The sequence below is a fragment of the Toxotes jaculatrix genome, chromosome 10, assembly GCF_017976425.1.
Source record: "Toxotes jaculatrix isolate fToxJac2 chromosome 10, fToxJac2.pri, whole genome shotgun sequence".
Taxonomy (NCBI): Eukaryota; Metazoa; Chordata; class Actinopteri; family Toxotidae; genus Toxotes; species Toxotes jaculatrix.
In genome coordinates this window covers 10,832,137-10,948,319 of record NC_054403.1, presented here as the reverse complement: position 1 = coordinate 10,948,319, position 116,183 = coordinate 10,832,137, and the positions used below count along the sequence as shown (strand labels likewise).

Sequence of the window (116,183 nt, the reverse complement as noted above, 5' to 3'; positions counted from 1 at the left end):
GTTGATGTCAAAATATACACTTCTTTGAGTTTCCCTTTTGATAGCTAGGGGAACTTTGTTCTGTGGTGTAGTCCAGAACAGCTTGTACAGCATGAATTAAACAGACTGTAGTTTACATATTTCAAAGCTGTTATGTCCTCAGAGAGAATTATGGGTGTAGCTTCAGCCTTCGACTTTTTTTATCTACAGTCTCCGTGATTATGGTGGCATTATGATGGGATCGTGCAAACAAGCCACGTACTGTTCTGCATGTGCTTTCTTTTCTGTATAAATAAGTTAGAATACTGTATATTAGAGGCCATTGGCACATTTTTCTTGAATGTTGCTCTCTTCACATCTCTTGCACTGATGTGTGCAGTGTGGTGTACGTGCTGCAAGCTACTGTACAAAAACTGATTACATTTCTATCTTTTTTTTGTTTGTTTTGTATGTGTTGTGTTACTCAGTAAGGCACCACACAGTTGGACACACACCAGGTTCTGTTCAGGCTGGGAATTCCCCAAGTCTCACAGTGAAATTGCTTCCCCCCGTTCACCAGTTTCCTTTAAAAAAAAAAAAGTGCCTCTCCGACACAAGCTGTTAAAAAAAAAATTATACAAAGAGCCTGTTAAGAGTTAAAATTAAAGCACATCTGGTGCTAGTGCACATTTTGTCCAAATGTTTTGCATGACATTAGAGACTCTGCAGCGAGGATGTCCCCGGTTTAAGGCCTTGAGAGGACAGCTAGAGTCGCTAGTTGGCTAACAAAAGAACATTTTGTATTAAGCAGCAATGAGCTAATGACTATCAGCTGCTGATTTTTGCTACTAGTAGAAAATGGGAGACTGGCCTGTCCTTGCGTCTCAGCAGAATGAGGTGCGTACTTGTAACACTGTGGGCTTCAGTCTGATGATTACCCTCTCTCACATGTCATCTGTTCTCTCCCGTCTATATTTACAATGTGGCAAATGCTTCAAAATGCTTTTGAAAAAGCAGGTAGGAGGAGACAACAAAGTGTACAATTTGCTGCCCAGCAGGACTCAATAACGGGTGGCATTTCCTGTACCCTCTGGCTTTTGTTTTTTGTGCTGGCAGGCACAGAGTCACCAGCCTGTTTATTATTTTAGCCCATCACAGCAGCCTGATATGGAAACATTGTGCACTAATACACAAGGACAAGGCAAAGGACTGAGGAAAAAAACCAACATCTGTGTGTGAGCCATATGAGATGTGTGTTTGCTTTTTCCTGCAGCCAGCTGATGATTATGGGGAACACATTCACTCATTTTACCAATGTGTTTTGGTCACTGCTGGTCTACGTACTATAAGGTCTAAAACGATACTGTCAGTTGTTGTATGTGGTTTTATTTGATGCATGTGACTCGTCACTTGAATCTAAATCGGTTTAAGTGGCACACAGCCATAACTGAAGCACACAGTCACTACTGAGTACACACATTGCAGGCTGTCTACCCACTTTCTTGTTTTCTCACACAATCTCTTTCTTTTGCAGTATGATCTTCATTCAGTCAAGGAAAAAAATTAGTGGCATAGAGAAATCTTTTTTTTTTTTTTTTAATTTCTTAATGGTGTTTCTAAACTGGTTTCTCTATTACAGCAGATTTAACATTAGTGGTACCTCAGTAGTGGGTGTTTCTTATGTTAACACAGCGTGTTTCATGATAAGACCTCCAAGGCTGATGCTCTGAAACTGATCATCATTGTGGAAGGTGTTTGTTTTGTTTTCATTGGAAAGCAGCGATAGGCTTTTACTTGTGATTCCCGTAAAATGTTTTAGTACTCAAACTATTAATTTTGGCTCATCATGGAAACATGCACAGACTCAGTTGAGATTACCAAGTACCCTTGCGTGGTTCAGTCTAATGATAAGCAGTTGCAAGCTGAATCACATCAGACGTACTTTGTGCGTACATTTAACTGAGGAATGGTCTTTGTAACTCCCTGAGGAACAAATATGGCCATTCATTACCTGTTTGTTAATTCCCACAAGATGTCACTATTGTTCTAAATTGTTCATGTTTGGTCAGTCAGGGCCTGCAAGAAGGTTCTGACAACTGAGTCAAACCTATTGTAATTATCACAATACTGTATGTGGCACAGTGCACCTCAACAAATACCTCTTAACCTGCTTCTGACATAACATTTTTAAAAATGTTGCGTTTGCTTTACCATAGCATGTGTAAGTCAATGTATAACTAATCACAGCAATACAAGAACTTCATGAACAGGAAAACTTGATGATATTAATGTATAAAAAAATGAGCTGAAATGATAAGTGGATTTATTAGTTCCTCAGTCGGCAGAAAAATAATCTGCTCAAAAACTACTCTGATACTTGATTAAAAGCTTAAATGTTTTTTTTTTTTTTTTTTTTAAAGAGAATTCCTTTTTTTTTTTAATTCACCCTTTCCACCCTCCCAAATATGAACTGGATTTCTTAATCTTCAGTGGCATTAAACTGGATACCTTTGGATTTTATGCCAAATGTTGCACAAAGAAAGTAGTCTAACGGAAAGTCTGATTGGAATCTTTCTGACAGTTTACAGCCAAAAACTATATGATTAATTGAGAACATTATATCAGATTAATCATTTTTGAAATCAATAATTTGTCACAGCCCTTATCACAAAATGAACATCATATCTCTTGCCTCTCATATCAAGTATTTGTAGAATCAAGTCTTCTTGTCCTCCTAGTTCAGAGGAAATATGTGATGCAATCACAGAAACCCCCAACAGCCCCCTCTCTAAATTTATCAATGAAGAAAAAGTAATTCGTTGAAAATGGTCGGGTTAGTCCCAGAACTACGGGGGGTGGCTTTCAAGAGTTAAAATGAAGAATAAGAGGATGTTGAATTGAAATCCCTAGTATTCAAGAGATAGATCAGGCTGTTCTTTTGACTTAGCAGTTTCACACACCCTAGTGTCACAGTGTCATATGAGCCCTTATTGCTATATTTAAATATGTATTTACGTATTTAAAAGTCCCCGATGTGAGCAGGCTGGATAACTCTGGTAAAATCAGTACCATGTAGTGTGTACATAGGCAGCATTTCGCTCCAGTGTTTACATTGCAGTGAGTGGCTCCTGCTGTTGCCCTACTGACGGGAGCTGCATCCTGATTGGTCCGCGGTGCCGTCAATCATCGCTGTTGATCAAACGTTGTGAGGTGGAATTTCCCAGGTTACAGCACAGACCAGTAGACCACTTCCGCAATATATGTCTGGGCTAGAGAGACGAGAGACCACTGCGAGCTGAAAGGTACCCAGCTAAAAGACACCTCTTTGTTCTTTGGTTTGTCGTTTAACTCCGCTTTCAGGCTGACTTACTTCATCGATAAAAGTATCTGTAGTGGCTAAATAAGAGGAGCTGGCGGCTTGCTGTCCCGCTCTGTCATCTAGTGTTAGCTAGCCGACAGCTAACGAGGATGTTGCTAGCAATTTGCATGACAACAGCGAAAACTAATATTAGCCTTCTTCAGCCAATCAAGGTAGCTATCATTAGCTAGATTGTGCTGTATTTGATTCTCGTCTGTTGGGTAGATGTCTGTTACCAGAATTCGCGTAACATTTACTTTTCTTTCCCCTGCTTTTGTCCTCCCCTCCACCCTCCCCCCTCGGATATGAACGCTGTAGTTGTGTCATATTTAGCCTTTAGAAACGTTAGCACATTGTTGCCATATGTCTCTCTCTGGCAGGGTAGCACTGTGGTGATGTTGTCGCTTTTGTCCTGTCCGTGGTTCTTCATTTTCCTCACCGGGCTTCAACGATAGTTTACACTCGTCCTGCTAGAAATTGTAAGCTGAGACGGAGCGGGTGTAGCACATACAGTGGGATGTCTGAGTAGGAGATATTCATTCTATCTGCAATACAGAAGTGCCAGAAACATCATTTGCTGTATTTCTGTGTGGTTGTAATATTGCTACAGTGTAAGTTGTGGTTCAAGGGGATTTCTGGTTTAGGATTAAGAGAACCAAGAAGTAAGTTATTTTTCTTCGTACAGTACAGCCATTGCTTCTGTTCAGCTGTTGCCTTCCTCTGCATGGGGACATTTGCGTGACGATATTTGATGCTAGTTGCTCTTTCACTGTGCCATACGCTTTCAGATTGGCTCTGTGAGCAGTATATTTTTAATCTAAGTGCCTGTGCAGTGGAAAAACTGCTCATGTTGTTTCTGTAGTTGCTTCTTATATGACAAAGGGTTGTAGACACAAGTTCTCAGTCTTCTGTGTTTTGAGAATTTACTATCAGCACTTTTTGTTTTCTGTAAAGGTCAGCTTCTCCTTCATTTTTTCACGTGCTTGAATTTTCCCTAGTGGTTTCCAGTCCTTTTAAGTATGTATGTATGTATGTTTTTTTTTTAACAACTTAAAAATAACCGTTCTGTGTCCTCTTTCCACAGTTCAGAGGACCATGTCTAAGAAGTGAGAGACGGCAATGGAAGGGAAAGGTCCGTACCGTATCTATGATCCAGGTGGGAGTGAGGTCAAGGCCAGAGAGGAGGCCGGAGGGGGAAGCAACTTTCGACAGCTACTAGAGGAGAACAGCATGCTGAGGGAACGGATGAAGGGACTTAAGAGCTTAGGTAGGTTCCTAAAGACAGAATGGTTACCTCAAGGCTGTGGACAGAGGATTTAATGCACATCTGTTGTGTGTGTTAACACCTGAGGGTTTTATTTTTCCACAATGGTCTACATTCATTTCTTAATTGTAGTTTGTAAAGTGTTGTAGAGAAAATGTGTTCAACCTGCATTTTGTAGCAGCACTAAATGAATTATTATTTAATATCAACTTAATACACCCACAAAGACTTCATATAACTTTATATGACAGATTACTTAACTGGATTTCCAGTCAAAACATACAAACCCAGGAGGGAATGTGTCATGCACCAAATGAAGTGGAATGTAGTAAAACCTGATGATCTCCATCTGTAGTATGTTGAAAAGCTTGCAATGATGTGAATGGCCTAATTGCTCCTTTTGTGACTCACCTAGGGAGTGCTACTTGCACGCAATTTTCTCACTGAACCTTTATCACGTTTTATTTGATGACTGCTCGTTCCGATAGTTCGAACCGTAGCGGTCTTTGTTGAGTGAGAAAAAAAAACTAAAAAAGATGGTTTAAAGATAGTTAAAAGTTAGTTCAAGCGAAACGCAAGTGAAGAGCTGCTGGTGGACAGAGACAAGATCTCTCTGAAACTTGCAGGTGATTTGCTGGAAGAGTCTCAGTCAGAGGCATCAAGGCTTCGGCAGAGAGTGGAGGAACTTGTGAGAGACAACGAGGCCCTCAAGTCCTCCAGCTTTGCGGCCAGTCTGTGTATGGGAGGGACCGCTCAGACTGAGACACAAAGTAAGTTCCACAGAATTGATGGTACTGATGAATTCAGCTTTGTAGACACATTTGCAGTGTACAGCATTGTAACCACATAGCAAACTGTTGTAACCAGATGGCGTACTGTTCCACTTTACTGAAACTTGGATTAAGCTTGGCATTGGTATGGCATTGCAGGTAAACCCTGTTTACAACCCACTGCAGAGCAGAAGGAGGAGCAGACTAGCTGTTTAGGGAAGACCTTGCAGTCTGAGAAGCCCAATGTAAGTAATTTGTTCTGTGTGTGTGAGATTTTGTTTGGAGCAGAACAACTCTAAATAACACTAGATGCAGAAATTTTTTAAGACGTTATACTGTTTGGTCTTTACAGGAGGCCTTAGCAGAGTTTGAAGTTGTGAATGTGGAGGGGAAGACTCCAGATGCCTTGACTGTATGTACCAGATATTTGTTGTGACACAGGGACAGAATCTTTCATTTTAACTAACAATTTAGCATGTTTAGAGTATCAATCCTCCTGGCACTAACTCCCCAAAATAAAAATTTTATGTAATTTATTTAGCCTTTCCTCTTAATAGCCATTTTGTCAATATTAGGAACATATCCTTGGTGCGGTGACTCACCGGCAAACTCAATACTGGTAGCTCCAGCCTGAGTCAGCCAGGGGAAAGTCCAGGATTATTACTGATTAGAATTACACAGCTGATTCATTCACACACTACATCCTAGGGGATGTGTTAACAGGACACAACACGAAAATATCTCAGGAACATGTGTCGTCAGAACTAATTGACTAGATTGCCTCATAACTAGAAATTGTGTAGCCTGACTCCTCATATACTTTAGTAACACTAATACCACAGCCTTTCCTTCTGAGGTATTCATTAGTTTGTAGTCTAAATTTAAATCCAACAGGACAAACTGGTTTGTCTTTTCAGTTAAATCAGCTGGTTTCCATATAAATAGTAACAGGATGACTCTTACAGAATGCTGCTCTTTCATTCCTGTGCTTGTTGAAGTGCATATTTAATTGTTAGTCAGCCCTCTGAGTCAGCTAGAGAGGAAGGACTGACTCTTTACCTGTGTGGGTATCTCCAGGCCGGCTTAGTGGCAGGAGTAATCCCCCTGCTGCCTCAGGAGAACATCGAACTGGCAAGCCAGCTGAAGAGACTAGAGAGCTCCTTCAGCATATTCGCAGAGGAGTCCAACCCGAACCAGCTGTTAGCTCACCTCGGTCGCATGGCTGTGGAGTTTCACCATCTTTCCTCTAAGGTCCAAAAGAATGAACAGAGGACCTCCCTCCTACAGGTATGCGACACAAGTGTGGGACATAAGTGAAACTAAAAAAATGCAAAACCAACCATCACACCTTAGATTCAAGCTACTTCTCCAAGACGGCCTAAGAGTTTTTTTATATTAGCATCATATAATGTGAGAAATGTGCATACAACCATGATTGGTTGTGACAAATTTAACATTGTTTTTATATCAAACATATCATCAGTAAACTATTCACAAGCTGGCATGTATTAAATGCTACAGCGTGGCTTTCATTACACTTCAGATATGATAGATTAGTAGTTATCTCTGCTGACTTCAGAGAGACTGGCAGATTTTATTTGCAGGCAGTGGAGAGAAGACAAAGCTCTTTGTTTGCAATATAATGATATATGTAATATTGCTACTGTTTTACCACTGCACTCAACTGCAGAGTGGCACTTGAGATACTTGAGGTGCATTAGACACAAACAGTGTACATCTACAGCAAGTACACCTACTGGCACACAACACTTAGCCAGACCTTTACCTGGGTTGTATTTGATATCAGAGATTTATTTATTTTTTAAATACACTGTAATAAACTTAAACTTTATTAACTTCATTTGTTCAGAACATTTCTAAATAAAGTTCTGAAGTGCTTTACAATAAAGGTAGAATAACCATGTCAAGTATTTCAGATTTATTTTAAGGCTCATGAAGTGTAGGTTATAAATTCAGCAGCACTTTGAACTTATCAAACACATAACAGCCTGAATTTGAACAAACAAAAGCAAAGCAGTGCTTGCAGGCTCATATTCATATTTTTCACAGGAGGTTTTTTTTCTCCTTTCTTTTCAAAACCTCTCACATAAACTTAAAAAACGGTGGTTGTTAGTTTGTGGACCATGTGTCAGAAATTGTGAGCCATAGAGGTAGGAAGTATTTCCTTGTGAGTTCTGTTATATATGTATATGTGTACACTCACACACACAGTATTCCAATATAATACCTTTTGTGTTGTGCCATTGTGTTAAAGGCAGTTGCTTCCGGCTATGTGTGGGCATATAGGAAAAAAGAAGTTATTATTATACAGAATGATGTTAAATATGGCGATAAATGTGTTTTTTGGTTTTATAGACTCTCTGTGAGCAGCTCAGACAGGAGAATAATGAGCTTAGAAAGAAAATGGAAGAGGACCATCATATCAGGAATCGAGACTTGGAACAGCTGAGGTAATGTTTCACCTTCTGTTTTAATTTGACTAGGTTTTGTTTTATTTCTGCTTAAGTTGAAACTTTATTATTAGAAGGTTCAAACAGAACAACCCGCGAGATCTGCAGGAAATTCCCTCCAAGTAGCTCAACAATACGGACACTCTTACATCTCACACTCATTCTTCTGGTGGTTTAGCTTTTTCAGCCTTCCATAAGTGTTTTGATGGCAAAACCCTACGTTATCTTTCATTTGTCATGGATGTTGATGACCATTCTTTCACTTTTGATGGGTGTGGGTTACTCCAGTGCTTTCTGTTGGTGTCACTGCACACAGCAGGCATTGTAGGTTCTTCCCGAACTACATCCTGAAGCTATACCAAAACCTCAGCTAACTCTGGGAAGGGACGTTGTTCAGAAAGACTATCATTTTCATTTTCTTGCCAATTCAGACAGGAGAACCAGAAACTTAAGGAGCTCGTCACAGGAGGGGCGGCAGCAGCAACAGCAACAGCGGCAGCAACGACATCATCTGCTGCCCCATCTGACACCGAACCTCCAGAGGCCAAAGAGGAGCCTGTGAAGGAGGAATCTGCTGCCGTACGACCTAAGATGGAGGCCACAACACCGCAGAAGGTAGATTAAGTTACATAGTTAATTATTTGTTTAATCCTCTGAACTTGTCACAACTTATTGTAGAAATGAAACTTTTGCCCATTTACATACCATATACATTTTTGTTTCCTTTTTAGAAATACATTCAGTAATGTTTTTTTCGTGATGAAGAAACGTGAATTGAAGAATTTGTGACTTAAAACTCGCTTGTAAAATAACTGTAATGAAGAAATGTTGTGGATTTAGGAATGTTTTTTTTGCCCCCAGAGTGGAAAAGCTGCAGAGAAAACCCCAACTAAACCTTGTGATGTAGAGGTGTATGAAAAGAAGATCAAGCTTTTGGAGAAGCAGAGAAAGGATGTGAGTCTTTTTTTGCACTTACTGTTCATCCTCTTTTGCCATAGGGGAAAGTCTCTGTGTATTTTGTTTCCTATATGTTGAGTGTCATTTGTTTCACTTTCTTGCTCTGCTCACAGGTACTGGAGGTGAACAAGCAGTGGGACATTCAGTGGAACTCCATGAAGTCACAGTTTGAACAGAAGGTACAGTAATGACTACAGCTTTTATGAAGGGTGTGGGAAGACCAAGAGGTGTCCTCGGCTAACACAGAGCTGGTGAAGGAGAATGAGTACCTAATTCTCTCCGAATTCCTTTGAAAAACATTTTCATTTTTATCAAGTCAGAGCTGACTTTTAGTTTAACTAGTTTGTTCCATTTTGTGAGATCTGTGTGTCTTCCACTGAACTCATTTTAGCCTCCGTCGATGCTGAGTTTAGTAATCGAGTTAACTTATGGGTCAGATATTTCTTTAAATACTTAGGCGCCACTTCATGTATTGCTAGAGCTATTGCATTTTGAAACTGATCAAATTTAGTTTTAGCTTTCTATATTTTAAGGATAAATTAGGTCATGAAGTAAATGAACATGTATTGAAGACTATACAGTCAGAAAATGCCAAAGGAAACAGTATTATCTTGCTACCAAGCTTGTAGCTTTGTGACACCAGTGGTCACGTTTTACACTGTGTCAGTGGAATATCCATTTTTTTAATCCAGGTTTTTTAAGTAAGTGACATGATAGATGGCAAGGATTTTGTAATTCGTAAAAATCTTTAAGGAACAAAGGATGTTTCTGTGCATCATTTGGCAGTGTAGCAGCTGTGTGTGTGTACGTTTTTTTTTCTTTTTTTTTTTTTTCTGTCTTTATTTCTATGTGCTTGTCCAGTGGAAAAGGCGCAATCTTGCAATAGCTTGCGATCTGAGCATACTTAACCCACAAGACCTGTCACACTTGTGCAGTAAGAATTCCCCTCACCTCTCTGGTACCCACTGACTTCCTGCTGTGGTGCAGTCAGAGGGCAGCAGAGACACACAAATGTACACACTCTCACACTCTCAGACTCACACACCTACGCTTGCACACACGCAGAGTCATGAACAAACCTATATTCACATTTTGTTGAGATAGGGACACCATGCAGCTTAGGGTTTAAACCGCAGAGATATATCCATTTGCGTCACTAGGTTCGTTCATATTTTACACAAAAACAGAACTGCGTATGTTTGCAAATATCCTTGTTGCTGTTGCTTGGTTTTTAATTCGATAACGCACATTTCTAAGTATCTAAACACATGCACCACCAGCTGATGTCTATCTTTACCCGAGAGTTATCACTGAATCACTTGTGCTTGTTTGTGTTTGTGAGAAATTAGTGGATTCTGTGAATGCTGTCCGTAACCGAATGGTTTGCACTGACCCTCAGATCACAGACCTCAGACAACGTCTGGCAGAGTCCCAGAAAACTGTGCTTGAGCTGGAGGCTGAGCGAGAGCAGAGGCAGCGTGACTATGACAAGAAGCTGCTGCTGGCCAAGTCCAAGATTGAAAATGTACAGGTGAGAATTACAAGGGCACAAAGCACAGGTGACATAGGTGTAAACATGTCAAAGCCAGGAAACAGAAAAAAAAAATGTTACGGAATGTCTTAAGAAAGGTGTTTTCAATGTCTTGGGTTTGTTTCAGGGGGAAAAGGAGTGTCTCAACTCTGAGACCACTGAGCTGAAGCAGAAGATTCGCTACCTGCAGGATCAGCTGCTGCCTCTCAGCAAACAGAGGGAGTACCAGGAGAAGGAGATCCAACGCCTCAACAGGGTGAGTGTGGAAGAGACGCAAAAAGAGATCGATGAAAGACGGAGACATTTCTTTCTGTGTAATACGCTTGTTCTGTCTTTCGTCAGGCTTTAGAGGAAGCCTTAAACCTGCACTCCCCTTCATCCTCTCAACAACCACCTGGCCAGGGTAACTTTGCAGACGCAGCCAATAACCTGAAGAAACAGGAACTGCTCACTCAAATTGCTGTACTAAAAGAACAGGTGACAACAACTCACACGCACACACATACACATATGTATTCATACATTGCCACAACTGCTTCTAATTACTGTTTTGTCTTTCAGGTGAAAATCTTTGAAGAAGACTTCAGAAAAGAGAGGAGTGACAGAGAGCGAATGAATGAGGAAAAAGAAGACTTGAGGCGGCAAGTTGAGAGACTCCAGGGTCAGATTACTAATTTGACCAATCAGGTAATCCTCGTGTTTACAGCCTATTCTCCTGAATGTGGCATGAGCAGGAAAGATTTAGCTTCTGATTTTTGCATTGAATGAATGAATTGTACTACTGAACTGCTCTCTAATGTTATTTATTTATTTTTATTATTTTGTGTTTGTTGTTCAGCTTCATCAGGCACAGAACGAGTGCCAGAGAGAACGTACAGAGAGATGTAAGCTGGAGAGACTGCAGATGCATCACAAACAGGTACTGGCTGCAGCCTCGGTCTGAGCCTGGTAGTAGTGCAGACATATTGAAATGGTGAATGAAACGGCGCTGTCAGTCTGGATAGGTGATATGTTTGGTCACTTTTTTGGCCGTGCTTTCAAGTGCATTCAATTAGGGCCAAGGCATTGACCTCTGAGATGCATCACGCTGTAGGATAGGAGTTGTTGTTAAACATTGCTGTCTAGCACCCCCTTGTGACAGGATGCAGTCACTTAGATGTTGACTGTGATAAGTTCACTGTGGACAAATCAGTTCTCCAGGACAAGAGCCTCACTCCAGCTAGCATGTTTGTCAGTGCATTCGGGATCAGCAGGTGGAACGTTTACACTCCTCCGTGGGAGGCAGCGGCAGTAGGGTTGAAGGTCAGCGGTGGCCTGTGCCACGACAGGGCCACTGCGCTCGCTGAGAGTAGCAGCCGTACACTGATTGGGGATCACGTGTGTACTTGTGATCCCTCGTAGGGGCAGCAGCAGGAAAGACGTACCTCAGACCCCACGTCAGGCTCAGTGAACGGCCCGCTGAGCCCTCCCTACTGTGGTCCCTTTGTGCAGGTGGGACCGCAGGGCCTTGAGGGCTGGCCCATACACTTCCCTCCCCGGATGCCCAATGCAGCAGGCGCCGCAGCCGCAGCCGCCGCAGCACCACCCCCTGTACGAGACTTCCAGCCTGTTACCCCGGTAAGGGTCCTCTAAGGCCCCTCTGTCTCTGTCTCTGGAGTGACTCTGGTTCACTGAGAAAACAAGGCTCTTTTTTTCCTCTTACCTCAACTCCCCTTATCTGTTGGGAGGAACAGGCAGATGTAATTAGGCCTAACTGCAGCTCAACCGAGCCACGCTCATATTCAGTACATTTGTTAGGTTACAGAAAAGTTAAGGGGTTCTGGTTATGATAAATGAGGATGGTTAATAGTTTGAACTAAGGTGGGGCTTTCTCTTTGGTCAGGGTTTTCCTTGGCAGTCATCATTCCCACAGCCCAGAGGGGCCAGAGCAGTTGGAGAGAGTTCAAGACCACCACCAGAGAATGCAGGTACAGTACAGCAACCCCACTATTTCATTCTTATAGTGTGTTATAAATTGCATGTTTGTACACAGTTTTATTGCTCAAAGGATGGAGCTGGTGTCACTGTATTTTTATCTCGTGCTATTTTTTTTATTTCCCTATGTTACTAAAAATAGGAGTAAACACTTCACACTGGTTGGGGACTCTTTTCACACCCACTAGTGTGTATTTATGGCATTAGGACGGTTTATGTGGGACTGACTCAAAATAAACTGCGCTGACCTTAATGAATGAATTTCACACAGTACAACACTGTGGCCCCTTTTTGTTTTTAGTAGTTTTGATGACAGTGAAGCTCTGAGGCACGAAGGAGTGAACTCTCAGGCTTTGGCTACACAGATGAAACTTGTTAGTTTGGTCAGTTGATTGTTGGTCTTTGTCTTTTCACGGGATTTGTTGGCAGTGAGAAAATATATATTTAGAAAATATTTCTAAAGCATTAAGTTACACTATGTATCGTGCAAAGGCCACTTCTACTGTGTTCGGTTTAGAAAAGTGTGTGGGACAGCAACGTTTGTGACTGTAATGATAATACAGTCTTTATCCTTCGTGTATCTGTAGATCAGTCTGCAGCAGCAGCAGCCGCAGCAGCAGGATTTGGAAAAAGGGAGCGACAGAACATTGACCCTGGAAAGCACTAAAGCATCACCGTACCCACCTGAGGGAGTCTGGGTAGTAGCATGAAATCAGTTTGTTTTTGAGTTGACAAGGTGTGATTTGATCTATAATTTTCCTACTGAACTGTAGATATCCTATTGTAATGTTGTTTATACTTGCGTTTTATAAGGCTATTTGTGAAACACTTCGCTATTCTGAATATATACATGAAATATTATTTTGATTTTTTTTATCAGGAAACGAAGTCATTTGTTTAATAGGTTGAATTAATTACCATTGTTGTTTTTTTTTTCCAGAAAATATACCTATGTGATTGTCTGCAAATACGTAACAACTTGACACTTAGTTTGTTACTTGTAGGGTTACAGGAAGCCATTCCCCAATACAACTAAGACTACATATACTCATTCCAACAATGAATGATTATATAGGTACATTGAATCATAGAATTTACAATGTGAATGTTGATTGATTTTATGAAGATTTCTTCAGTACCATCGATGTTATAGAACTGTCCCATATGTGTAACTGTTCAAAAGTGGTTGTTGAAATACAAAAATTTTGGGAAATGAATTTTGATGGTATCATACCAAAAACATTGATTGTGATTATTGATAATTTATTTATAACCTGCTGTTTTGATAGTTGCATTGACTAAGTGTAAATCATTGTCTTTAGTAATGCTGTTCTTTCTATGTTGTTAGTGTAATCCCAATATATTGTAGCTATTGACATTGTATGTTTGTATCAGACACAATACACAATGCACAATACATACACAACCTTTTTTTTTCCCCATGATGATGGACCTAATCTCATTAAACACAACACTTGTACTTGACCACAATTGATTTGATCACTCATTCTGATATTCATACTCATCGTGCTGCATCCTGTACTGTTGCCCACAGTTTAGCCCCAACATACAGTATTTAGGTTCCAGCACTAAATCCTCCGGCAAAAATCCGGCAATTACCACCTGCCTCTTCTTCCTCAAACACCTGATATTTCACTTTAACTGAATGAGTTGTAGAACCGAAACGTTCAAATTCACCTCAAACAGCAGAAAGGGGAAGATTTTCATCAGTACGTGGAGGTCCTAGATCCAGTGTGACAACAGCACGGCTGCTCCTCAGAGGACAACCTCTGCCAGGATGTCTGGCTTTGCTCTCTGTCAAGAGAGAAAGTCGAGAGCCCTGAGAGCAGACACAGGATCCACACCTCCAGATATTGTGTGTGTGACTATTTTGAAAAGGTGGATCTAATCTAAAATCAAGCCACTGTTTAAACTGGACACCCATTAAGATTTCCTTAGTATAGTGAATACCAGGTAGTCTGAAGGGCTTCAAAATGTGCACAGATGAATTTGGAAAAAAAAAAAAGATTCAATTTTATCAACAAGTTATTAAGTTACAGGGTATAAAATCCTGATGGGTGAGAGCTGAAAGGGAACAGCAGAATTGCACTTTGAAAGGTATGCTGTAATTACTGGCAGTTGTATTTTCTTGGTTTGGAGTCCCCTTTCTTTCTTTCTTTCTTTCTTTCTTTCTTTCTTTCTTTCGTTCTTTCTTTCTTTCTTTCTTTCTCTTTCTTTTTTTTGCTGTAGGCAAAAGCACATGTGAGACTTTTTGTATTTGACTGGCTTAATAAATCTATTCTAAGTGTCTATTAGTATCTTACCCTGCTTATTCATCATATTTCATCATATCATATGTTGTCCATTTTTTTTCTGTTGCAGGATAGAAATGTCAGCGGGACACACACGTTCGCTACGTTCACCTCCGTGTGTGACATAACACCCACAGTATAACAGTTGTGTCTCATAAAAGAAGGTCTGCACATCAGAGTGTTGTTCTCCATGATTTATTGGAAGTAATCAATATCTAGGCTGTAATGGCTAACAGGTCCTGGGATGAGAAGATGACATGATGCTGTGGGATTACAGGGCAGCTTGAATGCACTGAAGAGCTGGCCTGAGCCCCAGACTCTGAAGAGGCACCACAGAGTTCCTGTTTTCATGCCTCCTCTTCATTTAACATGCCAACTTCATGTATCAGAAACTGTTAACATTACTCTCTTCTACATTCTATCGTTACTCTACTTGTCTTGTGCATCTCATTATGTCGCAGTAACTTAATTAGATGGACAATTCTCTATGTTGAATCAAAGATCTAATTGAAAAAACCCTGCGTGTAGCGCTGGAGCAGGTATTTCTGAATGTCAGCTCGGACCTCAGAAATGTTGACACTCGGGTGCCACCTCATCACCGGCTTCCCGTCTGGCCCCACCAGAAACTTCTCGAAGTTCCACTTAATGTCGCTGATCCTCAGAGGCTCCCAGAACAATCTGTTAGCAGTGTTGCCGAAGTTGTCTCCGACAGGAGGGCAGGCGTTCTGCACGGTAGACAGCGCAGGAAAATAATGAGACCAACAAAGTCACAGTGCACAGTCAGAGGGAGTAAACCTCCACCCAGTAGAATTGCAACACATTCAATTTATTTAGTAAATTAATCATTTGCATGGAGGTAAAATGATCTACTGTTCAGCCAGTGCATTCAGCAAACCCAGTGTGAGAATTTTTTATTGGCTCAGAAATGCTCACACACCAATAGCTATTTATAGCCCTTTATATTTGGAAATACGTCATAATGGGTTTGGCTGTGCAGGGTGTGAACATGTTTATGCAGTATTTATTCAGTAAACAAGAACTGTGTGTGTGACTTATCAGGTCAAGAGTTGCAGTAGCTTCTTTCATGTATGCACTTTGATTAGAAGATGTTAAACAGCACTCAGTCTAAGATGACAAGACTGAAGAGTCTGTGCACAGCTGGAGAATACCATGAGTTAAGCTTCTATAAACAGGCTCCCTCTATTGACAGACGATGTGTATTCAAAATGTTTAAATCACACAATTTGCTAGCAGACAGTTACTCACCTTAAGGAAAGTGAAAACCTCTTGCTCGTCTTTTCCGTTCACATCACCTTTCTCAAACAACAGGAAGTTTGGAACAAACCCATTGCCTGGCCTGACATGCCTGGAATCCAGAAAGAGGGCAAGCTTATCAGTGGACGTGCCTCTGAGCACTTAGTGGCCTGGCTGCCGCCCTAAAATCACTACAAAGCAAACTACAAGCAAAGCCCACATAGTGTGTGACAGAGGCTTTGCTTTGGATAAGATGACTGATGGAAACTGAGACATACATTCTGTGTGTGTGTGTGTGGGTGTGTGTGTGTGAGAGAGAGGTCACTAAGAGAAACTGATCTTATTGCCAAAGGACATTTTCCCTGATTAAATGAAGCTTTGTTGATTGACAGAGGATTTACCAATATTGCAAATTCCTCTCTACATCCACCTATGAAGGTTCTTATGTTACAACACACTACGATACGAACGGTCTTGTGAGAAGCCTGTGATTGACATTTAGGGGGATTCTCCTGTTTTCACATCTTGTATATGCTTTCAGCAGAGGACACTTTCAAGTTCCCCAAAAGCTTTGTTAAACAGCTTTTTTATTTTACTGAGAGCAATTATATATTTATGTATAGCTTGGAACTCACTGTTGTTTTTTTTTTTTTTTTTTTTTTTTTAGCTTGTTGCTCTTCAGTGTTTTCATTGTGGCCGACCTTCTAAGGAAAAAGAAAGATTTCTCACTTTAAAGCTGGCAGGATTTCATGTCTTTGTCCTGGTTCCTGTTTCCCAAATTGGTTGCAGGGAAAGCCAAGAATGGTGAGTCCAAGTGGTTTCATCTCTTCATGTAGTGCATTCAGTTCTGATAATAGAAAACAAGAATTAAAATGTCTTTTTTTTATTTGTCCCCCCACCCCCCAGCCCCACACTACACTGAGGGCTGTGGTGCTGTTTCTTACCCACATACTGATAGGTGTATCCTCAGTATGTAGCCACATTGATGAACAGGACACTCTTGCCTGCAAGGTTGCTGAAGTTCACAGTGTGACTCCCGTTCAGAGTCTTTGCGTGGTACCTGTAAATGGTGCCATCTGTGGATGAGTCACACTGCTGGGGACACAAACACAGGTCACATCAGGTTACATTTGTTTTAACTGGCCAACATCCCACACAAGTTACCCAGTGTTTCTTCAGTGTAGTATTTTTGCTCATAAAAGAAAAACGATTTTCTAACTAGATATGTGAACGAAAAAAAAAGAATTACATGAGGACTTATCCTGCTAGACATTGTTTGCTTTATATATGTAGAGTGTCTACAGCACAAATGTTGTGACCACTGGTAGGCCTTGACATAGATTTGACCACTCTTACTTCATACAAATGTTTGATTATGGGTGGTGTGTTTGTAACATTTCAGTCACCCTCTCCTTTTAATGTGTTGGTTTAATCTGAGTAATTTCTGAGTCATATCTTTTGGTTTTTGACTGTTACTTGGACAAAACGAGACATCTGCATGTGTCATTTTCAGCTATCAGACTTTTTACACGATTAATTGAGAAAATAAACTTCAGATTACATTGATAATGAAAATAGTTGCAGCCCTAAATGAGTTCCAAATATATTTAATATGAGGAAATGTGACAGTTGAGATAATATTCATACTGAATGAAATGTTATTTCCCAGTTTTTCCTGAAACAAATCATAATTTCAGTGTGCTGGAAAATGTTGACAAGGCCCTGAAGGTCAACCAAACAATCAATCTACTGTTTCTATAGTCTGTCCTGTTTCCAGGACAAACAACAAGAGCTTATTTACCAAATGGATCAAAAAGCTTTAACCAAATAAAGTCTCTGAAGGACAGGTGCAGTCCTTTCACCCTTCTTCCACCTCATACCTCTGTTGTTGTTAGGTCAGTTACTGACATCTGCCCCACTACAAAACACAAGCCCAGTGTCAACAGAGCAGGAGAACATTGCTCTAAAAGAGCCAGAGGCACTTAGTTAAATTAAAGCTCACAGCCTAAGATAGATCTCAGTCCATTGGTACCCATTGAGAAATAATGTCCACTACATTTCGCAATTAAATTATAGTAGAGGTGACCCCTGAGCGTGTGTGTGTGTGTGTGTGTGTGCAGTGGAAAACAGAAGCTGCAGAACTTTCTATCTAATGTGGGTGTCCTGTTGATTATCAGGATGGATCGATGCATGATTTACAAGCATGTAAATCACAGGGCATTAGAGGGCAGACTTTTCCATTATTTCAAACAGTTGCTGTGGTTGACACACCACAATCAACTACTCGCTCACTTTTTGTTGTTGGTGAGAGCATTGTCTGTACAGAGTTTTCACATGGTGTCAACAATACATGGAAAAGGACTTAAATCACATTAAGAATAAGAAGGTGTTTGTTGCAGTGTTTGTAACTGTCATAAAGTTCAGAATAAAGGGTGTTAATATTCCATTATTTATTTTAACCTAAACTTCATCACATCCTTACGGTGTGAGAGAATGTGTTTAATCATCAGCACCTGTAAGCTGCCAAAGAGGTCTGTGATGAGCATTCTGGCAAGTGGAGAAACATGAGCACAGAGCACACAATTGCTGACTAGATTTTCAGGCGCTTTGGGCAAGGAAAGAAAGAGCCAAATTATTTTCAACTGTCACAAGGAACATTCTGGAAAATCCTAACAACATGTCAAACATGGACAAAGTGCATCTGGAAAAAAACATAAGGTGGCAGGAATATAAACAAACCACCAGGGGTTATGACACATGACATGGGCCTACTGCTGACTGGGATAAAAATAAATAAATAATAAAATTAAATAAAATTATACACACACACACACACACACACACACACACTAGCACCCACGCTGTATCTAATTAATTTTGTTGACTCACTGATTGTGTACATTTAAGTTAAATTATGAGTAAAAAAAAAGTAAAAGCCTGTACATTTGGCTGGTTGGTTGCAGCTCACACTCTATTTAGGTCACAGTCATCACAAATACAAATAAATACCCCATCCTCCTGCTGCAGATTAATTAAGCCTCACGTGGCGCAGGTAGAAAATACAGTGATGTCATCTGATCTCACTTCTGTCACGTCAGTCTCATCCACAGTCTATGGTCTCATCTGTGTGTCCGCGTTCATCAGGTGAACGCGCTGTGTGTGCGGGTATCAACAGGTACCTGTGCTAACGTGGCTCTGGCGGGGCAGGGTCGCAGCAGACCGAGCAGCAGCAGCAGCGGCAAGAAGGGCCACATCACGCCGTCCTTCCCCGGCACGGTGACTGCTCACTGTGTGTGCGCTTGTCCACCTCTCCCTCAGGATAAATAAACTCCTCTGGCTGGGAGGAGGTGGAGGTGGAGGCGGAGGCGGAGGGGCACCACAGCTGGCTGCAGTGACGCCCTCTGCTGACGTAAACCGCGTACACAATAAGCCTAGATGAATGAATGAGTCAGTGAATGAATACAGTATTAGCATGTACTAAATGGATGGAAAGCTAAATAGGTAAGACTTTCTAACTAGTGTCACAGTATAATGTTTGATTGTGCATTAGTTTAGCTTTTCATGTGCCAAATGATATTACTTTTATTTAGTAATATGTTTTTTTTTGTTATAAATAGCACAAATCAATGTTCTTCTTCTTCTTGACATTCACTTTCCCTAAGACAGTCTGCCAAAAATAAAGCAAGCCCAGTTGACTAGGTATGTGTGTGTGTGTGTCTGTCACTCTGAGCATGCCTGGTGCTTAACCTACTGTGAACATTCATAAACAGCATTCAGACTGCACAGAAAAAAAATGATATATGTTTAAAGTAATAAATAAAAGATTCTATAAGAGTGACAGGTTGATCTTGTCTGAACTGCAATAAACACAAGATGACATGCATCACCTCTCTTAAAAAGAGGAGAAATAGGGTTGGTTTAATTTTTATTCATGGATCATTTCACCTCTCTGGGATCAGCTGTTGCCATGGTGAGGTGGTACTTGGCCATACGCCCTGTGGGTGGCTGGCAGGCCTATTTCCAGTCCTGTTAGAGCACCTCACTGACTGTATTTTACAGATCTGTTTTGTTCCACAAAGTTAGTCTTTTTGCAGCAAAAAAATAAGAAATGGAAAAAAGTATGATTTCACTTGCTTACATGGCCAAGCATACGAGCATGCTTGGCTGTGTAAGCAAGTGAAATCTGTTTGTTTGGAACATATTTAAAGGTGTCTGAATATTGTCATTTCCATTTTCTTCTGAGACACACACTCTCTATGCATGTGCTCAGTTTGAAAATATCTTGTTATATTATGTTCCCCAGCTGATCTATGTTATTTGATGGGCTGACTGGCATTAGCCTCTGGTTTGCACAGACTTGTTCACATGCATCACTACATCCTGGGGAAAAAAATGGGAAAATTACATCTATTTCTGTAATACTGTTCAGTTTGAATGCACGAATCTGTTTATGTCTCCTTATGGGGAAAAATACTCTGGTTGAATTCACAAATGTCATTCAACAAACGCACCGTCGGATTTTGTGACATTACAGCTAGTTTGGAAACCAATGATGGTCCAATATGCTGCTTACACAAGTACAATGTTTAAACTTGAACCCTCCAATGAAAATATACATTTAATATGGACTTTACAAAGAAGTAGCAGATACCTTGCATCCAGTGGTTCGATTTTTTTTAATGAAGGAGAAGGAATAGAAGAAATTTTAAGAACTGTGTGAGAGGAAAAACCACATTAATGGTCCAGCTTTGCACAATAGCGAAATATTGTTACAGGTACATGATTAATTACTTGGTTTTGGGGCCCCATGACTCCTTATGCACCTGTGTCGGTGCCAGTTCACCTGCTCTGTTGACATGCAGCTTCAATGTTCACCACGTGAGGTCGACACTGAGCACAGTACGTATCCTCAGAGGCCAGACCGACCGGCGGTGACATCAGTACCAGCGGTGCCGTCTGTGAGCCCTCGGACTCCGCTGCGCAGCTCAGAGATGGCGTCCCTTCTACAGCCAGATAGAGTTGTCTATCTGGTTCGTGGAGAGAAAAGGATCAGAGCCCCTCTATCGCAGCTTTATTTCTGCCGCTACTGTAGTGAGCTGCGATCTCTGGAATGTGTGTCTCACGAGGTAGGTTAACGTTTTCCCTCACTACGCTCTGGTAATGACGAGCTAGCTGTTAGCTTCATTTATTCGGAAGCTACTTTGTTGTTAGCCGGCTAGCTGCTAGCATTGACAGGTAGGTGGGATTAGGTCAACCTTCTCGCGCGTTGTATGGGTAAGCTGTCTGCCAATCAAGGTATTCTCCTCGTCTCATTGGCTGTTTTCGACGGTTTACTTTCCGTTGGAGTTAGCGTTATACCCAGACTAAGCTAACGGTGGTTAGCTCTTGCTATTCTTCGAGTTTAACGTTAAACTATCCAGCTAGCTTATATATAAATACCATGGACGGTATATCCGATAAGTACAAAACATTCGTTTTGACTTTAGTCCACCCCAGCAAATGTCCTCACCGTCAAAAAGCAGCCTGTTAACGTGGCTTACACTTATGGACACCACACCCATAGTGATATAGATTTTTCTTCTATGGTAACTTCACATTAATAATTTCTTTGTAAACATGTGACAGTTCATATGAAAAACCACACAAAATATATTCAGTTCCCCCCTTTGTCATTATACCTGACTGCCATAATAAATGCTAGCCACATGTAAAGATCTCGTTGTATTTATGTTGCAGTTATCAAAAACACTGATAATCCAACAATTACTCCTCTCTTGCACACCCCTGTTTCTGGTGATTAGGTGGACTCCCACTATTGCCCAAGCTGTCTGGAGAACATGCCATCTGCAGAGGCTAAACTTAAAAAGAACAGGTGAGACTGATTTGCAGATACAGAGAAAGCTGCATATCTGTACAACACTCGCTCAAGTCAGTTTGTATCTGTTTGGTGTCTGTGCGTCATCTTTTTGATGTCCTTTTATTCATTCCTGATTATCTATGTTCTCTACTGTAGGTGTGCGAATTGTTTTGACTGCCCATGCTGCATGCACACACTGTCAACTCGGGCCACCAACATCCCAGCTCCTCTGCCTGATGATCCTACCAAGACGGCCATGAAGAAGGCCTACTATCTGGCCTGTGGCTTCTGTCGCTGGACCTCCAGGGATGTGGGAATGGCTGACAAATCAGTTGGTGGGTGCTGATAAAATGTATATATATATATGTAATCATGATTATTTTCAAACTCAGCTTCAGTGTGCACAAAAACCAGCAGCAGCACAGCTGTGGGCCTTTGTATTACAGTTCTGTTGTTGTGACTCAAGAGCTGCTCATTAGTTTAGCTCATGAAGAAAGGTGTTTTGGGTTGTATTTCTTCCACATATCTGTTCTAGGTCTAATGTTTTGGTGCATCTTTGTTCATTGCAGCCAGCGGTGGATGGCAGGAACCAGAGAACCCTCATTCACAGCGAGTAGGTTTTCCCCTGTAGTCATCTAAATTTTCTCGAGTTGCTCACATGTTTCTTGATCATGCATTACTTGTTTTTGAATAGATGTGTCTCAGAATAAGTGACACCCACAGAGAGCAAAAGCAAACCAAGTGTTTGCTTAGTTAGGCACAAAATTATAAAAACAAAACAAATTATAAATGTCTTTATAAAATTCTTTTTGTAACTTAAATTGTTACAAATTGTAGTGCTAGATCTCTGTGGGTAGGTGTAGGGGGCTTGGGTTATTACACAAAGCATTGATAACCAGTCTCTGGATTGAATTTTTGTCCCCTACAGATCAACAAGCTGATTGAGTATTACCAGCAGCTTGCCCACCGAGAGAAGCAGGAGAGAGACAGGAAGAAGTTGGCCAGGAGACGACAGTGCATGCCTCTGGCGTTCTCGGTACTCTGCTCCCTCTGCTCCCAGCAGTTCAAAAATCCATAACTTCTTCCTAAGCCTTTTTAAATGACAAACAGCTGTTGTCTCAGTGTGATGTGTTATGTAATGTGTAGCTTTTATTGGAAAACACAGATCAGCAGTTATTCAGGATTGATTTGATTCAGGTACTCTATCTAAATCTCTGTTATGTTATTGAGGGTACACTGTCATTATGTGTATATGTGCCTTTAATTATATTTAAACAGGAGGGAATAATTAGCTGTATCGGCTGCTGTCATTTTGGTTGGAGTGCAAGATTGACACCATGTCCATTCTTTGGTCCAGTCTTAAATATGAAAATGCTATTTACATGTGGTTTTCAAGAAGTTCTGTACCCACAATTAAAATTTAAAACAACAACAACAAAAATCTGACACTTTCAAATTTAGACGCCCTGATGTGGACATGGTCTTTATGCTTCTTGAGCTTGTTGGCATGTGTTCTACACGTCCTCTATTCTGCTTTTACAATAACTAAGATCCAATGCTGCCAACCAGTCTTTCTTGTGCTGTATCAGTACCATTATAAACACTTAAGCTAAGATGTCCTCCTGTTGTTTTCCATCACTGATGCATTTCTGTTGCTGTTGCATGTCACCAAATGCCACTAATGTTTGCTAAAGCGCTTTGGTTTCACCTGGTTCTTTTTTCTCTCTTTTTTCTTTGCTTATGCACTCTGATATTTTGGTTTTTACCCCCCAGCAACACACTATTCATGTGGTGGTGAGTTGTATTTTTCACAACTTGAGTAGTCTCATCTTTACAGTAGCACTGTCTTCTCTTTATATCTGTCCCTGTCTAATCTGTTAAGTGACCTCACAGATCACATGAATGTCTCCTTGGGTAAATGAGACAGATATCCACACAATGGGAGCCTTTATGTTGGTTAGAGGGAGAGAAGAAACAGAGGACTATGTAACCAGATCAAAATATTTTTACATACTGTTTAAGTCCTGAGCCCTGAGTTGATTCTTTCCCACTATCCTGGGCAGAAAGACTCCTGTTCTTGTCTCTTACCACAGGACAAATGAAATTATTTTGGCTCATTTATTTTTTTTTTTATGTCTAATACCATTGTCAAGTTGTCACAAACTCCCTTTTCAGGTCAAGCCCTTGTGTTAAAAGTAGTCATGTAGAAAAATAGCTGTAGATTAGGTAGTTTCATAAATTGTCTTCAGTCCTTAATTTTCAGTAGCCAAAATGCCTGATCTTTTTATTTTCTCCTACAAATTCACTCAGGAAAAATATGGCCTTGGAACCAGACTGCAGAGGCAGAGGTCTGGAGCTCCCATATCAAGCCTGGCAGGCCTTTCGTGAGTGGTCTTTTGTCATAATAATATGGGAAATGCTGCTGGTTTGACTCCACACATGGAACGTTTTTTTCCCCCTAGTAGAACTGTGTAAATTTAAAGGACAACTCCCCTGGGTTTCTGTGTGTCAGTCCATTAACTACACATTGTATATGTATATATTATTGATGACTTAGAAAATTGATTTCTTACCGTCCAGCAGCCATTGTTTCATTAATTTCAATGTGCCATGAAAATCACTTTGCAGAGCCATGATACTTGGCTTGGGATACATAGGTAATCCATCACAGCGAACAGTTCGTCACCCTTATTTTTCTTCTAAATTACATCATCACCTTGTAGCAATATAATTGTTAGCATGGATCATTTTTAAACCTCTTTGCTGGAATGCATTCATGGACCCTGCTTAACATCGGAAAATATAGAATTGTCACTGCATTGACAGAGTGTGCTGTCAGATCCAGGAGACAAATATAAATCCGGCTAGGTCACCATGGAAACACTAATATGAATATAGTTGTCTCTTGCTTTAAAAGGGTGGCGTTCAATGGTCAAGTCTGAAATCCTGGATGTGGATTTGTATTTGAAAGCATCATCACTGAGTTGTCAGGAGCCTATTTTCCGAGCTGCATAACCATGCGACCTTCATGTATCTTTGACATAAAAATATAGCTGTTTGTTAATTGGATTACCTACCTCAACTATGTTTCAAGTCTTTCCTTTGAAAACTCTCAGTGGCAGGGTACTGTAAGATATAGGTTAAGTTAATGAGAGTAAGTCAGTGGGGTAAAGCCCTCTAAACCATCTGTACTATTGCCAGGTTTGCTGTATTAAATCTAAGTGTTGTAAACCTTAGAAACTCTCTCTCTTCTTTACAGTGTAGTCAGCTTTCAGTTTGCATTAAATACCATCATTATAAGAGGCACAGCAGAGTGTTGACATCTGTGTTTCTGTAACTTCATTAGCCTTAAAGAGGGTGAGGACCAGAAGGAGATCACCATTGAACCTGCACAGGCCCTTGATGAAGTGGAGCCCCTGCCTGAGGATTGTTACACCAGGCCCATCAGTTTACCGGAGGGTAAGGTCTTTGTCCACACCTCATTAAATAATAATGAGAACTTTTGTCTCTCTAATTGGGCTTGAGGTCATTCTGTGTTTTGTTGTGTCCTCTCAGTGACCACGCTGCGCCAGCGGCTTCTGCAGCCTGACTTCCAGCCCGCGGGGGCGTCTCAGCTCCACCCCAGACACAAACACCTCCTGATGAAGCGCTCACTGCGCTGCAGGGTCAGTAGCACTTCAGTTTTTTTTTTCTCCTTTTCTGTATTAATCAAAGGTGGTTGCTTTTATGTGGATCACATTTAGATAATAATGTGTTTCTTAATTTCCTCCACCAGAAATGTGAGCACAATTTGAGCAAGCCAGAGTTTAATCCTACTTCAATCAAGTTTAAAATTCAGCTGGTGGCTGTGTGAGTATTGGTCATCAGATTATGTCTGAAACATGTGTTTTCATCATGTTATTGAACATGTTTTTTCAATTAATTTAAAATCTATATCTATATAAGGTCCTAAAGTTTTAACTTTAGCCACATGCTCATGAAATTGTTTGTGCACGTGTAGTTTAATGTTAAACACATTTTGTAATGTGGTACACCATAGCAGGATAATGTTCTTAGAAGATTCTTGAATGTTTGATTTTTAACTGTCACCGGGAAAAATCACATCAATCACCAAATACAGCATCAAGTTTGAAAGTTGTGGAGTGATTGTTTGTTTTTTCCCCCATGTGAACATGAACTTTCAGTCTTCACTTGAATAGTAAAGGCAAAGCTGTATTACATGGAAATTCCAGTCCAGTCAGCTTAATTGCTGGTGTTTTCATTTTGGCTTTTAATTAATATATTTCTTAATGGAAGTTTTCAGTGCTGCAAGTGTGTTTGAGTGTTTAAGTGTATTGATTAGCCTCCTGCCTATTTGCCCCACAGGAGTTACATCCCTGAAGTGAGAATTATGTCCATTCCAAATCTCCGGTACTTGAAGGTCAGTGTGTGCCCTGATTCTGGCATAGGAAACATAACCTTTTTCATATTTTATTCATTCTCTTCATAATCTTAACCCTTAACATCGAGTCTGCTACATGCTGGTAAAGCCAACTAATCAACTTTGTTGTGACTTCAACAGATCTTGATTTATATTGTCCTGAAATTAACTTTCAACCCACATTTGAGCAATGATACAGTAAAAGACTATGTAAGAAATTAACAAGTAAAAGCAATATGGAACAAGATGATAAAAGTTCATTTAAACAAAGTGCAGAGACCAGTTAGTTAAGATCACTTAGTAGATTCATCTCAAGACCGGGATGTGAGACTGCTCTGAGATGAGAGGGATTGCATCTCTTAGTGCTCGTTATGAGCAACAGCCGAGACTTTGATGTACTTACTAAAAACCTGCTTGTTCCATCAGGAGAAAATGCTGCTACCCATTCCTCAGCAAGAATCCCTGGTCCCCAGACAATTTTTGAAGTGTTAAGACTGCCCTGTGTTGGTGTTCAAAGAAAGCCAGAGTGTTACTTTAAGCGCTGCATAACCTTTTAAGTGAACTCCAAAAGCTTTGAAAGGATTGAACTTCAGTCTTTTTCCATTCTGTCTATTTAGGAGAGCCAAGTGCTGCTGACTCTGACAAACCCAGTGGAGAACATCACCCGCGTCGCACTGGCTGCGTGCGAGGAGGAAGATCCTGATGACATCAATAGTACTGCCACGGTATTTGTCTATAATTTCAATAACATATCAGGGCTGTGGGTCTGTCAGCTTGGTCGGGAGTACTCTTGCCCCACATGGTGGCCAGACATCAATGAAGGGAGCGTTTGCTGCAGGAAACAGCATCATTTCTTTCTTGAACAATATAAGTAATTGATACGGTTACAGATTGTGGCAGTTGTTCACCAACTTACCTGTTCTTAAATACTACATGTTATGTCAAGCGATGTTGCTGCAACCTTACCAGCTAGCTTCAGAGAGTGCAGGGTGGTCAGCTCCGTCTTACTGCCGGGTACTTCTGAAATCGCCAGCCGTCACGCCATCTCATATGCAGAGCAGTTGGGTCGCATTTTTACCTCCATCTGTCAGCTGTCACACGCACAGCTAAGAGTGCCGCGCTCCTGTGGAAAAATGTACGCCGAGCTGCCTGTTGCCAGCGGCTGCTGCGAGGCCCTCAGTGACGACAGGCTGTTTGTCTTGGCCTCTTTAGAGATGAAGTCATGGGCCAGGCTGGGTAAGGAAGAGCTCCTGGCCAAAACAGAGCATCTTCATGACCCATTTCCATTCACATTAAGGACAAACAGAGTGTGCTTTCCTGTCATTCTGCTTGATCTGATACTCAAACACCTGGAGGGCATCGTGAACCACATCCAGCCATGCTCTGCTGGTTTCACTGACCAGCTCTTCTCCAAGCTGGATCTGTTCACTTCTTACACATATAGATAATATAATTTTTCTGTAGATTCTGTAAGTTTCTTGATACCTGTGTGGGTACATTAGTTTTACCGGGAAATGTGACTCTAATTACTTTTTTTTCCCCGTGTACAGGACGCAGAAATAACTGGTAACTCAGCAGTGCAAACACATAGATCAGATGAACCAATTTAGATTGTGGACAGTTCTTATATGTGGTGATGGATGTGACAAAATGTACATTAGCATTATTTTGAAATGGAAAATCACATTGCATTTAAAATCTCATTAACGCCTCACATATCTTGAAAATCACTGAATGTTAGAGCTGTTTTATTTAGGTTAAAGTTTCCGAGAAGGAGCTGGTCCTGGCAGGAAAGGATGCTGCTGCAGAGTACGATGAACTGGCTGAACCACAGGACTTCCAGGATGACCCAGAGTAAGTCAACACACACATACACACACATACATACACAGATTTAACAGTGTGAGGTCTTAACCTGGTCTCTGTCCTCTCCACAGTGTTGTTGCATTCAGGAAATCCAACAAGATTGGTTTTTTCATCAAAGTAATCCCTCAGAAAGAAGAGGATGCGGATGTCACCGTTTCATTCAAAATCAGACATGACTTCCGCAACCTCGCAGCTCCCATCAGGCCGAGCGAGGAGGGAGCCGACAGCACCGCTGAGGCCATTTGGCTCACGCACCACGTAGAGCTGAGGCTGGGGCCCCTCGCTCCCTGAACATGAATACTCTGTTTACTCTTAAACAGTCCCAGAGTCCTAGTGTTGGGTCCTTTGAACTAATTTCTTTAAACTGTGGGATTTATTTAATTTAAAAATGATTTCTGATTCTGCTTATTGATGTGGAAGAACGATTAGAGATCTACTTGACATACAAGATTTTTTGTTTTAGTTTAAGTGGCATCATCGTATAAAACTATATGAAATTAAGGCTGACTGCAGGCCAACTGATACATGCATCAAGTTTAAATTGGCTTTGTCTTTTTTTTTTCTTTCAGTGGTGCTAAATGCAGTGCCAAAAACATGACTATATGCTGTATTTCACTGCATCAGCACCATCCTCAGTTTAAACACTATACCACCTGTCAGTAAAAAGCAGTTTTAATGTGACATACAGGAAACAAAACCTTATATATACAGTACATATAATTACTTATCACAAATGTTAAGTTGTTTTGATAAAAAACGCCACATGTGCTGTTGCTGGAATGTGCAAAAAGATTTCTCACGTTGTGTTGTTACATGCAGTGTTTTTTTTTAAATAGCAAAGCAACTACAAGCCTCCAGCTTCTGTCCTAACTGCTAGTGTACGTTTTGCCTAAATTATTGGTTGATGTACAAAGATGAGAGTGAGTGGTTATACATTAATATAACAATGAGATTATAGGAACAGTGAAAGGAAAAACTAAGTGGAGTCCATGAGCAGAATCAGAAACCATAACTGAGAACAATCTGAACAATTCCCAGCTGTGCAGCACACACACACACACACCTCTGCGCTTCTAGCTTGTGTATCCTCGTCAACATCCTTTTCTGCAGACAATAGTATCGTATTAACTCGCATGCTTCAACTATACTAAATATCGCACACGTTAGACAATGTCATCACAGTTACTGATCCTGTACTGTTTTCTTATCAGAAAGGTTGCTCTTGGGTCGAAGGTGAAACCTGCCCATAGTTTTACTATTGTCTGAGGTCACACAATAACTGACACTAAGGAGAGGATGTATAGGAAGCTCTGTAAATTACATGAAGTGTTATCGGTTTAATGTGTTGAGACACTATTGTTTTGTTTCCTGATTTGAAAACGTATCTTTTGGGTTTGTAGACCTCGCTGACCTCCCTGTCAGTGTGTATTGTAAGCTGCTGTCAATTCTGGTCTCCAGTGTGTAAACTTAGTAAAAACGGAGCCTTACAACACAGTTAATCTTCTGTACCGGCTAATAAAATAATGTGATACTGTAGCAGACCTCTTGACTGTTTTGTATCCATGACGTTTAAAGCAGTTTAGTTTCTGTTGGAGACAAATTGTGGCTTTCTGAATAGTGTGATGTGTGCACCCGTGTGCTTTGTGCTCTATTTCTTGTCACCACAGGATGGCGCTGTAGGCAAACAGTTTTTATTTGGAAGTTGCCAGGGAGATAACTAATTGTAGAAGTTAGGGCATACTGGGACGTGCTCTTCAGTGTGATCTTGAATTACTTAATAATAATAATAATAATAATATTTATTCATAGAGAAAAGAGTCAAAAAGTTACAAAGTGCATCACAGGGCAGCAACAGTATTCAAGGCACCGAGGAGATAAGACAGTTTAAAGAAATTGAAGTAAAATAAGAAAAAACTCTAAGATAAAAAAAAGTATGTGTTAAGAAGGGTCTTACAAGAAAGCCGAACCACTACATCTGATGATAGTAATGTGTTTGACTGCTGAGGCACGAGGCACTATGATCCAGACAGAACTCTCTTCCAAGCAAAATCCAAGCAAAGCTGGACGCTTTTTTCAGGATGAGTCATGAGGATAATATGTCTGCTTGTCAACATTAGGAGTAGACAGTGATGGAATTTGTTTTCTAACAGATACCATTTAGTATTTAACACATATCGCTTCTGTTCAGCGATGGTTTGCACACATAGGGGACAGTTTATTGCCTCTGAAACGGCAGATCAGATATGTGTGATGCAGGCCTGTTTCAGCTCTCCAATGAGGCCCGTCTGCTGTGTAAACAGACCCACTCCGTCTGGGTAATAAAGCCATGATTTTCTTTTATCTTCTGCAGATATAAACAGCTCAGAAGAGTGGCCTGTGTGAGAGCCATAAATCACCCCCGAAGATGAGGTAATAAAGCACACATGGGACGAGTTTGTACCACCGAAAAACAGCCCAGACTCCCGCTTCAAGCACAGCTGATGATAGCAGTAGCTGACTTCCAGTGGTATACTTTATATGCACTTGCCTGGGGGTGGGGATGGAGGGGGGTGGGGGAGCTTAGGGGGTTGCTGCCCTGCTGGGAGTATCATATTTTATTAAAAAAGATTAACATTTGCCACGCTGAACTTGTATACATAGTCATGATCATAATTTCATTTAGATGAATTCGGGAAGGCAGTGATTGAATGTGACTGAATTGCAAATGGCACATGGAGATTTATGCAGTAACCTTGAATGATCCCCCAAAAAAACATTGTCTGGAAGACAAATTCTGGATTCATCTGGTCAGGATAATATTTTCCTGGATCAAGACTCAAATTATTTCATGCTCAGCATCAGCGTGCTCTTATTTGCAGAACCTTATACTGTAAGCAGCACAGGCCATGTTATGTGGATTAGAAATTAATATCAGGGTTTTCCAGCAGCGTTGAATAAGTAAGTAGGTTACCCAAGGAGTGCTCTGTTTCACGTCTCTCCTGTCCTCTACTTCTGTTCTCCTCTTTTAGAGACTTAACATGTTTATTTATTAAAACAGAGCTGGCTGGTCTTGACCAGATGAAAAATTCCACACTGAATTACAAGTTTGACTGCACCCAGGACCTTTCCACAATTACGTCACCGCACAGCCGCCAGTAACTCACCCACAGAAGACGACACAAGCAAGCAAAAGAGAAGAAAACCTACACCTCAACAGAGGCAGTAAATTCCCTCCATCTAATAAAAAGATGGGAAATATAGTAGAAGCCTGAGTAACTATTTCTCTATGCACTACCCCTGTCATGGGTCAACTCTACAGTGCTTATTCTACATGCATGAGGACAAAGGTGTGTTTTTGCCATTAGATTTGTCAGGTGGATAGATATTGCCAGTATAATCTCTCAGAGGCATCTCATTTTCCGCTTGCTTATAGACCACAATGGTTTGGACATGTCCTGTTTCTAGGCCGAATCACAAAAGTCCCAGGAACTCTTTTCGTTCACATCCCCCTGTTTATAGGTTGAGCAGTAGGCCTGGAGGTGCCCTGAGTGATTAATCACCTCCTTCATTTTCTGCTCACCAGACCATCATCTGGTTAATTTGAGGTAATTGATGATGTCTGCCCAGATGAACAACGGTAGGTATGTGGGGCTTCCAAATCTGGGGAAGGCAAACTTGTGAAACCTTAGCTTTTCACAGGGAAAAAAAAAAAAAAACCCTTTCTTTCTTCACCAGTGCTCTTTTTTTGTCATTTTCTTTCCATCTCCCTCCATTTCCTCTCGCTTTCACTCTGAGTCTGCATTCAGAAGGCTGTAGGTAGGTTGGAATGTTGACTTTGGACGCCCGGTTGAAAAAGATCGCTCTGAGAAAGCAGCTGACTCTCGACATCCCCTCTGAGCCCCTGTCAGATTTAACTGACAGAGATGCAGACTACAGGCCCAGTCTGTGCTTTTATTACCTCTGTCACGGAGATTACGTTTTCACCAGTGTCTGTTTGTTTGTTTGTTTATTTGTCAGCAGGGTTATGCAAAAAGAACTGAACTCATTCGCACCAGCCTTGGTGGAAGGAGGGGGCATTGGCCAGGGAAGAATCCATTCGATTCTGATGCAGATCTGGTGAAAGGTGTGGATCCAGGAATTATTTTTTAAATCACTTTCCTTAACATTGCAAGATAGGGCATTTTTTGCCTTGGTGGAGATGCACTCTATTGACTCGACTGCCTTTCTAGTTTAATATTTGCTCAGTTGCTCACCGGATGCATTACGCATGTAAGAGCACAAGTGTGTCAGCAGCCCGAGCCAAGGCCAGCGCTGCAGACTGGGGGTCTTCAGGGGCACCACACAGAGCCATAGGAGAGCTTAAAACTCTCTGCTCAATCACTTCCCACTTAATCAAAAGACTGGAGTAGAAATGAAATAAAATAATCAGGGTAAATCTTGTTAGGCAAAGGAATAGTTTGAGTAGCCCTATCTGTGACCTTTGCACTCTGTAACTCCATGACTTGGTATTTTCTTGATTCCACAGATGTGTGCAATCTGTCTGGAGGGATTTTCCACACTAAGCAAGCAACTATCAGGTATGAATCACACACTGACTCTACAGTCCAGCAACGAATCAGAGCTGAGCGCTGAAATGTTGAAATTATGTGTTGGTTTCCAAAGTAGATTTGTGAAATCACAAAAATACCTTTGAAGATGTAACCCACTGCAGCGTGATGGGAAAAAGTGGGGTGGGGGACATGCTTTTTTTCTTAATGGGTTAGATGAGAATATGTTGCTGAAGCCAGCATACTGTTAATTTAACTTAGCATAGAGTCTGTAAACAGGTTAAAATAGCTTTGCTCTGCCCAGTGAAAAAAACAGCATCTCTATTCGAACATCTGACAAGGATGTACGGATTAGACAAACAATATATAACATATTCTTTAGTTAGCTTTAGAGGTGCTAGTAGGTGGTAGCTCTTTCCCTCCATTTCCAGTCTTTATGCTAAGGTAGGCCTGAGCTAAGCAGCTGCTGGCTCCCGCTTCTTATTTAATGAACAGATTTGAGAATGGTATCAAACTTCTCGTCTATCTGTTGGCCAAGAAGTGAATAAGCGTATTTCCAAAAATACTGTTCTTTTATTAAGAGGAGATTTTCACTAGTATTCACCCTGCGTGCTTAGTAAGTGTTGTGTTCCCCCCTTAAAGATCAAGATTGGTAGTAATGCTGCCAATGCTGAGTCACACCTTGGCCTGAACTTTCCAAAAGACTTACAGACACATAATTCTAGTCACAGGACATTGTGCCCTGGAACACAAATGGCACTAATTTATTTGCTTATATTAGCAAACAGAGCGAGGCTTGAGTCCCCCTGACATTTATAAAGAAGAGTCATGCATCTCTGCACCTGCCACACTAAGATCTTAATTCAGTGATGCCCAGGACAGGATAATCCTCTGTGGTCTACGAGTATCTACCCAAACAAGGTTCCTTAATTGCCAGAATGAATTACATGCCCCACAGAAGTTCAGGCACACGCCAGCAATAATGCAAGTTCAATAAAAAGAGGATTTCAATTAGGGCAACACTTGTAATAGAAGCACTATTGTTGTCTCACTGTGAACGGTATAGCCAGAGGCTTCTTGAGCAGCTAAGCCCCATTAGGTCCTGTTGAAATCGTGCTGGCAGCTGAGAACGTGAGGATAGATGTTGAAGACAGAAGTGGCTGCGTTTCACTGTACAGCCGTCCCAGGACGTGCAGCCAAACCCACAGAAGCCCAGCCCAACATGACCCACCACCACCACACCGCAAATACTGTATATCCACATCCAGTATTTACACGCACACAAATTCCCATCAGCCCGAACGGTGCTGTATTTCAGCCAGGAGACGCTACATTAAATCAATGTAGGGAATCAATGAGAACTTCACTGGATTTATAGTGCAGGAACATGAAATGTCAAACTGTAGATGTGCATTTGCTGTGAACTCTATCAGTGGCAAATTTCACAGGGTGAAGAGCCCCTTAAAAGTACAGAGGACAATAAAAGTCTCCTGCAGATGGAACTCTTGATCCTGCAAAGTAGTGAAGCGAATGATTGGTGCAGGTTGTACACGTATACATCGACGTGTAGTGTTTGTGTGTTTTTACTTGCAAGGTCATGGCAACACACATATATGTACAATATTTATGTTTCGTTAATTTACCGCGACCAGTTTACTGCTAACCAAGCTAGCCATTACCCTAGAAATGTGAGGCAATTGTGCTCCTAATATAACATTATAAATAACTTATAATTTACTGATGGGCTGATCAGTCATTCACGCAACATTAGCAGAATACAAAGAACAGGAACAACATCCCTTATTTCAAAGGTGTTTACTTATTGTTCCAGGACAGTTAGAGCTAGTGCTTCCTTTGTTGTTTTACATATTTGTAACAGCTCATTACCAAGTGAACTCAAGCACAAGCAAAGTGCACAGCTCCTGCAAAATGAGCTGAATGTATTGTATTAGTGTTAATATTGGATTTTATTTTGATTGATTTCTTATCACAGTCTGTTGACATGTCTGCAGTTCTTTTCACTGAGAGGGAGAAATTGTTGGCGACAGAAATTCACAACATATCTCGGGCTCAGAATTAGAAGTCAGAGGCTGACAAGAACCATTTTCCCACTCACCTGCTTGTAATTATGGTTTAAACGATATGACGTGGTATAGCTGCATTTTACTCTTGTGGACTCTAAATGTTCATTTACTACATAATTACACAGTTGTTCTTCCTATGGGGTTGTGAGTGTGAGACCAGTTTCCTTGTTACTGTATAAATTTTACAGCACCTTTTGTATAGCTGTTGTCTATGATATTTAATCTTTTTCTGGTTTGTAGTCATCAGATTTGTTTGTCCAATACTGTTGCTTCAAGTAAAGACTTGAAAGGGCAACTTCACTGACTGCATGTGCAACTACTCTTACTATACAAAACATATGGTATAAATATAATCTACAGTAAAGTGGCCATAATCTGTATATATATCTGTATATATATCTGTGTGTGTGTGTGTTTTTTTTTTTTTTTCCAAACGAGTTTTGAGTGTGAGATTTCATAAAATTTCCTGCGTAGTGAATTATCAAGTAACTGGTTCAGGCGTAGATGAAGGGTTGGGCTGCGTTTTGATTCAATATTGATTATATTAAGTCCAACGTGATCTGGATTTCTAGCTGCACACCACTAACTCTAAACCTGTGTCCATGGACTGAATTAATGAGAACATCATCTGTAGAAGAGTTTTATAGACGCTCAAGCTCAGCTGTGGAAACAGAGTCAGACTTGAGATCCCTCAGGGATTGTCGGCAGACAACACAAGGCTAAATTGCAAATTTTAGTCATGCCCCAGGAATTTAAGACAGATTGTACTTTGCTATCCCTGCTAAAACAATAAACCAAAGTGCATATAATGAAATCATGATGAGATAAGTTTGTGATTAGGGAAAGCTACTGCAGTGAAAGACAGCGTTTGTGAATTAGAATTTCAATCACTTTTCATTAGGCTTTAATACATTCTGGTGTCTTAGCTTTACATTGATTATTTAACTGGAAGGTTTTGTGTGTTTATTCTGTAAGCTGCAGATGCTGCTGTGGACTGTGATAGGGATCTGTAAAATCACATTTTCACAGCTCCATGTGTACTCCCCGGCTCTTACAGTGTTTGCACTGAATTCATTTTTCTCGGTGGGACAGATTGCTGTCTGGGAAGGTAAACTCCTTCCAATTTGAGCTTATATAAGAGGCTGTATTAACTGAGCATTTTCAAAAACAAAAAAACTGAGATATGAATGAAATGAGCCCTGATAGGTCTGACAAGAAGCCGGAGACAACATTCACTGGTGTCTGAAGTAGAAATTTCCAAACATTTATTATTTACAGAGGGATGTCTGCTGTCTGGAGGCGCTGGCTGCTGTTTATCTACAGACTGGACATGCCTAAGGAGTGTTTCACTGTAAGGACATCCTCAAGCATTGCCAGGTCTTGTCACTGGGTTGATGTTTCTGCTGGGAGGAGATCTGGGTAGACTGTAGTTGTTGACTTTTGTCTAAACTATGTTGTTCTCTTTAATTTCCTGTTGATGGGGCTCACAGATTTGATTTCCTGCCTACGCGGGAAAGATTATCTTGTTGCCAGTCTGCTGCCTTTGCTGGGGGAGAATTTCTCTTCAGTGAGCCTCAACGACTTTATCTAAAATCCCCCTAAACACACCCCCACCAGCTTCACTGCTGGGAGACAGGCCTCTCTGGATTTTCACATCTCTTTTTTGTCATTTCATAATTTAGTTCTGAGAAGACTTGAAAAGAAAAATGAGAACCAGTTGGTGTAGGTTATAGTATATATACATTTTTTGGTCACTTAAGTTAGATAATAACATAAACCAATTTTTATAGCTACCACTGACAACAACATCTAAATAAAAATGTGATTTTATCCCCTGTGTCTGTCATTGCATAGAGTAGTGACATTGCAGTGCAGTGGAAGTGGCTCAACCTGGTCACAGGGTGGAAGAAGGTTAAGGTATAAAAGAGGTGGAATAATGAAGACGGAGGACGGGGGTGGAAAGAGGGGTCCTGAGGGAAGAAAATATGTCAGAGAAATATTTTGGTCTGGGACCAATCTGAGCCATCTGTCACTCCTTTCCTGTGGAACATCCTCTGATAATGGTCGAGATTTAGCAACAAGGTCGCCTCATAAGATCTTAGTTCTTCAGACACACATCATTTGAATTTACATGCGTCTTCTTTCCATGTGTCTCAGCAGCTGTAAACTATTATTTGTGTTAATGGTATTCGGTAGGCAACATCGGTCAGTACGAGCAGGTCTGTGAAATGGAAAGTCATGACTGACACAGCAGCTCACCCACAGCTACAGATATGAGAGTGCACTGCAGGCCATTGCAGTAGTGATACATCCCTGACATCTCTCCATTTGCCAGAGGATGGATGAGCTTGACCCCTGAGTACTTGACCTTGTTCACCCTGAAGCAAGAGCAACACATTCCCCGCTGGATCAACATCACTCTTTTCAGTGCTGGAAAACTTTTCGTTCGCTGACTGTTGAAAGGGGGACCACCTCTTGTGTGTAGTTTCATACAGATTAAAGTCAGAATTTTGTGTTGCTGTTGAGATATTCCTTTAAGAATGAGAGTGTGAGTAAAACAACATGTGTATGAGATGTATTTCAGTGTGGGTGTAAGTCTTAGGACGGCAGTGACTTCATGTTTCTGATGTAGCTTGCACAACGCTGTTAGCAGGAACTTATTCCGGCAAACGTCCAACATGATCTGTTATCATGGACTCTTTTTTCCTCACTTCACTGAGTTCATAAATATTTTCATGCTGAGGGTTATCATAACATGACCTCATGCGAAGCTAAACAAAGAATTCCTTCTCCTTCTGCGCAGAATAAAAATCATTTAAGTCTCTCAGTTCTCCCCATGTACGCTCATTTTCTCCTTCTTATTCACAGCTTGTCTTGACATCTTAACTGTCTTCTTCCTTTTCTTTATTTCTTTGACTGTCTCTCCTCCTGGTCAACCCAGCCCCTAATTAGAGGGAAGTAAAAATAAGAGTTGGAGTTGCTAAGCTTGTGAGTTTGGCAGACCACGAGTTGAGCAGACCAGGTTTGCTGCCAGATGAGAAAACCTTTCGGGCATGTTTGCCAGCACATAGCCTTTAAGTGGGTCACGAAACTGAAACCCAGGCACAACTTTTTAGTGCTTAAAACAGCCCTTCGGAGGCAGAGAACTCCAGAATCCAACCAGAAGGTCAAATATTCCCTCAATCAGGACCCCCAGATCCCAGACACCTCAGGGACTGTGGTGCTGCACTTATTAATGAGTGCTTACACTGGCCTGATCACCTGTGGGCTGGAACAGGAGAAGGTGGTTTTCTTGAGTCAGCCTGAACAGGAACTTGGTCCTGCTGGCTATTTATTTTCTCATTTTCTTATTCAGCACTGTAACTGGATAGGCCCAGATGACTGCCGCTGGCTAGATTGGCAGGCATGTATTTCAAGCTGTTTATATTTGGGTGTGTCTCCAGGGATACTCTCATAACTTTACATGGCTGATATATCAATACCTGATGAGTTTACAAATAACACTGCACTACCAAGGATGTTGCTTGAGGTCATTTTTTCCCCACACATTTTTTTAATTAGATGATTGTTTATTCTACATTTGAAGACTTTTCCACTTTTAGGCTTCCTCTTTTTTAGATCTTTCACACCAGTAATGATTTTTTTTTTCCACCATGGATGTTCTCTAGCCTGAACTAATGTGTCTTGGCACTGGTCCCTCTCTAGTGAGAAAGAAAATACTGTATTACATTCAGCTACAATTCCTTGTATTGTGACAGCATGATTTTAGTTTTGCAGTCAGATAACCTGAGCTGAACTCATTTCTTCCTGGAATGCGTTCTGCGACCACTGCACATATGGGTGTGCAGTTTCTGTGAAAAGAAGTATTTGTCACATACTCTTTCTCAACTTGTTTTAATGACTCCTGCGGTGTTGCCTTACATTACTAAAGGTTTATGAGGGGAAATATGGTAGAACCCAAACTGTCAGTTACCCCTGGCTGTAGCCAGTAATTAGACCTACCATTGGAAAGCACACATGATGGTTACTGACTCAGATTTAGGAAGCAGAATGCTGGTTTGGATCAAATCCCAGAAGAAAAGCTCCTACGCTTTCTTTGATTCTACAGATAATATTAACATTGTTGTGGTGCACTGGTGTGGGTTTTCAATCTTTCATTGACTTGATTGCATTTAGTATTTTTTTTGTCATGTATAATGTTGCTTGTCTGAAGGATTAGCCAAAATCTTTTAAAGGAGGAGTTCAACATTACCACTCCCATTGCAGTACACTAAATATGAAGCTAGAGACAGCAGCCAGCTAGCACAGCATAAACACTGGAAACAGAGGGAAGCAGCTGGCCTGGGTTGGTCTAAAGGTAACAAAGTCTGGCCTAATTCTAAACCTCACTAATTCACACTTTATATCTTCTTTGTTTAACCTGTACAAAAACCACAGTGTAAGAGCAACAGGTTGTGGTGTCACTGCACCTGGCCAAGAAAAAGTCACGCATATAAACCCCACATACCATTACAAATTGCTGTCTTTACAATTTGTTTTTTATAGGGTGTTAAACAGATTGAACAGAACTAATTAAACAGAACACGTTGATCGGTGAGCTTGGGCAAAGCCAGGCTAGCTGTATTCAGTCTATATGCTAATACTGAACTGACAGATATGAGAGTGGTGTCAGTCTTTTTGTCTTACTCTTGGCAAGATCAGTGAATAAGCATATTTTCCAAAATGTCTAACTGACTTCAAAAAAGAGGGTTTTATTTGTGTTCCTTTCAAGCATCCAGATGGTCTTTTTTATTGGCTCCTGAACTTCTGATAAACTTCTCCTCCTCTTTAAGTGACTTCTTCAACATTAACTCCCCAATAATTTATGGTCTGCATGAAACATTAGGGTTACGAGACACGCTGGACCCAGCCGAAAGTCTGAAAATACAGCCCACACATCATTCAAACCTCGCTCCGTTTCTCAGGAAATGTTTGGCAGAATGACTAGTGTGGGTTAGTGTTTTTCTCAAATGTAGTCTGACCCAGCCGGTGCTAGACTGCTCTGAGCAGAGGGGAGGAGGAGGTGGAGGAAAGGAGGAAGAGGAGGAGGAGGAGGAGGAGGAGGAGGAAAGGGTGTTGCGGGGGATACTAACATTCAGAAAGACAGTACCTTCCTATTCATGCTAGCTGGCCCACAGGTGGCCAGGAAATGACACACATAAAGTGCTGCTATCACACCTAACACACACCTCTTTTATTCTGCCAACTACCACATCCTCATTCACTTCATCTCTCTACACACACACACCCAAAGTCTATCATCCTGCTTTTACTACACACCCTCTGTTTATCCTGTCCAATTCAAATTAGTGTGTCATACATTCATCCATTACCTCAGCTCACCCCTGAACGCGGTCACATATCACTAACCCCTCCGTTTTGGCAGGAATGTATCTTGGCTCACGGGCTAAGCTTTTAGTAAAATAATTATTTGCTGCTCTAGCTCATGCATCTCGGATTGTACTGTAGTACAGTAGAGGATGATGTTTTCATTTCTTCACCTTTTAATAGGTTCATGATGTGCAGTGTTTGCGTTTGGCCTTGATCAGAGCAAAACAAAACTGATTCAAAGAGTAGCTGGATGTAGATTTCTCCATGACAGGCTCCCTCATCTCATTTTCTTGACTGGAAAAGGAAACAAAGGGGCATTCACATGGCACCGCATACTGCTGACATCTGTTTCAGCACCGTGTTGAATAAATCTTTTTGTACTCAGCTGCCATGACATAATCTAGATGTACTGCCCGTCATCAAAATCAACTCCTCCTGTCTGCTTTGATGTCCTCCATATCATTTTTGGCGTAATAGCTGCTATGACTTGTCTGATCGGAGAGATGTTTCATTTTTCCAGATTTTCCAGTGGTTTATTTGATGGCAAAAGCGTGACAATCACTCATGAGTGATCTTAAATGAAAGCCGAGTCAAAAGAAATTACATTCCTCATCAGACCCTCCTACTTCTGAAGAGCATCGGGACAGAAACCAGGAAAGACAACATCAGGGCTGATAAGATGCTTGGCTGCCTGCCCTGTATACAACAAAAAAGCATAAGGCTCGGATATGCTCACATCCAAATTCTGCCATATCAGTTTTGGAAACACCCACCAGGCCCTGAGTTTATTGTGTGTCTTGGATAGCTCCAAACTCGCTCTGCAGAGAGACGGGAAGCAGACGCACAGGATTCACCAGGCTGTTGTTGAAAGGCAGATTTAGCACCCTTGGTCCAGTTAGTCAGCCATCCCAGCTTGGACCTGCTCCATGCCCACTTTCTCCACACATCTGTAAAAGCTTAAAATTCAGTGGGCTGGATCACAGAGACAGAGCTGGGCTTTGTCAGACCTCAGATTCTCTGCCAGGACTCAACCTAAATGGATTAGAGACTCTGTCAGAGAGCACCAGAGGAGGACCAAGTTCACTGCCCCGAACCAGCCGCCCCACACTGCTTGGTTATCAGAGCACTGGTCTGCACAGCAGTGGCGACTGAGGACTACTCTCCATCCCACTGAAGGGGTTTTCTTTGAGAGCATTGGAGAGTAGAGGCAATGCAGTTAGCAGAGTTATGGGCATGAGAGCACTACAAAAGACTAAACAAAGGCGGAGAGGGTGGTCGAAATAGACTACACAAATGCCTCTCTTCATTTGAGGACTTTGGCTTTTCAACAGTAACAGCTTACTCTGGTATTTCTGCCTTTATACCTCCTCCTCCTCCCTTTCTCCTTGTTTTTGGTCTCCAGGCCTCTCACCCGGCTGCCATATAATGGCATGTGTTTTGATTGGTGCAGCAGGGGGAAGCGGGGTATTGTCTGGACAGGATCTAGGCTGAGATCAGCAGATAGGTCAGATGGTGGTTCAGGGCAGTACTCAAGCTACCAACGTCATCTTTGTTTTAGTTGGACATTGCAAACACTTAGCTAATCCTAGAAAAGAGCCAGACATGCAGGAAATAGGGACTTATGAAAACAAGCAACCAGTCCGGCATTATTATTATGTCGAACTCATTCATTAGAAATATGTTACTATTGATTATGTGTCCAGATGTTATCAGACATCTTGTTTTCATTTTTGAGTACACGAAAATGAAATATAATCAAGGATTGATAAGTGAGGAATATAATGTCAGATCTGAACGAGTCTGATTTGTTTTTACTGCCTCTTACATGTTGAAACAGTTTTCATGCTATTTCCCATCTGTGCATACTTTATTGCTCTGACCAGAGTCAAGGTTTTGAACTTCACCTTTGCCTCCCTAGTGTCTGTTGTCTGAGCATCCTGAACTGCAGATTTCATGGTGGGTTATGGCCCACCCCAGCGTTGAAATTGCCAGGAGTGCACAGGCCCGGCTGTCTCTTGCTGTGCAAAGGGGGCCTGACACTGAAAGGATGCAGACAACTGATTTATGTTTTCTGGCAAAAAAGCAGACAATTAATTCCTGGCGACAGGCTCAAATTACAACATGCTTGGGCTGTTGTGGCAGGGGTGCATGACCTGAGATAGCTGCCATGAATCTGCTATGATATGGGGAGGGGTGCGGGGTGGGGGTGGGGGGTGGGGGGGGGTTGCCAACATGAAACAGGGCGTGAATAGTAATACATCCCATATGGTGTTCTACACTTTGATCAATCTCAAGTGAAGTCAAAATGTTTCTGACATCTGTCCAGATTTATTAGATAAACCGTTCCTATGTGCACACATTTAGATAACTGAGATCCAAGTCTACCATCTTTCCTACCACAAAACAAAGCTGGTAAAATTATTTGAATTTTTCAGATTGTATATTTTACTCAACTGGTGAATAATATTTTTAATAAATTTTATTTTCCTACATTTATTATCTTCCTGCATTAGCCTTTTTCACATTGCAAGGAATAAATTTCAGGAGACATGCAAATTTATCAGCCATGCTAGCGGGTCCTTGAGGCTGTCCTTGGGGGTGCTTTAAGCTAAATGCTAACAGCATGCTAACATGCTCACAGTGTCAGTGCTAACAAGCTTATGCTCACCATTGTAGTTTAGCATGTGGGCAAACATTTGCCACTTTGCACAAGTACAAAGGCTGGTGGGACTGTCATTAGTATTGGAAGTATTTGGTCATGAACCAAAGTATATTGGACAAACTGAAAATTTGATTTGATGATGCACAAGATGAAAAGGTCACAGTTTCCCAAAGTTATTACAGTTTATCTTGAGGATGATGAAAATGTGTGTACCAAATTTAAAGACAATCCATCACCATCGTTATGGTGTTTCACCTAAAAACACAACTTCATAGTAGCACAAGAGAAAAAGTCAAGTGAAAGGATCACCAAAGTCCACAACATCATCTGGGAACCACAAATATCTCATATCAATCCATCTAATAGTTGTTGAGATATCTCAGCCTGGATGAAAGAAGTAGACCAACTGGCCAATAGAGACATTGTCATCCCCAGAGCCCTGATGGGTCCAACACATTCACATTGTGCAGGGAGGTGCGGAGCTGAGCCATCTTGTTGTGCCATCTTCATCTCTTCTAGTCCCTCAGAAATCACTGCTTGTATTACACACTGTACTTTTGTCAGAGTGACAAGCTGGCTAGAGGGACAGTTACACAGGGACTGGAATATGTGCCCAGTTTGTGAAATAACTTCCTCTCCTTCAGGGGTGGACTCCACATCCCATGATGTTCTGTGGGATTCAAGGCCTCTGAGGCTTTCCACAGTGTGTCATTTCCTCTCTGGAATCCGTGGATTAGTCATATCACTTCCTATTGTCCTTGCCAGGACTTGGCCGTAGTCTCTCCTTTGTCCGTGGCTGCTTTTATGGTTGTGCCATGGTCAGCACATGTCCACTACTGTCAAAAACATTATTTGCTTTCCTTTTCTTTTTCCTTTCCCATTTAACCGTTGGAAAATTAAATTGTGAAATTCGAGTGCAATGGATCCTGTCTTCCATTTTAACATAACTCCCAGGCTTTGAATGGCATTTGGCAGAGGGCTTTATTGTGTGGCCAAAGGCAGACTGCGCTTATCCAACAATCTTTCAAAGCCATATCCATGTATGGTGTTGGTTAAGCCATTAAAGAAACATTTACTTGCACATTTGATCATCATTTCAACTTTGTGTGATAAATCTTGGAGTGTGTCACTAAAATTGGAATGTGTTAATGAGAAAACATTTGTGCCGACACTTTATTCTCTAAACCTTCACTGTGAGACGGACACTGCCGTCTTTCCTTAACGCTCAGTTTGGCCTCTGGTTGGATGAAAAAAAAAGGAAAAGAGGAGAAGAAGAGAAAAAAAAGAAGAACTTTTCCATCCAGCTCCAATGCAGACCCTGGATCTGCATGTGGAAGTTTTAATGGGAGTCAGATGTGCTCCTAATCAAAGGAATATGGCGGGAAATGTTAGTGAGCCCAAGCAAGCAGAAACAGGACTACAGGAACTGTGATAAGACTCAAACGACAGTAACAAATTACACTTCTAGACTTAGAAGCCAACTAACAAATTCACTGTAGGGCTAGAGTTGATTTTACCCCCACTGGGAACATGGTCATATGGTGGTGTTAAATACCATTTATGAGGTGCTGTACATTGAGGGAGTAAAGACAAAATAGCTTGTAAACAGAGACAGGCTATAGATCTTTTTAGAAGTTGCAATATTAATGCTCCTGCATATTAGCAATGCAAATTAATTGACCTGATGTAACTTTGTATTTAAAGTATCTATAATCAATGTTGAGACCAAAAACAGAGCTAAAGGGAGAGTAAATATTGGACTTACATTCACCAGGTGGCCAGAAACACAACTTGAACTGAATACTAATGTTGCTCTGTAATTGCCATATCAACTTAAAAAGTGATGATATCTCAGTGTTGTGTTTACATCTTGTTTCCACTGCCCCCACCGGCCAAGAAATTAGTGATTGCAGGTGTAACTGATCTAACAAATTCCTCTGCCTCCACTAATAAAAAAGAAAATCTACCAAAATGATAAATTTCTTGCTGTTCTCTGGAAAGCAATGAAGCCAGACTGTAACAAAAATTACTGGCAGGTTTGAGCTTTGAGTTTTGACTGATTGGAACCGACCGGTTCCCTTTGGATTCATAGCCTTTGTGCTCTGCTGTCTGCCACTTACAAGTGTGTGTTATAAGTTCAATATAATGATTTTCTCTCCACAAAAGAAATGGTTACTGCTGCTCAGCATATTTTTACGCTGATGTTGCACATGTAGTTAACACTCTAATACCACAAAGTAGCTTGCTCTGTCCTGTGACAATGGCATACCGCCTATCTAATCACCCACTGCAGCCGACCTCACTCTGTCTTTTTTCCCACCATCTCTCTGTTTTCCAATCATCCTACTTCATATGCAGTATATCTGAGTGCCTGAGCATGCCCAGAGCACACTGACCACCAGCCAGCCATGAAAATGGAAGTGATGAGATCATGTGCTGATACACGTCCACAGAGGAGGAACAAACTCGGCTATTCGTCTTTGTCAAACCACAAGCTCCTTTCCTCTGGCTGTAGACTAAACACACTCGCACACAGGCAGGCACGCATTGTATTTATGCAAGCTTATGAGTGCACACAATCAAATGACACCACACACAGAGACGTAAAAAAAAGGAGAGAGAGAAAAACAGTGTAAGACTTACACATATATACAAACAGACACAAAGACTGACAGACATACATAGATTATGCTGCATACCAAACATCCTCAAGAATGTACAGTATATTTAATTTACCACTCATCTGCCAGTCTGTGGGGTCACTCTCTTCTGTGGTGACCTTTACTGTTTCTGAAGCTTTGTTTGCATCCCTCTGACTTTCATAGACAGGAAAACCACAGAGCTGTGAGTTTAACTCCAATTAACATAAAATAACCCTAAGTCATGCACAAAGAACTCATGGGAAAGCAACCTCTAACTGCTCAGACCTTGGCTTGATTATAAAAGGACATTTTCACTGCTCTCCATTTTCTCAACTGGCTTGGTTCACAGAGAATATCTGTGGTTGTAAGAGTACTAATAAAGCGGGTGGAGTAGGGAAAAACCAAGAGAGCCGTCAAAATAGAGAGAGAGGTAAAAGAAAGAAAGTGTCACAAAAATAGAAGACCATGTAGGAAGCCTGTCGAAGCATGTTTTGTCTATTTACAACACAGACGTTGCTGCTGTCTGGAATGCCTGCATTTTGACTGGAAGAGCAATAATCAAGAGAGCTGCAGGCTATGGCATCCACAAAAGAGAGGTTATGGGAATCCAGCAGTTTGCATGAACTATATTTCTCCCTCAGTCGTGCCAGTAGGGTAAAAACTTAAAAACAAGCCTGTGTGAGATGGTTTATAAAAAGATCCTCTGGTGTCTGTTTTCGTTTAGCGTGCTGCATTTCTGAGCACATAAACAGCCACACTGGTATCATCCAGGTGGGTGGCGGGTAACAGTAATGGATGGGGGGGTTTTCTGGAGGCATAGATAGGTTTTCCATTACAAATTGTATCAGGTGAAAAAACATGTTTTCTTAATTGGTCTTTGTAAAGAGTGAAGAGACTTTTTCTTCTCAAACCCATGTGCTGAGCAGATGGGAATAAACTCAAGCGGCATTCACAGGCAGTTGTAGATAAACAACTTGGGATGGCCTAAGGTGTAACCTTCTCTTTACAATAACAAATGAGTTCACTTTGAATTAGAAAGGACACTTCCTCTGCATGCTGTGTGAATAATTTGGGTATTGATTCCATATTGCTGTACCTTGCTAAGTGCCTGTCAGGGGTCAGGCGCAGGAGCTGACATGATGGAGGATCTGGTATTTATGGAAAGAGACAATGATGTCAGAGCAGCGGTGTCTTCTCCAGACATCCGGCTGAGGCCACGTCTGCTGTCAGGAAGGTGCAGCAGGGTGAGTACACCTGAGGCCGATTTAACAGTTCTGGCAAAGATATGCGTGTGCATGTGTGTGCATGTACATGTACACGTACACTAACACATAGAGAGTGTAGAGTGAGGCTGCAGTCATCCGAATCACCTGGCTAGAATCTGACATAACTCACAAGGGCATAGTGAAAGGAGGTGTACCAACTTCAAAGAATTAATGTTCCTCCACATTGTGTTTTCGTAGACTGAATCACCCACCTGCGGTACTGAAGAATGTTTTCTGTCCCGTCTAGTATTTAGTTTCCCAAGTGAGCAATTTAAAGAGTTATGTGTCATTAACAATCACAGTTGATGGAGTAGAACCGAGGAGGAGCTTCACTGGCTTCTTTGCTCTTACTGTATTTGAAAAGAAAAAGCAAGACTAAAAAAAAAAAAAAAACTATGTCACTATGCAAGTGGCCCTGTGAGGCTGTGATTCTCATTACGCACCAGAAAACAGAACAGTTGGAAGGATGAAATATGGAGACTCTGCTGTTCTTACATCTTTCCCACTGGTGCTGAGGTTTGTTAGGTATTTAGACAAAAGGTCAGGTTATTTACTGAATTAAAATAAAACAGTCTTGCTTAACACAACAGCTGTTTCTGTAGCTCCTGACACAGGTTCAATCAGTTATGATGATGATGACTGTATCTTTAAGAAACAATCACCATGTCATCAGTGCTTACATGACCACTGAGCTGTGACTGGCTCTGACAGGAGCGGAGAGGACACTGAACTCCATGGAAGCTAATTCCTTTCAGCATGAGTCGACAGTAATGTCGCCTCCCAAAACACTAAGGCGTATAAAGCTGATTAGCCACCTAATAAATCAGATTAGCCAGATAGAGATTCTGGGATGTAATAATAGATTGTGAGCCAACAGTTACAAACAGATATAATCACTGTCATTTCAGCATATCCCCCCTCTCCCCGCCCCCCTCCTCTGCTGGGGACGTAAAAGTCTTTGTAAGTGCAACTGGTGAACTGTCATTCACCATGTAGTAGTTTTTAATACTGATTTTCTCTGCCTGTCATGGTCATGGCCATGACTGTGTGTGTGTGTGTGTCTGTGTGTGTGTTGTGGGCGTAGTGCTGCTCTCTCACTGTCTGATTTCTGATCAGCCTGCACACCTGCCATCTATCTATTCATCAGCCCAGCTGTATATCTACCCCAGTTCCTCATCCATCCTTCACCACGTTTGTTGTAGTAGCCAGTTTTGTTTCTACTGTTCAAGGCTGCTTATTCTGAGTTTTATCCTTGTGTTTTCTCTGAGCTAATCCTTGTTTGCCTGTGCTCTAGGATCACTGCATGTCTGCCCGCCACACTCGCAACATCACCCACCGCCCAAGCCAGCTCTGCTTCACTGATCTGCTTCCCTCAACCCTCGTCCTCGCCTTCCTGATCCCCAGTTCTTTCCCCTGCCTGCTCATCCAGCCTTCATTCCCCACTCGGCTCTGCCCTGCCAGCCACCATCTCCCCTCTGCCAGAGCCCTCACTCACCATCACACCCTCATTGCCTGAGATTAAATAACAACCCTTCTCTTGTTCATTCAAGCTCTGAGCCTGTGTGCTGCATTTTTGGGCTCACTGGCTGATGGTAAAACTCCCCATAACAGAGTTAACTTCAGTAAATTCATTACAACTGCACTCGGTCGTGATTGGCTCCCGTCACTGGCTAATGACTAAAATCTGTCCAGCCAGACCAGTTCTCAGAGTTTAGGCTGGAAACCACCATGAAGAACATTATTCTCATCCTGAACTATTGAAATCAAAGAAAGGAAAGACCACACATCTTCGCTCCATCCAAGCACACATACTATCTCACACACACACACACACACACACACACACACACACACACACACACACTGCAAACCCCAAAGTGATGGCCAATGCTTTGACTATGTGGCTGCCCACCACTTCCACAGTACACTCCAGAATTCATTTATTTTGCTGGAGTCCCATAAAACCTGGGGGTCTCACCCTCCTTTCAAAACTGATGTTCACACAGATTCACTTTTCATGTGACCTCTCATGAATGTGTCAAAACTTTCCCTTACGTACAAGTGTGATCGAGTTGCCTGTAACTTTTACAGAGGAAATTCTTTCCTAAGACTGTCTGGGGTTGAACTTGGGGATTTCTGAATCTTTTTAACTCGTACAAACTGTGATTGGATAAGTCATTGTGGTGAAACGGACCAATCACTGAGAGCCATAAAAAAGAGTTACCAAGCTCCCACTGCTTGTGGGTAAGAGCCATGACACAAGACTCTTCATCACGAATACTTGTCTGCATGTAAAACCTTTCATATATGAAAAGCATCATGTTTAACTTCATTGCACACGAGTAAGTTCTTCTCCTGTCAGTGTGAGTGCAGTTCATCCCTTCCTGTTAGGCAGAGCTAAAGTAAGAAAACTCATCCAAACTTTTTTTTTTCATTCATCATTGTTCATAAAGGAAGTGAGAAGCTAGCGAGAGTGAGATGTTAGTGCTCATTATCAGGTGCTGTATGTCTTTCCCAAGATGCAGGGAAAGCCTTCTGTCTTTCTGTTTGTCCCATTGATCAGGCAGCTGGTGGACGGCTCAGAGGGGTCCTCTTCAGAAACTGTCTGTCTCCTTTGGTCTCTAGAGCCTGGCCAAAGAGGATAAATAATCATCCCCAAACTCTGGTGAAGCTGCTTTACCATGACCCATCCATCGGCCTCTGTGGACTCTTTTAACACTTTCTCCTTAACGGAAAAGTCATGTCCCTGCCAGTATCTTCACTCAGCTCAGAGTAATGGGATCCACTGCAGGCCGGTGAAAGACCATTAAACCCGTGGAGTGACAGTGATGAGCAGAGCATACTGTGGAGACTCGATGTGAAAAGCAGGAGCACCTATTACAGCCTGACTCACCGGTTTGGCGGACCTTCAGGCGCTACCTGGCAAGTAAAACGACACTGAGCTGCAGTTGTTGCTCTTTGATCACACTTCTGTCTGAATAAGCCCCGTGAGCTGAATTTGCATTATGAATGAAATCATTCCCGACGACGGCTCACTATTAACAACACTGTTTGACGTGAATGTTTTTGCAGCTGCGTTATTTGTACATTAACTCAGCAAATCTTGTTACAGTAAGTTATTCCCGGGTGAGAGATTGAAACCTTCCCCAGTGGCTTATTTTCACTGAGAAATGTAGAACGAGGCTAAGAAAAAAAAATAAAACTGGACCAACAAAGCCTCTAGTGTCCTGAGAATGAATATACCCACAGAATGGAAAATGATTCAACATATTCTCTTAATTCAGAGAGTAAAAAAAAAGTGAAAAGACTATGCAGAGCCCAGATGGCAGGAGGTATGAAGGTATGAATTTAATTGCTTCCAAACGCGATGCAAGCAGAGGAGGTGCACGTTACTGTAACAGTACAAATACACATGAGAGATTTCTGAGGAAGATGAATATTATTATAAGTCACTACAGTATGTCTGGAATTAAGATTAATTAAAAACTAGCTGGTGTGGTGCAACCCGTTTTAATTTAGTGATGTGTAGAGTTCCACTTATAACTAGACTAAGTTTGAACTGGGAGAAAGAGCCGGAGCAAGAAATTAGATCATGAAGAAAAAGTAAACTTCTTTCACTTTCTCTGACTCTTTTTCTCTTTCTGTGACTTTCTTTCTTTCTCTCACATGATCACACTCACGCACTCAGGGGCCTCCCGACATTTCACTACATTACACATTCTCAGCGACTGCGACAGATATTTTTGGTTCACACACTAATGTAATTTGCAGGAGGGAAGGTGAATAAATATTTTGTCAGGAGCTTGCATTGTGTGACACAGATTAAGTCCTTAGCTTGTGTGGCGGTGAATCAGATCAGTGTGAGGCATTTTGGTTTTGTCTCCCGGTAAATTTTGATTACATTCTGCAGAGCGTCGATCCAAACAAAGAGTGAGCCTCTTGTTGGGAGGAATAATTCCTGCCTTGTTCCTATCCCATCTGCAGAGAGGCCCAGCTACAAAGCTGAAAGGCATTTCAGATGGAAATGGGCTGAATCAGATGGGAATGTCACATCTTTTGATCCATAAGCTTGTGCATATGCTGATTTGACAGATAAAATGCCGCAATGAAATGCTCAGTTTTAATTATTTTGGTGCTTAAACCTCACTGGCTGGAAATATACTGCCAGGAAAAGAGAGCCTGGTTGCAGCAGAGTGACAGGATACAGTATGTGTGTGTGTGTGTGTTTGTGTGTGTGTGTGTGTGTGTGTGTGTGTGTGTGTGGGCCTTTTTTTTTTTTTTTTTAAAGACTTGAGCTCCCACCCATTTCCCCTAATTCTTTAACACTTAACATGACAATAAAGCATATGAGCAGTAAAGGTGTTGCATGACATTCCATTGAATTAAGTGACGTCCTGTACAGATTAGAACATGTGAGGGACACGTACCTCGTGTCGTGCAGTGCTACTCACGCCCAAACCACTGACCTATGAGAAGGACTGAGGGTATTGTTTCAGTTTCTCTGAGCAGATACTCATTCAGCTTTTAAAAAAAAGGGACACACCTTTGACATGATCTGTTTGGTGGTACATTGTCCATACATGGAAACAAGGACTCAAAAGGTCTGTTTGTTCTTCCACTAATAAATCCAGAATATCTGACTAAAACTTCTCTTTTTTTTCAGCATCCGGTGTTTGTTTGTTTTGGATTCTGCAGCCATGTGAACAGTGATGAGTGTGATTTTAAACTAGATAACAACAGAAATTTATTACATTAAAACATTACAAATCAAAACCAGACCAGCTGGCAGTGAAGGAAATAGTGCTTGTGTCCAGGGCAAGCCCCTGAGATTCATTTGCAATTATTTCTTATTCCCTCCAGTCTGAGCAGCATTGTTGCCAAGAACATAAGGAGGCAACGGTGCTATAGCTGATTGTTGGTTTTTTTTTTGTTTTTGTTTTTTTGTAATGTGTAAATAGCAGTTTTGTCTCTGTGTGTATATTTCGACATCACCCAGACAAACAGACTGAGCCAGCTGATTGTGGTTTGGGCTCAGTCTCAGTCTATGTATTAATGCACCGGGGCTCCCACCATATGCTTAGTCCAAGTCTAGCGCGCACACACACACGTATATACACTTCATAAATGAACACACGCACGTGGACACACACAGACAACAAAAAAGGAGTCCAGGATCCAGTAGCAACTCAGATGCCCTGCCCAGTTAGTGGAAGCAATTTAGACCACATAACTATGTTGTAGTGGAACCTGTGCCATGGAGTATATTTAGAGTATATATTGGATTCAGATATTTTGTGTGAGCTTTAATGTATTAGCAGGCGCCAGGTTGTCATCCAAGCCTGAATGTACTTAAAGTGTAAAATTAGTTGTCTCTTGGGCAATGCTATGGACTGATACTGTAAAGGAATTAGACTGTTGGACTGTCTCTTTCAAATGTGGCCTTACAGTCGTATACATCATCAGACCACAAGCAGACACACCCTGATTCTGCCAGGCTTTATTCATCGCTGCTTCAGACCACAACACCCTCTGAGGTAGTTTATGTGAAATACAGATGTGTGGCTGACTGAAAATAAACAGAGGCAGTGCTGAAACATTAGTGTGCCTTAACCAAATAAGTTCTACGTACATTTTCCAGAAGCTCGGTAATCAGCACAGTTGGTATAGAGTTGTGCTCTCAAAGCATGTGAGCTTGCCTGAGTTGCGCCTCTTAATCACTGAGGAACATCTACCCATCAAAACATCCACAGGCATGGTGAATAATCTTTCTTTCTCTCCCTGCCTTTCTCTGTGTTTATACTGAAGCTGTGCCTTTGAACAGCCCCATGGCTGTATCCCATTACATCCAGAGGGATGTGCTGAGGGATAGTATGGAGAGCAAGAAAGCAGAGAGGGGCCCATGTATGATTCTAATCAATTCAGGCCTCGGTCACAGCAAACGGTCTTTAATAACTTCTGTAGATGGATCCGACTTGAGAGGGAATGCAAACCAGATCACTTAGGAAATTCCACGACACCCTCTCTGCAGCAAAAGCCCCTCTTCTGAAGGAATGTGCGTTAACATTTCCCCTCAGCTCCCCGGTCTCCCACACACACACACAGCTGCCCTTCAGAGAGTCACGCCAAAAGAGCAGAGCCAAGCAGGCCGCTGGAGAGGCAGAGAGGGAGAAGAAAGAAAGATAGACACTGCGGCTAATGGCTGCTCTCCCAGCTGCATGGGGTCTTACACATATAAACATGTCAGGAGAGGCTGGGTCAAAGGAGAGAGCACGTGGGAATGGTGATGAAGAGAGGGAGACGGAAAATAGGAATAAGTGGCCTAAAGTGAGATTATAAAGAAAGGAAACACAGAGGTGAGGAATAGGAAAATCGATCTGGTCTGACAGATGTGAGAGGAAAATGATAGAATGAAACAGAGAGGGAGGCTGGGAGCAGGAGGAAAGGGACGTCGAAAGAGGAGGACAGACAGGGCTGAGACGTTACTTAAAGTAGCGTCGAGGTGATGGACGGTCTGAGCAGCTTGGCAGGACCATCCATCAGGTGAGGAAAGGTGGTGAAAAGAAAAGTTCAGGCAAACACATCACACCAAAATCTCAACCAATACCACCCTCAGAATTACAAAAGACACAGAAATGTTTTTTCTATGTTTTTAAAAATGACACTGATTTTGGAAGCAGAGCTTTGTCTTTTGTTAAACTTTGTGTGACCTGCTGTTTGAAGGAAGAATAATTGCTCCATTAGGTAAAGTTAGTTTATCCTATGGCTGAAGGGTGATCAGGATGTCACTCCTAAAGGCTGGCAGTCATTCAAGATACATATTTTCCACCATATGACTTAGCCATGCAGCTCCAGCCAATGCAGCGCTCAGGGCCAGTCCTCATCTCACTGAGGACTTTAAGTTTTCAGGACAAAACATTCAAAAATATTAGTGAAACATATCCAAACATTCGTCTCCAGAATATTGTAGACCTGTAAATCTAAAAGATGTAATGATTTCCAAACCTCAGACACTATACAACGAAACAGATGTTACATTTTGACATTTTATGACACGTGTGTGTGTCTTTTGTGTAAATCAGTGTTTGGAGACATGTTAAATATGGAGTTATGTTAGTGGATCTCAGGATTAGCATTCTGGCAGAGGCACCAAGTATTGTGTTCTGTACACCAAATATGAATGTCCACGTGTTACTGTCTTGATGTCTTCATGTGTGATGATTTTTTAACTTTTAGCAATTCTTGAGAGGAAGTAATTTTCTGTGTTTGACTTTTATTATTCAAAAACAGTTGGGGACTACAACAGATTCTGAGGGTTTAGCAGGAACTTCATCTTGCATTTTTCTTGCATAGTTTTCATTCTTTATTTGGATTTCTCTGCACAGTGTGCATGGCGGGGAAATTGGTCAAGAAAGGAAAAGATGGGGGGAAGAGAACAGAGTGGGGCCCACTGGTCCCTCAACATCCCAGTGCTGAATATGAAAATATATTATAGCATAATGTGTTCAGTATGCAAGCTTGAAGGAAACCATATGAAAAGATCCCAGACAAAGAGCCCTCTGTGTTCCAACTGACCCCCTCCCTCCCACCCCCATCCTGCGTCTGCTTCAATTGAGAGAGAGAGAGGGAGAGAGGGAGCGAGAGGAGAGGTAGAAAGGGGGAGGTGTGTGTGCAGAGTCGTAGGAACTGAAAAGGGGCAGTACACACTCCTGCTGCCTCACACAGCCAGACCCACTAGAGTACAGGTGAGCAGCATGACTAAACCAGCACACACCAAACAGGAAGGAGTACTAAATCCTGGAATTTTATCTGTCGCTGTGAAACTCTGATCGCTGCAGACTACTTGTCACCTGCAGCCCATTATATTTATCTTTACGGGGTAAGACATTATCTTTGTTTGGAGAGAGAGAGAGAGAGAGAGAGTGAGGGAGAGAGCAGTGGGAATGCAGTGAACTGAGGCAGGAGAGGAGGGAAACTTTGAAAGTCTTTGTCTGAGTAGATGACAAACATCTGGTGGCTGCTGGTTTTTCCCTCGGTGCAGGCTGCAGGCTTGCAGAGGGTGGTTGGCTGGTTACATTAGCACTGTGGTCACTGATATCCGAGCCTATTGTCCTGACTGTGTGGAGCCTGCTGTGTAGCCAGGTTATAGACTTGAACTACACTGTGTAACATTAGAGGGTGTATCCAATTAAAGACCCGGCTGGAGACTGTATTGACTTGCGTATATAAGTAATTGCTTCCTGTTAACACAACAGGTGAGGACCATTAACTGCTTTACAGGGGGGCGATGGTAGGTTTTGTTCAGTCATATGTTACCATAAATATATATATTAGCAAATGATACCCCTTATGTTTTGCTGTAACTCAAGATGCTTTGAAACTGCAGAAAAGTGTTTTGCCAAATGTCTTAATGTGAACAGATAAGCTGCCAAAAAGTCAAAAAGTCATTCTGCACATAATTCCTGCAATTCTGATATTTACTTGCACACATTTTACATTTTTAAAATGTGCTTCTAGTTCCTTCCTTTCATGTCTAACAGTTTTCAGATTATGACTGATTGTTTTTAGAGGGTTCCTCCCTCTTGGCAGCAGATCATACACACCTACTTCAAGTATTTATCTTTGCCTCTTGAAGTTCTCCACCTGCGAGAGTAGGATGAGGTGCACATCAAGCTGATGCTTCATTACGAAGGTTTTCCGCTGCATGATTTATGAAGGCACTCGCAGGATTCCTAAAAGGGAAACAAGGAGAGAATGAGACATTTGTGACTTTCATTGGCGTCTGTGCTTCTCACCGTTTCAGGTGTCAGTCATCAGCCAGCACAAGCTGAGGCATGTCGGCTATCGCAGCCTCCCGAGGAATTATGAACCAGGAATGCCAATTTTGGAGCACTACCCAAAATTATTTCGTAGTACTGCAAGGGCCCTTGAATGGCTCTTTGTCTGAGCAAGAGGGAGAGAGAGAGACAGAGAGAAGCAGAGAGAGAGAGCAAAGGGCCCTGCTGAAGCCTTCACCATTTACAACTGAATGATTTTTTTTTTCATGTCAAACTGTAAAGGATCCAGTCAAAGACAAGATATAGCAGAGACAAAGCAGCTCTGCCCCTGAGGGGGTTCAGTCATAAAGGCTTTCTAGTCAGATGACCAGATGCCTCATTATAAGCTTGGTAACTGATACACTTTAAAGTCTTACAGTGGGTGGAACGCACGCTCACCTGACATCCACACATCTCACGTACCTCGACACATATGCGCCCAGAGCAGCTGATGATGTACAGATGCCATACCTGAGGTGAAAACGCATGCAGCATGTGAGTTATTAGGTGACTGACATGCTTTCTACAAGTTGGTTATTGATGCAGATGTGTAACAAATGTACAAGACAACGGCCACAAGGGACACATGAATGATTACAGTTTGTACGGCTGCCAAAGCCATTTCTTTTGTGCGTCATCACTATGCGAGACATGCAGCAGAGAACTGTGGGATAGATTGGCTGTCTGCGTATGAATCCGTCCTATGTTGACGATGTACAGGAACTCTGTGATTACACACTGAAGTGGCCTGCGGGGCCAGACTGTAAATGATATGCTTGGCTCTAATCATGGAGGTCAATGGGTGGCACAGGAAAAGTGTGCGAGGGTGGGAGCTGAGCGGGACAGGTGGGCACTGTAAACTACCTTTTGAACTTCAAGGTAATTGAAGGGTAGAGGGGGGAAGGAGGAGAGATGACATCAGATCTTAGGTATGGCAAGTAGATGGGATCAGTTGGAGCAAGGTAGATATTGCAAGTTAGTTTGGATGAAACACAACACCCAAGCTGGAAATTAACAAACTGAGACGAATGAAAAGAAGAAGAAAAAAAATAACAGATTGTGGTAGATGAGGATTTCAATAGTCCATATGTTGGTGTTTTGTCTTCTGATCCAGAGTCATTATGAATCTCTGTTGATGTCAGTTTTGTGTTTCCTACATCTGCTCTTTGCCGGTCGTGGATAAATATTTTTAGACTGGATCAAAGATAAGAATTAAACCATATTTTAATCAATCTGGTACAGCAATGTACCCTCGACGTGTTCACCTTTGTTCTCACTGATTTCAGTAAACATGAAATCTTTCAGCGACAACTGTTAATGAAGAAAACACCAGAAAAACCTTTGAGGTGCATGGTGACAACTAATCTAAAAAGACAATGTCAGTTTCCAGATGAGATCCAGACATGATCCCAACATGGACTGCACATCTGGGGGAATCAAAGGGCTGTTGTCAGAGTGACTAAACAGTACCAGCCTTCATCTCTTCTCACTTGACACGATCACGCCAGTAAGCTAAACTGTGGAGGATTTTTGTTTCTTTTCTGCAGGGAGGTGGGGCGATGTTTTGTTTGGGCTGATTGTGTTCGGGGGCCAATGAGCTGTCCTCCTACAGGCTGTCATGACTCAGCTGTCATGTCGGAGAGCGTCTCCAACAAAACACAGACTTCAAGCGATGCAAACATGTTTTGAGTGCTTGCACACCTTGAGAGAAGACGAATGTGAGCGCCGTTGCCATGCCTCTGAGAAAAGGTGTTCAAAAATAATGATTAAGTGTGTATTTCTCGGCACAGGCCTCCCACTCCTGAGTGTTACAGCGGTGACTCACGAGCAAAAACAAATGCAACCCCGATCAGCTTCAAGGAGAGACAAGTCCCATCAAGGACACAGATGTGCAAACACTGGTTTATCATTACAAACTTTGCCAGTGGGCCTTCTTAGCTTTGCCAGGGGGAACATGACACCGGTGATCTAATGAAATGCTTTATTGAATAAGAGGGAGGAATGCGATGGATGTCACTTCAGGACAATCACATCTTTTTTTGTCTCTCCACTTCATGCTGTGTGGAAATATCTAATCCAAACTCACTTTCACAGTGGGCTGTATCACATCACACACCCACACATGGATATGAAGGTAATTTTTTGGCAGGTTTGAAACACATTTCCGACATGCAGGCCTTAATGAATTGTGACCTTCCTTCCCTCTTTGGAGACATCACTGAGTTTTATCACGTTCAGACTTTGTAAAGGCATCGACTCATTTCCTTTTCCTCCCTTTTAGCCAGACTAAAGTTCAAAGTGAGAGGGCTGATCTTCATCTTAAAAGACAGAGAACTGAGACTTTCGTTAAGTCATTAAAGGACTTGAGTTGAGATTTGTGTCTTTTGGAAGTAAACCAGTGCTCATTAAAAGTATTAGATGAGCTGAGCCAAGTATATTAAAATATTCCTCAGACCAGTTTCTCAAGAAACAGTTCTAATTTTAAAAAACTGCAGGGTTTCTGTCGGCACAAAGGTCAGATCTTTTTGTACTGTTTTCTTGAAACCATCACAATCATACTTTAAGTCCTAAACAAAGCAGTGGGTTGAAACTCACGCCATTGCACAAAGGCTGATGATGGACAATCGAGCAGGATTCCTGTACCAGCTGTTTGCCAAAGCTGTGGTTTGCCAAAGTTGTGGGCAAATGTAACATCCAGCTTTTGTCTGGATAAATGTCACATTTAAATAACATAACAGAAGAATATCGATGCTTTTGACATTTGCATAACTGAATTAAACCTGCTTATTTTTCTTTTTTTGCAGGTAATCCTGGAAAGAAAATGGACATGGAGATGGATTAGAAGGAGCAGAGAAACCATTGTTTCCCCAATCAGTCCTTTTATCAACAGCTTAATTTTGGTTCACCAAACAGATTGTCTTCAAAACTGGCTGAACAATCAGAGCACAGACATTAAGTCTTTTTTTCTTTTTTCATGGAGCAAAACAAACAAACCAAAACAAATTCTGAATGGAGGAGCAGCTGACCTCAGAATTACTGAATTCATGATGAATCCTCAGTTCTAGTATTCTGATGCATTTTAGGAGTAAGCAAAACTATCAACAAAAGAAACAAGAACGTTCCTTCTCAATTGCGGTTTTGTGAATAATCAAGAGAAAGAAACTGATTTTCCTGCCTTCAGAGGCTGGATCTGGCTTTAATGTATAAGAAATAACACAGAACACTTGAATAAAGCATCTCTAACTGAGTACTTTAGAGCTCTGAATATAAACCAGTCTTTGGAATGACCTTTCCAGAGTGAAATGTTATTCCTCACATGCACCTAACAGCGGGAAGCCAATATATACACAGTTCCCCTTCACGTCACTGTAGAGTTATGATCTCCAAGATAAAGGGCAGATCCTTTTCTCCAAGAGAAAAATAATCTGCAGGCTGGAGATTGGGATGCAGACAAAAAGCATGTTTTGGTGACCAAAATAGCAGAGGAGGAAGAGCAAAGTCTGGGAAAGAAAAAAAAGGAGCATTAGAGAGATGCAAATAGAGAAGACTGAACTGTTTCTCATCCCTCTTTGCCAGATTTTTAACAGAGCACAACAAACTTGTGCAATTTTCGTGGCAGTTGTCCACGGGAACCCGTCCAAGGCACATTGGAGCTGACCCTCCTGGGAGGTCCTGTTAGATAGAGAATAATACTTCATGAAGACCAAAGTAAGAGCGCACTTCTTCCGTCAATTTTCAGCTGACTACAGAGCAACATTTGGAAGGATTATTGCTGAAAGCGGAGCCATGACCGGAAGCAGCAACCTAGAAAGCTGAACTACTCCCCTCCTTGTCCTTACTTGTGTGTTTTCTTGTATTTCCAAACGTGTTCACTGCCTGCCAGTGGGGAGTAAAACTTCCACCGTCCAACTGGACCGGCGGTTTCATCTTATCAGGGGAGAGGATTGAGCTGACTGGAACCAAACAGTCACATTTCCCCCTGCTGAGGGCTTTTGTTTCTGCTGCAGCAGAAGCATTTAACCGTGGGTGGAAATGGAGATGGAGAAAGGACATACGTCTGTCAGGAGAGGGGTGAGCTGGAGTCCAGGAGGATTGAGAAAACCTCTCCAGGCAACGCAAGACATGCACACTCCTGGGACGGAGTGCAATGCATCATGGGTGAAGACAGGATTCAACAAAGAACAGATGAGCCGGAAAACAAGTAAGTATTTGTTTATCTGGCATTTTCTGTCCTTATTTGGGGAGCCCAAGCAGCAGCACGAAAGTGTTTTGTTACTCTCTTACTTCCTAATGCAGAAATGTAGTTGTGAAAACATTTCCAGCGGTTTGATTGTAGTGTAGCCTTAGTGCTGAACTACAGCTGTAGTATATCCTCATTTCAGATAAACTACAACTGAGTGAAATGGACAACAAATAGAGAAAACAGGCAACCCTGACTCATCAGTGCAAGTTGACACAGAGAAATGCTTCATGCAACATCTGTTTCCATGCCGTAAAAATACAGGCTGTCCTAACAGCAATGGAAATGCAATCATGCATCACTGCTAAAGGCCAGTCTCCATATACAGCACAGCCACTGAAAATAATGGGCTAACTTGTGGGAAAAGCTGTTTGGAAACTTCTTCAGACTTTTCTTGTTACTTTCACAGTTGTCAACTCCCCAAGAGGGAAAAAAAGAGGAGTTAACACTCCATGATAACACCAAAACACTATGCTGTTAAATAGTAATATTAAAAAGCAGCAAAACAATAGTCAGCTAGAGAGATAATTACCTCTGGGCTGGGACAAGTTTGTCAGATTCAGTTTTCAAAGAGAGTATAAAGACATTGTGCCGTGGGGGAAGCAAAACAGAAAGGTCATGGCCATCAAATAACTGTTATGTAGTCAAGGCCCTGATAAACATCTGTAGCCTCTGTACTTCCAACACTGCTCCCATCACTCATTACTCACTAATTGGTTTCCTCAAATGGAGCACAAATCACCAAAAACAACACAAAGGCACTGATAAAAGCCGACTACACCTCTGCAGAGACCTTTCGTCATGCACAAAAGTAACAATGTGAGCAGCAGAGCTTGGTTTCAACCTCTGGCCTGGTCTTGTATTTCCCCCATGGGATCCACCAGGTCAAATTCAGTCTGGTAAGATCCCAGGACCTCTGTTAATCCTTGTCTTTCCATGCCGTTTCACACATCACCCACGGGGGCTGGTGCTGTCATCCCGCTCACCCCACAGCCATAGCCCGGAGAAAGATAACATCCGACAGGGTAATCTGACCTTTGATACACAAATGCAGGGTTGGCCCCCTGACTTAAATCCTCCCGCCGTGGGGGAGTTTTCCCCGTCTGCTCTGCACTCACACAGAGATGAGGGGATGGGACCGAGGGCAGAGGGATGAGGTGGAGAAAGTTAGAGGTAGGGGGAAAAGGGGTGGGGGCGACATTGTGGTGTGGAGGCTCTTGCATCATTGCTGAGGGCTGAGTTTTGTCTTTGTCGGAGGACAGGAAATTCCTACCCTGCCCTTGCAGGTTGGAGCTCAGGGTCCAGAGGGTTCAAAGAGGGTAGATATTCAGCTGGGGAGAGTGCACAGTAAACACACAAGGTGATATCCAGACAGACATGGAGGGCAGCGGAGGTCAGGTGCTGGAGTTCTGGTGTCTCAGTGGTCTAATCCATACACACATAAGCTGGAGTATCTCTGGGTAACCTTTCCACTTCAGAGACTGCAACAAGGGTCAGACACCTCCCTCCTGCCATCACAGGACATCAGACAGAGATAAGCCGCTCCACACCAGCCATTGATTGGACACCTCTCCAGAACTGTCAAAACAAAGTGCAGTCTGTGTGCAACTGCTGCAGCATCAATACTTTCTCAACAGAGGCAACGAGCTCTTTCCTCAGAGGCATGTCTCAGTTTTTATAATTAGTGGAAACCCTGTGGAGGTGGTGGTTATACAGATTTGAAAAAGTGAAACAGAGCCGGAGGCTGAATGACAGACAGCACAGCCTCCAGCTTACAGACCCCCCTCCCTCCTTCCCTCCTTCCCTCCCTGTTTCCCTGCCTGCCTGCCTGTCTGTGTGCTGGACTGCAGAGAAAAAGAAATCCGATCCTGTGTGTCGCTACAGAAAAGGGGGTGTGAAGCTATCAGACGCAGTTAAATTGAAAACTCTTCTGGAAGTACTACAAAACAGCGGAGCTCTGAGTTTTGACATGAAAAAGGTAAGAGATTAGGCACTAAACTGGATCCAGCAAGATAAATTAAACTTTCAGTTAGCTCATGAATCATTAGGGTATTTTAAAACCTCAAATTAAATATGACTTGTTAGCAGCAGTATGTTGTTTTTGTAACAGAGGACATCAGATACCGTCCGTAAATTTTAGGTTATTTTTTTCCCATATAACTGAAAAAGTTGTAACCGACTTCTCTTTAGTTTTTTTTTTTTTAGCCTTGCTGTGATCTGTAACATCTGTAATATGCACTGTAACCTAAAAATAAGACAAATTTATTTCTTTAAATCTGATTTATTTTGCTTTATCAGTTGTTGATTGACATCTCTATATAATCTGGCATTTAACCAGATTAGAATTTAAGTTTTCTACAAATTAAATGAAATTAACTAGAAAAAAAAAAAGATAAAGGTCCACATTTCATAGAGAGTATTTTGGTCATGGTATTAATCACTGATGGGATTTGCACCTGTGTGTTACTTGATAACCTGTCTGGCTCACACTAGAGGTAGATGTTCGCTGTGAAGACATTTCAATTCAAGCCTCACTGCCCTGGTATATTCAGGTAGCATGAATTATAAACAGCAAATGGCAAATAAAAGTTGTTATTGGGACCTGTGGATTATTGACAACCTTGATGAAGGGCTCTGAATATATAGTTAGTACCTACGTGATAGGGTTGGTTCATTTCTCTGTGACACAGTCTATAAAAGAAAGTGATTTATGCTCATGCCAATAACACTGGGAGGAGCGCTTGTTTAAAGGGAGCGCTTGTTTAATGTGCGATAATGCTTTCATCCTTGTTATATTATTGTCACAAATATGTAATGTGGTTGATATATCTCCTTCTTACAGTGTCACGTCCTGTGTTTCCTCTGTCACTGTCAGGTTGATTGATTTGACATAGTTGACACTGACGTTGATGCATTTCCTGCAGAAATAACCACAGTGACTGTCAGAAGGTGTAATTTGGTTCTTGTAAAGGCAATGTGAATGTTTGTAGTCCAAGTGGGCCCTATTGTCCCTCTTTATTTATTAAAACAATAGGATAAAAATTAGATAATAAACATATGCTCTTGAACTTTAGATGGGTTTATGTAAAAGGAATTCATGGGTGCCCTACAAAGAGTTAATTCAATTACTGTGAGGGCAGACTTAAAGCCTGTAAAATCAATGACAGATGCATATCATTCCTTTTACTGGGGGAATGATCATGTTAGCTTTAATACTGTGTGCCAGGAAAAAGTGCATGCAGAATGAGTTATATAGGATCGTTTTACAAGTGATTGATTTACGCACAATTATTGTGATTGGCACACGATTATATCAAATAATGTAGCTGTCTGGATCCATCACCTTATTAAATGAGGAAAGAGTCGTGGCTGTGGCAGCTGTCTGAGAAACCTACTGGAGGGATGTTAAATATCTTCCACCAGTCGGAGTTACATGAATTAGATGAATAATCTGCCAGATGTGTCACCACAATGAGTTGTTCTCTTTTAAAATGTCCATCAGAGAGTCTACGACCTCAGGTTTTTATTATGTTAAAAGAAAAAAGAAAGAAAAAAGCAAAGATGAAGCTCTGATTTTCCTCTCACGAACTTTGAAGCATGATGCAGTCACTATATTTAAGATTGGAACACTTGATTGTATAGTATGTTTATAGACAGCAGTCGAAAGATGTCATTTTTGGAAGCTGTAGATTGTAAAAATGGTCTATTAAGGGTTAGAGCTGCAGTATTGCACAAATTAACTACAGAGAGAAACCAAAGACATGTTGGAAGCTCAGGCAGGGAGTTTTCTCAGCGGTGGAGGAATGCTCAGGGAGGGACTACAGCAGATGGCAGAGGAAATAGCTCCACTGCCTGGAATGGAGCTCTTAAGCTCAGAAAACAAACTTTCAGTTTTAACACAGACATATTTTAGCTCTTAATTTCAAAACAGTCAGCAAAACTGCAGAATCAGTGTCAGACTTTTTTTTTTTTTGGCACTATAGCAGACAATGACCTAGATCTTTTTTTATTAACTTGAGCCAACAAGCTTTTATGTCTTTCCTATTAAACTGTTTATTTGAAATGTTTCCCCGCCTTTGTCTGTTAGTTCTTGGTCTACAGCTTTGGTCTGCTGAGTCAAGTATCCTCAAAGCCGTGTTTTTCTCACTGGATTGGGTGGAATCAAAAGTACTGAAAATAACAATAAAAACCGTATGGAGGAGAAACAATCATGTGGGGTTTAAAGAGAATATTCAGTCCCAGACTTGTTAAAATTTGTCCTTGATGGCTCTCTCTATTTGTACATAAAAGCGGTGTGGTGAGCTTTAATTGGATGTTGAGGGAGTGGTATTTTTTTGAGTAGTTGATGTAAGTCTCTCAAAGTTGGGGTCCCTTTGATCATTAATCAAACATCTCTGTTAAGTCAAAAAATCCCCTGCTTCTCTCATTGATCAGGCTGTCCCCTTTCTCTCTCTGTCTCTTTCACTGCAGATCTGACCCGGAGCGCCAGTTTATCAGAGAAGGAGCTCAAAGAAGCTCGAGTCAGGAGTCAGATCATCGCTGCTCAGCTCACCATCCCCTCCAGCTCCAGCTCCAGAGGCGTGCAGCTCTTCAACCGCCGCAAGCAGAGAGTCAACGCCTTCACGCTCGAAAGCTGTGGAGAGGGGTCAGAGGAGGACAGATCGGAGAATGTGAAAACCGACTCCTCTAACAAACCAACATGGGCAGAGAGGAGCAGTGAGGAAAAAGATAGAGATCGCAACTTAAAGAACAGCTCTACCAAGCCACTCTTCTCACCACCTGTAAGGGTACCTGCTGTGGGTGATATCATGGAGGAACCAAGTAAAGATTTCAACAAAGAAGAGGACATGGAGGACAGTGTTATCCAAGAAAGACACTTCCTCCCTGTCAAGGAAGAGCCGGAGGAAGAGGAAGAGAAAGAGGCAAGAGATAAAATCCATGAGGACAAAGTCAAGGATGAGATTCCCCCAGGAAGTAATGATACTGATCCAGTCATGATGGAAGATGTTGAGGGCGAAGCAGGGATAAATGGGGGCCACGCAGGGCCAGCCCCCCGTGGACCGCTTATTAATGGGTGCCACAGTGCCTCTGGACCTGAGAAGGTGTCTGTGGCCACATCCAAGCAGACAAGCACCATCATCAACCGAACTGCCAGGCCCTTTTTCTCCCCACCAACAGTGCAGTCTCCAGAAGCAACCAGCCCCGTCATGGACATCCCCCCTCCTCCTTCTTACACCACTCCTCCTCTCCCTGCTTTCACTGCTCCTCAACCTGCGGCGTTCTCACCTCCACCTCCGCCTCCATCGTATCCCACGCCTCCTTTACCGGGCTTCACAAACCAACCCCCACAGGCCTACTACTCCAGTCCACCTCCGATGTCTCCTGTGATGTCACCCTCCTCCCCTCCACCATCCCAGTTCCCTGTTTCCTCTGTATCTCACTACCCACCCATGCCTCAATATGGACCTCCTACAGCTCCAAAGCCCTCCAGCTTTGTTACTCAGCCCTCCGGAGAAAGGAAGCCAATAACACCAATCAAAACAGGAATACTTGAGGAGGGAGCTGCCAGGAGGGCAAGTAGGAAGTCAATGTTCACATTCAAAGAGAAGCCAGTGGTATCTCCGAACCCTGAGCTGCTCTCTCTGGTGCAAGGGGCAGATGAAAGGAAGAAACACGGACATAGATCTGTGCCCGAGCCAACATCTGAGGAAGAGTTACTGGCTCTGGGTGCAGAGGCCTCCAACTTCCTCGCTGAGGAAGAGGACAGAGCACAGGAGGCTAAAGCTCCAGAGTGGGCCTCCTGCCTTAAGAGCTCCAGGACCCGACCGAGGGCAGAGCACAGGCCAGTACAGACCCTTACCAATGTTTCAGGAAAGGGGGCCGAGCTGTTTGCCAAGCGTCAGTCCAGGATGGAGAAATATGTCACTGAGAATCAGAATGCTGGACAAATGAGGTCTCCTTCTCCCACCATGTCTCTGCCACCATCTTGGGTTTACCCATCCAACATGCCTGGCAGGGTCAAGGCCATTGCTAAAAACTCTGACATGAGCGCTCAGCTTTCACAAAACCTTAAGGCCCAACAAGCAATAAAGCAAAAACCGAAACAAAAAGCCCCAGCACCACAGCCAGCTCCAGAGCCGCCTCCTTTAGAGAATGGATGCTCCAAGATAGAGATGGACCTATCAAGGCATCGGCCCTACCAGCTTAACTCATCCCTCTTCACCTTTAACCCAGTCAAGGACCCCCTTAGTACACTACCTAGAGGAGCACCACAGGCCAAGAACCTAATGCCCACCCAAACTTTCTCCAGACAGGCTTCCTTACCCAACCCACCCTCTCATTTCAGCACCCAGTGCATGTCTCCTCTGCTGCCTCTCAGCCCCACAGGAGGCACAGAATATCAATCAAATCCAGCCTCTGGGCAGCCAAGGATCAGCTCTCCTATGTCTGCCTTTTCTCCAGAGCGAGTGTCCTCTCCCCGGTCGGGAATCCAGGCACCAAGGCCCACATTTTCTGCCAAGAAGGCAGGGATTGCACCACAGGTGTGGAGACCCTCTCTGTATCATTTTTAGAAAATTTGTCCACTTTAGAGGGATTGGATCTTTTTTTGTAAAAAAAAAGCACATACACATGGTTGCAAATCTAACACTAATCTTCAAAGGCTTACATTTTATAATCCACTGCACTTTTTCTCTTAAACCTGTGCCTTCTTCTTATGACTCTTCTTTCTTTGTACTATCTCCTTCATCGTGGATACATAATAGAGTGGAACCTTTTTACGTGTGAAAAGTTTAAATCCTTAAATATATCACAGAATAATTTTTCAATACTACAAAATACATATGCTGCTATTATTGTCGCATAGTATATCCCACAGTATACACTATATTTTCCTAAATTATGCAAGTGAATGTATGGTAATTGTGCATTGAATCACTACTCGTCTCACCCAAAAAGTAAAAATTGCCTTTGGTTAAAATAAAAATGTGCCTTGATGTAATCAGATAATTTGTCATAACCAAAGCCACTAAGCACGTCAGCACACAAAAACTTCCATTTTCAGTGTGTTTTAAAATATAATGAGGAACAACCTCACACTTTTTCCACTTTGTCTCCCAGTTCTGTGGTCAGCAGGGTGATGCTGCTTCACAAAGCACTTTAACAGATGGTCTGGCATCTGCTTTATGATCTATGATTTGCAATTTAATGCTGCTCACTGACATAAGAGTTACAGCGAGAGAGCTCCTTTTATGTCTTTATGTCTTCAGGGTAATATACTCTGCTTTCCAGCATTTTCTACCTAAATATACAGTGTGTACTTGGATTCTTTGATGCTTCAGATCTGCAGGCTGCATACTAATTTGCGGACCCACATATATATTGTTTTTGTGACTCAAAGCAGTAATTCCAGAAGTATTTTTTCACAGAACGTGATCAGTCACTGTTGTTTTACACGACACGGTTTCTGCATGTTTCATTTCACCTTGATTTACTGCTCTCCTCTGCTGTTATCCTGTCTGTTATGATTGATTTTTTTGTGTGTTAAAGGGAATCTTTCCCTCTCTGATTAAAGCTTTATGCTAACACTCTGCTGTGATCTCTTTCTCCTTTTTCTCATTTCCTGACTTCACTGACTTCTTTCAGCCATTTGTTTCACTGTTAACTGTTTATTTCACTTTCCTGCCTTCCTTGCGATCGCTGAGAACATGTGCGTACACTAATAAATGTATTGTCTCTGTTAAGTACACAGATGATTTGCAAAAGGACACAGGTCTATTTTGGAACACAGTATGTGACATTTAAGGCTCAGAAATAATTACTTCAGCTTACCATTGGAAGATATTTTACCCTTTCATTTGAATCTGGGTCATGTGTGTTTGTGTTAAGACCTGGCCCCATGTTTCATTTTCAGCGGCTCAGACATTCAGACAAATGATATCACCCTTGACCTGGGCCTTGTTTCTTCCACACATGCCATGAACTTTTGAAACACGACCATTAACATTCATCTTAAAAGACCATAACTTCTCAGGATACTGACCTTAGCAGTTCAGCCTATAACTCTACAGGCTGCCTTCATAGTATTATCCTGAGCAGAGGTATTTTGTTCTTAATTAGTATGTGCATAACATGGAATGCCACCCTTGCTTCAGTTGAGTAACTTCATATCCCTGTAAAGGTTAACCACCTCAGGAAGGCCAGATGACAGTAACCTGAGAGAGACACTAAAGACCGGGCCTATGTATACTGTTGCCCAGGCTTATTGAAGAAACACGTACAGGAGAGAACACCCTCAGATGACCTGACTGCCACTGGGACTCAGCCTGAACACATAAATACTATTTCATAAAAACATATTCACTCAGAAGATCTTAAGGAATAGGGTTGTGTAGTTTCACAGCAAATTGTTAATCTTTTGTGAGTTTATGTCAAGCATAAACATAAGCACCTTGTCATGGTCAAATCAAAACCTTAGGATTTACATGACGAAATGGTTTGATGAGTTGTAAAAGCCTCACATAATCTTATTTAGTTTGTTATGAATGTATGTTTTCAAAAGCCTAAAAAACAGTATTTGTCATTGTTAACAGACATCAAAGGACTCCACCCCACCTGAAACCTCTAGTGAGATTCCCACTCCAACCAGGACGCCCAGTCTCACCAGACGTTTCAGCAGCCCAGAGGGCCCCAACACTGGAACTTGGACTCGCAGCCTCCAAACTAATCGCCCGTTCACCACCACCTCTAGTTCCATCCGCTCAGTCACTTCCCCTGTCTCTTCTCCCCGGGGTACGAGATGCCAATCCCCTATGACCAGTCAAAATATCCAGTTTTCCAATGTTACCTCCAGTGCAACATCCAGACCCTCCCGAACACCTACAGTCACAACTCCAGTCTCACCTCCTTGGGGTTCAAGATGTCAGTCCCCAATGGTAAGCCAAAATACTTCCAATGTCATCTCCACTTCTACATCCAGACCCACTCACACACCTACAGCCACAACTCCAGTCTCGTCTCCTTGGGGTTCAAGATGCCAGTCCCTGCTGAGCCAAAATGCCCAGTCCTCCACTACTTCCCCTCCTTGGGGATCAAGATGTCAGTCCCCAATAGTAGGCCAGAATACTTCCTCTGTTGTTTCTAGCTCCACACCCAGACCCTCCCAAACACCTACAGCCACATCTCCTGTCTCTCCTTGGGGTTCCCGTTCCCAGTCTCCTGCACTCTCTCAGGCCAGTTTATCATTCTCCGCCACCAAACCTCTGTATACATCCTCTGCCACCTCTCCTATTCCCCCAACCAAAGACAGTCGTTGCATGTCCCCAATTGTTAATAACTTAGACTCTAAGGCCAACCATCGCCTCCTGGCCAAGAACATCATCAATGCAGCCAAACGTAAAAACAGCCCCTCCCCTGGTACAGTGAGTGGTCACAGCCTGCCCATCTCACCTCTGGGAAATTCCCATCATGCCTATGACTGTCAAAAACCACCCATCAGCCCCTTCCAGCCGCGGGCATTGGGGGCCCAGTCCCCTACCTTCGCCAGCCCTCCTCCTACCCCGACACAGAGAATCTGCTCCCCCGTGAGGCTTTACAACACTCGCTCCCTCACCGACTCTGATGCCTCTGTTGAGTCTGAAGACTCGGGCCTCAGATCGCCTGGCCTGCACTCCTACAACACCTGTCCCCGTGGCTGGGGTGGCAGCCTGAGGGTGAAGAGAAGCACCCTCTCCACAGACCTGTGAGGGTGTTACTGGATGTCAGTTGAAGCATCATTTCTGTTTTCATAGACTTTTGTGCCATTGGATCAACCTATAAAAGATTTTCTGATGAAGTTTCATCAGACTAATGTTAGACAAGTTACCTTTCTGCAACTCTGATTTCTGATCCTAGGCGATGGTAAATGTTGTATCAAAGTAGCATTATTGTTTTATATGACTTGCATTCATAGTACGGACTGACAAGAACAAGCTTTTTACATAACGCAAATGCTGTGGCTTGTACGCTTCTTACATACCAAAAAGTGCAAAGACTCAAAATAACCAAAGATATCTGAATGTTATACTTTGTACATCTTCACAACAAACATACCTTCACAGTCACTATTACAGTTAAATAGTGTTAATGTAAAGTGGAATGGGGTTTGAATGTTATTGATGGATTATAATTATATTTGCTGGTCTTACACAAGGAAAAGTGGGAAGAGACTTTAGGTTTTAGGGCATAGAAGGGACACAACAGTGTGAATACAGTGTAAATACAGATCTTCTTGGACTATACAGTACTTGTTGCGGCATTCTCCTATTTCTGTATTAATAAAGGATCAAATTTAACTATACAGTGAATTCATAATGAATATTGATTTAGACAATAATAGGTCAAATGAGTTTTCATTTTTTTTAATGATAAAAACACAGTGGTAGCTAGTACACATGGTATTCACATTATCATACACAGTCAAAGTATTCACCACAGTTTATCATTTTAATCAATGGAAAATAAATAACATGCATCACTATCAAGAGTGCAATAATCAGTTTAACATAATGTATATATGTTGCTTTGTGTACTGCATTTTCTAAAATGAATGTAAGGTTTACAGACAGACTGACAAAGAATGACAGAAAAAAAGGCAGTGTCGAGTATGAAGAGTTACGTGAGGGTAATGTTGGACATAGACGCACCTGTTCAATCACTGTTTCCACTGTTTCAGGAAAAAAGATTTCAAACTTTTTTTTTTTGATGATATTAAACATTGATTATGAACAATGTAATTAACAAATGAGACCTGAAGACCTGTGCAAAAAGAATGGCATATTGATTGTAATTATCATTAATAGAGATTGATGTATGTATGCCTAATTTTGTAGCTTTTACTGATCACAAACAGTTGTTGTTTTTCATTTTGGTAAAGTCTTTCATGAGGAACAGATTAACCTATTTTGTGCCTGTACTTAGTGTGCAAAGTTCCTGTTTCAGTGAGGTTTAGAAGCAAAATTGTATGTTACACAACTAGAGAAGGTACAACAAGATGTTATTGTTAAACTTTCATGGGGAAAAAAAGGATACAGGAATGTTGAGAGTTGTGAAATATTGTGTTTATGAGAAAAGGATCAGAGGAAAGATATGTATTTTAAATACATATGAAACTTTAATGTACATTATCTGTAACTTCTGAAGTTTTTTTTTTTTTACTTGATTTGCACTTCTATTCATTCCATTTCAGCAGCTAAGTTTGCCTTGTTTAAAACTTGATTTGCTCCAACAGGTGTCATTCACAATAAAACCAGCAAATAAATATTCTACTGTAAATATCAGCCTGCACAGTGCAACATGTTGACATGAGGGTGGCAACTGGCTGTAAGACTGACTGCTGCCTTCAAACCACAGCCAGCTTTCTGTTGCAACTGTGGGATAACTGAAAGTCAATTTACACCATTCCCACCTTGCCCAGTCCTGTACCAGCACACACAACAGATCATTCCTTCATTCCTGACATGCAGGCCAAAAGCGTCAGCACATTTCTAAATATTTGCTGCAGTGTGTCTTTGGAGTGACAGGGGCACCTGCTACACGGTGACCTGGCTCCTTTAGCAGGATTAAGCCTATCACTGTCATGGATTGGTTTCAACCTGTTTCACCTCTGCACAGACTGAACACTGACAACATCCATACACAGAGAAGAATCATTACATCTTTGAGGCTTGCAAACTGTTTTTTTTTTTCATTCTATGATGACATTCCTGCATTTTATCATTACAGTTCAAGTTGTATTTCATAACTATATGATTTCTGAAACTGAGTGCAAAATAAAAAGTGATGACACAGCAATTTAAATAATATGTAGTTTGTAAGTTGTTTTTATTATTTTACTTCTTAGCATCCTGAACTAAAAATAATAATATAATTGAAATTAATGTAAGCTCAAGTAGTAATTTCCCTTTTTCTTAATAGACCAAGATGAAACACTGGGTGGTAAGTCCACACATTTATACTGTTTAGTCTTTTTATTATTTAAATAATTCACCCTTTAATGTTCACTTGGAGTATTAAAGGTAAAACCATCAAATTTAGGACTACAGTGATCCTGTACTTTGCCACCTAAACAAGGATTCATATTTCATCTGATCCTTATGTAACGACTTCAGGCACTTCATCAGCCTCTCCATTAAAACTGCCTGACAGGGCCCCCCAGTTTGAGAACCACTGAACTAGAGGATAGAGCCACTGCAGGGGGTAGGATGAAGAAGGGGGACCAGGGGAAAAATAAGGAGTGAAACTAAGTTGGATGAATATGATTTATGCAGGGCAAAATAAACAAGAGTTTGCTGATGCTACGGTGCTGAACTCTATTTCACTAAAATTCAGCCTGGATTCTTTTTTAATAGTTGCTTTCCCTATCACTGTTAATGATTGATAAAAAAAAATTGTGGGGTGGGTGTGAACTGTTTCAGCTTCTGAAGAGGGGCATTCCAGAAAAAGTTTAAGAACCACTGATCCAGTTAGTGTATTTTGATAGAGTTTCATAGTTGGAATGAGTTGTTATGAAAAGCCAATGTTAAGTCATTCTAACATAAAACTAACATATGCTCACAAGTAGTGACACATGCACAGGCTAAACCACAGCATTTGCAGACTTATTTTTTTGTTTTTATTGTCTAGTATTGAGCTTTATTGTCTGTGCAACACACTACATATTTGTGGTGGTAGATATTAGATTGAAATGTCCCAAACAGCAGGTCCTCAGGGTACAAAAGAACCCAAAGCCACATTTATCACAGGTTCATAGACTGCCATCTGTAGGACTCCAGACAGAAGTTCAAATGACAAAAAGCTTTGAACTGATTCTATACATGCAACAGATTCTCAAAACAGACGTTTCATTTATTCCACCATGGTCTCTAATTTCTTTAATAATTTATCACATTATTTAAATGAGGTAATTTCTCTTGCAAGAAAAGGCTTTAGGAAAACAAATGAAGAAATTAAGAATACAATTTCAATTTTAGTATGCACTGTTTATCAGCGAAAGCATGTATGTTGTTCCTAATAGACCCTTTTCACTGCAGACATTTTTTTTTTAGCAGGAAAAGCACAGGTGCAATTAATAATAGTAATAAATGACAGATGCATTGCATTTAGTAGTTCCAGTGCCAAGGCATAGCTATTATGCATGCTTGCAGAGTTAACAGAGCCATCATCACTGAAATTGCTCACACCTGTGTTTTTGCTGCAATGACAAGTCCGTGTGTGTTGTGAAAAAAGCCTATACTCTCACAGTACAAGTGCATCTATTAATAATACTTGCAAAAATCTTCATTTTCACTCACAATATGGTGAGCACTGTACAGATTGATACTAACCTTGATGCTCACTTATTACATCCTATGATTACAACTTATGATCTAGCACAGCTGCTGTGTTGGAAAAAAAAATATCCATGTGTTAGATATCACACGTATCATTCAACTCAAAATGTGACAGGCTTGCAAGAGAAGTGCAAATAAGGTGGCAAACATTCAATAGGTCTGGGAGAGACACACAAACGCACAACGAAAACTTTATCTTCCACAACTCACAACTTTATTTTTGCAGACTTGCTATGCTAAATATAAATTAAATTACAAGATAAAGAATAGGCTTTTGTTAAATATAACTAATGGGAGGGAGATTAGCAAAAGTGTAGTCCGTGAACCATGTAATTAAAATACTGTTGCTAATCTTTTTTTCCTCAGATTTCGCAGTCTCTGTTGCACCTGTGCATCTGTTAACCTAAATATAAAACTTGACCTTCTCTGCGCTCAACGGAAGAGGATAAAACTGATAATTTCGCTCTTCCTCCCTTTGTTGTCGACCCAGTGAAGTGAAGACCCTCACTGAGACACAAGATGCCGCTCTTGAGGTGAAGAGGGCGAAAGCCAGCGCAGTGGTTTCCCAGTTTGACAGCAGGGGCTTGTTTTACAGCACAAAACAACAAGGATGAAGACTTCAAGCGACGATGCAGCAGCAGCGATAATGGAGGAGAGGTTTAGCTGAAAGCCCCCCGGCTTTATCCCGACTTCCCCGTGTGCGCTACGAAATTAATGCCAGGCAACTTGAATATCGACTGAACTGCAGATGAATGTCTGTGCCTTAAGTGTCCCTGGATTTGTTGTTGTTAGCTGCTAATGCTAACCAGAGAAGTTGCGAGCTAGCTGGCCTAGCAAGCTAGTGATTAAAGCGAAGAAAAAAATAATTAGACGCTTATGTTTGGTTTTCTTAATACTGTCCGGCGAGTAAACTCCGCGTTGTTTAGCTGATGGAGCCAGCTAACCTTGGCTTCAGTAGTTCAGGAAGTGCAGCTTTGGCTAAGCTTTTGAAGTACCAGTCGTAGTAGTTAGTTACCTAGCTTACCCGTTAGCCACCACTATCCCTGGAAGAATGAGTAGAAAACACCATCATGTAAAAGGAGCTGAAGTCAGCTGCTGCGTGAAATACTTCTTATTTGGATTCAACATTATATTCTGGGTAAGTAAAAGCAGTCTTTGTAGGGTTTTGCGTCTGGGCATCATAAGAAAAACAACGCTAATGGGGCTAATTTAAAGTATGAAATATTCTGGTGTTAGCTTAACGTTAGCACCGTTGGTGGCAAATGGAACTTAAATGATCTCTGATCTCTAACTGATTATTACTATTATCATTCTTGGTATTATTATTTATGTTAGCTGCGTTAACTAGAAAAGTATTAAATTAATTTTCCCCCTGCCATGTGTTGTTGTTGTTGTTGTTGGTTTGGGGCATTGTTTATGTGTGGTAACTTGCATAACAGATTAGCTTGATTGACCTAGAGGAGTTTTTGGTTTTTTTTTAATTATAGCGCATGAGTGAAGTTAGGTGTGCAGCAAGTCTTTGACATTAATATAGACTAATATCTAATAATACCTGTACCTGATTTCTTTTAGCAGACTACTACCTTCTTTTTTTATTCTTATTAAAAGGAGACTTTTTCTGTATTGAGCTCTTGGTAGCTGAAACTTTTCAGTTTGTGAAACTCACAATGAAAATGAACAATGCACAGTGACAAGTAAATCACAAATACACCCAGCCTCTTTAGATACTTTATTGGATAATTAAACTTTATAGAAGAGTAAAGGAACATGTGATGATTGTGTGGTAATTTGTCAGAGCAGTTAGTGGAGTGGACAAATTATAAGCAACTGGAGGCAAAAGCTGGGCTGATGTTGGTTCCTTTCCCTGCTTTGACATGGCAGTAAGCAGTGGTACCATTGTGTGAGTTTGAGAAATGGCATGAGACTCGCCTGTATTGTTAGGCTAGTGGCAAGTGAGCCCACATCTCCTTTACAACACCCCCCCTCCATTCTGAAAAGTTCCTCTGTTCAGTCTCCCTCACCCTCCCCCCACCTCACCCATCTGCGTTGCCTCTGTGCGGCTGGTGTAGTACAATGTTTGTGGGTGAAGGAATGGCGTGTCTGGGTGCCTCAGAAGGTCTTCCCACACAGTGTTTGAAGGAAAAAGCCACACAGGCCTGAATACCACCCAGCCCTCCTCTTTCCAAGCGGCCCTTTCACTCTCTCCACGACTATAGTGCTCGGTCTCTGTGGGACAGCATTGTTTCTCTTCACTCACACACCCACAAACGCACAAAGAGAGATGTTGAGAACAAAGACGGTCGTGGTGGTGGTGTGCGGGGGCACCGGGTGTGATTCTGCGTTTTCTCCCCTCATATACTTGTTCTGTCGCACTCATCAGGCACATGGGATCCACATGCGACTGGTTCTCTTTCCATTTGTGCTCCTTTCATCACCACCTCCTCACTCCTCCCCTTCCTAACGTAGGAACATTACACCACACCTGTGCCATGCAAGGTGCAGTAATTTGAACACCCAAACTTGCCACAAGCTAGATTTTTTTTTTTTTTTTTTTAAAGAAAAATACCCCGATACATTTCCAATTTGCCCCACAAATGAAAAGTGATCTGTCATTCAATTGGACTGTGCAATCAACCAGGAAATATTGAGTCATAGGGTTGTAGTATTGTGTCTGAGTCATATTGCCTTCTTTCATACTGGTTGACGCTCAGCTAACAGTCCTTTGAGCTTACTGTGAAACTGTGAAACAAGTTCCAGCTCGCTGGCTGTTTCCGTTAATAATCACTAGAAGATGTTCTCCTCTTGTCTGTGTGCTGCAAAACTGGATTTGACAGACAAGCCAGTGCATTGCCGAAATAGAGAGAGATGGGGGTTTATTCTCCACAAATCAACCCATTTGTCTTTCCTATAGTGATCTTGTCAGGCTTGAAAATGCTGCCTAAATTGAGACAGAATGCTTGTAAGACCTTAAATATTGTGAACAAAATAGAGCAATAAAACCCAGCGTTGTTCCTCTGTGTGAATTCTTCCAGTGCCCGAGCTCGCTGTTGACACCCAGACATTCTCACCCGAGAACAACACACCTTCTCTCGTCCTTAGAATAGACACATTCCTCACATCCACTTAATTAATCACATTTTCTGCCTGAGCTGCTGAAATGTTTGGAAGCTCTGCATGCTGTAATTAAGAGCTTGTTAAGCTGTAACCAAGTTGCTGAGTTGGTTGGCTGCAGCATGTGCGTTATTAGCCTGCTACAGCTCTTAAGTGTCTCTTCACATTTGGCACTGAAATGTGTGTTGGGTGATCACATCGCAGGTGGACAGCAGTATAGAAGCAAGTGTGAATGCTTCCATTTGAGGAGACAGTCATTAAGATCCATTCACTAAAGACACATTTGCCAGTTGTCATGGTTTTATGTATTCACATACCGACTGAATGCAGTATGCTTCTCTGATTTCATTGAAGGAAAGCATAGCAGACATTTGCTTGTCCTGTATCCTACAGCTGAATGAATTAGCTGATTAATCTGGGTCAGTCAACCAATTAGTCATTCATTTGTTTTTCAAGCAAATGAAATTACTGTTTCTAAACCTTTGCTGGTTCCAGTTTCTCAGATGTGTGCATTTCTTTGTCAGATGGGATAGTAAAATGAATATTTTTTTGGATTTTGAGTCATTGGTCACATAGAACATGCAATTTGTATATTTCACCTTGGACACAGTGAAATCACAATGGGCATTGTCACTATTTTGAAAGAATACCTTATAATCAAGAAATACTTGGCAGGTTAATCAGTATTAAAAATAACTAAGTTGTATCCCCAGTGCATAGCATGATAAACCTCAGTTGATGTACACTCATCAAGCACTTTATTAGGAACACCATAATAATAATAATGGCTAGTTTCTTCCTTTGCTCTCAAACAGCCTCAGTGCTCTGTGTCATGGGCTCCACGATATGATGGAAACTTTACTTTGAGATTCTGCTCCATGTTGATATGATTGCATCACATGTCATGTTCATGAAATCAGTTTGGGATGACTTTTGCTTGTTGATATGGATCATTATCATGCTGGAAGCAGCCGTTAGGAGATGGTAAATTGTGGCCATAAACGGTCAGTATTTCCCACATCATTACACCACCACCATCAGCCTGGGCTGTCGACTCAAAGCAGGCTGGGTCCATGCGTGCCCCAGCAGATATCCAGGCTCATCAGACCAGGCTATGTTTTTCCAGTCTTCAGCTGTCTAGTTTTGTTTAACCTGTGCACACTGCAGCCTCAGATTTCTGTTCTTGGTTGACAGGAAGGTAGCCTGACGTGGTCTTCTGCTGTTGTAGACCGTCCACATCAAAGTTGGACGTGTTGTTCATTCTGAGACGCTTCTCTGCTGACCACAGTTGTAAAGAGTGTTTATCTGAGTTACAGTAGCCTTTCTGTCAGCTCCAACCGGCCTGGCCGTTCTACTCTGACCTCTTTCATCAACAAGGTGTTCCTGTCTTTCATTTTTCACACAATTCTGAGTTAAACTCTGGAGACTGTTTTGTGTGTGGAGAATCCTGGGAGACCAGCAGTTTCAGAAATACTCGCACCAGCCCGTCTGGCACCAACAGTCATGCCACAGTCAGAATCACTGAGATCACATTTTTCCTCATTCTCATGTTTGATATAAATCTGGATCTGCATGCTGTTATTCATTGTGCTCCTGCCACATGACAGGGTGATTAGATCATTGCATGAATAAGCAGGTGTTCAGATGTTCCTAAGTGCTTAGTTAGTGTATGTATCTATGGCTATACACCAAAAAACAGCTATTTCCTGTTTTCTAGTCTTATGTCTGAGGGTAAATGTATGTTTTTCTGTAGTATTTGCCGTCTCCACCAGATAAAATCAAATGTGAACAGGGAGGCAGAGTCCACTCACATGGGGATTTTTCTTTTCCGATTTGCTCCGATTTCTCTTCTGATACTCTGTGTCAACTGCAGTCGGTCTCAGTTGGGTCTGCTCTGCACAATATCTGGATATATCCAGATACAAGATAAAAGCATCGAACAGGATCTGACGTTCTTTCGATTATAGCCTCAGATTCACTGATATAGTCCATTCCAGTCAGATACATTTTGGACCCGAATTCAACTCTGAACTCTTGCATTGCTGCTGTAATTAATCATCCAAATAGATACATCGATTTTGCAATATTAAGTGCGGAGAAGTGTGAATGCAAAATGTGCAGAAGTGTTATCTCGCTTTGGAGTCAGACGAGCTCCACATTTTGTTCGCCCTGTTGGCAGTGCGGCTGTTATCGTATCATCAAGGATTCACACGGTCGGACACATTAGATATTCAGCTTTTTAGGGAGTCATTGAAAGAGCAGTCACACTCGAGTAAGTCTACACTCAGTGCATTTGTTGTGTATGTGTCTGTGTCCAGGCAGCGTGAGCCTTGGTTTCTCTGCTAGTTAGTTGAGGTTAATGGGATCAGCTGGCTTAGGGAAGCATCTTCTCAAGTGTTGATAATCTCTCTGTCCACATAGAGAGGAATTCCTTTTCCTAGGACACGCACATCTTACAGCAGTGTTTGACAGAGAAATAAGTCTGATTTGAATAATACGGCAGGTACAAGGACATCTAGTCCCAGACTTTGTTTATTTGCTTAGTGATAAAACATAGTACAGTGATAATAGCATGGGGATTAGATAGTAGGATAAAAATACACAGAGGAAAGAGAAACAAATTACTTACTAGAGCAGGTGAGATTTAAAGAAACAAATCCTGAGAGGCTTTTAAAACGCCTTGTGCCCACACAAACAAAAGCAATGAAGTGTAAACCAAGCAAGAACAAACAAGGACACAGTGCTGTACTGTACACAGCTTAATTGCGAAATTGCTGAAATGATCTTAAAGAGGATAAGACAAATGTAGAATGTGTTCCCTTTTTTTTTTTGTTATATTTTCACTCTGTTTTTCTCTGTGAATATCTGGAGAGGTTTCTTGTCTCAGGGTAACAGTGATGGAGTTTAGCACAGGTAGTGAGTTTCATTGCCACGAGCTGACCTGAATTTGACTCTGGCTGCCCACATTACACTGTGGGAAGAGTTAGATAAAAGTAACAGAGGCACTACACAAAGGCAGGTTCAGTTCAGTTTCAGTGTACTCATTCAGTCACATTCACTTTAATCCAAACGTATTGTCCCATGAAGGAAGCTGTGTTTGCAGATAAGGCTTTAAAAAAACACACAGACGTTATTCAGTTCATCAGAATATGGTTTCTAGGCTTTCAAGTTAAAGTTATACAGTAACTGACACTTCACAGTCCTTAACTTAGTGGTACTGTGAGTAAGTCTCTTCAATAGTGAGATCAGACAGGTAAGAAATTTTAGTTTAACTTGAATTTGGCCTAAATTTACTGAAGTTTTGGCTATGGTATTCATTGTAGTTTTGTTCAGTGTCCTGTCCTCTCTGGTTCTGCTGGTTGCTCTCCCTCTTCCGTGTCCTCGCCCATGAGGAACAGAGCTACATCACGATAGTAATAAAATGTAAATAACATCGGAGCTATTACTTTGCAAACTTGGTATGAAAATATTTTTCTTGCTGCCATAGACTCCACATTATTTTCCTTGGAATTACACGTCTTTGCTAGTGTAATGTTTTCATCCCGCCTACGTTCTCTTCTGATTTACACCGTAGTAAGAAGAATCTAAACCTCAGAGATAAAACTCTCCCATATCATTTTCTTACTTGTTTTTGTAGAATTCACTATAAACAACATTACTCCAAATATCCCTGATGGTAGAGTATCAGTTACTTTTACTATTGAAGTTGCTAAAGATGAATTTTCTGCAGCACTACAAAAAAACTTAATGCTACTTGTATTTTCATGAGAATAAAAACTGCTTCCCCTTATTGACCCTCAGGCAGCAAATGCCATATTTGTCATTTGGTCAACAGATCTTTTGAAGAAGCACTGAAGGGAGGAGTGTATTTGTCTGTCTCTTGAGTTCAGATGTCAACAGTGTTTCTCCAGAAGCGCTTGCTCTTGTTTTAATGCTGCCTCCAAGGTCACCCTCAGCTGTGACGGTGGGAAATGCAACCTGACGTGCATTGAAGTACTTTTGAGCGGAAATAATAACAAAATTGTCAATATGACAAAAGTACTTTTCTGCTGTCTGGCTGGTGTTTTATTTTAGAAGCACCAGAGTGAAGAGGCCATTTTTTTTTTAATTTCTGCTTTATTAGTTCACAGTAGAGAAGAAGCAGGAGACATGGTAAGAGAGAGGGAAGGTGTCTGTGCTGAACCATCGGGTATCTTGTAATTAATGATTTGAGCAGTTAGCTAGAATTAGTTTCAAATTGTTTTTAACATAACCGCTTATAATTTACAGTAGGACATGGGACATCAGTCAGTATGGATTATGTCTTTGTCCCCTAAATGTTGCATTTCTACAGCTCCGGTATCATCTTTCCGCAAAATACTGTATAAGGATACTTCTTGAAGGCAACACTAGTTTTTGGTAATGTTCCTGCTCAAATTCAAACTGTTCTTAATCATCTTGAGCTAATTAATACAGTGTTAAGTGATTCCCAAGTGTAGCATTGATAGATATAAACTGTAGTTAAAGAAATACAAGCTTTTACGTTTGCCAGATGTTATCCTTAGTTTCATCCTAAGTTTCATCAACTATTTGTGATTTCCTGTAGAGGACAGAACAACGAACAGCAGCAATAACTTTCTTAATTTCTTTTCCTTATCAGGCTGCATTAAGCGTGATTCGTATAACATCCTTAGTGGGACTGCAGCACATTGTTCTCATTTTAGCATTTCATATCTGATTTTGGGAGTGGTATTAATTATACAGTTCATTCAAATGGTTACGCTGAGTGACTTCCTGACAATAAGTGTAAATTCAAACTGTGCCGGGGCAACTTCCTGGTGGTAACCTCAGGGAATTTTCAAATCTAAGTGCCGCCTCAGTGCAACATTCATTTTGGTCTCTGTGAGGCCGGATCGTCTTATTTGGAAAGAAGACTCAGGTTAACTTTTGCCTGCAGGCTATTCCAAGGACACTCCTTCGTGGGCTGCGTCCTTAAAAAGTTCCATGGAAAGCACCAAGTCACAAATTGCAGCCAAAAAGTCACACCCAGATATATAATGTGTACAGGTGCTGTGTTGTCCCATAAGGAATGGAAAAGCTTCATTCAGTGGCATCTAGACATAATTTATTCTTCTCCTGAAAATAAAGTTGCTGGTTGCAGTTTTTACTGATGTTATCATTTACATTTTGATGCAATAGATTCTGATTTATTGCGCGACTATGATATTAGACTGAATTAGTTTTCACGAGTTGTTCCTAATAAACTGACAACTGAGTATACACTCAGTTGTCACTTTCAGTTCCTGCAGTAACACTGTGTGACTGAAGCTAAACTTGCTTAAAGCTTAAATAGTTTTGTGTTTTCAGTATCACAAATGAAGTTGGAGTTGCACAGTTGTAGTTTTCACGCCGTAAGACGAGAGTTGATTTCTCTTTCAAGTATTTTTGGGCTCTCTTTAATCTATGTGGATTATGTAGAGCCAGAGGCTAAAGGGTTTAATACTCCCACTCTGTCCGTCTGATCTCTTCTAACTGATCTCTAGCTGCTTACCTTGACCCGTCCTGCATGTCACTTTCCAGCTGAAGGCACCACACCCCTCGCTACGGCTTCTTATGTAACCACCAGGCCAGCTCAGCAACACCCCCTCACAGTTGCTGCTCTTGCTGTTGTTTGGCATACTGTCACATTGCTGGTCTTGTTATTGTGTGGGCGGACGGGTTGCCATCGTTTTACTTGCTTCCCTCTATTTAATCAGCTTCCCAATAATATGATTTAACCCAATTTCAATGCAGCTATTATATTTCAGACTCTGCCATTGTAGTGTGTCTTAGTTAAGTTGATTACCATCCCAAATCTCTTAGGAATGACGTTTTTGTGCCAGCTAAGCAGCTGATAAGACAATAACATGATATGAGTGACACCACTCTACAAGTATGTGTGATTTTTACTGACGTGTAGTCTGACTGAAGCATTACTGCTGTTTCTGTATAATTTTGGGTGGTCCAGTACTGTGGTCATCTCAAGCAGTCACTCTGTACTTTCTGAAATTCTGTTTTTTTTTTTTTTCTGGCATGTTTTAAGCTGTTAGCCCTGTATTCATCCTTCCCGTTTGAGTGGAGGCTAATACCAGAGGGATTTTCCTTAACTCTCAGGATATCACATCCTCCAGCCTCTTAAGCGGCCCAGTGCAGTGACTCTAATCTGCAATAACCTGCTAAAGTAATGATTCACTCTGTCCACAGCAAGTTAAAAGACATCTTCTTAGAATTCCCTTTTGTTTAATGGCACTAAAAACCATTTCTCTCAGTTAGCTTCTTTCTTTAAGTGATTGGAGTTCAACACGCACTATTATCTGCCAGTTTTGGAAGAATACTGGTTGTTTCGAGCGAGAGATTTCTGTATTTGTGTTTTGCCTGTGCTCTTCTCATGTTTTTGATGTGGGCAGGGTTGTGTTGTGAAAAGGTGATGTCATGGATTTTTGTTGTGGATCAATCAGAGTTGAGCAAAAAAAAAAAAAAAAAGACAAAAAAAACAAAAACAAACCATATCCGTGTCTGAAGACAATTGTTGGGTTGTTTACATATGTTGCCACGGAGACACCACTTTAAATCAAATGTGATCAAACCACACCCATGCTGTTTTGATGGAAGAAACTTTTAAATGTTAAACTTGAGTGTTAATCTCACTAAACAGCAAAAAACAAATCCTCTTTAACTCCAATTGATGCTCATTAAGTCGCAAATATTTCATGCTATTGAGAAATAGACAAGATTTAAAACCATATTTTCAGATACTTGAAGTGAACTTGAAATGGGTCTAACTGATGAGTACTGCTGCATACTTTAATCTAACAGCACATCCTCCTCTGTGTGCTTTGTTTTACAGTTACTAGGAGCAGCATTCTTGGGCATAGGCTTGTGGGCATGGGCGGAGAAGGTAAGTATAAACAGATGCACGCACACAAACACACACTGGTAAAGTACAACATGACTACTCCAACAGCATAGCTCAGATTCTTTCTCTTGTTCTGGCTGGACTAAGCTGGAAGTGCAGTTTGCAGAAGGTTTAGATGGAAACAGAGCTTTTGACAGGAGCGGTGTGGAAAAATAGAAGCACCATTCCTGTAACACTTTGTAGCACTTAAATTCTTATTACCTGATAATGGTCCTGGTAAACACATCTTTGTCAGCTTAGGAAATGAACTATGTTGCCGCAGCTCCAGCGGGATTTGTAGCGTTTTGAGATTTGTCGAGCCTGTGTGCGGCTAATGTTTTTCCAATAGCTGAACAGGAGCTATAAATGGGTACAGCTACTAGTACAGCCAAAATTATAAACTCGTTTCACTCACAGCGATCAGGAATTCAGTGTTACGTGTTGCACGACAGTCTGACGCAGAATGAACTTGCCCTTCAGATTTGTTTGGGAACTGGTTACTGTTTATCTTCCACAGTGTACAGGCTACAAATGTCAGGCGCTGCCATCAAGCTTTCACGTGCAGTGTCCCATGGCAACATTCAAGCGTCATCCAGTCGAGGTTCACAGTCAATTTGTTCATTAATTAGATAGAAATTGTACAAGTCGGTTCAGTAAATCAGCTGCACCAGTGTGGAAGCATGTACTGATTAGTAACGTCTGGTCATGAACTCTGTGCAAATAATGCCTCCACCGGAGTACCTCTGTGGAGCACAGTGAATAATTTAAAGGGATTTTGCACAATGATGAATAGCGGGTACTGGAAAGGCATAATGGTGAATTTGGGTCTCAGTGACTAAGTTGATTAATTTCAAGCCCGCTGCGTGCAGCCAGACTGCATTATTGTTCCAGGGCCTCATGCTTAAATTCAAATGAAGGCAGTTTATTCTGCACCAGTGCCATAAAAACACAAGAATGCAGTATTATCCTGTAGTTGTCCCCTGGCTCAGTGCAGGGGGAGCTTAGCTTAAGCAGTATGAGATTTCAGCTTCTTGGGCTTTAGCTGCGAGTGTTTGACATGTGCACTATATGTGACGAGCAAACAGGATATCAGAACAGAGAGAAGGTGCCCACATTTACAGGCAATAACTCTTGTGGGTTTCCCTTTGGGTTTGAAATCTATGAAGAGATGGTTGAGAGACCATGCATGAATCAGAGCGCTTTTAAACTTTTGACATTTCAACAGGCTTTTGCACCCACAAGCAATGCATCTTGTATCGCGCTTTTCAAGTGACATTAACTTGTCTTCCAGGTGTAAAACATATTTGAGAAGTGACGTGTCTTTGTCAGTTTAAGGCATGAATCAGGCCAGAGACTGACAGGAAAACATGTTGGACACACAGTGGTCACGGGGGTGTGGGGACAGGATATGCAGAGAGGAAGGACAGATGTCTGTTTGTGAGCATTTGCAGACTTTGAACTGTGCATCCCCTGATAAGTTATTTGTCGTGGGCTGGACAGAGAACTGCCAGAGAGTGAAATTGTGTTGTAGATAAATTGCTGAAAAAAAAATCCCTCTGGTGGGTTGTTGTGTTGTTTAGAGAGAAACACATTTTATAGATACCATTCTAATCATATAACAGCATTGCTTTTTAATCTATTTTTCTGCTGCGTCTCTGAACAGTGCGACCCCAGTTGGCCTCTTGCCTGTGACATTAATTAAATTGTTGCTTTTTCTCTTTGGCGTCACACACTTGTCAAAGTTAGCTGTGTTTTTGTAGAGTGGGAAATTTTGATGAGACCTTTTAAAAAGAAATAGTATGGACTGATTTTGGAAATATTATAGTCAGAATTTTAACCACACTCATTTTGTCTTTCTTCCTGTCCCTCAGGGCGTGCTGTCAAATCTGTCGTCCATCACAGATCTAGGGGGCTTTGACCCCGTGTGGCTCTTCATCGTCGTCGGAGGGGTCATGTTCATCCTGGGCTTTGCCGGCTGTATTGGAGCGCTCAGAGAGAACACCTTCCTTCTTAAATTTGTAAGCAAGCTCCTGACTTTCAGAGCACAGACACCATTATAACCACTTCACACTCCCCAGATCTGCAGTTCACACCAGAGCTGAGGCTGTCAGCGTAGCAGGTGTCACTCTGACTCACCCCAGCCAAATGCCATGGGTGGTTGCAGTGGCGTAAAGATGTTATCTCATCACTAACCCAGCTCCTGTTTTATCAGAAAGTAATGATCAGAAACACTGATTCATTTCTCATAGGCCACTAAAATATTTCCTCTGTGTCAAGCAATGTTTTCTTCATCGGGACCTTTTTGCTTTTCATCTGAAAAGGGTTGACAATTATTTCAAAGCCATGACACCACCATTTTTTATTTGGGTTCAGCTGTAAGGATAACAACACATGACCAGCGGAGACATACTTCCATTGTTGCTGGCTGCAATTCTGAGTAGCTATTAACTCCAGCCAGTGTCCATTAGCAGCAGTACGTCAGGCGTCAGAGTGAGCAGCTAATGTGGCTCTTGCGCATTTATCATTAGCCCTGTCTCCTCCTACATTTACTGTAAAGGGATGATATAATAGTACCCCTGGGACTGCGGTTTTTGTTGCCACTCTCTCTCTCTCAGAAAATGAGGGCAGGCCTTATAGCCAGACCTGCACAGGGACATTACATCAGAGCTTTTGTCCTTTTAATTCTTTCACAACAAATGCTAGAAAAAAACTGCTTTTCTGATCCTTTACAATACAGGATTTTCTCAGGCGCACCCACGTTCCCTGATTGAAGTGTGTTTTATGTGTGTGTTTGTGTGTGTGTGTGTGTGTGCTCACTCGCGTGTGTGTCACGTACTCTCCAGTTTTCTGTGTTCCTGGGTTTGATCTTCTTCTTGGAGCTCACTGCTGGGATCCTTGCCTTCGTCTTTAAGGACTGGATCAAAGACCAGCTCAACTTTTTCATCAACAATAACGTCAAGGCCTACCGCGATGACATCGACTTGCAGAATCTCATTGACTTTGCCCAGGAATATGTGAGTCCACACCTACTGACTGAAACTCGTGTGTCACCAACAGTAACATCTCATGTTTCTTGGCTGTAAGCAGTCACTCCCTTCTTTAGAAATTATGTTGTTTATGTGACTTCATAAACTGTTGAATCTGCCAGGCTTTGGGCAGGGAGGGGAGTGAGTCAGCCGCTGTAGCTGTGCACTAAATCTCACGATTAATCTGATTGTATTTCCTTCAAATGATTATCCAATTATGTGAATGAAACAGTTCAGATAACTGGCTCCCATGGGAAAACGCTGGTCTCTGTCATGTCGTATTGTAAAGGCGATTAGATCTGCTGTCTCCTCGCCATTTGAGTTTCACTATCTGTGGTTGTTACCCCCCCCAAAGCTGATCTGAGCCACACTCTAAAGAGCTTTGTTTCTAGACCAGATCTGTGAAAATAAATTAGTCCGTTAGCCAGAGTTGGCTGTTTAATCTTCTGTTCTTGCTGATGTCTCAGTGGTTGTGCTGTGGTGCTCACGGGCCCGACGACTGGAACCTGAACATGTACTTCAACTGCACTGACCTGAACCCCAGCAGGGAGCGCTGTGGTGTCCCCTTTTCCTGTTGCATCAAAGACCCTGCAGTGAGTCTCTCCACAAAAATAATAATAATAATACATGATTAACTGCACATAATCATATGTCACGATTTTAATGAATAATCTTTATTCATTAAAGAGTAATTAAAAGTAATGAAACTTCAACTGTCTTTTAGCATTTGAGTTTATCATTCTTGTAGAATGTGTTCAGATTATAGTTGAAAATGTTCAAGATGTTGCTAAAAGGTTTAAAAAGTACTCTAAAATAATCCAGGTTTGTCAAACAAATCAAAAGACCCCCAATATGTAGAAAATCATTGTAGCCCTTATTTTGCCAAAAATCATTGTTTATGAATAAATTGTAAAAAAGTTGAAGGTGCACTCCTCCTGTCACTCAGATATAGGCATATTCATTAAACATTTCAAACTCTGACTAGTAGAAGGAGGAAATAGTCATATTAAAATCGCCTCATGTTTTTGTGTTCTTCCTTTTTACAGGAGGATGTCATCAACACGCAGTGTGGTTATGATGTTCGGCTTCAAGGGGTTGGTATCAAAAGAAATATCTCTGTATTTGTTTCCCTTCACTCACACTGTCGTTCTGCTATCAGGATGTAGCTCTCTGAAAATTAAAACGATATGCTTTATGATTTTTTTCAAATGAACATAGTCTAAATTCTAGCAGTTAAACAGAACCAGTTTTTATTCACGGCAGAGTCAGTGGCAGTCATGGAGCGTGATTGGCAGCTGGTTCCCGCCTTCTCTGGTTAAACTCACGAATGAATTTACTTGCCCTGAATTTACTCGGGGCGAGTGAATTGACGAGCTCCAAACCTGTTTGACTGAAACGATCTAAAGCTGTTGTTGACGGCTGAGTGGCAGTCAGGTTCGTTTGTATTGGGCTTGATTATTTGTCTCAACCCGCTAGTAAAAATGGATTAGAGTTTGAAATAGGTAACTTTAAAATGGGACCAGTCACATTTAGGTTTCATAGCGTCTTTATTTAACATTCTTGATGAGAAAGAAGTAGAAAATATTCCTTTCATTGAAAATGGAAAATAAGATGTAAACGCAGAAGCAGCTGGCCAACACAGCAGACACAGAGGATGTGAAGGGTTAAGTAGAACACAGGCTCCTCTGCATGCTTCTTGCCTTAATAACAGATTGTTCTTCTAACAGGGATAATTAGGCTCCAGTTATAGCCTAGAGAGCAGCCTTACTACACTCTGTAATTGGCAACTCAGTGGGTTATGCCAGTCCGTTCCCTTTTCCTCTGTGTGTGTGTGTGTGGGTGTGGTGGTTACAACTCACTGCACTGCAGTCAGAAAGATTGCTGTTGCTAGGCACACTGCTATACAGTGAACCACCTGCCACTGAGTTGGTATGAATTAATTTTCTGTGTGTGCTAACGCCCTGGCCATTGACATTTGGCTGAAACCACCAGTAGTGTGCAGTAAGTTCCTGTACAGGAGCGCAGGCCGAGAAAGAGGAAGGGCAGGAGACGTGGGGAGGACAGCAGCACAACAAAGGCAGAGGGCTGAAATAGCTTCTGAGGAAGTTCACAGCCAGAACAGCATAGCGTTTCCTGCTTTTTTATTGGCTGCCAGGAGACTCCCTTTATCTCCCATTGGTTAAAAGATACCTTTCAGGTTTTGCGAGAGAACAAAGCCTGGTTGACTTGTCTTGAGGAGCAACAAAGACAGCATTGTACATGATCTTGTTCACACCCATTCTTTTCCCCCTTTTTAGTGTCTCTGCAGCTGTAAATTACGCCTTTTAATTTCCATCTCTGAATAGACCACATACATCATCGGCTCTGACAAAGCAAACAGCCATCTGTCCGGCAACAGGAAACAGCTTCTCCCTGTTTGTTCAGCCCAGGGTCCACAGGAAAACCGAATACACTGCCTTGATATTCTCCATGATGGGCAGACACTGACACGTTGTAATCTAAGAGTGACTCAGCAATGGTTCACTCTTCTCAGCCCTTCTTAGAGGTGAAGGAGTCAGTGGGCAAAATGCTACCTGCGTTGTGTGTTTTGTCCAGCGTTAGTCATAAGTCAGAGTTCGGATGTTTCTTTGAATTGTGCAGAAGGCCAGTGTCCTCTGTGAGACCTGGTCAGTTTAATGTGAATGTAAAAAAAACAAAACAACTACTTGTTTATTTATGTTTTAATGCAATCTGACCTGTTCTTTGTTTTTGAAAAGGAGCTGGATCGGCAGAAGTATATCTATACCAAGGGCTGTGTGGCGCAGTTTGAGAGGTGGCTTCAGGACAACCTGATAATTGTGGCTGGGATCTTTGTTGGTATTGCACTTTTACAGGTAATGAATCCTTGTTTGTAAATTATTTAACATGAAGAAACTTTGTGTATTTAAAAGAAGATGTTAAAACAATGTGGATAGGGTTCTGATTTTATATCATCTCTGCCATCTAGTGGTGAAATCAGGAGACATCACCACTGCAATAGAGCAGTCTGCGCTTTTTAAACTACATGTTGTATTTTGGTCATCTCCCTTTGTGTAAACATCAGTCGGACTCATGTCCCGTGTGGTTTCCTCTTCAGATTTTTGGTATCTGCCTTGCTCAAAACCTGGTCAGTGACGTCAAAGCGGTCAAAGCCAACTGGTGACAGGAGAGGTGACGTGAGGGAGCCCTGCCCTCTCAGGCCCCACACCGGATCAACGCAGCACACAGAACAGTCCCAGTCCAGCTGAGGACCAAGAGCCGTGAGCATTCAAACTCTGTCCACTCTGCCACTGAGCTAAGCAGCACGTACACACTCTCACACTTTCAGACGAGCAGACACCAAGCGTATACATCCCTGTTTATCAGTGACAGTTGAAGGGGGAGGGAGGGGAAAATATCCTGCGAAAACCAAACAGTCAACTCTTTGTTTACCACTCAGCTGGGATTTTAACCCAAATATACTGAAGAGGACGCTGCCTACTTCAGAGTTAGATTCTGTCTTTTTTTCCAATTTCCTTTTGATTGTGTTCTTTGGACAAGTGTATTTATGGGGCGCAGTTGCACAAGGACTCCTGTCAGCTGGGAGATTGGAGGCCATGGATGAACATATGAGACAACAACAACAGCAAAAAAAAAAAAAAACAAAGGAAAAGGGACTATAGGTCTGATTTTTTTAGGTCAAGCATTACTTTGTCACAGAGTCTCTGTCCCCCTCAGCGAGGGGTTGAATATCTCCTCTGAAAACAACATGTCTTTAACACGCTTATCCACACTTCCTGCTGTAGGGGACGGTGGGTGTGTGGCCGGCTGGCCAACAAACACATGGATTCTTCTGCGTGTCACTTTTCTCCATCGTGACCACTGTAAAGACTGAACACAGGCTGGTCATGTCTACAACTTCAGACCATTTCAGGAGATTTAATTCAAAATGTTAAAAAAAAAAAAAAAAGTGCCATTAATTTCCAGTGATATTTTTGTCTCCTTCCTGTTCTTTACATGGAAATTTCTGCAACCCGCCCCACGATACCTCAGGGCCCGGCCGAAAATATATGCTTTCTGCCACCAGTTAAAAGCATATCCGTTGTTTTTTTTTTCCATCCACGTCTTTTGAACTTAGACTAACTCAATGCAGAAGAACACTGACAGTTCCTTGAAAATTGTTCTGTTTGCCCTGCAGTAATTGTATTATCTGTTGATTTACTGAAGGATATTGGATTGTATTATACAGAATTGCCTGATGTGGTTAGGATAGTAGGTCTATGCTAAATAGGGAAAAAGGTTTATTGATAGAGTTTGTTGTTTATCTCTGAGCATCCCTCAGGCACATGGGATTGCTGGTTTGGGGCCTTTTTACTTGACTTGTGTTACCGCATTTGTCTTACGCTTATATTTTGTCCTCAGCATTATAAAATGTCTTTGCCTGTTCTTAAAGATGTCCTTTATTCATCCTTTATTTCCTGTCCTTTCATTGACACAGATTTATATCCTGGGTTCATTGTTTGACTTCAACAGGCACCTGTTTTACCTCTGACCCATCAGTCAACTGCGAAATATCTTCTTATTGTTGATGTTGTTAGCAGTCCTAATGGAGACCAAATGATATCAGCTGGCCACAAGCTCACAGCCAAGGTTTTATCTGGCTACAGTTCAGATTTGATTAGAAATGCCAACAATAACAAACAGCATTTCTAGGTGGCCAAAATGTGAATTTATTGTTCCTTTATGTGGGAAGTGCCAGTTGAAAGGAGAAATCAAACAGAAATTAAAAATGTTACAGTATCGCTTTTATCTTTAATTCAATGTTGTGTCCTTTGTTCTTTTTTTTAAAAACAGAATAGTAAATACATGCTGTTACCTTTTGCTATTAGCAACCGTCTCAATATAACATGAATGCTGCTTTAACTTTGACTTAGATTATTGATATGTAGTGCAGTAAGCAAGCTAACAAGTCTCACATGATGGCATTTGAACAATCTGCCATGTTGTTATTGTTTCCCGACTGAGGAAATATTCTCATTGTTTGTTCTTTCTCGAGTTTACACTTTGTACTCAGCTTATGTTGCCCTCTGTTGTTCATTATAAAAAAAAAACAAAAAAAAAAGAAGCTCGCATTACAAGTTGCCCTCAAAGATGTTCATCTTGCCCACGATCCTCACAGAATGTAGTTATAACTGGGTTCACTTGATAACTTTCTACGTTTTCTCAGCATTTAATCATTGCACTTGTGTCTGGTTGTTGCAGTGTCATTCACATACATAGCACGGGGCAGGATTTGGGTGGGATTTACTCAGACATACACAGATCAGATCCATACACACAGACACACACCAAAAAAAAAAAAAAAAAAAAAACATGCTTTGAATTACAACACGCACAAGTTGGAAGATGAGTAGCGTTAATATTCTGTGAACAGTGCACCGAAACGTTTCCCGCTTCACTGAGTCTGTTTCCAGAATTTTATATATATATATATATATATATATATATATATATATAAGAGCTCATTGAGTAACAGCACCTTATGATCGCCTGCTGTGTGTACATTACATGTCTCATGTTGCTTTCAGCCACATACTCCCTCTTCAAAAAACGACCTGATCTGACTGCACCTGTTTCAGAGTCTGTCATTTTGATAAAGTTTTAAACACGTTCAGTCTGAGACAGCAGGTTTTTCTTTTTCTTACTCCTTCAGGATCACATTTATAAATATTTACAGGATAGAAAACTCACTCAGAGTTGCAATGTTTGCCTGATCTGCTGTGATTTCTTTTTTTGTTCTCTCACATCCTGTTATTCTAAGCTGTGTGTGGTCTTCTTTGATTTCTCTAACTGTTGTCAATCAGTCTGTTCCACTCCGCCCTAGATGATCAGGATGAAGCCAGTGAAACATGGGTTGAAACGGATGATTTGTGATTAATTCATTCAACAAATCTTTGAAGTGTTGTCATCTTTGTTTTTTTAAATCACCCTTAATTGGAAGTGTTTGCTCAGGGTCTTCCCCTTATTAGAAAAAAAAAAACAAAACCTCTGTTTATGCATGCAGGGAGAATCTATAATGTAAGTGATTAAAATTTTTGAGTGATGCTGAGTTTCTGGCTGAAGGCAGATGGAGGCCACTGGTGTCAGCTCTGCTGCAGTACAGAGCTGCAGCTCTTAAACAAAAAGCATTCCTGCCTTCTCTCTCTCTCTCTCTCTCTCTCTCTCTTTCTCTCTCTTTCTCTGTGTGTGTGTGCAGCCACCGTCGTGTCTGGATGGATCTGACGATCATCAGACAGTCACCTTGGTAATGAGGACTCTAGTGCCATAATAATCTGTTGTAGCAGCGTGGCAGGGCTTTAATATGCAGCCTCTACAAAGGTGACTCAGTGGAGTATGTTTGTTTGAACAGCTTTGGGTAGTTCTGTTTTTATATTCCTTTAATGTAAGGGGAAAGAGGGAGGGAGAGAACAATGCTAATTATGCTTTGTCCTTTATCATAACGGCCTTGCATCATGAAACACCCTCTTAATTTCTCAGCTTTCCCTCAGGGCTGTTAAATCATTCCCGAGGAGGAGCCTTATGCATCCCATGAATGTATAAGTCTGTCTCAGCATGGACCTACTGCTCCACTCTCAGTTGGACATTATCTTTACCGTCATGCAGAGCAATGCACAGCACAAATGAAGTTTAGGAATGTGAACAAAGAGTTGTCTTTAGTGATGTCGTACATGTTACTCTGGTTTTAAAAATTTGTTTTAGTGAGCATGAAAGCAAGTGAGCATTCCGTTTCTTCTGTTTCCATGCGTGTGTGTGCCGACCAGTGTGGACATTTTCTATGCGATCACAAAACGTTTTAATCAGCAGAAACAACCAGTTAAACAGTGCTCTGGGTTTTAAAGTCTCTTCTCTAGCTGTGACTTCCGAGTTGTGATAATCCTCTGTTCTTTTGCTACATATGCCTTTATGAGTGATTTGACTTTTAAATTTTTCCTTTATCCATGTAATGCAAAGTGACTGTCATTGTGACTCCGATAATCTGTCCTGTGGTCCCTTTGAAGTCTGCTAATGTCTCAAGGCGCCTCTGTAGAGATTTCTTACAAAGGTGGGCAGCGCATCAGACATTCACAAACCATACCTCATCGTGTGCGGACGCCGGTCACATCAGAGCACAAAGACGCTGCATAACTGACTTGTTTCGTGAGCATATAACAGCAATATCACACTTGTTAGTACTGACATTTCCATTCCAGGTTGTGACATTTGATCAAGACACAAGCGTGATGTGAGTGGAATGAAAATGTAAAAAATGATTTTGTTAAGTTGGAGAATATGGACGCGGTAGTTAATGATCTTTTAGCCACACAGAAATAAATATCCTTGTTCATCTGGGCAACAAAAACATTTTCTTTCTCCGTTTTACTCTCAGTTTGACCGTTTTCAGACGAATACAACAAACGAAACCATACTATTGATCCGTTCTTTCAGTTCAGACCCGTCTACTCTGAGCAGCCTTGTAAAGAAATGTAAATGAAAACTGTGGGACATGGTCTGTTACACTGTATATTGTGTTAAAATATGCCTCTTTCATATATTAAAGGATTTACGATAAAGGACCTGTGGGGGTTTTTTTCTCTAACTCAAACAATCATGGACAGTAAGTATATTTACTCAAGTGCTGTGTTTTAGAGTAGTTTTTTTAATAAGTAGTATAAAATGACCCTCAGTCATATGCTATATTAAAATGTTGCTTGCATGTGAATGCTTCAGTGGTAATAAGCCAGTAGCTGATTATGTGTAATATGTCAGGAAGAATACTTCTATGCTTTAAGTTCAGTTTAGTGTTTTAACACTGTGGTTTTCAGACTTTCTGAGTTCTTCTCCCTCCGCTGAACTCAAGCAAAGGGTCGAGCAGCTACAATCTGTCAGACAGTGACTAAAATGTAAGGATCAGTGTCACAGTAATTTTCCTCCCCACACTGCGGTGTTGTTGTTGTTTTAGGCTTCTCTGCGATTAGGAAATGTTTTAATTTGTCATATGATGGATGAGTCAGCCAATAGAGGGAGACAAACAGTGACTGTGAGCTCAGTCAGTGACACACTTCTTCTGTGACTTTCTTTTAATTTTAATTATTTTTTTTTTAAGGCAGCACAAATGCAGTGCGGAAAAGTGCTTCTAAAAAAATAAAAGTAAAATTAGTTATAATAAACAAAGCAGGCACAGAAGAACGGGTGTATTATACTGTTACCATTAGTGGCTTTTGGAGTGCAGCCAGGAACTGTACAAACCCATTCAGCTACCTGCTACTACAGCTCTACCTTTAGATGTTGAGATCAAAGAGAATAACTCTTGAACAAAATTAATCCATCAACTTCAGAGATTATTGACATTTTCTTTTATCATGCATCACAAAGATAAAAACACTCCTTTCCAGCAGGATGCACAAAGTTCAGCCGTTTCCTAGACAATGAACAAACGACAAAGCTCTTATGGCCAGCAGCAGCGAATGATCATTTGTAACCCTTGAAAATTCCTAAATTTAGTGTCGTACTCGTTTACATAAATCATGCAGCTTCGCGGCTCCAAGGACAGCTGCTCCTTCAAGGACAGCTGAGATTGCTCCTCTCTGATTTGATTTAAAATACTGTAGCTGCTACCATGACCATTATCTGTTCACTAACATGTGTGGCTGTGTGTTTTTATCTACACAGGAAGGATCCTGTACAGTGGGCAGAAAGAATCATCTGCCTTACATCTGCACAGTATAGTTTGTCACACACAAAACCAGACCATTTAATGCCATTATAAGGATACAGCTCAGTGATATCACTGCTAGATATATGCTCCATTTCCTTCATGAGCGAAGTTTAAAAATTTAATCACCAGATTGTATCATACATCTGCAAGTTTTCATCAGGCCCTGCTGCGTTTTGACTTTGAACTGATGCTATACACTGCATTTTTCTTTTTGTATTCTGCCTCGCACTGTGGTACGGCTCCTGACCTTAATGTGCATACAGTAGATACTGTTCCACATGGTACACCAGTTCCTTGTCATTTGTGTGCTGCTAACTTTAAAGATGGTTGGAGTTTCCAGTAGCCTGAATTCATGTGTTGGTGGTTTGTGACAAGAGCACACTGACGTGTGGACAAAGTGTCAACAGCATTTCGCTTAAAGCCTTTGGCTTTACAAATAGCGATCTGTTGTGCTCTCGCAAGAAGGAATGTGGGGATTTTAAATCACTTAATGTTCTTTTCCTTTTGTTTTCTTTTGTTTGTCTCGAGACATTTGCCCATCCAACCCTGACCATAACCCTCTGGTCAAATAAATAAGTGTTATGTAAGATGAGTCATGATAAATAATGCCTGTACTCTGGAAAATAAATAAATAAATAATGTAATTTTTCAAATAACTAATGAGGAGAAACAAAGCCAAAATGAGACGCATGTGGGCTGAAAAGCGGTCAAGGGGGCAAAACAAGTTGATGAAATTGTGTATAACATAAACATACATGTACATATCTAAAATGTGTAGATTAAATATATATATTTTTACATAATCTATATATACAGTGTGTTATAAATCTCCACCTGATCTCTGCCTTGTTCATTTTAAATGCGGTTCCACTTTTCTGTCTGTTAGGAGAATTTAAAATGTGAATGAAGTGAAAGCAGGAAGCCACATGGATTATAGGTCATAGATTTTTTTTTTTTTTTTTTTTGCCACACAGCTTCCAAACCACGTGACGCCATGTCTGAATGACCTCCTCAGGCAATCATGGAAACTTATCCCCATTTAGTGGAAGGACTGTAAATCAGTCCTTTGTTTTGTGTGATTGGATGTTATCAGTTTGATAAATAAAACTAAAATTCTACATAACCAAGGGCTTGTCCTCTTAGCCGCTGGCTGCAGGCTTGTTGGTGGCGAAGAAGGACGCACACATTTGTTGAAACAAAACAAGGCAACAAAAATGTTTCTCAGCCAATATCATCTGTAATATACACATAAAATATCTGTTGTTTACTGGGAGAATCATAGCATATGATTGTTGCACCAGATAACAGTTAACAAACTTGTATTTTTTAGCCTGGGTCATGTGGAAATAAATTATACATTTATTTACAAACACTCAGAGCTTTGCAGCAGAAAGTCGGTGCTACAACAGTAAAAGAACAATAGCAGCTATAGAAAAAGACAAAATGCCGCTCTGGAGTGTAAAATTTGCAGTAGCCTTCACTGTCTTTGTTTTTTCGTGGACACATTGCGATGTCTTTAACCACTGCTTTTACTTTTCTAGATGCCACAGGTAGACGCGTAGAACTGGTCTGGCGGAACAGCTCCCTCTAGAGGAGAATCTGCAGCCTGCTCAACGTAAATTTCAACCTAAATAGTTTCTCTGAATCCACTAAAGAAGCAACATTAGATATGTTTTTAATTGTATTTTCAAGATACTATCTACTGCTAACAGCTTAGTATACAAATCTGATTATATATTTTTAGTTATTGATCTATCAGATTAACATTTTTAAAAAAATAACGTCAGCAAAACTTTATTTTTATTTATATATACTATTTTGTTTGCTCTGCTAAGGAGGGCTTAGACCTTGCCCCCCTTTCAACAGTAAGTTTGTTGAGTTCTCCACTCTGCAGAATTTATTAGTGAGATTTCCCACACTTTGTTTCATTATAGATATGATTGAGCAAATGGCATCTTAAAGGAGCCAACTGGCCTTTTTTTTGACACTCAGAAAAAAAAAGGCCCATTGTCCCTGAAGGTGCATCCCCCCAAGCTCAAACCGGATTTACTAAATTTAATTTGGAAAAGCCAAGTTAAACTAGTGATTCTCTTGTGATGGGATCACTCCAGCCGTGAACACGTCAACATGTTGACATTGGACCACACCCATCTTCGAACTCAGCCTTTGTTTTGATCTGAGCTACACACCTATAGTGTTTGGGGACTGCATCTTACTCAGTTATGACACTATTGCAGTGACGAAATCTATCCACAGAAAGACTGACATATAAACAGCAGCCAAGTACTGAAAAACGCCTCTGTACTACTTCCTGGTACAGCATGTCGCTCCACATTTTCCCACAATGACAGACACACACACAAACAAACTCTCAAAGTGAAAACAACACTAGCTGCACTATCACAGCCGGTTACGAAACAAACTATAAATGCAAGCCATGCTGGAAATAATCTCATGTGTAACAACTGAACCCCTCCCATTCTATTTATCAACAAAATGCAAATTAATCGGTCAAATCGCAACACAAATATGGTTACGGCGTCTCAGGAAGCACAGGAATTCCTTCCTATGGTTCACACGGGAATGAAAGCCACAACTTCGGACTAATAGGCGGAAAGCTTTAAACCCACTAAAGATAAACTGATTCATCTGAACAAGCATCAGTCATCAAGGAACACTAACACATTAAGAGGCAGTGGGAAAAGTCCCTGTGGTTCTCCACAAGGGGAAGAACCCTGTCAGCCTCCAGATAGGGCTGTTAGTCCCGCTGGCATGGACGGCAATTGATTTTATTGATACATTCTGCGGAGCAAACTCTCCCCGCCAAACTGTCAAAGGCGCCCATTCAGTAGCAGGTGACGTCACATCTGCGTCAGCTAACTTGGAGAAGCAGACATCACATGACAGTACTCAGCTCCTTGGCTTTTCATGTGGTAGGTTAAAGGCACTCTTTCAGAGCAGCCGGGGCAGAGATAGAGGAGCATGAGGGAGTTATTGACACCTAGTGCCGTTGCTAGAAATATAATTCTTTGAAGTATCTGGGAAGAACACGAATACTCTCGATCTTTGAAGTGGTGTGCTGTTTGTTATTAAATGAGAAGAACAGCATCTCGTTTGTTTTCTTATCTATTCTGGGTGAAGGAAATTTCATGATTTTTATCTTTTGTGCTTGAGTTTTGTTCTCACTTGATCCACAAGTCGGTATTTGCAGGCAATCGCCTCCTCTCAGACAAGACGGATAGACACAGACATCAAATGATGTCATGATGTCTGCTCCGGCGTTTGTTGTGGTCGAACAGACCTGATTGGTTGATGGTGTAATTGAATGAGTTTCTGCAATTACCTGAAAAACAGTGGTTCAATCAGAGCCAGATTTAATTAATGGCAAGAAGGATTACGGCCGAAGCGCAAAACTCACAGCACTGCTCTTAATCTGCTGGCACCTCAGTCACAGGAGTGTGCTGCAGGGTTAAGTTAAAGGAGAGAGCTTCTCAGGCCAACCATATTTCACCCAAGTGGCTCTGCTTTAAAGACAGAATCGCACAGGAGCTAATTGCATGTCACCCATTTTTAGCTGGAATATTTATCTGCGCTATATATATTTATAGTGCTTTCAAGGTGCTCGACGAGGAGTGTGTGTGTGTGTGTGTGTGTGTGTCCTTTATGGGGACACGTTTTTACATTTAAACCAGTTAATGGGGGATGTTGTGCCTAACTATGGACAAATTGGTGTTACCAAATTGGTTTCACCACAGATGCATTTATTACAGAGTAAAGTGGTTTCTGTTTTCATTCTACTACGGTTAAGGCTAGAGGAATGGTTATAATTGGACACATACTACTTATGGTTAAGGTTAGACTCCAGAGAATCAGAGTAACTCAGTACAGAGTAATTAAAAGAAAGAGGTCGACATGTTGGGAAATATGTTTATTATGGAGCTTTAGAGGTTCTGCTTGGTGGATTTTTAAGTCACACGAGTGGTCTGGTGGTTTGGTCGGCAGCTTTGGTCCAGACTGACATATCTCAACAACTGTGAGATGGATTGTCATGAAATTTGGAACAGATCATCATGGCCCCTCAGAATGAACTGAAATACTTTTGGTGATCCCTTAAGGATCTGGTTCCCTTCAAAGAGCCGTCATTCCCATCAGGAGAATTTCTCAAAAAGTCAAAACTATTTCTTTAAAAGTAACTGAGTTAATACTAACATTAGTAAGCACATCAGGTATAAGCCAGATCCGATCCACATCAAATAAAGATTTTTCATCAGAAAACTCTATCTCTCTGTTTGTTTGTTTGTTTGTTTGTTTGTTTTGCTCATTTCGCTCATGCTGATCCTGCGTAACCAGAGTACACATTTCCACTATATGCAGGGTGTCATAATGATATTGGGAGAGAAAAAGTCAGCATCCCTAAGAGAATTATAATCCACTGTGTGTTTGTGTCAATGTTCTGCACATGATCTTGGAGCTTGAGGAAGTTGTAACACACCTCGTGCTGTACAAACACACACCTCCTCCTCCTTCCTTCACAGCTCTTACTGTAGGTTTCTGTGAGGCCTAAACAGTGAAAGAGTGCTGTTATTCCCCTAAACATACACAAACAAAGATGTTGCCTCTGAGCGCCTTAAAGAAGTCTTATTTCAATTCAGAAATACTGAGGAAATTAAACTGTGAAAGTGAAGCTTTTTAAAGGGCCTTAAACTGTGTTAATTAACAAGTTAATTCCCACGTTTCCAGAATATTAATCATGTCCAACTCCAGCATTAAGGGATCAGCTAATGGTGCCCTAAAACAGCTATAAGTGAAGTGCAATAAGAGTTCCTTACACACTTCATGTACCAAAGAGTTTAAGCTTTATTTGCCATGAAATATGGAATACTATCTACACAGCCTTATGCTCATAATAACATCATTGCTCTATATATCATCAGGGCAAGCTTACATAATGTATGCAGCTGCCAACAAGTCTTACTTAATCATGTTAGAGAGAAACAGTTTCTTTAATACCTCTGATTTCCCCCTCACCCTCTTTAGTGCTGCAGATTTGTTTTATCTCCCACCTTAATGTGTGTTACTACAAGGCAGTTTAATCACACTCTCTTTTGACTATTTGGCTTTAGTGAACTCATGCACTGATCTACTGTAGCTAAGAGCTACATAAACAGAGTCGCTTTTTTGTGTGTGTGTGTGTGTGTGTGTGTGTGTGTGTGTGTGTGTGTGTGTGTGTGTGTGTGTGTGTGTGTGTGTGTGTGTGTGTGTGTGTGTGTGTGTGTGTGTGTGTGTGTGTGTGTGTGTGTGTGTGTGTGTGTGGGATGGACGCCCAAACACTGTGGCAACCTTGCTGAAAGGAACCTTTGTAGTTGCGAGGGATGGTAGAGACGGGGAGGGGGTGGTGGGGGGGGGTGAAGACGCACGTGTGGCATGCCAGAAAGACACTCACATGAACGTGAACACACACTCCGCCACACAACAGCACTGCTGATCTTGACATTGCACGTTATTGAAGGAAACTCACCGAAATCATAGCACAGTTTAAAAAAAAAAAGCCTCGTCTGTCTTTTTTATTTTATTTCTTTTTTTAGGAAACAATGTCACATCAAGGTCCAGTTACTGGGTGTTCTGGAGCTTTCAACCATATCCTATAATCTTCATCAGCAGATCGAGCATGCACATACCAGCGTGGTTGAGTTGGTTCTCAAACTTCTCAGGATAAAAATGGAAATGTGAACATCTACAGTTCTATAACAAATTTCATGTGTTCATGAAGATCATGTGATACGATCAAAAGCATTGTTTGAACGTTTGCGTTAAATTAAGTTAAATAACATCTTGTTTTTTTTGCATAGTTTGTCATGTGATAGTGACATACGCATATTTTATATTTTTATATAATGCATTTTTATATTTTTATATTTATATACTACACCCACAAAGGACAACGTGAATTCCTTTTAGTACTCATACTATGTGACATATGTTAATATTTTTTTTAACTTCTGAACTTTTATCCATTACGTGTTTTTTTTTCTCATTCTTAATTTATACTCGGATCCTAATAATGATTAGTTATTGCACACTTGTCTTTTAGCACAGCCTTATGAATATACCTGCACATATTGTTTGTGTAAAATACAGACTCTGAAAAAAAAATAGCCCTGTTCTCAAATCGACCTGAACCTTTTTACATATTTCTGCAGACCTTATGACATCCCATATGTTTTGATCACTTTGTAACATGAGAAAACTCGCCAACTGGATGAACTTGTTAAACTTTGTTGAAATCTAATCAGTTTTTTTTTTCTGAAATTTCATTATAATTCTCTAAAAAGTTTAAATTTCAGCAATACAACTGTACTCTGTCACAAAAACAGCTACAGACGTTCACATTGACTACAGCATTCACTCAACATAGCTGAACCTTTCCAAGACTGTTTGAATGACTTGCAGTCATTACAGTCTGTATTTCTTATATTGTACTGTACAGTGCATGAGCACATCAGCCTTGGGCATGTCATTGCAGTTGGCTGTATTTATTCTTTAAACCTCAGAGTAGATTTGCTCCGAGTGTCTGCACCTGTTTAACTGCTCTGCTGGTTTTTGCAGCCAAAACTCTCGTCTTCTGGCCTTTTATTGCCTCCTCAGGCCTGAGCCAAAGGCTGAAATCGTATTCTCTGCTTTAAGCGTCACGGCTGCACACTGCAACACCAGGACCGCTCCGGGATTTTTTATGCCGATTCATTTCAGTGTCTAAAGTGAACTTAATATCAGAATTAGAAATGAAAAATGCTAATCACCGAGTCCTCTGTTTCTACTGAGGACAAACACAACTTGACATTTTCATTGTTCTACTCTGAAAAGCCTCTTTTTAAAAAATATATTAATGGCTGCGGGTGGTGTGGCGAGGCCGTTTAAACGAAAAGATCAGACAAACAACAGAGAGAAACTTTAAGAAAGGTGTATTTATTGGCAGTAGGCCTCAGCTGCCAGTGCGCACTGTGTAAGGCCTCAGCAGGAGCCCCTCTCAGCAAGACAAACACCCCTGCGTCTAGCTGTGCGTATGAAAGCGGAAAAGTGTTTTTCGGTGCTGACATCGAATGTTGAAATCGATGTCCAGATTAAGTTTTGATAGGGCTGAGGGTTGTCATATCACATTAAGATGGATGCCCCGTGGGAGGTGTTGCCGGGAAGTGTGATGAGGAGGATCCTTTCCTCCAGGAGCAGCTAATCAATATTCTTCCTAGACACTCTCTTTTTCAGCCAGAGCACCACTCTTTTTTTTTTTTCTTTTTTTTTAACGCTGCTGACACAGTTCAATTAAACTTGTGCTGCAGAAAAAAAAACTGGATTCAGTGGATGGAAATGAGTCTGAACTTATTTCAGTTTCAGTACACTCAAGCTTGTCCCTGCTTTTTAATCTATTTCTCACACCTTTCTTAATAGAGATGATCAAAACAATTACAATATGATGCATCTGGACCAGCGCGTGCAACCTGATCTCACAACTCTCAGAACTGGTTTCTGTGAGTGCGTGCGTGTTCGTGTGCGCTGAATTATGACAAATCGCACCTGGCGCAGTGTGGTTGCATCCTCTGTCATCACTCCATCAGCCACGCTCAGAAGGAGACAGAACAAGTGTGGAAGTGATTATATTGAGGTGCCTCAGGGCCGTACACCGGCACCTGATCAATAGTCAATCTCAGTTATTTCACCCCACATTACCATCCCACGCAGGGCTGCTCGATGACTGGAAGGCCCACTCACTGCTCACTGAGACTGAGAATCGCTTAATCAGAGAAAGTAACTAGATTCAGAGGCGTCAATAAGTGCGTGTTAGCTAATGTGTTCAAAGCACGTGGAGATATTCCGGTGAGCCTTTGAAGTGCTGTGACAAATCGAGGAGAATTCTTCCAGCACCTTCAGGATATGAAGGATATCATTTTCAGTAGTTTTGCCAGTGAGTGTGTATCGGGGTAGATAATATATTTGTCATATATTAGTTAGCTATTAGTTGTGTTTATTTATTTTGTGGCTGACTTTCTGTTTTAGACTTCTGTGTCACTGAATGTGCATATACACAGCAGGACTGGGGAAGTTTGTGCTGTGCTCCTTAGTGGAGAGCAGTAGCTCTAATATTAAAGCCCTGCAGAGAAAATTTCTGTCACTGATTTGTTTTTAAAAATGTATTATTGGAGCAATATTGAAAACAGAAACTCACTGGATGAAGTCCTCTAACCAAAGACAGCACTGAGTGCACTGCTGCTGAGCAGTACTTCAGCTGATAAGTGAGGAAGGACACTCATGGCGTCTTCTTAGGCAACATTTATAAACCTTGATAAATGGATCTGACGTGTGTCAAAGGGAAACGAACAGATCAGTGACTAAAATGTTCAAGTTGTGTGAGACATCTGCAAAGCACCATTACAAGGAGTCTAACAGCTGCATCAGAGTTTGGAGAACAGCAGCTCTGAGTCACTTCACTTTGGATTCACGCACAGCTCCTCCAACATAATCCACTTCTCTGCTGTCGACCCCTGTATTTGCTTTGCATGTTTCAGTCATCTTTTCATAAAAATACAACTGAAGCTAGAATCAGCCTCGGTTGGCGGAGATGTTTACGTTTATCTTCAGAAAAGATTCCATCTTAAATCTGTCTCAATTTTTTTATACACATCTTTGTTCTTGCGAGCAGATGCGATTGCTGGCTTGTGTACATCTGCTCTTGCACTGATCAGCCCTCAGACTGGCCCAAACAGTGGTTTGAATTCCTGTTGTGATCTACAGTTATGTTTCTCAGATCACTTCTTATAAACATGAGGTGTTCTAACTTTTATCTTGAAATGGTGAGTTGCATGAACAAACTGCTGAGAATTCACTCAACTCGCTCAATGAAGTTTTTAAAGAAACAAAACCAGCACAATAACAGACTTCCCAGCATGCATTGTTGAGTTATAACACTCCAGAGACTCCCCTTTTTTTTGTAGTTTGAAGAAAACAAACGTGAGGGTAATGAAAACAGTACTAACAGTGATGAAGGGTCGTACTGAATTCACTCCCTACCTCTACCCCCTGCACACTGACTATGGTACGAACAGCAGCAGTTGTTATGTTCTTCAAGTTCATGCCAAATGAAGAACTGACTCTTTTAAACTGAGAAAATGCAAAAAGGAAAGCAAACCTGCCCGTAATGACTGTCCGTGTGACTTAACAGTCGATTTAATTTAATATCTTAAATTAATTTATCTTGTTTTCTCAAGGTCAGTTAACTTGACTCAGTTACATTTTTAAGACTAAACAAAACAGTGAGCTAACTATTTAACCTAAGCTCAGTTAACTTGCCTTACTTTTCTAAGTTGAACGAACTTAAAGGGATTTACAGTGTAGATAAAAGATATCTTCAGAAATGTTGCAATAAGGCACCAAACACAGGAAACAGCCCTGCACTCAGGGTCACAGAGAAAATTCCACAAGCTTTATAGTGATTAATGTAGTTTTCACAGAGCCTCCTATAAGGACAGACACAGTACACGATGCTGCCATGTTACCTTTACTCTTTGTTTATATTGTCGGGCCATGATGTATCTAATAACCTTGTTTACTTGACCCTGGCTGAAAACACTGCTGAGCAGCTTGTTGTTGACTTTGGCTCACTCCCTGTCTGCCCTGTAAGACATAGGGAGTGAGGACCCACACCAGTGAGGGTGCTTTTCCTACAAGCCTCCATGAGACCACAGTTCGTTTATCGATTCTTAGGTCATGCAGGAATTACACAAAACATTCTTTCAAAACAGGCTTCTATATTTTTTTTTTTATTTCAAATCTGATGAAAACTGGATATACAGGCTTTGCTTTGTAACTGCAGATTCATTCTGGAAAAGGCCTGAAGAAAGGTGCTTATCAGTAGAGCCCGACTGATCGTTCAGCCAATTTTATCAGCCGATATTGGCCTGTCAAAGATATCTGTGTATATGTTGTGCAATATGAAAGCTTTTTTATTTATTTATTTTTTGTTTTTTTTTACAGAACATAATGCAGAAAAAGACGCTTAGGGCAATTTAGATTGTCCACTCCATTATTTATAATACTCTCAGCACTATCTGAGGCACATGTAGCGGAGTATGCATCACAGCTCAGGGGACAGAGGTGCAGAGTTAAGCAGCGTCTTCACTGTAAGTGACTAACTAGCATTGCTGCAAAGTTGTCACTCATTTGCTATGTTAGCGAGGTAGCTAGCTAGCCAGCTGTAGTTTGTCAGTGCAGTCAGTAACAGATTGAAAGGTAAGCACCAGAGTATCTCTTCCCATTCATTCATGCTGCAGCTCAACAGAGGACGGTTTGGTGGTGGCTTGAGTCAGTTGAGTGTTGGCTGCACACAATGTTGTTACCTATTTAGTGAGATGCAGCGTTGGAAAGTAAATAAACGACACCCCCATTGTTTACTCTCATTTGACAACTGTCATGTCCCTCATGCTTATCATTAATAGGAATGTAACTAACAATAACATTTCATGGATGCACATCAGACCGTCAGTTCCCATCGCTGCGTTTACAAAAGATAAAATTTAGAAGTCTGGTTTTCCACTTATACATTAACAGCAAAACCAATTTTGAGCACATGTAGACACTTATGTGCACATTAATGTGCTTTTAACAGTGCTTATGACCTTCAGTCAAACATTGTTGGTATTGAATTAGTCACTTGGAAAGGATCATCTCCATACCAATAAAAAGGAAGTGCTGCTCTCTCCTGCAGGGACATGCAATCGAATCGCTCCTGACTTAAAATAATGTTGCAGAGGATTTGTTCTTGGAACAAGACAATAAGCCTAAACATGCATCAGAGCTCTGCCGGGTCTATTTAAACTCCATGGAATAGCAACAAGTGTTCTCTCGCATGGGCTTCCGTCAGCAGTCACAAGACCTCAGCCCCAGTGAACATCTTTGGGAACATTTGAGAAGGAAAAAATTCAAACAACATCACAAGACAGTCTCTGGGATGCTCTAAAAGAGAGCTGGAATGTGGGTGTTCAAATTCTGAAGAATTCATAGAAATAATGTTGGAGGCAAAGGTTTTTAAAGATGCAGGCGAGGCAGAGGCACAGAGGAGAAATCTGATTAGCGACCAACTGTATGTAATCTGGGGTTTTAGGCTGTGTCCACACTGATAGAGATAACACACTTTTTGTGCACACTTGAGAACCACATTTCATAAAAACGCTCACTGCTGTGCATCTAACAACATACTGTCTGTCATTGTAGCGTAGGAGAGGAAAAGAGAGCTTTTTGAAAACATAGTGACGACCTTGGTTTATGTAGCAGCACCGTGAAGAAGTCAACAGCTCTCTCTCTCACGCGCGCGCTCAATTTTCACTCCCCTATAGCTGATCTCACAATAGAGGTGTTGACATATTGTGTGTTTGTGCTGTTATATGACTTTACTCCATGCAGCAGAACTCCTTGCATTCACTATAAAGTTCACTATATATGCACACACACGTATGTATGAATGTATGTATGTGTGTGTGTGTATACTGTATATATATATATATATATATATATACATGTACACACACACACACACACACACACAGATAGATAGATAGATAGATAGATAGATAGATAGATAGCCCTAATGGCTCTGATGAGTGTCTTTGTACTTGAGTTGTAGATCCACATCAAGAGTCCCAGAGTTCTGCACCTGCAGCCACAGAAATCACAGCTCTCTGAGCTACTTCACACTGCAAACTCAAGTCTGCTGTAACAGAGCAAACATGGCGAACACTTGCTTTTACTCGTGGCCGTGTTCACTCTCCACACTCTTTTGCTGCCATGCCTGCTTCCACACTGCTCACCTGAAATCTATCCTGACAGTCGCTGCTGCTGCAGCTGCTGATGTTCATATAGCGCCTCAAAAAGCCCCAGCTCCACGTCTGGCATTCAGCTGCAGGCTCTGAGTGAGAGCCTTGTCACTTGCATTCAGACGGCAAACATCAACGCTGTGTATCTCCTACATACACATACTGATCTATTCTACTTGACTTGCCTGACTGAAGTGCAGTAGTGGAAGACGTGTTTTTGGTGTTCGTTCTTCTGGTAAATGGAGCCGTCCCCCATGGATTTAAAGTGGTGTGCTTTTAAGCTGTCTGACTTTCTACCCTATATAAGCGACTGTTTCAGTCAAGGTAGACGATAACTCATTGCATTAACAGCGTGGGTTTGCTTAAAGGATGAGGCTGGTGTCTTTCCATATTTTTCTGATTCTCAACAAATCCCATGAAACAGCTGAAACTGGCTTTGTGTTTGTCTTTCTCTCAGTGATTCCTGATTTCAGCCCATAGCCCCATTGGTTTATACTGAAGTATAAACCATAAATCTTTAAAAAAAAAAAAAAGTGCAACAAATATACTGTCTCACTTTTAAAAAAGTTCAGAAATTTCCAAAAACAGCTGTGTACTGTCATTTTTAGCAAATATTTCTCAAACAGGAGTAAAGGAAAGTTTGGACATTGGATGAGCTGAAATTTATTCTCTATTCATTTGTAATCTAACTCCAAAATTTAGAGGAGGCCACCCTGGTTGCACTTCCACAGGGCAATATTTTCAAGTGTAATATTAACGTTATTGTGACAGCACTGTGCTACCGCAGCATTTTAATGTTAACAAGTGAAGTTTTTATGGTCAGGGTTGGTTCATCAGCCATAACTCTCCACCTGAGCACCTGAGGAGCTCACTCACTCTACATACAGTGATCTTCACTAATGTTTCAGCAGCAGCAGAGTGGACAGTTTGCCAGATGTGCGTCTTTTATGATCATATGATGATAACCGTGACTGTAACATAGGAAAAAAAAAGTTTGTCTTCTTTTTTCCAGGCCTGCGACATGAGTGTAAAGAATCCATAATTTGATTTATGTTGTCTCCACTGGGAGTCGGAGCTATCTGCTTCAGGAAAGAGAAGTCAGTGCAGAGGAGAAAATCATGTGATTTATGTGTTTGTCCAGATCATAAAAGAACTGCTGTACAGCCATTTATTGAATCAGGACTGGAATGTGTTTTTGGTGCAGGGTAGGTACTGTTTGAATCTGAAGAGGAGGGTAAAATGACATGTTTAACTCTTTTACCTTTAACAATGACAATTCCCATGCACAAGGGAAGAATACACAAGAAAAGGACCTTTTTTCCACTTTTATTTTGGAATTTTAAAAGGAATGTAGACATTTATACATGCAGTGAATTGACTTTCTCCCATCTGCCTTCTCTTGCAGTTGCTGTCTTATTTGTAAATATATTTTACTATGTTATTTGATAATTGATTATATTATTTTACTATACATAATATTTCCAAGCTAGCTATTTCCATTTCCCTCATTTTCAGTCTTTATGTTAAGCTAAGCTAACCAGCTAGCTCCATGAGAGTGGTATTTCTTTAAGTCACACCTCCTGTACATACAAATACTTTTTTGATTTAATTTTCCAAATTTTGTAATTTGTGAGAGTAAAAATAGAAATGTTACCACTATTATGCTCAGCACACCACTATACTCTCCCTTTCTTTAGTTAGGAATGTGTGTTTTGTTCCCCTTTAAAGGGAGGCCTGTGCAGTCACATATTTACTTTGTCAGTCTCATCCACTCTGAAAGTAAGAATTGTAAAAGGTTTACTCGTGGCACTCTTCCTAAAATGGGGGGGGGGGGGGGGGGGGATGCTAAGCTACATTTTATGCTACCATAACAATTTTGTTCAACTGTGTCCACAACTTTTAAATCAAATTACACCAAGGATCCATAATCCCTGAAGCATTTTGGCTTCCTGACAGGAAATAATTCTATTATTCATAAAACTGCTGTGACGACACACTGATAATTCAGAGGGTATTTAATTCAGCTTATGAAACCCTCTGTAGCTTGAATCTGTAGTTGATAACATGAGAATAAAACAAGATCTGTGGTTGAGGCTGAGGTCTCATCCAGGGTGGATTGTTTGTGACTGTTTCTGCTGTCAATCCTCTGACTCTTGCGTCCACGGTATGTCCCACCACATCAGACAGACCTGAAGCAAACAGACTTTCACGCCACAAATGACAGTTCTTCTCTATTTCATGCAGCCTTTTCTACTGCTTCACAAACGAGAGCAGCCTGTTACAGTCATAAATAACTTAAGAGCTTATCAGAAACACCGTAAATAGCAAAGTTTTTATTTGAAGTGGGTGGGCAATCGAAGATAAATCCCAAATATTACCACTGAACCAGATACTGAATAAAAGCCTGAATCTCATCCAGGTATTCTTTCCGGTTATTAAAAAGAAAAAGGAGAAAAAAAATAGAGCAGCAATGAATTTAAAAAAATGAAAGCACTTTCTGGGCAACCTTTTGTGTGACACTTCTTACATTAGTGACTATCAAAGTACAGGCTGCAGTTTCTCCACTGGCAACCACTGGGAAACAATTCAAAGTATACGAGCATATTGAACAATATCAGTCTGAGTCTTTACAAATGATGTTAACATTCAGATATAAATCATATATTGGTTATAAGTTATGGCAAGTAAGTTATACCACAGACTACAACAACCACATAAGCTTTAATGGATTTCATTTGCCTGTGGATACAGTGACCATACCTGCAACATCAAAAAAGTGACGATAACTATTCAACAATACCCAACACTGACCAAGACCACATCAGAGTCCAGGCTGGATTAACCTGCTGTGAGGCCCCAAAGCAAAACTGAGCTGTGGGCCTACCCCTGTCCTCAAGGTAGTTTGTGATAATTTGATTACACTTGACTTTATTTAGGAATATTTATCGTGTAATTAAAGGAGGATTCTACCAATTTTACACATACTGGTCAGTTTACTAGTAATGGATAGTCCCGCTGAAAGGGAGAAACAAGGAAATCCAGAGAAATGCTAACATCAGTCATTTCAGAAAAGACTTTGCCACTGAAGTTCTTTGCCTTTTTCCCACCAACAGTCAAAGTTGTGTTTGTGGCTAAATAATAACCAAATCTAAGCCAGAAAGTTGTCAGATCGCAAAACAGATTTATTTTTCCAGTAGCAACAGTTTCAGAAAGCACAGACAAAAGAAAATATTATCCTGCTGATAATGGCGTCAGTTCAGAAAATGCTTCCACATGTTGTTCTGGAGTGCAATGACAATGGTGCACTCTGTTGTTTAATTTGTAGGACTTGTTGGTGAAAACAGTTGTTCTGTTTTGAAGTCCACTGTGGTTCTGGATGTGTTTTCAAAAATACGAGAGCCTCTACCATTTCAGTTTATATTCTGCACCAGTGGTGAATATTACCAAACAGATTTGCATATTGTCACATTACCACAAACTAATTTCCACTGAGTGAACCTGCATCCTCGGCGCCCAGTTGTCCCCTTTGTCCTGCTGGTTTTTTCCAGCTTTGGATTGAAGTACAACAGTGCCTACAATCTTTTGCACATGGCACAGAGAAGAAGCATACACAGTGTGATACATATGTGCTTGAGCGTGTGGACAAGTGATTTGTTTACAGGACAAACAGTATATCACATTTAGTGCTCCCGTGTCATTGTAAACACACTTAATAACTGTGATGACAAAAGATAATGCGGATAAAATGTTCCTGTACATTGCCTCTCACTTTTCATTATACAAATGAGCAATCAGGCAAATGACATGATATCAGTGCGAGAGCACTACTTGTCCTTTGTGCTATCTTTATTGTCTCTGTTGTATCACTGTATTTGTCTTCTGAGTCCAGCATGAAAAAAGCCCTGCTGAGCAGTCTGAGTGAATACAGATGGTCTCACATTGAAAATGCGACAAACAACAACAGTCACAATCTGAAGGAGATTGTACAGTAAATAGGACAAGAGAAAACCACCACAGTACTCTGCAAATGAATACAACCAACACCATCTAACTCAATATATAATATCAATAACATATAATATCAATATCAGTTTCACCAACTTTCCTCCTTATTAACAAACCAGTCAGTATATAGTTGCCCATTGCTGTGTTTATTCTTGCCTTTCAGAAGCCTTTGTGTAGTTGACTCTTATGGTGAAGGTGGGATATATACGTGAATAACTATATATCAGGAGGCTTAAGGACTTAGATAAATGAACAAAGATAAAAAAAAACTGTGAATGTCTGACATATATTATTTTGGTGAGACATTGGGTGTAAAGACTGTGTGTGTGTGTGTGTGTGTGTGTTATGATCCGCCACTATTTCTCTTCAAACATTACTATATTTATAGCAAACATTGTGCTAACCGTTCAGCTGCATTAAGTATAAGAACATGTCGGTTATTAGCAAATACTCATGAGATACAGTACTTACCTTGGCAACAGTCAGCAATTTGTAGTGATCTTACTGACTTTTGTCATGAGAAAAATAAAAACAAGTAAAACTGACGCACTTGCAGTTGTTTGTATCAGCTGTGAAATGTTTATCTTATGTCCTGACAACCAAGAAACTGACACTTTTTTTTTCATCAATGCTTTCTATTTTTTCCCCCCAACTTTCCCCCTACAATCGTATATTTTAGTTGACTGGGTACAACTTTCTTATCAGTGAATTGTAAATAATGGCTTTATTAATTGTTAACAAACCATATTCTAATTCTGTATAGATCAGTTATGAGCCGATTAAAAAGGGCTGCCAAGTTGAGAAAAAACTAGATCACTGTTGTTTGGCAGATGATTTGGACCAAAATTACTTTATTGACAACTTATTAACACTTACAAAACAAACCAAACCTTTAAAATCAAACTTAATTACCATTTAACTAACTGCAGTCTGGTTTACCAACATTTATAACAGCATTATTACAAAGTAGAAATGATAAAATTCCTGCCAGTTAGATTTGGAGCAATTCAAAATGCCATAATTTGTCATTACTAACTGCTTCTACTACATTATTTATTAACCGCAATAAAGCCATTTTTTTACAACATAAAAGTCCTTACTTAAGATCTTCAGAGGCTTTCTTATTAGAAAGTGGCTCCAGTAACTGTTTTGCCACAGGTCACATCTGTTCAGACTGAAGACGTCACAACGTGCGGAGCTAAAATTTTCCATTAAACGACTCTAACAGCTATGAAGTGGAATTAATTTTCATCTTGAGCCCTCAGGAAGCTGTCTAATCTCCTAGTGAAAGACTAGTGAACATCACAATATTTCAGACTCAAACGTGTTAATGTTTGCCACTGACAGACCTCACAAGCTGCCCTTCGGCGGTGTGACTGACCAGAATGACACTGGATGTAGCCTGTGGTTGACAAAGGTTAATGAAAGCTCCCAGTCCAGAAGAAAAAAAAATAGAAAAGAGCCACACCTGAGTCGCTCCTCCGCGTCCCTTCTCATCTGTGCATCTTTGAAGTCAGTGCTGAAATTCCCTCTAGTTTTGGCTCAGAGACAGTCACTTTCCTTTTTAAATGGGCTTGCTTTTCTCTGAGCAGAAGATCTGTTTCTCTTTCCTTATAGTTTTCTGCTGAAAACCTTTGACATGACCTGTATTTTACTTCTTTACTTCCAGCACAGTCATGGTTGACGTTGCTGCTCATGCTTTACACCCAGTTTTTTTTTTGTATGGTATTAATTTCCGGATATGAAAAAGCTGGGGAATAATGCATCACGGGCAACACTGTTCATCAAGCTACTTCCTTTTGAGGTGAGCAGCAAAACATTTATATGTGTATCTACAAAATGACACGTCTTTCCCATTAGACAACAGTACAGCGGTAGCTGGGGTCATTGGTCGTACTGGAACCATCTGTTTTGACCACCGTGAGCTTGGATGAGTGCTGGGAGCTGTGCAGCACGTTCCTGCGACAAAGACGCTCACGGTAGTTCTGGGCGAAGATGAGCAGCATGAGCGGGTTGATGCAGCTGTGGGAGTAGCTGAGGCAGATGCTGATGTGGTAGGCGTAGACGAAGGCGATAGTTGGTGTACTGTTGCTCAGGTTGATCACCTGAATGACGTGGTACGGCGACCAGCAGACCAGGAACAGTGCGATAACCATCAGCACCATCTTGGTGGCTCTTTTAGCCCAAACGGACTGTTTACGTTTCACCCGGCGGATAGAGCTGAAAACGTGGTAGAGGGTGAGGGAGTAGAAGGTGCTGATGATGATGAGAGGGATGATGTAGCCCAGGATAGACTGGTAGAAAGTGTACCAGTACATGTCCTCAGGCCCGTCCAGGTACATCATGCAGACCTCCAAATGCTGCCTGCGCTCAACCTTGGCGTACATCATGACCGGGACGGTGAGGAGGAAGCTGCCAAGCCACACTAGCATGTTGATCATAATGGTCCAGTGGATGGTCCTCTTCTCCGAGGTGGGGTGGACTATGGCTATGTACCTAGGAGGAGGTCAAGAAGTCACTTCTTTAGAGCTGGACTTAATTTTCAAACACAGACGATTAAAGAAGCTTTGCTGAAGTGCATGTAGAGAGGTCATTTTCATCCTTGAAAATGAATGATGAAACCAAGCACCACTTCAGAGGTACCACTCTCAATATATGACACGCTCTGTAAAATGGTGAATGCAGTGACAAATTAGTGTAATTTAGACAGGGTGACTTAGCGGTAGGAACTGAACACATTTCCATTTGGATTTTGCATTTGGTTGTATTTCAATTTGAGGAGCTGCTCAGCTAGTTTAGTCAAAATTGATCTCAGGCTTTAGGACATTTGCACAAAATTAATGACCGCTTTGTCATTACTTACAGCAAGTGTCGCTGAAGCGGAGCAAATGAAATATTTTCAGTTGCCATCTACATACTCAGTGTTCGTGCCCCTGACCTGTCTGGTTCAATTTGCCAAGTGAGTAAACCATTAAGATGCTGACATTCTTGTGATTTTCTCCAGGACATGCTGCTAAATTGCAATTATCTTAGTCCATATGTTTATAGTTAAGCATTCTGTTCATCAACAGAAGCTGGTGTTCTGAGTTGACATTTAGTAGATATATTTCTAGCCTGGCAGTTGAGTCACTAAGTACAGACCCAGCCTGTGACCTACTGATGTGCTGCCTCAGATTCAGCAAAGTTAGCTATTGATGCAATCAAAAACTTAACACTTCCACTAGACTGTCAGTCCCCTAGTGAGCCTTACGCTAAACGTTTTATGCTCTGCATTTGCAGATGCAGCTACATCCTTTTGGGTTTATACTGAAGGAGAATCAATTGGCACAAATTGCATCAACCATGTGCAGATCATTGATCTCACTGTAGCTTAAGGGAAAACAGGCTTACAGCAAATAGATTCAGGTAAAAAAAAAAAAAGGTTTCCTTTGAGAGCTTCTGCTCTGAAGGTATGTTTCCACTCTTTAAATATGAACGCTTTTACCTGCCTCAACCCTACAAAAACAGTATATACAGTTTCTATTAACACACCACATGCGTCAAGTTGTTATGCAACAAATAGCTGTGCTGTAACTCTGCAACAAGTGGGAAACAGGATCATGTTGATATCCACGAAACTGCTATGAAATGAAATTACACAGCGCATTGGGATAAAGGAGACATCTTTTTCCTGTATTGAGTAGAACAGTGCTGTCTTTGTTGGCACGAAAGAGGACCGTCATTTTCTTGCTGTTTTTATTTTTAATTGACAGAACTTGGTAAAATTAGAAGTTAACTTTTACGCTGAGACTGCACCCTGTGCTCCTACATGCAGATGAACAACAAAGAAATGTGATTTTGATTATGTACGACATCAGCCTGTTGTGGATCACTGAAACTGGCCCATGGAAAAAACTCTCTCTCAGCCCTGTGGAAAGTCTTAAAGACTCAAATGATCTTGTTACTATGTATTATTATGAGACACAAGCTAGTTTTTTATTTTTTGATTTACTTTAAGTTATAAGAGATCTTTAATTTTTTTTTTTTTATTATTTGCTAAATGTTTATGGTCATTTGAAAGAATATAGTTAAACTGTTGTGGAGACCAGGCTGTGTAGTCTAAAACCATGTTGATAGAATTACGATAAAAATAAAAAGTAATAGGTCCACTTCAAAATGTTCTGGAGCCTGTAAACGATTCTTTAGCACAGGTGCTGCTCAACAGAATGCAGTTAGATGGTGCAATGGAACTAGAAGTGCATTATGTCTATTATCCTGAAGACATGAAGCATTATAGCTCTGAAAACAACTCCTGCTGTGGTAATTACCCTTCAAATGGAGATGTTTACCAGTGAAACACTTGGCACAAAGACGCATTTAACTGTTCTGAATGTGTTCAGATCATAAACATGACACATAGATCATTTATGCAGGGAACATCATGTGTTCGTGATTCAGGTGATTACCTTGTTCCAATTATATATTTTTAGAAGGACTGTTAAATGATTACCTCGTTTGGTATCAGGGCTCATGTAAAGGCATCATTATTGATATTTTTTACTATTGTTATTATTGTTGTTTTCATTAAAGTAGTAGTAGAACTGGATTTTAGATAAATATTGTAATTTTTCCACCACTTTTCTAACATAATAATAAGAAAACATTGACTGAAGAGGCATCAGATCACTAATATTGACATTTATATAAGATATTGGATTTAACACCTACCGATCAATGCACAACACAGTTACAATTCCCACTGTGGTAAACTGGTTGCTGACATCCACCACCACAACTGCTTTGCACATAAAGTTCCCGAAGACCCACTGTCTGTCCCTGACCAGCTGGTGAATGTTGAAGGGCATCACAAGCAAGAAGAGCATGTCTGCTATGGCCAAGTTCAGCACGTAGATGTCTGATACCATTTTCTTCTTGCATGCTGCCACCGCGTAGATGACCAGTCCATTGGCTATAACTCCAACTGAGCACAGGATGCCGTAAATGGAAGGGAATATGTGCATGAAAGTGGTGATGTCGATGTGGCTGTACGACGGGAGAGTTGAGTTCAGACACGACGGATCAGTCAAGTTGACTGTGTGGTTGTTTTTGCAAAATGTGTCCGTGTCATTCATCTTCAGGTCCTTTCAATAATCGCCCCGCTGTGGTTGGGTTTAAAGCGCGCAACGGGCGCTCTCCTGCCAGCGTGCGGTCTCCAAACTTGTGCGGCAAACTCAGGCACTCTCCCAAGAGCGCGTGTTCTTCCCCGGTCCCGGCGTTGATTCCCCTCACAACGATTATATGATTTCAAACAAGGAAACGGGGGGACTCTAATCAAATCTGCACAAAACTACACGAGCGATGATCTCTGTCACTGGGACATGTTTATCTCTGGAAGCAAACTGTGATCTGACTATTGCGCTTCCGCTGTGCGCTTTACCAAAGAGTGTGCGCCTCAGCGGACACTAGTTCCCTCCTTTCAAAGATCATTTGCTGTGTCATAAAAAGACAAGCAAATCAAAAGACGGCACTTTTAGCTGAGCCTGAAAGCTTTAAATGTTGGCCTACTTATTATCCTGAT

The 116,183-nt window shown here is 41.2% G+C and overlaps 6 protein-coding genes across 16 annotated transcripts; 4 read left to right on the top strand and 2 right to left on the bottom strand.

Moving 5' to 3' along the window:
- Nucleotides 1-3,118: 3,118 nt before the first annotated feature.
- On the top strand, nt 3,119-14,593 carry tnip1 (TNFAIP3 interacting protein 1). Of its 9 annotated transcripts, XR_005894678.1 has the most exons (19): nt 3,119-3,260; nt 4,401-4,583; nt 5,207-5,350; nt 5,510-5,595; nt 5,703-5,762; nt 6,428-6,637; nt 7,727-7,821; nt 8,253-8,436; nt 8,683-8,775; nt 8,892-8,957; nt 10,178-10,309; nt 10,437-10,565; nt 10,652-10,786; nt 10,871-10,996; nt 11,148-11,228; nt 11,711-11,926; nt 12,192-12,276; nt 12,871-13,019; nt 13,224-14,593. XR_005894678.1 is itself a non-coding variant. In XM_041047568.1 (18 exons), exons 2-18 carry the CDS (start codon nt 4,436-4,438, stop codon nt 12,948-12,950), a joined length of 1,980 nt encoding a protein of 659 aa, XP_040903502.1. In that variant the 5' UTR covers nt 3,119-3,260; nt 4,401-4,435; the 3' UTR covers nt 12,951-14,593. The 9 variants fall into 9 exon arrangements, 8 of the variants coding, with proteins under 8 accessions (XP_040903502.1, XP_040903495.1, XP_040903501.1 ...); XM_041047568.1 differs by having other exon boundaries at nt 11,801-11,926; nt 12,871-14,593; XM_041047561.1 differs by having other exon boundaries at nt 12,871-14,593.
- Nucleotides 14,594-14,774: 181 nt separating this feature from the next.
- Nucleotides 14,775-19,172, bottom strand: gpx3 (glutathione peroxidase 3). 2 transcript variants are annotated; one of them, XM_041047570.1, is made up of 5 exons: nt 19,029-19,172; nt 16,794-16,944; nt 16,579-16,696; nt 15,862-15,961; nt 14,775-15,320 (listed from the first exon to the last, which is right to left on the bottom strand). In XM_041047570.1, exons 1-5 carry the CDS (start codon nt 19,101-19,103, stop codon nt 15,099-15,101), a joined length of 666 nt encoding a protein of 221 aa, XP_040903504.1. In that variant the 5' UTR covers nt 19,104-19,172; the 3' UTR covers nt 14,775-15,098. The 2 variants fall into 2 exon arrangements, with proteins under 2 accessions (XP_040903504.1, XP_040903505.1); XM_041047571.1 differs by having other exon boundaries at nt 16,794-16,941.
- A 1,611-nt stretch (nt 19,173-20,783) lies between these two features.
- Nucleotides 20,784-29,528, top strand: dctn4 (dynactin 4). The gene is made up of 13 exons (XM_041048517.1): nt 20,784-20,975; nt 21,651-21,721; nt 21,863-22,041; nt 22,276-22,319; nt 22,635-22,742; nt 24,017-24,090; nt 25,053-25,165; nt 25,262-25,371; nt 25,482-25,555; nt 26,072-26,126; nt 26,744-26,851; nt 27,883-27,980; nt 28,064-29,528. Exons 1-13 carry the CDS (start codon nt 20,841-20,843, stop codon nt 28,281-28,283), a joined length of 1,389 nt encoding a protein of 462 aa, XP_040904451.1. The 5' UTR covers nt 20,784-20,840; the 3' UTR covers nt 28,284-29,528.
- Nucleotides 29,529-32,503: 2,975 nt separating this feature from the next.
- On the top strand, nt 32,504-71,429 carry LOC121188252 (synaptopodin). 2 transcript variants are annotated; one of them, XM_041047900.1, is made up of 4 exons: nt 32,504-32,548; nt 58,159-59,555; nt 64,065-66,136; nt 68,186-71,429. In XM_041047900.1, the coding sequence occupies exons 2-4, from the start codon at nt 59,387-59,389 to the stop codon at nt 69,335-69,337; spliced, it is 3,393 nt and encodes a 1,130-aa protein (XP_040903834.1). In that variant the 5' UTR covers nt 32,504-32,548; nt 58,159-59,386; the 3' UTR covers nt 69,338-71,429. The 2 variants fall into 2 exon arrangements, with proteins under 2 accessions (XP_040903834.1, XP_040903835.1); XM_041047901.1 differs by lacking the exon at nt 32,504-32,548 and adding an exon at nt 54,341-54,417.
- Nucleotides 71,430-73,529: 2,100 nt separating this feature from the next.
- Nucleotides 73,530-92,112, top strand: tspan17 (tetraspanin 17). The gene is made up of 8 exons (XM_041047672.1): nt 73,530-74,099; nt 82,938-82,988; nt 84,857-85,003; nt 85,829-85,999; nt 86,479-86,604; nt 87,058-87,105; nt 88,768-88,884; nt 89,127-92,112. The coding sequence occupies exons 1-8, from the start codon at nt 74,013-74,015 to the stop codon at nt 89,190-89,192; spliced, it is 813 nt and encodes a 270-aa protein (XP_040903606.1). The 5' UTR covers nt 73,530-74,012; the 3' UTR covers nt 89,193-92,112.
- An 18,449-nt stretch (nt 92,113-110,561) lies between these two features.
- Nucleotides 110,562-115,971, bottom strand: LOC121188540 (melanin-concentrating hormone receptor 2). The gene is made up of 2 exons (XM_041048344.1): nt 115,334-115,971; nt 110,562-113,122 (listed from the first exon to the last, which is right to left on the bottom strand). Exons 1-2 carry the CDS (start codon nt 115,735-115,737, stop codon nt 112,483-112,485), a joined length of 1,044 nt encoding a protein of 347 aa, XP_040904278.1. The 5' UTR covers nt 115,738-115,971; the 3' UTR covers nt 110,562-112,482.
- Between the last annotated feature and the right edge of the window lie 212 nt (nt 115,972-116,183).

What these genes read in the sequence shown, in the direction of transcription:
- tnip1 (XM_041047561.1), top strand. Translation starts at nt 4,436, where the DNA reads ATGGAAGGGAAAGGTCCGTACCGTATCTATGATCCAGGTGGGAGTGAG. An exon ending in AGTCACAGTTTGAACAGAAG is followed by an intron (nt 8,958 to 10,177) that starts GTACAGTAATGA and finishes ACTGACCCTCAG; the next exon opens with ATCACAGACCTCAGACAACG. An exon ending in TTACTAATTTGACCAATCAG is followed by an intron (nt 10,997 to 11,147) that starts GTAATCCTCGTG and finishes TTTGTTGTTCAG; the next exon opens with CTTCATCAGGCACAGAACGA.
- tspan17 (XM_041047672.1), top strand. Translation starts at nt 74,013, where the DNA reads ATGAGTAGAAAACACCATCATGTAAAAGGAGCTGAAGTCAGCTGCTGC. An exon ending in TGTGGGCATGGGCGGAGAAG is followed by an intron (nt 82,989 to 84,856) that starts GTAAGTATAAAC and finishes CCTGTCCCTCAG; the next exon opens with GGCGTGCTGTCAAATCTGTC. An exon ending in TTGGTATTGCACTTTTACAG is followed by an intron (nt 88,885 to 89,126) that starts GTAATGAATCCT and finishes TTTCCTCTTCAG; the next exon opens with ATTTTTGGTATCTGCCTTGC.
- LOC121188252 (XM_041047900.1), top strand. Translation starts at nt 59,387, where the DNA reads ATGGAGATGGAGAAAGGACATACGTCTGTCAGGAGAGGGGTGAGCTGG. An exon ending in ACAGATGAGCCGGAAAACAA is followed by an intron (nt 59,556 to 64,064) that starts GTAAGTATTTGT and finishes CTTTCACTGCAG; the next exon opens with ATCTGACCCGGAGCGCCAGT. An exon ending in AGGCAGGGATTGCACCACAG is followed by an intron (nt 66,137 to 68,185) that starts GTGTGGAGACCC and finishes CATTGTTAACAG; the next exon opens with ACATCAAAGGACTCCACCCC.
- LOC121188540 (XM_041048344.1), bottom strand. Translation starts at nt 115,737, where the DNA reads ATGAATGACACGGACACATTTTGCAAAAACAACCACACAGTCAACTTG. An exon ending in ACTGTGTTGTGCATTGATCG is followed by an intron (nt 113,123 to 115,333) that starts GTAGGTGTTAAA and finishes ACCTCCTCCTAG; the next exon opens with GTACATAGCCATAGTCCACC.
- dctn4 (XM_041048517.1), top strand. Translation starts at nt 20,841, where the DNA reads ATGGCGTCCCTTCTACAGCCAGATAGAGTTGTCTATCTGGTTCGTGGA. An exon ending in AATGGCTGACAAATCAGTTG is followed by an intron (nt 22,042 to 22,275) that starts GTGGGTGCTGAT and finishes TGTTCATTGCAG; the next exon opens with CCAGCGGTGGATGGCAGGAA. An exon ending in ACATCAATAGTACTGCCACG is followed by an intron (nt 26,852 to 27,882) that starts GTATTTGTCTAT and finishes TGTTTTATTTAG; the next exon opens with GTTAAAGTTTCCGAGAAGGA.